General features: G+C 50.5%; 1 protein-coding gene across 1 annotated transcript; it reads right to left on the bottom strand.

Annotated features, from left to right (window-relative positions):
- Positions 1 to 4,238: 4,238 nt before the first annotated feature.
- Positions 4,239 to 96,224, bottom strand: NCAPG (non-SMC condensin I complex subunit G). Its single transcript, XM_073574655.1, has 21 exons — positions 95,944 to 96,224; positions 78,345 to 78,551; positions 76,503 to 76,731; positions 74,305 to 74,450; positions 74,125 to 74,209; positions 73,859 to 74,051; positions 72,750 to 72,899; positions 68,870 to 69,010; positions 68,069 to 68,192; positions 60,843 to 60,932; positions 60,041 to 60,220; positions 59,855 to 59,965; positions 58,434 to 58,553; positions 32,267 to 32,527; positions 30,756 to 30,937; positions 23,851 to 24,025; positions 23,594 to 23,755; positions 20,378 to 20,507; positions 17,035 to 17,103; positions 16,876 to 16,945; positions 4,239 to 4,466 (listed from the first exon to the last, which is right to left on the bottom strand). Exons 1-21 carry the CDS (start codon positions 96,052 to 96,054, stop codon positions 4,346 to 4,348), a joined length of 3,057 nt encoding a protein of 1,018 aa, XP_073430756.1. The 5' UTR covers positions 96,055 to 96,224; the 3' UTR covers positions 4,239 to 4,345.
- Positions 96,225 to 102,417: the final 6,193 nt, after the last annotated feature.

Here is a 102,417-nt window from a genome sequence, read left to right as displayed (position 1 = left end):
CCTTCAGCAATAGTGCAAGTTCCACCACTTAAAAAGATGAGAGGCGTCTGTAATTTACATCATAGGTAGACCTCAACTATGGGAGACAAACTGAGATAAAAAAAAAATCCAGAAAATCACATTGTCTGTTTTTTTTTTTCATTTTATTTGCATATTATGGTGGAAAATAAGTATTTGGTCAGAAACAAAATTTCATCTCAATACTTTGTGATATATCCTTTGTTGGCAATGACAGAGGTCAAACGTTTTCTGTAAGTCTTCACAAGGTTGCCACACACTGTTGTTGGTATGTTGGCCCATTCCTCCATGCAGATCTCCTCTAGAGCAGTGATGTTTTTGGCTTTTCGCTTGGCAACACGGACTTTCAACTCCCTCCAAAGGTTTTCTATAGGGTTGAGATCTGGAGACTGGCTAGGCCACTCCAGGACCTTGAAATACTTCTTACGAAGCCACTCCTTCGTTGCCCTGGCGGTGTGCTTTGGATCATTGTCATGTTGAAAGACCCAGCCACGTTTCATCTTCAATGCCCTTGCTGACGGAAGGAGGTTTGCACTCAAAATCTCACGATACATGGCCCCATTCATTCTTTCATGTACCCGGATCAGTCGTCCTGGCCCCTTTGCAGAGAAACAGCCCCAAAGCATGATGTTTCCACCACCATGCTTTACAGTAGGTATGGTGTTTGATGGATGCAACTCAGTATTCTTTTTCCTCCAAACACGACAAGTTGTGTTTCTACCAAACAGTTCCAGTTTGGTTTCATCAGACCATAGGACATTCTCCCAAAACTCCTCTGGATCATCCAAATGCTCTCTAGCAAACTTCAGACGGGCCCGGACATGTACAGGCTTAAGCAGTGGGACACGTCTGGCACTGCAGGATCTGAGTCCATGGTGGCGTAGTGTGTTACTTATGGTAGGCCTTGTTACATTGGTCCCAGCTCTCTGCAGTTCATTCACTAGGTCCCCCCACGTGGTTCTGGGATTTTTGCTCACCGTTCTTGTGATCATTCTGACCCCACGGGGTGGGATTTTGCGTGGAGCACCAGATCGAGGGAGATTATCAGTGGTCTTGTATGTCTTCCATTTTCTAATTATTGCTCCCACAGTTGATTTCTTCACTCCAAGCTGGTTGGCTATTGCAGATTCAGTCTTCCCAGCCTGGTGCAGGGCTACAATTTTGTTTCTGGTGTCCTTTGACAGCTCTTTGGTCTTCACCATAGTGGAGTTTGGAGTCAGACTGTTTGAGGGTGTGCACAGGTGTCTTTTTATACTGATAACAAGTTTAAACAGGTGCCATTACTACAGGTAATGAGTGGAGGAAAGAGGAGACTCTTAAAGAAGAAGTTACAGGTCTGTGAGAGCCAGAAATCTTGATTGCTTGTTTCTGACCAAATGCTTATTTTCCACCATAATATGCAAATAAAATGAAAAAAAAAAAAAACAGACAATGTGATTTTCTGGATTTTTTTTTCTCAGTTTGTCTCCCATAGTTGAGGTCTACCTATGATGTAAATTACAGACGCCTCTCATCTTTTAAGTGGTGGAACTTGCACTATTGCTGACAGACTAAATACTTTTTTGCCCCACTGTATATACACAGCACCATACTTTATAAACATATCTACATTGTATATACACAACTCTATAATATAATTAAGACAGCATTATACTATATTATGATGCATACATCACATAGGAGACACCGCGACTGCTAAATATATATCACATTGAAAGTACTATATATACATTATAAGGGTTATACTGCAACTGTTGTATATACATTGTATAGGTGATACTGCGACTATACACAGCAGTCGCAGTATCACCTATATAATGTATACACAGCAGTTGCAGTATCACATCTATGTATATAAAATTGAATGTATGTGTGTATCACCAACCAATCACAAACCATCTTTCATTTCACCAGAGCTGTTTAAAAGAAGCTGAGCTGTGATTAGTTGCTATGAGCAATAGTTTTCCCACTCCACAACACCTCAGCAGACACTAACCAGGTGGGAGAAATCTAGCATCCCCGGGAACATAAGCTCCCAGCCATTGTCTACCCCCAGAAAGGAGCAGAGAGCACATGGCAGACATGAATCACCCCCTCCCGTGCCCATATACCCATCACACATCCTCCATCCCATAAGCACATCGTCCCTCTTAAAGGGATCATTGGTATGAAAGTCAGAGCAAATCCATCCAGCGCTTTGATACTGACCTCAGGCTTCTATTAAAGGGATCATTGGTATGGAAGTCAGGGCATATCCACTCAGCACTCTGGTTCTGACCCCAGGCCCCTCTTAAAGGGATCCCCGGTTTGGAAGTGAGGGAAAATTCACCATGCGCTTTGGTACTGACCCCAGGCCTCTCTGGTATGGAAGTTAGGGTAAAACCCTCAGCGCTGATTCTCACCCTAGGCTTCTAGTAAAGGGATCCCCGGTATGAAAGTCAGGGCAAATCCACTCAGCACTCTGGTTCTGATCCCAGGCTGACGGGATGATGCGGGATATTAGGGGTAGTAGTCCGGTAAGCTCTGGCTGACGTGGGATATTATAGTGAATGTGGCTATGTGGAGTGGGTGGGGCTCTACACTCCGAGAGAGAGATATATATATATATATATATATACACACACACATACACACACACATACACTCCCTGACAGAAGTTATGTCGCTTATCCATGTTATGTAAATAAAAGCTTATAACCGGACGTTAAATTCTTCCATTGGTTGTATAAATTATTCTTTTGAAAGCTGAAACCCTCCAAAATGTGGTTTAGGTTAAGAAAATAAATTGGCATCAATGCAGAAATATTGATCATTTAATGGACACAGAATGGTCAGATTTTGGCAAGACAAAAGCTTTGTCGCCTGGTCATATAATGCACCCAATCCTAGCTTACATTCTCACCTGTGCTCAGTAAACGATCGGTTAATTAGTGGGTGTGTATAAAAAGAAACCCAGTACCCCAGACCTTCACTTGAGCTGCAACTTGAGCTCTGACAACATGCCAAAAATCCACCCTGTGACCTAAGCCTGGATTATCAAGAGGCAGAAGACCAGATCCACTGCAGAGGTGGCTGGCACCTTTAATATGTCTCAGCGTCAAGTTCAAAGAATTAAAAAAAAGATTCCAAGAGAGCATTCTATAATGCTGTAGATAAGCCCCCGATCCGACCTGCAAGAGAAGAAAAATAAGTTTTATTACACTCACCTGGCGGGCAGTCCGATGGGTGTCGCAGGTTTGGCGCCTCCCATCTTCTTGGTTCATGGCTCCCCGGCATCGCGCTCCTGCGCAGGTCTTCTTCTCTGCCCTGTTCAGGGCAGAGCAAAGTACTGCAGTGCGCAGGTGCTGGGCCTCTCTGACCTTTCCCAGTGCCTGCATACTGCAAAAGATCCCTTCCTCAGGGCAGACAGTCCAACTGCCAACGTGATACCCACATGCCTCCAGACGACAAATAACACAACCGACGCCCATGTATCCAGCAGAAACAGTCCTTACGAAAGTTCTTGAAATCCAGACAACAGCTCCCTCAACTGTAGCAGGGGGATCCAGTCCAGCCAGCAACCGATTTCCAAAACTCCATAGGCCATCCATCCATGGCTCCAAGATCCTCTCTCAACGTCACTCCAACTGCCTGGCTAAACATGTGGCTTCTCTTTCTCCCACGCCCTTAAACATTTGCTTTTAGCTCAAAGAATGAAGAATATTCCAGAATCCCATCATCTGAGACTGAATATGAGACCCCCTGTAGTGCCAGCCCCATTGGGTCTACAATCCCCATCTACACAATGGGACTAGTGGCTGGAAGAACAACGAAATGATAGAGTTCCTTGATTACTAATCTGGGGTTTGGCCTTATGTATGCACAAGATCTAGCCTGCATGTCTTCCTGTTTTACTGTCACTGAATGGAAACATTGATTCATGAGGCTGAACTGACAGGCAAGCAAATCTCTAATAAAACGCGATAATATCGACACAACCGGTGCTCCATGATGGGGAAAAAAAAAAAGAAGTCTGCAACCCTTAGAACCGTGGGACTGCGCTCTACGTCCAATAGTCTTTAGTAAGTGGCCAGAAGTTCACTGTGTGGTATACATGAAAAACACGGATACCACACATACTGGAAAAACGGACACGTGAAGGAGGCCTATGAAGAATTTAAAAAATGAAAAGTTCAACCCTTAAACATAATTAGGTTGTAGCCAAATAAATGAATAAAAAATAAAAGCAAATAGACTTCACTTTATTGCGGTGCCATAGTTATATTGTGAATACATATATGTGTCTGGATACAAATGTTCCCCTTTGTCTAGAGAAATATTACACTGATTATTCTGCCTCTTCGTTGAGAAGCTTAGAGAGATTCATTTTGGTTTTCTCCATAGCTATGCTTTTAGCTCTTCGTGATGGCCTTGTAGAAACAGGAACAGGCTCTGCCACTTTATCCTCCCTGAAAAACATTTATATAGACATGTTACATCAGGATACTGTGGGAGAATGACAGGTACAAGGCACCAAACACCTTCATAAGGACTCAAGCATGTGGCTCTATTAAAGCTCCGCTTTATATGGAGAAATAAGAGGACTCTCGTTGAAGTGAATGAGGCCTCTGCTGTATCAACGTATGGAGGATTTTGTCAAATGTTGTATGAATTCAAAAGAAGAAAATTGTAGCACGTTTCATCAGATGTGCAGAATTATTAAAGCAGGAAAAACCTACACAAAGGAGGAGGTCACTGCAGCTTCTACATTAGAAAAATTGCTAATTACTGCATAAGGCAAAGTTGCAAAAAAACAACATGTTTGACATTTATACCCGGCTCCACAATGCCAAGATATTGGGGTGTGATAACAGAATCATCAAAAGTTTGGTTGCAAAGAGTCAACAGGGTCGCGTGTTGAGAAAAAAAAAAAAAAAGATGCACGGTAAAAGATCTTAGAAGAATCAAATGTGAAGAGACTAGGAAGTCATTATCCTCCAGTGATGTCATATTCCAGGACTACAACCTCCCAGGATGCCCGAAGAACAAGGTGTTAAGTGCTCATACACATGTGCGAGATAGGCTAGGCTGAATACCAAAATGTCATAACTGGGCCAAGAAATATATGAAGATACCGTATATACTTGTGTATAAGCCGAGATTTTCAGCCCATTTTTTTGGGCTGAAAGTCTCCCTCTCGGCTTATACGCGAGTCATATACGGGGGTCGACGGGGGGTGTCAGAGACCATACTCCCTCCCTCCTCCCCCCTCCTGGCATGGTCTCCGCAGCCCCCCTGCTTCCCCCATGATCTCAGTGTCCCAGCTGTTCCTGCATTCAGCGGTCACGTGGTACCGCTCATTAAACTCATGAATATGTGTATATTTAACCCCTTTACCCCCAAGGGTGGTTTGCACGTTCATGACCGGGCCAATTTTTACAATTCTGACCACTGTCCCTTTATGAGGTAATAACTCTGAAATGCTTCCATGGATCCCGGTGTCACGCTCACGCCTTGGCTGAATGGCGTGAGCCGGGGGGTTGTGGCCCCACTGTGCCACAAACCAGGCTACCCTTGAAGGGGCGTGACTACGACAGCTACCTCGGTCTTCACTGGAGCATCTGATGGTGAGGTCAGGCTTGTGCGGCAGGTAGCTGTCGGGTGCCACTCCAGGGTGGTGTCTGGCTGTGGCTGCTGATCCCACTCGGGGACAAGTCACTTGGACAGGTGTGACTAACGGGCAGGTTGAGACACTGGGCAGGCGGGCACGGCTTGGAGACACTGGGCAGGCGGGCACGGCTTGGAGACACTGGGCAGGCGGGCACGGCTTGGAGACACTGGGCAGGCGGGCACGGCTTGGAGACACTGGGCAGGCGGGCACGGCTTGGAGACACTGGGCAGGCGGGCACGGCTTGGAGACACTGGGCAGGCGGGCACGGCTTGGAGACACTGGGCAGGCGGGCACGGCTTGGAGACACTGGGCAGGCGGGCACGGCTTGGAGACACTGGGCAGGCGGGCACGGCTTGGAGACACTGGGCAGGCGGGCACGGCTTGGAGACACTGGGCAGGCGGGCACGGCTTGGAGACACTGGGCAGGCGGGCACGGCTTGGAGACACTGGGCAGGCGGGCACGGCTTGGAGACACTGGGCAGGCGGGCACGGCTTGGAGACACTGGGCAGGCGGGCACGGCTTGGAGACACTGGGCAGGCGGGCACGGCTTGGAGACACTGGGCAGGCGGGCACGGCTTGGAGACACTGGGCAGGCGGGCACGGCTTGGAGACACTGGGCAGGCGGGCACGGCTTGGAGACACTGGGCAGGCGGGCACGGCTTGGAGACACTGGGCAGGCGGGCACGGCTTGGAGACACTGGGCAGGCGGGCACGGCTTGGAGACACTGGGCAGGCGGGCACGGCTTGGAGACACTGGGCAGGCGGGCACGGCTTGGAGACACTGGGCAGGCGGGCACGGCTTGGAGACACTGGGCAGGCGGGCACGGCTTGGAGACACTGGGCAGGCGGGCACGGCTTGGAGACACTGGGCAGGCGGGCACGGCTTGGAGACACTGGGCAGGCGGGCACGGCTTGGAGACACTGGGCAGGCGGGCACGGCTTGGAGACACTGGGCAGGCGGGCACGGCTTGGAGACACTGGGCAGGCGGGCACGGCTTGGAGACACTGGGCAGGCGGGCACGGCTTGGAGACACTGGGCAGGCGGGCACGGCTTGGAGACACTGGGCAGGCGGGCACGGCTTGGAGACACTGGGCAGGCGGGCACGGCTTGGAGACACTGGGCAGGCGGGCACGGCTTGGAGACACTGGGCAGGCGGGCACGGCTTGGAGACACTGGGCAGGCGGGCACGGCTTGGAGACACTGGGCAGGCGGGCACGGCTTGGAGACACTGGGCAGGCGGGCACGGCTTGGAGACACTGGGCAGGCGGGCACGGCTTGGAGACACTGGGCAGGCGGGCACGGCTTGGAGACACTGGGCAGGCGGGCACGGCTTGGAGACACTGGGCAGGCGGGCACGGCTTGGAGACACTGGGCAGGCGGGCACGGCTTGGAGACACTGGGCAGGCGGGCACGGCTTGGAGACACTGGGCAGGCGGGCACGGCTTGGAGACACTGGGCAGGCGGGCACGGCTTGGAGACACTGGGCAGGCGGGCACGGCTTGGAGACACTGGGCAGGCGGGCACGGCTTGGAGACACTGGGCAGGCGGGCACGGCTTGGAGACACTGGGCAGGCGGGCACGGCTTGGAGACACTGGGCAGGCGGGCACGGCTTGGAGACACTGGGCAGGCGGGCACGGCTTGGAGACACTGGGCAGGCGGGCACGGCTTGGAGACACTGGGCAGGCGGGCACGGCTTGGAGACACTGGGCAGGCGGGCACGGCTTGGAGACACTGGGCAGGCGGGCACGGCTTGGAGACACTGGGCAGGCGGGCACGGCTTGGAGACACTGGGCAGGCGGGCACGGCTTGGAGACACTGGGCAGGCGGGCACGGCTTGGAGACACTGGGCAGGCGGGCACGGCTTGGAGACACTGGGCAGGCGGGCACGGCTTGGAGACACTGGGCAGGCGGGCACGGCTTGGAGACACTGGGCAGGCGGGCACGGCTTGGAGACACTGGGCAGGCGGGCACGGCTTGGAGACACTGGGCAGGCGGGCACGGCTTGGAGACACTGGGCAGGCGGGCACGGCTTGGAGACACTGGGCAGGCGGGCACGGCTTGGAGACACTGGGCAGGCGGGCACGGCTTGGAGACACTGGGCAGGCGGGCACGGCTTGGAGACACTGGGCAGGCGGGCACGGCTTGGAGACACTGGGCAGGCGGGCACGGCTTGGAGACACTGGGCAGGCGGGCACGGCTTGGAGACACTGGGCAGGCGGGCACGGCTTGGAGACACTGGGCAGGCGGGCACGGCTTGGAGACACTGGGCAGGCGGGCACGGCTTGGAGACACTGGGCAGGCGGGCACGGCTTGGAGACACTGGGCAGGCGGGCACGGCTTGGAGACACTGGGCAGGCGGGCACGGCTTGGAGACACTGGGCAGGCGGGCACGGCTTGGAGACACTGGGCAGGCGGGCACGGCTTGGAGACACTGGGCAGGCGGGCACGGCTTGGAGACACTGGGCAGGCGGGCACGGCTTGGAGACACTGGGCAGGCGGGCACGGCTTGGAGACACTGGGCAGGCGGGCACGGCTTGGAGACACTGGGCAGGCGGGCACGGCTTGGAGACACTGGGCAGGCGGGCACGGCTTGGAGACACTGGGCAGGCGGGCACGGCTTGGAGACACTGGGCAGGCGGGCACGGCTTGGAGACACTGGGCAGGCGGGCACGGCTTGGAGACACTGGGCAGGCGGGCACGGCTTGGAGACACTGGGCAGGCGGGCACGGCTTGGAGACACTGGGCAGGCGGGCACGGCTTGGAGACACTGGGCAGGCGGGCACGGCTTGGAGACACTGGGCAGGCGGGCACGGCTTGGAGACACTGGGCAGGCGGGCACGGCTTGGAGACACTGGGCAGGCGGGCACGGCTTGGAGACACAGGGCAAGCAGGAGTGGTATATGAGAGAACAGGTTTGGACCTGTTCACACAGGAGGTGCAGGTAGACAGAGCGGCAAGGGTGCGGGTGAACAGACAGAGCGGCAAGGGTGCGGGTGAACAGACAGAGCGGCAAGGGTGCGGGTGAACAGACAGAGCGGCAAGGGTGCGGGTGAACAGACAGAGCGGCAAGGGTGCGGGTGAACAGACAGAGCGGCAAGGGTGCGGGTGAACAGACAGAGCGGCAAGGGTGCGGGTGAACAGACAGAGCGGCAAGGGTGCGGGTGAACAGACAGAGCGGCAAGGGTGCGGGTGAACAGACAGAGCGGCAAGGGTGCGGGTGAACAGACAGAGCGGCAAGGGTGCGGGTGAACAGACAGAGCGGCAAGGGTGCGGGTGAACAGACAGAGCGGCAAGGGTGCGGGTGAACAGACAGAGCGGCAAGGGTGCGGGTGAACAGACAGAGCGGCAAGGGTGCGGGTGAACAGACAGAGCGGCAAGGGTGCGGGTGAACAGACAGAGCGGCAAGGGTGCGGGTGAACAGACAGAGCGGCAAGGGTGCGGGTGAACAGACAGAGCGGCAAGGGTGCAGGTGAACAGACAGAGCGGCAAGGGTGCAGGTGAACAGACAGAGCGGCAAGGGTGCGGGTGAACAGACAGAGCGGCAAGGGTGCGGGTGAACAGACAGAGCGGCAAGGGTGCGGGTGAACAGACAGAGCGGCAAGGGTGCGGGTGAACAGACAGAGCGGCAAGGGTGCGGGTGAACAGACAGAGCGGCAAGGGTGCGGGTGAACAGACAGAGCGGCAAGGGTGCGGGTGAACAGACAGAGCGGCAAGGGTGCGGGTGAACAGACAGAGCGGCAAGGGTGCGGGTGAACAGACAGAGCGGCAAGGGTGCGGGTGAACAGACAGAGCGGCAAGGGTGCGGGTGAACAGACAGAGCGGCAAGGGTGCGGGTGAACAGACAGAGCGGCAAGGGTGCGGGTGAACAGACAGAGCGGCAAGGGTGCGGGTGAACAGACAGAGCGGCAAGGGTGCGGGTGAACAGACAGAGCGGCAAGGGTGCGGGTGAACAGACAGAGCGGCAAGGGTGCGGGTGAACAGACAGAGCGGCAAGGGTGCGGGTGAACAGACAGAGCGGCAAGGGTGCGGGTGAACAGACAGAGCGGCAAGGGTGCGGGTGAACAGACAGAGCTGCAAGGGTGCAGATGAACAGACAGAGCTGCAAGGGTGCAGATGAACAGACAGAGCTGCAAGGGTGCAGATGAACAGACAGAGCTGCAAGGGTGCAGATGAACAGACAGAGCTGCAAGGGTGCAGATGAACAGACAGAGCTGCAAGGGTGCAGATGAACAGACAGAGCTGCAAGGGTGCAGATGCACAGACAGAGCTGCAAGGGTGCAGATGCACAGACAGAGCTGCAAGGGTGCAGATGCACAGACAGAGCTGCAAGGGTGCAGATGCACAGACAGAGCTGCAAGGGTGCAGATGCACAGACAGAGCTGCAAGGGTGCAGATGCACAGACAGAGCTGCAAGGGTGCAGATGCACAGACAGAGCTGCAAGGGTGCAGATGCACAGACAGAGCTGCAAGGGTGCAGATGCACAGACAGAGCTGCAAGGGTGCAGATGCACAGACAGAGCTGCAAGGGTGCAGATGCACAGACAGAGCTGCAAGGGTGCAGATGCACAGACAGAGCTGCAAGGGTGCAGATGCACAGACAGAGCTGCAAGGGTGCAGATGCACAGACAGAGCTGCAAGGGTGCAGATGCACAGACAGAGCTGCAAGGGTGCAGATGCACAGACAGAGCTGCAAGGGTGCAGATGCACAGACAGAGCTGCAAGGGTGCAGATGCACAGACAGAGCTGCAAGGGTGCAGATGCACAGACAGAGCTGCAAGGGTGCAGATGCACAGACAGAGCTGCAAGGGTGCAGATGCACAGACAGAGCTGCAAGGGTGCAGATGCACAGACAGAGCTGCAAGGGTGCAGATGCACAGACAGAGCTGCAAGGGTGCAGATGCACAGACAGAGCTGCAAGGGTGCAGATGCACAGACAGAGCTGCAAGGGTGCAGATGCACAGACAGAGCTGCAAGGGTGCAGATGCACAGACAGAGCTGCAAGGGTGCAGATGCACAGACAGAGCTGCAAGGGTGCAGATGCACAGACAGAGCTGCAAGGGTGCAGATGCACAGACAGAGCTGCAAGGGTGCAGATGAACAGACAGAGCTGCAAGGGTGCAGATGAACAGACAGAGCTGCAAGGGTGCAGATGCACAGACAGAGCTGCAAGGGTGCAGATGCACAGACAGGGAGGACACAAGGAAAGACACAGCAGGGAAGGAAGCCACGGACAAGGAGAAAGGGAGACTAAGGTAGGACAGAGTACAGACAAGGTACTGGAACCAAGACTCAAGGACCAGGATATTCAGCCTCCTGGCAGGCAGACAGAGAAGTAATAGGCAAGGTACCAAGACACAGGAATATGCAATAAGAGCCTTCAGAGAAGGCAAGACATAGGACAGAGCCTGGCTAACTAAGCAAGGAGCTGAGTTTAGACATTGCACAGGCAAAGGTCAGTGGGTGTGGCGAAACTAAATAGTCAAGGGCTCTAGGTGATTGGTCAGGGACCCATTAGCCAGGTGCACCCTGACTGCATAAGAACCAGAGAGTTCAGGCGCCGCCCCCCCTATACACACAGTCAGGAAACATGGAGAGCAGAGGCACAGAGCTGGCAACAGACAGAATTCACAGCATGGCTTAAAGCAGAAAGTTGGTGTGCGGGGGATGGGAGGCCATGCAGTGATGCCAGCAGGGTTGTTACACCCGGTGATTCTGACATTGTTTTCTTGTGACATATTGTATTTCATGTTAGTGGTAAAATTTTCATTTAACTTACGTTTATTTGTGAACAAAAACGGAAATTTGGCGTAAATTTTGAAAATTTGCAATTTTCCAACTTTGAATTTTTATGCCCTTAAATCACAGAGATATGGAGCACAAAAAACATAATAAGTAACATTTCCCACATGTTTACTTTACATCAGCACAATTTTGGAACCAAAATTTTTTTTTGTTAGGAAGTTATAAGGGTTAAAAGTTGACTAGCGATTTCTCATTTTTACAACACCATTTTATTTTTACGGACCACATCACATTTGAAGCCACTTTGAGGGGTCTATATGATAGAAAATACCCAAAAGTGACACCATTCTAAAAACTACACCCCTCAAGGTGCTCAAAACCACATTCAAGAAGTTTATTAACCCTTCAGGTGCTCCACAGGAATTTTTTGAATATTACAAAAAAAAAAAAAAACGAACATTAACTTTTTTTCACAAAAAAAATATTTCAGGTTCAATTTTTTTTATTTTACCAAGGGTAAAAGGAGAAATTGGACTGCAAAAGTTATTGTGCAATTTGTCCCGAGTACGCCGATACCTGAAATGTGGGGGGGAACCACTGTTTCGGCGCATGGCAGAGCTCAGAAGGGAAGGAGCGCCGTTTGACTTTTTCAATGCAAAATTGGCTGGTATTCTGATCGGACGCCATGTCACGTTTGGAGAGCCCCTGATGTACCTAAACAGTGGAAACCCCCCACAAGTGACCCCATTTTGGAAACTAGACCCCCCAAGGAACTTATCTAGATATGTGGTGAGAACTTTGAACCCACAATGGCTTCACAGAAGTTTATAATGTACAGCGGTACAATTAAAAAAATCATTTTTTCCACAAAAATGATCTTTTCACCCTCAATTTTTATTTTCCCAAGGGTAACAGGACCCTAAAAGTTATTGTGCAATTTGTCCTGAGTACGCTGATACCCCATATGTGGGTGTAAATGACTATTTGGGCGCATGGCAGAGCTTGGAAGGGAAGCAGCGCCATTTGACTTTTTTGGCTGGAATTGAGATCGGACACCATGTCGCGTTTGGAAAGCCCCTGATGTACCTAAACAGTGGAATCCCCCCACAAGTGACCCCATTTTGGAAACTAGACCCCCTAAGGAACTTATCTAGATGTGTGGTGAGCACTTTGAACCCCCCCAGTGCTTCACAGAAGTTTATAACGCCCGGGCGTGAAAATAAAAAAAATCGTATTTTTTCCACAAACATGATCATTTAGTCCCCTTTTTTTCTTTTTATTTTCCCAAGGGTACCAGGAGAAAATGTACCCCAAAAGTTGTTATCCAATTTGTCCTGAGTAAGCTGACACCCCATATGTGGGAGAAAACTACTGTATGGGCACACGTCTGAACTCGGAAGGGAAGTAGCGACGTTTTGGAATGCAGACTTTGATGGAATGGTCTGCGGGTGTCATGTTGCCTTTGGAGAGCCCCTGATGTACCTAAACAGTGGAAAACCCCCCACAAATGACACCATTTTGGAAACTAGACCCCCTAAAGAACTTGTCTAGATGTATGGTGAGCACTTTGAACCACCAAGGGCTTCACAGAAGCTTATAATGCCCGGGCGTGAAAATAAAAAAAAATCGTATTTTTTCCACAAAAATGATATTTTTGCCCCCAATTTTTTATTTTCCTAAGGGCAACAGGAGAAATAGGACCCCAAAAGTTGTTTTGCAATTTGTCCTGAGTATGCTGATGCCCCATATGTGGGGGTAAAACACTGTTCGGGCGCATGGCAGAGCTTGGAAGGGAAGGAGCACCATTTGAAGTTTTCACTGCAGAATTGGCTGGAATTGAGATCAGACGCCATGTTGCATTTGGAGAGCCCCTGATGTGCCCAAACAGTGGAAACCCCCCAATTCTAACTCCAACCCTAACCCCAATCTCAGCCCTAACCCTAGCCCTAACCCTAACGGGAAAATGGAAATAAATACATTTTCTTTTAATTTTATTATTTTTCCCTAACTAAGGGGGTGATAACGGGGGGTTTGATTTACTATTTATGGCGGTTTTTATTTTTGGCAGCTGTCACACGCTAAAAGACGCTTTTTATTGTAAAAATAATTTTTGCATCACTACATATTGAGAGCTATAATTTTTTCGGATTTTGACCCACTGAGTCATGTGAGGTCTTATTTTTTGCGGGACAAGTTGATGTTTTTATTGGTACCATTTTCGGGCACGTGACATTTTTTGATCGCTTTTTATTCCGATTTTTGGGACGCAGAATGAACAAAAACCAGCGTTTCATGAATTTCTTTTGGGGGGGTGCGTTTACACCGTTCCACGTGCGGTAAAATTGATAAAGCGGTTTTATTCTTCGGGTCAGTACGGTTAAAGCGATACCTCATTTATGTCATTTTTTTAATGTTTTGGCGCTTTTATGCAATAAAAACAATTTATATAAAAAATTATTTTTGCATCACTTTATTCTGCGAGCTGTAACTTTTTTATTTTTGCTCTGATGCTGTATGGTGGCTCGTTTTTTGCGGGACAAGATGATGTTTTCAGCGGTACCATGGATATTTATATGCGTCTTTTTGATCGCGCGTTAACTAATGGGACAGTTTTATAGGGCAGGTCGTTACGGACGTGGCGATACCAAATTTTTTTACTTTTATTGTTTTTTTTTTTATTTCCAAAAAATTAATTAGGGAATTTTTTTTTTTTAATTTAGCGATTTTTTTAAAATTATTTTTACTTTTTTTTTTTTTTTTTTTCTTTAACTTTATTAGGTTGTCCCAGGGGGGACATCGCTGATCTGTCACATCACAAATCACTGTGACAGATCAGCAATCTGTCACAGGCAGTGTGCAGGTTTCCTCAGTGCCTGCGCTTTGCAGGCACTGAGGAAGCCAGCTCCCTGCAGGCCCCCGTCGCCATCTTGGATCCGGGGACCTACAGGGAGAGAGCCCCCCGCAGCAGCACTGCACATTGCGCTGCTGTGGGGGGATCAGGGAAGCACGGAGGGAGCCCCCTCCCTGCCGATGCTTCCCTTTAACCCACGATACACCGTGATCGTGTTTGATCGCGGTGTGCAAGGGGTTAACGTGTCGGGGGCGGTCCTTGACCGCCCCTGACACAGTGCCGGGTGTCAGCTGTGATAATCAGCTGACACCCGGCCGCGATCAGCGGCGCTCACCACATGGGCGCCGCTGATCGCGCTAGACGTACTATCCCGTCCATGGGCATAGGGGCCAGGGACCCATGGACGGGATAGTACGTCTGATGTCAGAAAGGGGTTAATGAGCGTTATCACATGACCGCTGAATGCAGTAACAGCCTGGGACGCCGACATCATGCTGGAAGCAGGGAATGAAGAGACCGGGCGCCAGGAGGGGGGTGGTGAGTATGACGGGGGAGCAGAGCAATATTTACAGCTCCCCGTTCCATCGCTGTCTCCGGGTCCTCTGGCTGTGACATTAGCAGAGGGCGCGGTGACGTAGTCAGTTCCCGCCCTCTGCTAACGTCACTGCACAGGTCCCGGGAGACAGCAATGGAACTTGGAACGGTAAATATAGCCAGTGCCAGGGGCCTGAGCCAGCGGTTACACTGACACCTGGCTCTCAGCAACGGAGAGGTGTGTGTTTTTTTTTTTTTTTTTTAAACAGCAGCAGCATATGTGGGGTTTTTTATGTATGGAGCATCTACTTGAGTACTTGGGCCACCATTAACCCTTGTGCAGCATATGGGGGATATTTTATGTATGGAGCATCTACTTGGGCCACCATTAACCCTTGTGCAGCAATATATGGGGGTATTTATCCTTGGAGCATCTTGTTGGGCCACCATTAACCCTTTTGCAGCATTTTATGGGGGTATTTATCTATGGAGCATCTTTTTGGACCACCGTTAACCCTTTTGCAGCATTTTATGGGGGTATTTATCTATGGAGCATCTTTTTGGGCCACCATTAACCCTTTTGCAGCATTTTATGGGGGTATTTATCTATGGAGCATCTTTTTGGACCACCATTAACCCTTGTGCAGCACCACCCTAGGCTTATACATGAGTCAATAAGTTTTTCCAGTTTTTTGTGGCAAAATTGGGGGGGGGGGGGCTTATACACAGGTATATACGGTAGATTTTTCAGAGGTGACTTAGGATGAGAAGGAAAAAAACAAAAGAAAAAAAACTAACTACCGTATTTTCCGCTTTGTAAGACGCACTTTTTTTCCCCAAAATTTGGGGGGAAAACAGGGGTGCGTCTTACAAAGCGGACATGCCTTACCTAGGCTGTGATCGGGGGCGTCCGGCGGTTGCTGGCCGCTGCTGCGGGTGTGTCCGGTGCCGCGTTGTGTGCCCGTCGATGCCCGGGGCTCTGCCAACATTGTGCGACAGGCCAGAGCCCCGGCATTTCCTCGGTTCCCTGTGTGCCGGTAAAAAGATGGCCGCCGGTGCGTGCGCAGATGAGATCTCGGGACCCAGTTCTCGAGAGATGAGATTTGAAATCTCATCTCTCGAGAGCTGGGTCCCGAGATCCCATCTGCGCACGCGCCGGCGGCCATTTTCCCTGGGTTCCCTGTGTGCGCGCGGTGGTGCCTGCAAAAAAATGGCCGCCGCGCGTGCGCAGATGAGATCTCGGGACCCAGTTCTCGAGAGATGAGATTTGAAATCTCATCTCTCGAGAGCTGGGTCCCGAGATCCCATCTGCGCACGCGCCGGCGGCCATTTTTTTTTTTTTACCGGCACTTCAGCGCACGTATACAGGGAACTGAGGAAATGCTGGGGCTCTGGTCTGTCGAACAATGTCGGCAGAGCCCCGGGCATCGATGGGCACACAACGCCGCACCGGAGGCACCCGCAGCACCGGCCTCCAACCGCCGGACAAGTGGAGAAACCTGACACCAGCACAAGACTCTGCAGCAGCAACGGCACACATCGGAGCCCCCCTCATCCCTGAATGCGGCCTGCAGCATCACTCCACGCCTGCCTCCTCCAGCAGCGAGCCTGGGACCCCGCTACACCGCAGCCACCAACCCTGGTAAGCAATAAGATGCAAGGATTATAAGAGGCACCACCATTTTATTAAAAAATATTTTTTTCTTCTTTTTCTCCTCAAAAATTGTGGTGCGTCTTATAATCCGGAGCGTCTTATAAAGCGAAAAATACGGTAAGTGAAGACAAGTGTTTCAGGGATGTTGCCTCTCATCAGTGTAAATCAGAACTGGTTGGCTGGGTGAGAGGCATTTGACAGGTTTTTGAAGGAGTAAAGTTTCTCAGCTATGTAGGAAAATTACAATGCTCCCCTGGGAATTTAAATATGCAAATAGCCTGAGTTCACAAAATACATACAATATAGGTTATAATCTAATCTTTCATGAACTTCAATAACACCACAAGTAATGAAAAACAAAAAAGCATTTGATGAAACGAAATCCCTAAACAAGACTGAGGATGAGACCTCTGTACAACATACCCTTCAGTCCCAGGATCCGCAGATCTGCTGCTCTTTTTCCTTGTACTTGCAGAAACAGCTTTTTTACGACCTGTAGGAGGTAAGAGTATCATTAGGAAGTGACCTAGACATACTTGGGAGATGCTGCCTCAAGGATTCGGGACTAGGAATATCACGTACCACCTTTGCCAGCTTTGCCTTTCACAGACTTTTGTTCATTGAACACCTCATTATCATCATTCTGGTTACCTAAAGGGACAACAAAATGGCAGAAGTTTACACAAAGGACATATGTGTAAGAGAATTATAGGTCTGCAATGCAAGTCACAATTCAAGTCACACAAGAGAGAAAGGAGTATATAAAAAAAAAAAAAAAGGAAAGAAAGAAAAACAGTTACAAACTCTTTTCCCATCTTCTCCGTTTTTGTTTTCCCCACCATTTTTATGTGACTTCAGACAGCTGAATCACGGCCTTGGCAATAAATTACCAGTTTTTCATAAAATTTTGTCTGTTACCAGATTTTCAACCTACAATGGTTGTCCTTGAAGGGGCCACTGTATCTGGCTTTGGGAAAGACTATTGTAAACCAGTATGGCCGTTATTACAGCACCTGTATAGGGTGTACGGCTCGGCTCACAGCAGTTTTTTGCATCCTGGATGATGGAAGAGTTTTCACTTGGGGAAGATTTACCAATAAAATAAGGAGTAACAAAAATAATCCAAATTCCTGACGTCAGAACAGGATTCAGGTTTCAAAAAGGCAATTATAGAATGCTGTAGATAAGCCCTGAAAGGCAGTGGCTGTAACTCGTATCGGCCAAACCCAGTGACACTCAATTACTCATGTACTGAAATTAACTTTTTGGATATCAACCCTGTACCAGAAGCCAAATGACCATGCAACATACCTTAAATGGCGAGTCAGTTTTCATCCAAAGCCCCCCCAAAAACTATTGTCTACAGCCAAGCTATCAGATACAAATCTGATATGTTTCAACCCTATGGATAGAGATTTGCTCCTTGATGGCCTCAGAAAGACTTTTTTGAATTGGGGCTACCATCCAAGAACAACTGAAAGCCAGATTGCAAAAGCCACCAAAATATCAAGGAATCACCTCCTACATTACAAAACTACTAGAGGCACCTAGTTGCTTTCTTGTTTAGTCACCTACAATCCAAATCTGGGAGCGCGAAAAGGGAGCTGTACGGAAACTACAACCGTGACATACTTCAACTATTGCTGGTTATTTCATCACATGTCGCCAGGGTTTACGGTGTTTTGTCATCCTGTCCTTTGTATTATTAGTGTTATTTTATGATATTTCTATTTAATAAAATACATTAATACTTTGTCATAAAGCTCCCTGTTTAATTGTTCACAGCTTGTCTGCAGAAGTCAGTCATACAAACAGGAACAAATCAGCACCTGTGCCTGTAGGGGAAGGAGGCCAGCTTTAACAAGGAGCCATAAGCAAGTTACCTCCACCCACCTACCCCCATTAGTGACATAGTGTACGAAGAGGTGGTGAGAACTCAGGTGCAGCATCTTCGTCACAGCACAAAGTGACAATTGATAATCATAATATGGGTATGAGCCATTGTAATTTTATGTTGATATGAATACCTTCTTATATTACTGGAGTACCCCCTTTAAAGAGGGCAACTGTGGGCACTTTTTGCTTTTATTTTCTTCTCACTGCTCCTGAGTATTACTTTTCTTTTAATTTCCTATATGGTTTCAGAGATTTTTTTATTATTGGCTTTTTTATTTCCTGCTAATGTCATCTTACAGGATGGTAATACAGAGCAACCTAAAGACATGCCCCAGAGGATCTCATTACCATCCTCCCTTCATAAAAATCAAATATTAGTACTAACTCCAAAGAACCATCTCCCTGGACCCATATACTGGGTTTAAAAAAAAGAAAATAAATGTAGTAATCAGGGGAGCGGTCTGAATAAATTAAGAGCAAAGACTGGCAACTTTTGACCTGGTGACAGGTTGTCAACCTCTTAAGGACCAGGTGATTTTTTTTCATTTTGTACTTGTGAGTTGTACTTGTCAATGAAATCATCTATTTTATCATAGGATGTAATAGAAAGAAAGTGTGAAAAAATTATCAAAAAAAAAAAAAAACTGTTTAGCATTTTTATTTACCAGTGTTCATTTTACGGTAAAAACTACCTGGTAATGTGATTATCCAAGTCAGAACGATTATGGAAATACCAAACATGCATTGTTTTGTTTTATAAAAAAATTTTGAAATTGTAAAAAGAAAGTAAAATGTGATTTTTGTCGCCACATTTTGGCTGTAATTTTTTTATTTTCGAATATGGAGCGGTGTGAGGGCTTATTTTTTTGTGCCCTAAGCTATTACAGACATCTCTTTGGGGTAGATACAATGTTTTGTTCGCCTCCTCCTGCATTTCTTTCTGTTACGGAGGACAAAATACTGCAGTTCTTGCATTTTGATTTTTTTTCTTCTAGTTACGCCATTTACCAATCGGATTAATTTATTTTACATTTTCATAGACTGGACTTTCAACAAACACAGCGATACCAAAATACCAAATATGTGATTTTTCTTAATGTTTAATGCGGTAAAAGGGTGACTATTTGAACTTCTCACTGTATTGGTTAGTCCCCTTAGGTAATAAGGTTTTAATAGTGAGCTATACCTAGTTTCCTTTTCACTCCTCATTCACATGAGGCTGCTTTGGCACAGAGAGGCAAGCCATTTAGTGACTAGAGACAATCCATAATAAAAGGTCACCTTGACATGGCTTTTGCGCCCTTTGATTAATAAACTTTAAGTACTTTTACGTTAACGTTTATCGTTAAATTGGAACTCATGTATTCATTAGTCGCAGTATGCAGACGCATTGTGCATGTATATTGAAACTGTGATCGTCTTGTTGATTGCGCCATTTACAGCATTGCTGTTTATGGTGGAGATCAGAGTCACCTATGAAGGCCAGCCACAGGCTACTTTTCACAGGAGAACCATGAGGACAGACACAGGGGTCTTCAGCAGACCCCTGGCTGTCATGGCAGCCCATCAGCCTCCAGCGATCGAGTCTTGGGTGTGCCGATGAGGGGGTTAGAATGTTGCGCTTCTCTGCCAGCATGTGTTAAATACAGCTGTCAGAGATTGACAATTATCTTTTTTATGTATCAATACACAAAAATAAACGTTGGAAAGTGCGCCTGGGATAGATCACAACTGCATAAGTTCAAGATTTGTATGAGCCATCATCCCTATCACAGCTGTAGGGGCCCTACTGCAGGCACAGAGGGGTCCAAAGGGTGCTTCTGGCCCGTGGATTTGCCACCCCTCAGAAGTAGATATGAAACAATGGAAGCCAAATAAGATTTTATGAGGTTTCTTGGGCCACCAGGGTTTATAAAAAGGGGGTGTAGTGATGTTGCTACAAGGGGTTAACACGTGTCGGCAACAAACACTGGAAAATAATACCGGTGATGCTATTAGACGAGACCTCACATTTCGGCTGGTACATTACCTTCCCCGCTCTGTAGGTCATTAGTTGCAGTGGCTTCCTGAGATGGTGCACTCCGCTCCTTTGGGTCCTTGTTGCACAGCTGCATCTTGACCTTTTCCATTGCTCTTAAGCAAACTTTATCAGTAATATCCTAAAAAATAGCAATAAATGAAAAAGCAGAAAAAAACGGCACCAATCTACTGACTGCAATCTGAATCAGTCCTTAGTATAAAGCATACTACCCTGATAGTGAGCTGAGTGGTCCATGAAAAATGTATCAAAGACCAAGTGCATTCAATAGTGAAAAAAGAAAGAGCACTCACCATCGCGTTAATGTCCTTTATCCCATGTGGTGGGACAGTCCTTTAACATGCAGGGGGAGCGGGGAAGTGAAGAAGGATAACAGCCGTTTTGTGCCTATCCCATTGTTTCTGCAGGACCAAGGACTGTCCCACCACATGGAATAAAGGACATTAACTTTTTATAAGAAGCAATGGTGAGTCCTGTTTCTTTTTCAATATTAAATATTCTAAAAAATAATTGCAAGGTATAAAAGGTAAGACTCTGGGCAATTCATGTCTGTGGCTGGTGATTTCACCCACGAGGGGTAATCAGTCCAGGCTGATGTAAAGCTAAGCACAGTTTTCAATGTGGACGCAGTGTTTACAGGTGAACTGGGACTATTTTACACATTTCATGGTTGAGGTTTTTATAGGACAATAAAGATAATATTTCCTGCAAATGTAAAGCATGAATCGTCCATTATTCTCTGCCTTCTCCCCCGGCAAACACTACATAACCAGTCTCTGCTCTAACTAACCTAAAAGCCTCACGTTTCTCTATGAGTGAGCAAAAGACCGTAGATTATCAGGCTGTAGTCCAAAACGGGGTGATAATGTCCCACCCACCAGTCCCTGCAGCAGATCAGGTCACTGCTACTCCCGTCTTGTCATCAAAGCGGAAGCTGCAGCCTTGGAGGAAGGTGGGTGTCTGATGGCAATTCATATGCCTTCGTTTTCCCCATTCCATCAAGTTGCAAAATATACCCCTTTAATGTTTTCCCCAGCTCTGCTGTATCTGTGAGAATTCATTTTAGTGCTATACATTTATAGATTTATACAGCGGGTGAAATAAGTATTGAACACGTCACTAATTTATAAAGTAAATATATTTGTAAAGGTGCTGCTGACATGAAAGTCTCACCAGATGTCAGTAACAACCAATCCAATCCGGCAAATAAAACAAGCCATAGATGTCCATAAATTACGTTATGTGTAGGAATGAAATTACACAGGGAAAGTATTTAACACATGAAGAAGAGGTGCAAAAAACCCATGGAAAGTCATGACACTAGCTGAAATCTATCAGTAATTAGAAAATAATCTGATGGCCTAAAAAAAACTTCTCATTACCTAGGTGCCACACAAGAAACATTTTATGATGGGTAAGACTAGTAAACCATCTCAAGACCTTCGCAACCTTATTGTTGAAAAACAATTATGGCATTGGTTAAAGATTTTCTAAACTACTGAATGTTCAAGTGACCACTGTTGGGGCCATAATCCAGAAGTATGAAGATCATCATTTCACAATACAACAGCCAAGACCAGGTGCTCCCTGCAAGATTTCAGACAGAGTATGTAACATAATTAGAAGAGTTGTCCCAGAGCCAAGAATGATCTGTGGAGCGCTACAGCCTGACCTGTAATCGGCAGGTACAATTGCTTAAAGTTAAAACTATATGTAATGCACTCGACCTCCATGGTCTGTGTGAATGCTCACCACGCAAGACTCCATTGCTGAACAAAGAGCATGTTCAAGCGTATTTAAACTTTGCGCAACAACTTTTCGAGAAGCCTGTTATATAATGGGAGAATATAGTCTGATCAGACGAGACCAAAATTGAAATCTTTCGATGCCATAATACACACCATGTTTGGAGGCCATCAGGCCCAGCACATCCCCCCCCCCCAAAAACACCACACCAACAGTGAAGTTTGGAGACGAGAACATCATGGTGTGGGGCACTTTTTCAGCATTTTGCACTGTCAAACTTCATGTTATTGAAGGAAGGATGAATGGACAAATGTACCGAGATATTCTTAATACAAATCTGCTGCAATATACCAGGACAATGAAGATGAAACAAGAGGGACATTTCAGCAACACAATGATCCCAAACACACAGCCAAGGAAACTGAATAGGTTTCTGGGAAAAAAAAAACTAAGCTGCTTGAATAGCCCAACCAATCACTTGACCTGAATCCAAAAGAAAATGTATGGAATAACGCTCAGAGTTTATAGAAGTCCATGGAACCTTCAGGATTTGAAAAGTGTTTGTGTAGAAGAATGGGCCCAAATCAGTGAGCAATGCATGTGACTAGTTTCTCCATACAGGAGACGACTTGAAGCTACCAACAACAAAAGGTTTTTGCACAAAGTCAATTAAATTTCAGTAAGCGCGTTCAATAGTTTCCCCCCCCCCCCCGGTGTCATTTCTTATTATTACACATAACTTTATGAACCTCTATGGTTTGCTTTCCTGTGTGGATTGGATGGGGTCTTACTGACATCTGATGAGAATTCCATGTCAATAGGACCTTTAGAAATATATTTTTGGAAAATTTGTGAGGCGTTCAATATTTTTTAACTATGAAAATACGGCAGGTGCAATAATTGGCAAAAAGGGTGCTTACTACTGGCCTGTGTAAAGATGCTGACAATCACCCAACAAAGGAGGAAAGCTTATTAGTCGGGTGAATAAATCATATATGCCAGCTTAAAAATCATTGTAGTTTGCTGCATATCGCCCTGTGTAAGACGGGGAATGTGCTGCCGACATATTTATAGGTATAGAAAGCTCGTATTAATGATCATTCTGTTCCCGTTGGGTTTCAAATGGTCAGAACACGACCAGTGTAACTTGTACAAGTTGATCGATGCTCATTGATGTGCCAATATTGGTACATACAGAGCATAAAATATATTTTTCAATTCTCTGTAGAATAAAAATGGCAAGATTATTGCATGCCGCTAGCTTGCATGCCGCTAGCACTAGGGAGGGCAAAGAACACAAAATCTGCATGATGTGAGCACCTGGAGACTCTGCAGGCTGTGTTATTGGAAAAAATAAATACAGATTTCAATCCACTATAAAGAAAATTATGAATTCGGCATATAGTTAAAATGAGATTATTTCCTAAATCCCCCAAAAGGACAATATAGGTACATCCTCACCTCCAAAGCAACATCCAGTACAGGAAGCAGGTCTTTTGCAAACTCTTTCGACAGTTCGAGGGAACACAATGATTTTGCATAGATGCGAACATCTGGAGAAGTGGGATCTTTCATTATTTCGTTGCAAATTTTAAGAGCCAGGTTGTCATGAACGGTGGAGATCTGGAAGAGGACAAGTCAGATTATGTTACCAGAAAAGAGATACCAAAAGATTTCAGGACTCGGATCGCAGCCACGAAAGCCAAGATCACACTAACCTGGTAATCCGGAGGATTTTTCGCTTGTTGCTTCAGGCCGCTGGGTCTTGTAAGATCCACTAGGAGCTCAGCAACATTGTAAGCATCCACGTCAGCCAGCGGTGAGGAGGCCGGAGCATTGAACAGTGTTTGTAGGGTGGGAAGGAACGTCTCTGCGAAGCAGTCCTGATTTGTTCTATGAGACAACATGGGCAGGTCACCAAAAGGGATTAAAAAAAAAAAAAAGTATATGTGATGTTTTATACTTAAAAAGAAAGTAACATAATAGTAAAGGTTAGTGAAAAAAATTATATACATGTTACGATAAAAACTTATTTTAAGAAGGTTCTAAATTTTTTTTTCATGCATTAAACATATTTAAGGCAAACCTGTCATTAGGTTTGGCTGATATGAGAAATGACCACCACCTTTCATTTTCAGGCCTGATACAGCATTCTATAATGCTGCATATCTTCCCCCAACCCAACCTCCAAGGCAAGAAAAATAGGGATTTTTGTGTACTCACCGTAAAATCCTTTTCTATGAGCCAATCATTGGGGGACGGACACAGACAGTGGGTGTTATGCTGCTTGCCACTAGGAGGACACTAAGTAAAAGTTAACTCCTCCCCCTCTCACTGGCTGGGAATTCCCCAGTTCGGTGAAAAAAGCAGTAAGAGCATTAAATGAATGACAATAATCATAACTGTCAAAACCTAAAAATGCTACAGTGAGCCAATAGGCCAAACAGGGTGGGTGCTGTGTCCCCCAATGATTGGCTCGGAGAAAAGGATTTTACTGTGAGTACACAAAAATCCCTATTTCTCCTACGCCTCATTGGGGGACACAGACAGTGGGACGTCCTAAAGCAGTCCCTGGGTGGGGAGCATACAACTGCTAATACCCCATGTACCACTGGCTTAACACTGTGGTACTGCCGATTGCAGAATGCTTCTGCCAAGAGCTGCATCCGCAGAGGCCTGAGCACGAATTTGGTAATGTTTTGTATAGGTATGCAGGCTGGATCAAGTCGCAGCCTTGCAGACAGGCCTGAGAATGAATTTGGCAATGTTTTGTAAAGGTATGCAGGCTGGACTAAGTTGTAGCGTTGAAGACCTTTTCTGCCGACTCCTGGCGCCGAATGGCCCAAGATGCACCCGCTGAGCGGATAGAATGCGCCTGAATTGTCCCGGACACGGTAGGATTCCTGAATAGCCAAGCAAATCCACCTGGCTAGCGTGGTTTTTGAAGCGGCAAGACCCTTCCTATGCCCCTGTGGAAGTATGAACAGGGCATCTGACTTGTGGAAGGGAGCCGTCCGCGAGATGTACCGTCTCAGAGCCCTGACCACATCGAGGGTGTGCATTGAGAGGGCCTTCCAATGGACTGGAGCCGGACAGAAGGAAGACCAAACAATTTCTTCATTGAGATGAAAAGACGACTCGACTTTGGGCAGGAAAGACGGGGACGTCCTGAGAGTTGCCTCGTCCTGATGAAAATTCAGGAACTGAGGACGGCAGGACAGGGCTGCCAATTCAGAATCTTGTGTAATTGACGTAATTGCCACTAGAAAGACCACCTTCGAAGAGAGAATAGCTAGTGGTACGTCCTGCAGTGGTTCGAAAAGGGCCTCCTGTAAGGCTCCGAGAACCAAGATAAAGTCCCACGATTCCAATGGCCCTTAAAATATAGAGGCGCCACCTGGGAGACTCTCTGAATGAATGTCTTCATCTGAAGTCCGGTGGCAATTTTCCATTGGTATAGCACTGACAAGGATGAAATCTGGCCCTTGAGCGAGTTAAGCACGAGACCTGACGTTAATCTGGATTGTAGGAATTCCAATATGGAAAGAATAGAAAACATGGGGATCGACCATGGTCCTTGCACCACAAGAAGGTTCTCCAGGTGCGGTGACAAGTGCGCATGGACACGGGCTTCCTAACAATCATGGTGGAGATCACATCGGGAGAAAAAAAACAGCCTGTGCTAAAAAACAGGATTCAACAGCCATGCCGTCAAAGACAGGGCCCCAGAGATCTGGTGGTAAATCGGGCCCTGTAAGAGTAGATCCATGCGATCTGGAAGTCGCCAGGGAACGCCGGCAACTAGTTGTACTAGTTCTGCATACCATGGCCGGTGCGACCAACCTGGCACAATTCGGATAACTGGTATTCCCTCTGCTCTAATTTTCTTGATGACCCTCGGGAGCAAGGGAAGAATGCACGGTAGGTGGAACCGGTGCCACGGCAGAACTAGGGTGTCTTCTGATGGCGCATGGATCGCGCGATCGGGTAATGAATCGAGGAACCCTGTTGTTTAGTCTTTAGGCTATATCCACATCCGGAGTCACCCAGCGATGGCAGATCTGCTGAAAAAACTTCCGGATGAAGAGACCACTCTCCTGAGGCAAGGCCTTGGTGACAGAGAAAAAACCACCGCCCAATTGTCCACACCCGGGGTGTGGATTGCTGAGATGGGCGAATGGTTGGTCTCGGCCCAATGGAGGATGTGACTCACTTAGTGTATGTCCATCCTGCTCCGAGTACCCCCTTGACAGTTGATATACGCCACAGTCGTGGGGGTTGATGGATTGGATCCTGAAGAGGTGACCTGCGAGGAGATGGTGGAAACTCAGAGCTAATTTAATAGCCCGAATGTCCAAGATGTTGATGGGGAGACGTGACTCTCGAATTTACCAAAGACCCTGTGCCGTGTGGCGACGAAGAAAAAAATGCACACCAGCCTAGGAGACTGGCGTCGATGGTCACCACCGACCATCGTACTGGGAGAAAGAACTTCCCTTGACTCAGGGAGGATTTCAGTGTCCCCCACTTGGGGGCTCGTCTGACCCGCAGGGACAGAAGGAACCGGTGGTCTAGGGAGAACGTGTTCTTGTCCCAAGTTAACAGCAACGCATGTTGTAAAGGGGCAGAAATGGAACTGTGTGAATGGGACCGCTCCCATCGTTGCCACCATGTTTCCGAGACCTATCATACTGAAAACGTATGGCGTGAGAAACCGGTCGGGAAAGAGTCCGCGCTCTGCCTGTTGTAAGGCTCGGGCCTTTTCTGGAGAACGACCAACCTGCGGGAAAAGTCCAAGGTCAATTTCAAAAAGGAAATCTGCTGGACCGGTGTTGGGGAAGACTTTTCGAAGTTTATCTTCAGACCCAGGCGAGAAAGTGTATTTACTGTGATATCCACGGATTTCTCGTAGGCTGGAAGGGATGGACCCTTGATCAGCAGGTTGTCCAGATGCGGCGGTACCACCACTCCCCGAGCGTGGAGAATGGCCATGACAGCCGCCATGACCTTGGTATAGACCCTGGGGGTGGTGGCGAGACCGAAGGGCAAGGCAACGAACTAGAAGCGTTCTTCTCGAATTGCAAAACGCAGGAACTGCCGGATCGGAGGAATTCCATTCAGAATCGCCGTACTTTGACAAACTGATTTAACAGCTTGAGGTCCAGTATGGACCGCATCGTTCCTTCCTTCTATGGAACCACAAAGAAAGGTTTGAATAAAAAACCGCTGAACCATTCGTCTTGAGGGACCGGAAGGATGACTCCGTCCCTTTGTGGCACATGAACGACCCGAAGGAAGGCTGTGACTGAATGACAGCAAATGGCCGCCTACTTTGTCGGTGTCTGCCGGATACAAAACAAGTCATTGAGTAGAGGATCTATGGGATCTGCTTCCTTAGATCCAGATGCTGTCGGCCTGGGTTTCCAAGAGAGGTTAGGCCTGAGAGACCTAGGAACCTCTGTCTCAACGCGGGGACCGACCTGATCCAGAAGAGAAGGTTGTGGATGACCAGCTGGAGCTGTTGCGAAAAATGTCGAAAAACGAGTTGGCTGTTGATTCCGAAAACGGCCGGGCAGCCCCTTGTTGGGGGAAGAAACCTACTCTTCTCCCCGGAAGTGTCAGAAATGAGCTGGTTTAGTTTCTTGTCCAAACAGGCGACCAGTTTGATACGGCAGAGAAGTCTCTGGAGGTGGAATCTGCCCGCCAGTCGCGTAGCCATAGGGCTCTTCTGATGGAGACTGCATTAGCGGTTGCCTTAGCAGCGCAATTAGCGGCATCTAAAGAGGCATCTACTGCAAAATCCCCGGCGTGCATTATCTGCTTGGCGACAATGGTTGTCTTGTCTCCGGAGGAGGATTGCTACCTTTGAAGGCAGTAATTAAGACTTCTACCCAAGTTGTCATTGTCTTAGCCACTCAAGTCTCCGCGAAAGATGGGAAAAAAGCCGCTCCTGAAGCCCCAAAAACTGAACTGGCGAGGTAGCCAATTTGACAATCGGAGGGGTTTCTGACTGAAGAGCCCTCAGAAACGGATCGAAGCGTTTTAAGAGCAAGGCACAATACAGGAGGATCCACTGAGGGGGGACCGTAACCAATCCTTCATTAGATCTGGAGTAAAGGGTATTTAGCCTCGATAAGCAGTTCACAGGGCAAAAGCCTATGTGGTCGGTTCCTACGTTTCTAGACAATGTCCATCAACTCCGGATGGCTGAAAAATACCCTGCGTACACGTTTAGTCTTCTTAAAGGAGATAACGTGTTCTGGAGCAGGAACATTCTCCTCGTCCGTCAGAAACTTGATTGACTGACTGTCAGAGAATCAAGCGATTCATGGACATTTGGGGAATTCTGAGGGACTGACATGTCAGATTCGAATTCAGAGACAGGTTCTCTGCGAACATTAGGAGAGGGAGAGCGCGAGACAGAACTCGCCGATGCTGAATCGCTAGCGTGACTAGGGGACGCGTCATGGGTCCGCTTTCTAGAGACCTGAGGATCCCCTTGAACAAGCACCACCCCTGCTGGCGGACGGTTCCCGGCCGTCGCCACAGCCCTCCTCGGGCGGTAAGGACACGTTCTGACTTAAAGAGGATTCCTGGAGGAGTCCATAGCCTTGGTCAGTGACTCCACAGACTGTGACAAGGACGCAGCCCACTCAGGGGGACTAAACGCAGGGAGCACCTTGCAGCGGCGGCGGATGGCGTTTTAGCACAAGCCGGGTCGCAATCCGTGCATAGCGGATTCGTCTGGGTACTGGGCAAGGCAGTCTTGCAAGAGGTACCAGCGGTAAAGAACGCAGTGCGCTCATTAGCCCCCTTTTTTGCTTCCTTAGACTTAGACATAGTGCCCGTAAAAGGGTTACAAGCAGAGTTTGGGCAGCAGCTGCAGGGAATGTGCAGCAAAGGGGTTAAGCTTTTTTCTGAGAGCAGATGCAGCTTACCCGCGGTCCTGACGCTGTGTCCCTGGGAGGAATATCGGTGGCCCTGTAGCGTCACCACGTGTTGTCCATCCGTGCGTGCACCCCGCAGCCATCACAGAGCCCGAGGAGCAGAGAAGGGGACATGGCCCCCGAGACGAGAGGCGCCAAAGACGTGGGTGGCGCTATGTAAATTGCGGCCTAATAGGCCGAAAAGCCGGGGACTAAATTTTTGGGCCTACCCGCGGCGAGCGCCGGGTGAAGGGGGGGAGCGGGGGACCGTGACAGGGCGCCAGTATGCCGCCACTGAGACTCGGTCAGCGCTTCTCCCAGGGACCAGGACCCGAACCCATATCTTCAATCCGGTGCTCGCTCCGTCTGCGCTGTCTAGGAGCCTGCAGGTTTCATCCCATTTCAGATCCTGAGGTAAAAAAGCTCCCGGGCGATGTAGTAGAACCGGAGAGGTTATTACAGGGGTATTGCTCAATCGATCCACCCTAGGGGCAGGGGGACGGAGAGCTATGGGGCTGATTCAGGGCATCCGAAAGCTCTGGTCAAATCTTCTCCGTGCGTTCGTATCCGTGTGGGTTACCGGGACCGTAAAGGCTCCATCGCCAGAGGAATCAGCCCCAGTCGTAGCAGGAAAGTGTACGGGGAGGAATACTCCGCGTGCTTGCCTGTTGTTGGTTCAGGGGAGAGCGGGCCGTAGAAAGGAACAGTCGCCCCCTTCACTCCGTTAATTAAAAAATAAAAATTTACAGAAAATTCAAAAATAAAAAAACGGTGGTGTCTGAAACCAGACCCAAGTGCCTCCTACAGACACTAAGCAAGAACTGGGGAATTCCCAGCCAGCGAGAGGGTGTATACTGCAGGGGAGGAGCTAATTTTTTTCTGTGTTTACTTAGTGTCCTCCTAGTGGCAAGCAGCATAAAACCCAATGTCTGTGGCCCCCAATGAGGCGTAGGAGAAAAAGCTTTTATTATACTCACCTGTGGGATGGTCCAGTCCGAGGGGTGTCGCTGGTTCTGATCTGGCGCCTCCCTTCTAGTGATGCCGTCCTCTTCTTTGCTTCTGCACAGGCGTGTACTTATCTGCTTTGACTAGGGCAGGGAAAAGTACTGCAGTGCGCAGCACCGGGAAAAGTCAAAAAGCCCTGGCGCATGTGCACCGCAGTACTTTTTCCTGCCTTTGTCAGTGTAGAGAAGTACACCTGCACAGGAGAGTGATGCCGGTGAATACTGTGTGGATGATGTACAGACACGTGAGCCACACGAAGCAAGAAGGAGAACGGCATTGCAAGAAGATCGGAGGTGCCGGACCAAGACCAGCGATGCCTATCGGACCAGACAGTCCTCCAGGTGAGTATAATAAAAGGTCTTTGCTGTCTTGCAGGCTTTGTTGGGGGCAGATGTACAGCATTACAGAATGCTGTATATCAGCCCTAAAAGGTGGTGGCCATATAGGATTCTGCATCGAACAATTGCAACAAAGTGCAGTGCGCTTTACATGCATGTGGTTATGAAAAGCTTGTGCAATGGTAGGGATTTTTGTGCGAACTGCAGATACAAAAATCCAAAGACGACTATAATATAAAGTTACAAATGGGTGAAATGTGCAATTAAATCCCTCCAAACATCACCTTATTTGTAAACCAAGCAAACATTACTTTTTGCAGGTATTTGGTCAACGGGGAAAAAAATAAAACTCACCGACAAGAATAAGCAAATACGGGAAAGAAAACCCCCAGACAGTGGCGCAGTTTTGTATCCTCTTCTGTCACTGGATTGTACCAAAGCAAAACTAAACGAGACAAGAGCTTGGAGCTGATCAGTCGTCCGGAGAACATAAGCTTTGCCAGGCCCTCAGCCGTCTCCGTCCTTATTTCTGGAATCTAATGTCAGAGAAAAATAATGGAACATACAGATAAAACCAAATAAAATTTCTCTAGCGTGAATTGCATTTAACAAGTATGTCCCAACTCAAGTCACTGTAATTACAGCCCGAAAATTAAATGCAATGGGGTAAAAGGAAGAATTAGGCTTTTGCTTTCTATGGAAGTAACCTCAAATAGAGTCAGCAGTCTAGTTCTAGTGTTAAAGAAGCACTACCATCAAAATATTTATCCTCTTAATATATTGCAGTTATATTATATAGCTCTGTGTACTTATAGTTGCTCATTTTGCCTTTCTACTCAATTCTTCGCTTTTCCATTAGGTCTACGATGATATGTCATTAAAAACTGAGTAGCCGAATGCTTCTAAGCTCTATGTAGAAACAGGAGGTAACTTTCCCTGTACTGCAAAAGTCCCTAGCAGGAAGAGGAGGAGCAGCTGGGTCCGAAGTTGAAGAGGAGAATGATGAATACAAGGACAAGAAACTTCCAGTCTACATAGAGCAGAGAAAAATTATCTGGGGAGAAAAGGCAATTACCTGCCTGTTCTGCTCTGTGAGCAATCCTGGCTCAGAGCGGTCACGAACCGCTCTTGCCGGCAATCGAGCTTTTTATGATGTGATGACAGGCATGCTGCTTTTTCGTCTTGCTTAGATGAAACGTCAAGCTGACTGACAACAGGCTTCCCGCTAACCTAACCGCGGGGAGCCAGCTGTCGATCACCATGTAGTCAACACTGACGTCCCATTGACAGAGCAGAGGGCAGGAAAAGGAGCTGCTCTGTCAACGTTGCACCATAGGAAGCAGAAGAATTGCCGGCAGAGATCGCCCAAAGGCAGTTAGCAACCTACAAGAAGTCATGGATAACCCCTTAATATTACAGTTTAAACTGAGATCTATGTAAGGAAGCCTCCGTTTTAGGAGCTCAGCCATTTCCCACCTCCTCCTCACTGTCCTGTGTTTGGATGTATGACAAATGGCTGCAGCAGGAGCCTCCCCCTCTAGTCAAATCTGCACTTGGACAAAAGTACAGAAGGAATTAAAGACAGGAATCCCCATAAAATCTAGAAAATCCTTCGAAAAGCTAGGAATCGTATTCCTGTGCCATAAATGGCCAATAACCAAAGTCGCAGTCTTTGTGCTTTCACCAAAACTACCTATCCAGTCTAATAAATGACAATACTCTATTAGACAATACAACCTGGCAGGTTTGCTCTGTGACAATACTGATACTTTATCAGAGATTGGAGGGATATAAATGTGACACAGATATAGTGTCTTCAATTGATTCAACCAGTTGGATCAGTAGTGAAGGATCTCTCTACATACCTCACTGTCCAGAAAGTCAGAGAACAGCGTTAAAATAGCATTAACAGCTGACAACTCTTTTTCTGTGTTTTCCTCTTCGGCTTTATTAGAAACCGCTTCTTCAGTCTCAGCAGGTTCACTTGGCTCCTCAGGATTATTTGAGGGATTTTCGGCCCCATCTGACTCTGATTTTTCAAAAATTTCAAGTCCAAAGAGGAGGAGGAGGTCAATGACTGCATTCAGAGCACTGGTCCTGACCTTGACCTCATCGAGTTGTGAAATCTGCAAAAGGTCAAAATACATTGGTGGATGCGTTGGTCACACATCACAGGAGTCTGCCCATGTTCTCCCTCAGCCTTTGTAGCTTGTGAGCAGTGCAGTTAAGAGATCCGGGCAGGTTTCCTATAGGCCGGGCTATACAGAACGCATCAAATACTTACAGTCACATATTAATTAGTGACAAAGACAATTTTGAAGGGCCTTTAACATCAAAGGATGTGGTTATGAGTCGCATACAGGTCAACAGCAGAGGTGGTTTTTGCCTAAAGCCCTAGCCTAGGACATTAAAACATTAATGTGAGTTATATGTTTGTATTAGCACCCTAGCAGATTTAGGGTAGTAAGGGTGGTAAACATGTACCCTGGGGAAATACAAGTTTATTTACAGCAGCATATCAAAAACGATAAAGGTGCATGACAGGAAGAACACTGAAGAGATCACGCAGATACCACCGCTTGCCACCAATTTGTCAGGGGCCGCAACTCTGCCACCTCAGGACAATAATGCTATTGACATACGAGCAAAGACGAGGCTGATTTAACTACTAGGCCGGTTATTGGCTAACTTACAGTGTGCATATGGTATATAAAGGTCCGATTCCAACGCATGGAAATATAGATTCCAATGCATATGAAATATATAAAAAATTTAACAGCTCCGTTTCTCTTGCTCTGTAAACCACACTACTGATGCCATACAATACTTGGTGTCCAATCGGCCTGTATAAATGAATGGTGGTGACCGCTAGTAGTTCCTCTTGTTTTTGTGGAGTTGGAAGTGATACATACACTAAAGACGACGTTACTTCTGACTGCCCCTTCAGTTTTCAGAACCTTCATCACTGATCAGGGTGCATGGTTTGCTTCTTGCTCAACTTCTAACACCTCCTTCCCTGCAGTCAGATCAGCGAGGGCATGGCTTGCTTGTTATACAAGCCAATCCTGTGACCAAGCCTGATGTCAGGTGTGTGAAAGTTTGGATTATCATAGCTTATTTTTCTGCATGGGTTCCTCTATACCCCCTGTGCTCACAGCCTGCTTTTTCACAGCTTGTATGACACTCATAACTTTAAAAACAAGTTACTTGACATGTCACATACAAGCTGTGGATATGCATGCGGGGAGCACAGAACAAAGCACATCTGTACACATTATACACGAACATGGCACTTTCTGTGCTCCCAGTCTACATCATCTCAGCTTGTTTGTAGCATGTCATGGTTCTCTTTCCGCTTCCCCAGTTTACACTCCATGCTCCTCGATAGGTTACATGCAACCTATTGTGGTGCAGGCTGGAAACGCAAAACCAGCAATGTCAGTATGTCACATATAAGCTGGGATGAAACAAGCAGAGCAATTGATAATATAGGGATTTTTGTGTACTCACCGTAAAATCCTCTTCTCCGAGCCAATCATTGGGGGACACAGACAGTGGGTGTTATGCTGCTTGCCACTGGGAGGAAACTAAGTAAACACAGAAAAAAGTTAACTCCTCCCCTGCAGTATACACCCTCTCGCTGGCTGGGAATTCCCCAGTTCGGTGAAAAAAGCTGTAGGAGCATTAAACGAATGACAATAATCATAACTCTGTCAAACCTAATAATGCTACGGTGAGTCAATATGCCAAACAGGGTGGATGCTGTGTCCCCCAATGATTGGCTCGGAGAAAAGGATTTTACGGTGAGTACACAAAAATCCCTATTTCTTCTATGCTTCATTGGGGGACACAGACAGTGGGACATCCTAAAGCAGTCCCTGGGTGGGGAGCATACATCTGCTAATACCCCATGTACCACTGAGTCAACACTGGTACAGACGATTGCAAGATGCGGTCTGCCAAGAGCTGCATCCGCAGAGGCCTGAGAATGAAATTAGTCAATGTTTGTAAAGGTATGCAGGCTGGACCAAATCGCAGGCTTGCAGACAGGCCTGAGAATGAATTTGGAAATGTTTTGTAAAGGTATGTAGGCTGGACTAAGTCGCAGCGTTGAAGACCTGTTCTGCCGACGCCTGGAGCCGAATGTCCTAAGAGGCGCCCACTGAGCGGATAAATGCGCCTTAATCCTTGCAGGGACAGGTGTGTCCCGGACACGGTAGGATTCCTGAATAGCCAAGCAAAACCACCTGTTAGCGTGGTTTTTTTTGAAGCAGCTAGACCCTTCCTCTGCCCCTCTGGAAGTATGAACAGGGCATCAGGCTTGCGGAAGGGAGCCGTCCGAGAGATGTACCATCTCAGAGCCCTAACCACATCGAGGGTGTGGAGGGCCCTCTCAATGCGATGGACCGGTGCCGGACAAAAGGAGGGCAAAACAATTTCCAGATAGAGATGAAAAGAGGATAAGACTTTGGGCAGGACGGACGGGGACGTCCTGAGAACTGCCTTGTGCTGACAAAAATTCAGGAACTGATGATGGCAGGACAGGGCCCACAATTCCGAAACTCGTCTGATTGACATACTTGCCACTAGAAAGACCACTTTCCAAGAGAGAAGAGGTAGTAGTACGTCCTGCAACGGTTCGAAAGGAGCCTCCTGTAGTCCCCGAGAACCAGGTTAAGGTCCCATAATTCGAATGGCCCTTTATAGGGAGACGTTACATGAGAAACTCCCTGAATGAATGTCTTGACCTGAAGTTTTGTGGCAATTTTGCGTTGGAATAGCACTGACAAGGCTGAAATTTGGCCCTTGAGTGAGCCAAGCGCGAGGACTGACCTTAATCCTGACTGAAGGAATTCCAATATGGCAGGAATGGAAAACACTAGAGGGGATCGACCATGATTCTTGCACCACGAAAAGAAGGTTTTCCAGGTGTGGTGATAAATGCGCATGGACTCTAACTTCCTAGCACTAATCATGGCGGAAAGCACGTTGTGAGAAAATCCAGCCTGTGCTAAAAACCAGCATTCAACGGCCACGCCGCGTGGCCGTCAAAGACAGGACCCGGAGTTCCGGTGATAAATCAGAACCTGAGAAAGTAGATCCATACGATCTGGAAGTCGCCAAGGGACGTCGGCGACTAGTTGTACTAGTTCTGCGTACCATGCCCGGTCAATCTGGCACGACAAGGATCACCGACACATCCTCTGCTCTGATCTTCTTGATGACCCTCGGGAGCAAGGGGAGCGGGGGAAAGATGTACGGGAGCCGGAACTGGTGCCACAGCAGAACTAGGGCGTCCGCTCCGATGACGATCGGGCAACGAATCGAGGAATCTTGTTGTTTAGGCTTGAAGCCATGAGATCCACATCCGGAGTGCCCCAACAACGGCAAATCTGCTGAAAACCTTCCGGATGAAGAGACCACTCTCCCGAGGCAAGGGCTTGGCAACTGAGAAAGTCTGTCGCCCAATTCTCTATGTCCGGGTTGAGGATCGCTGAGATGGGCGAACGGTTGGTCTAGGCCCAATGGAGGATGACACTCACTTCGTGCATGGCTATCCTGCATATACGCTACAGCTGTGGCACTGTCTGATTGGATCCTGATGGGGAGACCTGCGAGGAGAAAGTGTAAACTCAATAGGGCTAATTTGATCGCTCGTATCTCCAGGACGTCGATGGGGAGACGTGACTCCCGAATTGACCAACGTCCCTGTGCCATGTGGTGACAAAACACCGCACCCCAGAAGACTTGCGTCGATGGTCACCACCAACCATCGTACTTGGAGAAAAGACCTCCCTTGACTCAGGGAGGATTTTAATGTCCACCACTTGAGGGCTTGTCTGATCTGCAGGGACAGGAGGCACCGACGGTCAAGGGAAGACGGGTTCTTGTCCCAAGTCAACAGCAAGGCTTGTTGCATAAAGGCGGAGATGGAAATGGCACCACTTCCATTGCTGCCACCACCTTTCCGAGATCTCTCATGCTGAAACGAATAGAATGAGAGACCGGACGGGAAAGAGTCCGTGCTGCCTGTTGCAAAGCTGGGGTCTTCTCTGGAGGGAGAATGACCAACCCGTAGGAAGTGTCCAAGACCATTCCCAAAAGGGAAATCTGCTGGACCGGTGATGGGGAAGACTTTTCGAAGTTTATCTTCAGACCCAGGTGAGAAAGTGTATTAACTGTGATATCCACGGATTTCTCGCAGGCTGGAAGGGATGGACACTTGATTCAACAGGTCGTCCAGATACGGCAGTACCACCACTCCCCGTGCGTTGAGAATGGCCATGATATCCGCCATGTCCTTGGTATAGGCCCTGGGGGCGGTGGCGAGACAGGAGGGCAAGGCAACGAACTAGAAATTTCTTCTCAAATAGTAAAACGCAGAAACTTCTGGATGATAGGGGCTCTCCCCTTTTGCATGGAAGCGACACCGACCGGAGGAATTCCATTCGGAATCGCCGTACTTTGAAAAACTGATTTAACAGCCTGAGGTCCAGTATGGACTGCATCGTTCCTTCTTTCTTTGGAACCACAAAGAAAGGTTTGAATAAAAACCGCTGCACCATTCTGAAAGACAGCAGACAGCCACCAACTTTGTCGGTGTCAGCCAGATAACACAACAAGTCATTGAGTAGAGAATCTATGAGATCTGCTTCCTTAGAGCCACATGCTGTCGGCCTGGGTTTCCAAGAGTGGTTAGGTTTGTCAGAGACCTGGGAACCTCTGTCTCCAAGCAGGGACTGATCCGGAAGATAAGGTTGTGGAGGACCAGCTGGAGCTGTTGCGAAAAAAGGTCGAAAAATTATTTGGCTGTTGATTTCGAAAACCGCCGGGCAGCCCCTTGTTGGGGAAGAAACCTACTCTTACCTCCCGGAAGTGTAAGAAATGAGCTGGTCAAGTTTCTTGACCAAAAAGGCGACCAGTTTAATATGGCAGAGAAGTCTTTAATCTCTTGGAGGTGTAATCTGCCAGCAAGTCCCATAGCCATAGGGCTCTCTGATGAAGACTGCATTAGCGGTTGCCTTAGCAGCGCAGTTAACGGCATCTAAAGAGGAGTCTACTGCAAAATCCCCTGCGTGAATTATCTGCTTGGAAGGCAGTAATTAAGACTTCTGCCCAAGTGGCCATGCCTTAAGCCACTCAAGTCACCACGAAAGATGGGAAAAAAAGCCGCTCCTGAAGCTCCAAAAAACTGAACTGGCGAGGTAGCCAATTTGACAATCGGAGGCATTTCTGACTGAAGAGCCCTCAGAAACGGATCGAAGCGTTTTAGGAGCAAGGCTCAATACAGGAGAATCCACCAAGGGGGACTGTAACCAATTCTTCAGCAGATATGGAGTAAGGGAGGTATTCACCCTCAATAGTCTTGTGCCCTGTGAACCGCTTATGTGGTTAGTTCCTACGTTTCTAGACAATGTCCATCAACTCCGGATGGCTGGCAAATACAGTGCGTTCACGTTTAGTCCTCTTAAAGGAGATAACGTGTTCCGGAGCGGGAATATTCTCCTTGTCCAACGTCAGAAACTTGATTGACTGACTGTCAGAGAATCAAGCGATTCATGGACATTTGGGGAATTCTGAGGGACTGACGTGTCAGACTCAAATTCAGAGACATGTTCTCTGCGAACATTAGGAGGAGAGCGAGAGACAGAACTCGCAGATGCTGAATCGCGAGCCTGACTAGGGGACACATCATTGGTCCGCTTTCTAGAGACCTGAGGATCCCTTGAACGAGCACGGTCCCTGCAGGCAGACAGTTAGCTGCTGTTGCCAAAGCCCTCCTCGGGCGGTAAAAACGCGTTCTGACTTAACCCCTTTCCTACAATGGACATACTATTTCGTCCATGTGACCTAGGACCCAAGTCCCAAGGACGGAATAGTAGGTCTAGTGCGATCAGCGGCGCTCACGTGGTGAGCGCCGCTGATCGCGGCCGGGTGTCAGCTGATTATCATGTGTCAGGGGAGGTCACGGACCGCCCCAGACACGTTAACCCCTTGCACACCGCGATCAAACACGATCACGGTGTACCGGGGGTTAAAGGGAAGCATAGGCAGGGAGGGGGCTCCCTCCGTGCTTCCCTGAGCCCCCCCACAGCAGCACAATGTGCAGCGCTGCTGCGGGGGGGGGGGCTCCATCCCTGCAGGTCCCCGAATCCAAGATGGCGACGGGGACCTTTGGGGGCCTGCAGGGAGCGGACTTCCTCAGTGCCTGCAAAGCGCTGGCATGAGGAAGTCTGCGTCTATGCCTGTGACAGATCGCTGATCTGTCACAGTGATCTGTGATGAGACAGATCAGCGATCTGTCACAGGACAGTGATGTCCCCCCTGGGACAACCTAATAAAATATTAGTATTCCCTAATAAACTCATTTTTTGGAAATAAAAAAACAAAAAACAATAAAAGTGCACATATTTGGTATCGCCGCATCCGTAACGACCCGCCCTATAAAACGGTCCCATTAGTTAACTCCTTTAGCAAACCCCTAAAAAAATAAAAAACGACAAAAAATAATGATTTGTCATCATACTGCCGAACAAAAAGTGCAACAACGCACGATCAAAAAGACGCATATAAATATCCATGGTACCGTTGAAAACATCTTGTCCCGCAAAAAACGAGCCGCCATACAGCATCAGAGAAAAAATAAAAAAGTTGTAGCTCGCAGAATAAAGCGATGCAAAAATAATTATTTTTTATATAAAATTGTTTTCATTGCATAAAAGCGCTAAAACATAAAAAAAAACATAAATGAGGTATCGCTGTAACCGTACTGACCTGAAGAATAAAACACATTTATCAATTTTACCGCACACAGAACGGTGTAAACGCACCCCCCCCAAAAGAAATTCATGAAACACTATTTGTTCATTCTGCGCCCCAAAAATCAGAATAAAAAGCGATCAAAAGATGTCACGTGCCCGAAAATGATACCAATAAAAACGTCAACTAGTCCCGCAAAAAATAAGACCCCACATGACTCGGTGGGTCAAAATATGGAAAAATTATAGCTCTCAATATGTGGTGATGCAAAAACTATTTTTACAATAAAAAGCGTCTTTCTCGTTCGCCTTATTGGGGGACACAGAGACCATGGGTGTATGCTGCTGCCACTAGGAGGCTGACACTATGCACAAAAAAAGGTTAGCTCCTCCTCCGCAGTGTACACCCCACCGACCGGCAGGAAGTTCCTCAGTTTAGCTTAGTGTCAAGTAGGAGGTGGACACGGGTCTTTTATTAGACCCCTATCTACCTCGTCGTGCGTCGTTCCTTTACAGGTTTCGGAGGGATACGGAGTGAACAGTAACATCCGTACTCCCACAAAGAGACTATGAGTACGGCGTGTACTGCCACCCCGTATCCTCATAGGTCTCCGCGGCAGGACCAGGAGCCTCGCACAGGTGCGTGCCAGCTATACGGACGGTCCTTGCCCCCCGCCTCCCACCATCTCGCCTACCAGAGCCTGACGGTTGGACGAGGCGTGGATTCCATAAAGACGACAGACAGCGTGGGATTCTCAGGTACCTTTATTGTGGCCCCCGGCCTGGGTGAGTATGCGGTCTAGCGGTCCCCCGGCGTTTTCATCCTAAGGCGGTCGCCAGGGGACCACGGTAGGGCCTGCGCGCCCGCTTCTCCCCACGGTCGCCGCATCCATGAAGGCCCCTTTTCTTTCGGGCCTTGTTCTGCGCCCCCCCACCGTTTCTTCTTCATCCCGGCAGGGGTATACAGGGGTCGGGCTGTGGGAAGCAGGGACATGGCCCGGTGTTGCGGCGCGTCTTCCGCGCCGACCCCCTGCTGACAGGCGGCCGGCGCTATTAATTTAGGCCCCGGCTTCATCTCGGGCCTACCGCTGCGTCGCGGCCACGCCCCCTGCCCCTTTCTTCTAAGCGGGCTTCTCTCCCGCCCGTCCTAGGCCTTCCCAGCCCCCTTGCCTCACACCAGCCTGCTATTGGACAGCGGGCGGTGCTAAGGGGATCTCTGCGGCGAGCTCCGCCCTTCTTCTCCCTCTGGCAGCGCGCCCTTTCCCTGGTGGTCGCCATCTTCTCAGCCTGCCAGCCGGACCTCATTCCCTGCCGGATTTCGGTCGCTGGGCCTTTTTTTTTTTTTTTTCCAGCCGGATTGGCCTGGCCTCATCCTGCAGCCAGATCAGAGCGCGTCGCCCTTGGGGACACCGGACCGTGAGTAGCTCTGCACCTGCAGACTGACACCCTTCTCTGCCTTCTGTCCCCCAACCGTCCGGCACTGCCTCTCTTTTCACTATGTCCAACGCTAAGTCTGATCGTACCCGCTCTGCGTCCAGCCCGACGCCGCTCAGGAGCCATCCATAGCCACAGGGGCGAGTGAGCCCCCCATGCCGGGTTGGGCCTCCTCTCAATCACAGTCAGTGGCAGACCTCATCAAGGTGTCTCAGTCCCTAGTAGCCGTTCTGGACAAGTTGCCCTTGGGAGCTTCGGCGGGACCCAGCACGTCTCAGGACGTCCCATCTGAGCCAGCCTGCGGCAGTCGCAAGAGGCCCAGGCAGGACCTCCAGGCGGAGTCCTCCCCTCGTCCTACCTCACCCCATAGTCCCCAGCAGTCTCCCTCTCGGGCCTCCTCCCCTGAGTCAGGCGAAGCGCTTTCGGAATCGGAAGGGGTCTTAGAGCTGGATTCGGACCAGGATGCGAACATGAAGGTTACGGTGCAAAACCTCATTGCCGCGATTCACCATACCTTTGACATCGCTGACGCCCCTGCGAAATCCTCAGATCAGGAGGTTTCGTCCAGACGGGCGGAAACACCATCCAGGGTGTTTCCCTTCCATTCTGAGTTTGGAAAGATTTTTACAAAGGAGAGAGAAGATCCGACCAGACGCTTTCAAAGAGGAAAGCGTCTCGGCGTGCTGTACCCGTTTGCTAAAGAGCTCATGGACAACTGGGCCGCTTCTCCCTCGGTGGACCCTCCCGTGTCCAGACTTTCTAATACGGTCCTTCCGCTGTCAGGTGTGGCGTCGCTAAAAGATTCTAATGATAGGATCATAGAATCTCTAGCAAAATCTGCCTTCGAAGCGGCATCAGCAGTGGTATGTCCAGTCTTTGTTTCTTCTTGGGCAGCAAAGGCCATATCCACTTGGGCAGATGACCTTCGGCAGGGCATTCTGGATAAGGCACGACCAGAGCATTTGGCCGATCTCGCCAATCAGATTTCCCATGCGGGGGATTATCTGCTTTCTGCCTCCTTGGATGCCGCATCTTGCGCTGTTCAGGCGTCAAGTAACATCGTGGCAATCCGACGTACAATTTGGCTCAAGGCCTGGCAGGCGGACTTGTCCTCTAAAAAGTCTCTGACCAATCTGCCTTTTCAGGGAGTGCGTCTCTTCGGATCACAATTGGATCAGATTATTAAGGACGCTACCGGAGGTACGAGTTCTCTTCTCCCCTCCAAGCCTCGCAGACCTCCTCCAAGGCGTCAGTTTCGTCCCTGTCGGACTTTCCGCCGTTTCAATACGGCGGAAAACCCTTCCAACCAGCAAAGGCCACAGGCACGTCAGGAAAGAAAGAAGGTTTCCTTCAGGCCCACTCCGTCCTGGCGGTCCCACTCTTCCCAGGGAAGACCGTCCAGATCTAGATCTGGACGGTCTACGTCCGCATGACTACCATCGGTCTCCCGTGGGTCCCTTCCAATTGGGAGGTCGACTTCTCTTCTTCAGCGACGTCTGGCTCGCCTCAGTAGAGGACGCTTGGGTCAGAGAGGTTGTATCAACAGGATACAAAATAGAGTTCATTTCTCTTCCACGGGATCGTTTCTTACAATCCCGTCCGCCGAGGGATCCGGCCTTGGTCCCGGGGTTCGGTTCGGCCATCGCCTCTCTTCTCAGTTCCGGGGTGATTGTGCCCGTTCCCGAATCGGAACGCTTCACAGGGTTTTATTCAAACCTGTTTGTGGTGCCGAAGAAGGACGGGACAGTTCGACCCATCTTGGATCTCAAGTTACTCAACAAGAGAGTTCGCCTTCGCCACTCCGGATGGAGTCAGTTCGCTCGGTAATTGCTTCCATGGAGGAGCAGGAATTCATGGGTTCCATAGACATCCAAGATGCCTATCTACATGTGCCCATATTTCCCGGACATCAGAAGTTCCTGCGGTTTGCGATTCTTCACGAACATTACCAGTTCGTCGCGCTTCCTTTCGGGCTCGCCACCGCTCCCAGAGTCTTCACGAAAATTATGGCGGCGTTGATGGCCTTGAGGATCAGAGGTCTCGTTCTTTTTCCGTACCTCGACGATATCCTGATCAAGGCCCCCTCCTTTCAACAGGCCCGCCTAAGTGTGGTGATCGTTCTAGACACCCTGTCCAGTTTTGGGTGGATCGTCAACCAGGAAAAGTCCTGTCTGGTCCCTACTCAACGCCTTGTGTTTCTGGGCCTTCTGTTCGACACTCGTCGGTCAAGGGTATTTCTCCCACAAGACAAGATTCTTTCCCTGCAGCAGGGCGTGCGATCATTACAGATCACACGATTTCCATCCCTCAGGTCAGCCATGAGGGTCCTGGGGAAGATGGTGGCGGCGATAGAGGCAGTTCCCTTTGCCCAATTTCACGCCAGGCCACTCCAGCAGGCCATTTTGTCCAGGTGGAACAAGTCGGCTCTGTCTCTGGATCGTCCGGTTCGCCTTTCCTGCCGGATCAGGCGGTCTCTCAACTGGTGGTTGACGTCTCCCCTCATTCTCTTGGGGCGGTCTTTTCCCATTCACTGGCAGATTGTCACTACGGACGCCAGCCTCATCGGCTGGGGTGCAGTGTTCCGCAATCACACTGTTCAGGGTCTATGGTCGACTCAGGAATCATCTCTGCAGATCAATGTCCTAGAGATACGGGCGATCCATCTAGCTCTCGTCCACTGGGAAAGGCGCCTCAAGGGCCTGCCTGTCAGGATTCAGACAGACAATGCCACAGCGGTGGCGTATATCAACCGCCAAGGGGGGACACGGAGTGTCTCAGCCCTGGCGGAAGTGTCCAGAATTCTTCAATGGGCAGAGACCTTTGTTCCCCTTCTATTCTGGCGTTTCTTCAGGCAGGGCTGGATGCGGGGCTTGCTCTCAGTTCCTTGAAGGGTCAAGTTTCGGCACTGTCCATTTTATTTCAGAAAACGCTGGCCTCCCGGCCCCAGGTCAAAACCTTCCTCCAGGGTGTGGCTCACACGGTTCCTCCGTACCGAGCTCCCGTGGATCCTTGGGATCTTAATTTGGTTCTTCAGGTTCTGCAGGGTCCTCCTTTTGAACCTCTCAGGGACGTTTCCCTTTCCCTCCTTTCTTGGAAAGTGGCCTTTCTGGTGGCCATTACCCTCCATCCGGCGCGTGTCGGAATTAGCGGTACTTTCTTGCCGCTCTCCTTTTTTGGTCCTTCATCAGGACAAGGTAGTTCTGCGGCCTCCGCCCTCTTTTCTTCCGAAGGTGGTATCTTCGTTTCACCTCAATGAGGACATTGTTCTGCCATCCTTCTGCCCGAGCCCAGCTCACCCTCGGGAGCAGTCTTTGGACAAGCTGGACCTAGTCAGGGCATTGAGAGTCTTCCTAGCACGGACGACTTCCTTGCGGAAGTCAGACTCTCTGTTCATCACCCAGCCTCAAAGGCCACTATTGCGCGCTGGATCAGATCGGCAATTTTGGAGGCATACCGGGTCAAGCATCGAGTGGCCCCTCCAGGGATCAGAGCGCACTCTACCCGGGTGATGGGTGCCTCCTGGGCGGTGCGCCACAGAGCTTCCGCGCTGCAGCTTTGCAATGCTGCAATGTGGTCATCGGTTCACACCTTTGTGAAATTCTACAGGGTCCACACCTACGCTTCGGCGGACGCCAGCCTAGGTAGAAGGATTCTGCAGGCTGCGGTGGCGAGTCCTCTGGCCTGATGGAAGTTTGTTTCCCACCCCAGGGACTGCTTTGGGACGTCCCATGGTCTCTGTGTCCCCCAATAAGGCGAACGAGAAAACAGGATTTTTTGGGTTGCTTACCGTAAAATCTGTTTCTCGGAGCCTTCATTGGGGGACACAGCACCCTCCCATGTTCTACAACTCCTGTTCTTATGTTTGTCGGTTTGTTACAGTTGAGTTGTTTGTTCTGCTTTCAATCTATTCTGTTACTTCTCCTACTGCTTTCTCACTAACTGAGGAACTTCCTGCCGGTCGGTGGGGTGTACACTGCGGAGGAGGAGCTAACCTTTTTTGTGCATAGTGTCAGCCTCCTAGTGGCAGCAGCATACACCCATGATCTCTGTGTCCGAGAAACGGCTCCGAGAAACAGATTTTACGGTAAGCAACCCAAAAAATCCTGTTTTTAGCGTGCGACAGCTGCCAAACATAAAAACCCGCTATAAATAGTAAATCAAACCCCCCCCCCCCCCGTTATCACCCCCTTAGTTAGGGAAAAATAATAAAATTAAAAAATTAAAAGAAAATGTATTTATTTCCATTTTCCCATTAGGGTTAGGGCGTAGATTAGGGGTGTGTTGGGGTTAGGGTTGGAGTTAGAATTGGGGGGTTTCCACTGTTTGGGCACATCAGGAGGTGCTCTCCAAGCGCAACATGGCGTCTGATCTCATTTCCAGCCAATTCTACGTTGAATAAGTCAAATGGTGCTCCTTCCCTTCCAAGCTCTGCCATGCGCCCAGTGTTTTACCCCCACATATGGGGTATCAGCCTACTCAGGACAAATTGCAAAACAACTTTTGGGGTCCAATTTCTCCTGTTGCCCTTAGGAAAATAAAAAATTGGGGGCAAAAATATCATTTTTGTGGAAAAAAATATGATTTTATTTATTTTCACGCCCGGGCATTATAAACTTCTGTGAAGCCCTTGGGGGTTCAAAGTGCTCACCACACATCTAGATAAGTTCCTTAGGGGGTCTAGTTTCCAAAATGGTGTCATTTGTGGGGGGTTTCCACTGTTTAGGTACATCAGGGGCTCTCCAAAGGCAACATGACACCCGCAGACCATTCCATCAAAGTCTGCATTCTAAAACGTCACTACTTCCCTTCCGAGCCCCGACGTGTGCCAATACAGTAGTTTTCTCCCACATATGAGGTATCAGCGTACTCAGGACAAATTGGACAACAACTTTTGGGGTCCAATTTCTCCTGGTACCCTTGGGAAAATAAAAAAAATTGGGGACTAAATGATCATTCTTGTGGAAAAAATATGATTTTTTTTATTTTCACACCCGGGCATTATAAACTTCTGTGAAGCCCTTGGGGGTTCAAAGTTCTCACCACACATCTAGATAAGTTCCTTTGGGGGGGGGGGGTCTAGTTTCCAAAATGGTGTCATTTGTGGGGGGTTTCCACTGTTTTGGTACATCAGGGGCTTTCCAAACGCGACATGGTGTCCGATCTCAATTCCAGCCAAAAACGTCAAATGGCGCTGCTTCCCTTCCAAGCTCTGCCATGCGCCCAAATAGTCGTGTACACCTACATATGGGGTATCAGCGTACTCAGGACAAATTGCACAATAACTTTTAGGGTCCTGTTACCCTTGGAAAAATAAGAATTGAGGGTGAAAAGATCGTTTTTGTGGAAAAAATATGATTTTTTAATTGTACGGCTGTACGTTATAAACTTCTGTGAAGCCCTTGGGGGTTCAAAGTTCTTACCACATATCTAGATAAGTTCCTTGGGGGGGGGGTCTAGTTTCCAAAATGGGGTCACTTGTGTGGGGTTTCCACTGTTTAGGTACATCAGGGGCTCTCCAAAAGTGACATGGCGTCCGATCTGAATTCCAGCCAATTTTGCATTGAAAAAGTCAAACGGTGCTCCTTCCCTTCTGAGCTCTGCCATGCAACGAAACAGTGGTTCCCACCCACATATCAGGTATCAGCGTACTCAGGACAAATTGCACAATAACTTTTGCAGCCCAATTTCTCCTGTTACCCTTGGTAAAATAAAAAAAAATTGAACCTGAAGTACTTTGTGAAAAAAGTTAGATGTTCATTTTTTTTAAATATTCAAAAAAATTCCTGTGACGCACCTAAAGGGTTAATAAACTTCTTGAATGTGGTTTTGAGCACCTTAAGGGGTGCAGTTTTTAGAATGGTGTCACTTTTGGGTATTTTCTATCATATAGACCCCTCAAAGTGGCTTTAAATGTGATGTGGTCCGTAAAAATAAAATGATGTTGCAAAAATGAGAAAAAAAAAAAAAAAAAAATTTGGTTCCAAAATTGTGCTGATGTAAAGTAAACATGTGGGAAATGTTATTTATTAAGTTTTTTGTGTGCCGTATCTCTGTGATAAAAGCATAAAAATTCAAAGTTGGAAAATTGCAAAATTTTCCAAATTTTCGCAAAATTTCTGTTATTTTCACAAATAAACTCAAGTTATTTGAATGAAATTTTACCACTACCATGATGTACAATATGTCACGAGAAAACTTTGTCAGAATCACCGGGATCCATGGAAGCATTTCAGAGTTATTACCTCATAAAGGGACAGTGGTCAGAACTGTAAAAATTGGCCAGGGAGTTAACGTGCAAACCACCCTTGGTAGTGAAGGGGTTAAAGAGAATTCCCAGAGGAGTCTATAGCCTTGGCCAGTGACTCCACAGACGTGACAAGGACGCGGCCCACACAGAGGGACTAAACGCAGGGAGCAGCTTGCAGCGGCGGCAGATGGCGTTTTAGCACAAGCCGGTTCGCAATCCGTGCATAGTTTGGGTACTAGGCAAGGCAGTCCTGCAAGAGGTACCAGGGGCAAAAAAAGCAGTGCGCTTCTCATTAGCCCCCTTTTTGCTTCCTTAGACTGAGACATAGTGCCCGTGAAAGGGTTACAAGCAGAGCCTGGGATGCAGCTGCAGAGAATGTGCAGCGAAGGGTTAAGCTTTGCTCTGAGGCAGATGCAGCTTACCGCGGTCCTGATGCTATGTCCCTGGGAGGAATATCGGTGGCCCTGTAGCGTCACCAGGTGTTGTCATCCATATGCGCACCCCCAGCCGTCCCAGAGCCCGAGGGGCAGAGAAGAGGTTAAGGTTATGGCTCCCGAGACTAGCAGGGCGCGTCTCCTACAGAGGGAGAGGCGCCAAAGACATGGGCGGCAACGCTAACAGTGGGTGGCACTATGTAAATTGCAGCCTAGGAGGCCGAAAAGCCAGGGACTAAATTTTTGGGCCTGCCCGCGGCGAGCGCCGGGTGATGGGGGGAGGGGCCGCGCCGGGATGCAGCCGCTGAGACTCTGTCAGCGCTTCTCCCAGGGACCAGGACCCGACCCCATACCTCCAATCCAGTGCTCACGCCGTCTGCGCTGTCCAGGAGCCTGCAGTGTGTTTCATCCCATCTCAGATTCTGAGGTAAAAAAAAAGCTCCCGGGCGATGTAGCAGAGCCGGAGAGGTTATTACAGGGGTATTGCTCAATCGGTCCACCCTATGGGCAGGGGGACGGAGAGCTATGGGGCTGATTCAGGGCATCCGAAAGCGCTGGTCAAATCTTCTCTGTGTGTTCTGTGCGCTCGCCCTCGTATCTCTGTGGGTTACCGGGACCGTAAAGGATCCATCGCCAGAGGAATCAGCCCCAGTCGTTGCAGTAAAGTGTACGGGGAGGTATACTCCGTGTGCTTGCAAGTTGATGGTTCGGGGGAGAGAGGGCCGTAGAAAGGAACCGTCGCCCCCATTACTCCATTAAAAAAAATAAAAATTTACAGAAAATTCAAAAATAAAATAAAAACGGTGGCGTCTGAAACCAGACCTAAGTGCCTCCTACAGATACTAAGCAAGAACTGGGGAATTCCCAGCCAGCGAGAGGGTGTATACTGCAGGGGAGGAGCTAACTTTTTTCTGTGTTTACTTAGTGTCCTCCTAGTGGCCAGCAGCATAACACCCACTGTGTGTCCCCCAATGAGGCGTAGGAGAAAATGTGGATATGAGCCTTGTATTAATAGTTTTTGAGACTGTTGATGTAAATATATTTTAATGTCTGTATACATAGTAGTCTAGGAAGGTCGTGGTGTTTTAATTTCAGTGCCTATAATTGTCTTTAGCAGTGAAGGGGTGAGTGTAAGAATATTGGTAGTCTAGGAAAGTCAATAGGTTGAATAGTTAGTCTGGCCGGGCCTTCCGAATCAGGTGGTTAACTCTCTCCCTATCAGCTGCCGCCCAACGTGGGGCCCCCGAAAAGGGACGCCTCTGCCCCCGGAGGACAACAAGACAAAGGACCCTCGGAGCGGACACAGGTGCTGGAAAATTGGGACTGATCATCCCCCACGACAACCACGGTAAGTTGGCAGTTATACTGTTCAGACTGACCGTTGGTGTGGTTTTCCTGTGCTTGTTGCTGCAAAGAGGATCTGAGGTTTGTCCCCGTGGTGGGGTGATTCATGGGTGGAATCATATAGAGGTGTAGTCCCGTTGGGGGCCCAGTGCTCGAACCGTACCTCATAAGGGACGGACACCCCGGATTGACCAGTGATTGTGACTCTCTTTATAGTCAAAATATCATGAAATCCTGAATCCACTGTTAGAGTCAGGCGTGGTGAGTGATCGAAGACTGGGTAGGATACGTAACTCCGATATATATAGATATATATAACCAGAGGTGTCCGGAGGGATAGTCTGAGACGCCCTCCTCCTTTCACTGAGTACTGCGAATTTTGAGCAATCCCAGAGGGGGATTATTGACCCTGTGGAACAAACTGTACGGCCGCTCCAGTATTGTGCACAATTGAAGGGTATTTAGCTCTAAAGGAGAGAATTATGTTTCTGTGGAAGAAAAAGAAAAGTTTTGAATTGTGTGAAGGATCAGATACTATTAGTCTTATGATTCAAAGACGAGGAAAGAAATCTGTCAGGAATGCAGGAAAAATATTTTCGATTTTGGGATTTCCTAAGGGCGGGAGGCTACAGCCTACGCTATGGGACGATGGAGTTGAAAAAATAAAAAAATAAAGGGAGGTTGACTGATGATGGATTACTTAGAGGCGCTGAGGAATTCTGTGGCTTGGCACATGAATTGTATAATGAAGGTTATGTGGAAATTGAACAGCATGTGAATTCTGATTTTTATTGCTATGTGGAAAAAAGGAAAATTGTCTAACTGTGAAAAAGACTGAAAGTGTTGTGGTACAGGAAAGAATTGAGAATGTGATTAAAGAAGACACTGAGATCGAGGCTAATGTGTCGGGCAGGAAAATAGTTAAGAATGATTTGAAACAAGAAGTTTCCCTGCTAGATAAGGTCCCTCCCCAGGAAATCAAGCCTCTCCTCCCGGCTGTAAGCTCTGTGCCCCTTAACCCCAAGGTAACGATGTATCCTGGACTACCAAGACTCAGTATGCCCCCACCCTATGATCCTGTCGGGTGGATCTGTGCTGTACGCGGAGTTACTAATCCTCAGTGGAGAGAGGTCTGTTACAATTGTGGTACGAGGAGACCGGGAGTAGCAGCCCCCACCTTTCCTCTGTTGAATGCTGACGGTACTTATCATCCGCAGCCAGCCCCAGTCCCCGTTATGCCTAATATTGCTAGTGGTTATGAATATACACCCCTCCTACTTTAGTTACCAGGTCAGAGACAGGATGCTCAGAGGAGATAGAAGATTTCCAGGAAATGTATTCCAATATTATTCCTGAACCCCACCGTCACGATGTGCTCTTTAGGATAGGGACAGGGGATCTCACGAAGCAGCATGTTGGGGCCATAGTAAATGCCGCAAACAATCAACTCCACCATGCTGGAGGACTGGCCGCAAAAATTTCACAGAAAGGCGGACCCATGATACAGGAAGAATCTGATTCAAATATACAAATGTATGGCCAGGTAGAAACAGGACAGGTTGCAGCAACCAGAGCAGGACAGCTGCCGTGTCAATATGTAATACATGCAGTGGGACCACGATATGACCCTATCAATATTCCTAGGTCCCAACAATTGCTTACGGAGGCTGTCCAGAACGCAATCCTGTATGCCTCCTCTGTCCCCCCCCCAGTACGATGCCTCAACATACAGTGGTTATACCATTAATCTCTGCCGGTATTTTTCAATATCCCAGGAAGGATGCTGCCATGGTCATAGTATCAGCAATAGAGCGGTGTATACAGGAAAACCCCATAAAATTGTTAGAGGTCCGATTTGTCCTCGACAGCTGCCTAACGGCCCATCAGGCAATACAATCTCTAACTGTAACAGAGCCTCCTGCCTCGCTCCCACAGCAGATGCCTCTTGTGCCCGTACTACCGCCACCTCTTCCCCCCCGAGTTGTCAGTAATATCCGAATTTGAAGATAACGTGGAAAGCACTCCTGACAGGCCAAAGTAGACTCCCTTCACCCCATCACAAATAGACACTGTTTGCAATCAATTACCCGATCCAGAGACTTCCCCCATGGCTTTCTACAGGCAAATGGCATCAAATCGAGACATTTATTCCACTCCCCGAAGAGATCTATTACACATACTTCGAGTAAAGCTGGGGAGGGGTATTTTCCAATTATGGAGGGTGGCATAATGTATAATGTGAATCTGGATGGGGGAACCTATGAGAGTGGTGTTGATTTCTGCAATCCTTTAAAGGTATGGGCACAAGATAGATTGGCGGACCAAGCTACCTCTATCAAAGATGTCACACAGGACAAGGGGGAGACTGCCGAGAAGTTCTATGGGCGTCTTATGGTAGTATTTAGAGATCTGGGATTCTCACTGTATAATAAAGCCCATACACATCTTTTTGTGGCAGCTTTGATGTCCGGCCTTAATCCCGAATTGCAAGAGGCGATAATCTCCGTTAGACCTGATGTTGAGAATTCTACCCCGGATGATGCATTGAAAGTAATAAAAAGTTTTCAGAAGAATTTAACCAGCTTTGCAGCAGCGGGGAAACAGAAAAATAAATCAACAGCGGAAGCTGTGACAGCCCCTGCTCTAACAGCAGCAGCCCCCACCATTGCGCCCAGCGCGACTGCGAGTACGCAGCTGGTTCCTTATCACTGGAGCACACAGCAAACTCTGGCCCCCCCCTCAGACTTCAGCTCCTTACTCCAGTATCTCTCCTAATCCTATGAATAGGAGCCTTCCTCTCCAGCTCCGCCGTGCCAATTCTCGTTTGCAATGCTGGCGCTGCGGGCGACTTGGTCACTTTCAGAGAGACTGTCACACTCCCGCTGAAAGAAGAGGGAACTTGAGGGTAGCATCTAATCGTAATCTAAATACTGGGAACCCCAGAGGATACCCCGGTTACGGACAGCCCCAAAATCCTGATAATTGTCCATACTGAAGGGGTGGCCAACCAGGGTCTGCCATCACAATGTCCTCCACCAAACCTGGGGCATGCTCATCCGTCACGCTCCCTGTAGGGGACACCCTTGTTAAGTTCATGGTAGACACTGGGGCGGCCAATTCTATAATCAAATCATCAGATGTACCTACGGATATACCAATTCAATTCTCAGATCAAGAGCTTGTTTTAATTGGAGTAGATGGCAGACCCAATAAACATACTCTTACAAAACCCATCCCTGTGGAACCCTTCCCCGAGGTTACTGCTCAATTCGTAATCTCTCCCACATGTCCAGTAAATTTACTGGGGGTAGATTTATTATCACAGTTCAGCTCCAGAATACAATTCCAAGATGATGGTCGGATGGTTCTTACGTTACATAACCCCTATGCAGATGAAGACAGTGAGGAAATTTGTATTTTGCATGCCCTTCCCACAGTTATGATGGCCCTGATAGGCCCAGATCAACCAATATTGCCTGAGGATCAACGACTCACCCCATACCATCTAAACTTTGGTCAAAAGGGCCAAATGATATAGGGAAAATGCCTGTAGAACCAGTAAAAGTGTTTCTCAAACCTGGTGCCCCTTTTCCCAAAGTCCATCAATATCCTTTGAAACCTGATCAGGATCGGGGCCTTCAGGAACAAATACAAACGTTACTTGATAACGGTGCTCTGGTACCCTGTGTTTCTCCATGTAATACGCCCTTGTTTCCCGTTAAGAAAAAGACCCCACCTGGCCAGCCCCCTGTGTACCGGCTGGTACAAGATCTACGGGCAGTTAATACAGCTACTATTCTGGAAACTCCAGTGGTACCTAATCCACATATTCTTTTGTCCCAAATACCCCAGGATGCTGCTGGGCTTACAGTCATCGATCTTACCAATGCCTTCTCTAGCATTCCGTTACACCCAGATTGCCAGTTTGTTTGCATTCACTTTTCAGGGACGACAGTTAACATGGACAGTTATGCCACAAGGGGCCCAAAACAGTCCCAACCAGTTTGCAAAAAACATGAGCGAGTGTCTCTTGCCCTGGCAGTTAGATCACCCCCAGGTCACGCTGCTTCAGTATGTGGATATCTTGTGTGCACGAACGGAGCTGGAAGCCATTGTTGCCACTGTCAGCCTCCTCAAGCATCTGGCAGCAGTGAACTGTCGGGTTTCGGCCTCGAAACTTCAGTTCTGCCTTGGTCAAGTGATATTCTTGGGTCACTGTCTCCTTCAGGGTGTCAGACACCTCACAGAAGAAAGAAAAATAGCTGTCAGCTCCCTTCCTTTCCCAAAAGATGAAACTGAACTCCAGCGTTTTCTTGGACTGTGCACTTATTGTCGTCAGTGGATACCGGATGCATCCCGCATAATGCAACCCCTTTACAACGCCTTGAAAGACGGCATAATGAGCTACAAGGAAAGATCACCGGTTTGCATGGAAAGCCTACATCATGCCTTCTCTGAGTTGAAGCGACTTTTGCTTCCGCCCCTGCCTTGGGCATCCCGGACTATACTCGACCGTTCCATTTGTATGTGTCTGAGAATGAAGGACACGCAGCAGGGGTACTTACACAGTCACATGGCAACAGGCAACGACCAGTGGGCTATTACTCGGCCCGCCTCGACCCAGTGGTCCGAGCATCACCAAGTTGCATGAGGGCAGTTCACGCCACTCACTCGTTGCTTGACAAGACTGCAGACATAATACACACATTTTTGCCCCGCATGATATTGCAGCAATACTGAGCCTTCAGCAACCAAGACATTTGACTGTGCAACGACACTTGCGGCTACAGTGTTCACTCCTTTTGCCTGATTATGTCAAGTTGCATCGCTGTACTACAATCAACCCCGCTACTTTACTGCCGGTCCCCAAGAAAGATGGCAGTGATGAGGATTTTCTCCAACATGATTGTTCCCAACTTTTGACTGAAGAAACAGCTACTCCGCCAAATGTCAGTGAGAATCCACTCCCAAATCCTGATCTGGTGTTATACACGGATGGTTCAAGATATGCTGACGAGTTTGGTAGATTCCACACGGGATACGCTGTTACCACAGAGGACACTGTAGTGCACGCAGCTGCACTCCCACCTTCACAGTCAGCACAAGAAGCAGAACTCCAGGCTCCTTCTACTGCATGTACTTTGGCCAAGAACAGACGGGCTAATATATACACGGACTCACGGTATGCATTTGGTATTGCTAACGATTTTGGGGCTCTATGGGCCAATCGAGGGTTTATTACTACTGCCGGAACCCCAGTGAAAAATGCTGAAGCTGTTAAAACCCTCATGGACTCGATCAAATTACCTACTCAGGTGGCTATTATCAAAGTTAAAGCGCACGGTCCTAGGAACAGTCCACAGACTTGGCAATGCATTTGCGGATATGCAAGCAAAAGCCGCCGCTCTTTAACCCATTGAACCAACCATACTAGCTATGGTGACCACACGCTCTCAGCGTAAACAGTTACAAGAAGCATTGACCCTACAAGAACCTGATGATCTACAACAGACTGAAGTTTTCTGTCGGACCCCGCGAGACCGCTTAATGACGATGCAGAGAATGTCTCCAAAGGAAGAGGTGAAGCAATGGAAGACTGATGGGGCACGAATGGATAATGGTCTCTGGAAAAAGGACCAACTTGTGTGTCTCCCTAAGCGGATGTACCCTGATATTGCTACATGGGCACATGGACCTACACATCGAGGAAAGAATCAGGCCCTCGCACTGGTGCAAAAATTCTACTGGGCCCCGGGAATTTCCACAGTTTTGTCAGCGCTCAACCGTGCCTGTAATATCTGTCAGACTTGTAATCTCAGTCAACTTCAACGTGTGCCCCCGAAGCATCTTGCTAAGCCCGACTATCCTTTCCAAAGGCTCCAGGTGGACCATATCACGTTGCCTAAGTCTGGAAGGTATGAATACTGTTTGGTTGTTGTTGACATGTTCTCCATTTGGCCGGAAGCATTCCCCGTTACCAACATGACTGCAAAAACTACAGCGAAGAAACTGGTGATGGAAGTCATATGCAGATATGGGGTTCCAGAAGTTGTGGAAAGTGACCAAGGCCCGGCCTTTTCTTCTCATGTGTACCAAGAAGTTCTGACAATGCTTGGATCCACTGTAACCCTACATACTCCGTACCACCCACAATCCAGTGGGAAAGTTGAGAGGTTGAATGGCACACTGAAGGGTCAATTGACCAAAATGATGCAGGAGACTACGGCTCCATGGCCAGAGCTCCTACCCATTGTACTATACCACATTCGTACTACCCCTATTGCAAAACATGGCCTGTTCCCATATGAGATATTGTTTGGTGCTAGGCCCCCAGTTGCAAATTTCTAGCCCCAGCAGTTATCAGAAGAAACTGACCGTGCTGTTCAATATGTTATTCAGCTTAGTAAAAATCTTGCTAACACCCATGCTCTAGTTTCTTCTTTTCCAGATTCAGCAGAAACCGACACCTGTCATATCCTGAAGCCTGGTGATTTGGTAGTCTTGAAAAGGCATGTCAGGAAGCCCGGACTAGAACTCTTGTATGACGGTCCGGTCCCTATCAAGTCCTCCTCATCACCCCTACATCAGTGAAACTAGAAGGAAGACCGACTTGGATCCACGCATCGCACTGCAAGCTGGTCAAACAAGCCAATAGCAAATAAGGGGGCATAATGTTTTGGTCTTTCGCATTTTCCATATTATTATTGGTAACTGCATGGGACAGCCTAAATTCCCCAACGTCCTTGAATAAGTTTATACAACATCATAAAAAATTACTGAGAGATTTGTTGGGCAATTCCCAATCTCTGGCAGACTGTTGGATCTGCACGTATTCACCAGTGTCAGCCACAAGCATCCCCTTTTTGGCTATCCCTGTTCCACCTGAGGAGTTATTTGCTTGGACTAACTGTTCTGACACACACCATAGATAATGCTAAATTATGGAATTTAACAGTTGGTATACCTATTGTGAGATGGGTAGGATACCCCTGGTGGCAAGGTAACCATTCAGGAAGCAGTACACAACTCAAATATTTGGCCTACAAAGGAGGGGCTTGGGTCCCTAAGAATAAGACTAGTCTAACCAATCTAGGGCAAGCTCCAACGTATGGTCTACAAGTCAGTTTCAATGTAACTTCACACTCTGACGCTTTCAAACCAATGTTGCTAGAAAGAAGGTTGCATGTGTCATGGGAATATTCTAATTTGTTTCCCCAGGGTTCTAATGAAACCTGTGCCAGTATTCCTGGCAATATATCTTGTAATGAGTCCTCTGAATATGTGCCAGGACCCCCCACTTGTGGAAATCCCGATGTAGGTTATTGTAGTCCTTTAGGACAATCTCCAGCTTGGTGTATGCTTCAGAATGCATCTGCATTCATAGACTTAGTTCATAGATTGGTACTGCAACATTCAACCCTATGGGATTTACCTGATGATATGTTCTGGTTATGTGGAGACAATGCTTATAAATGGTTGCCAGTAGGGGTAAGAGGTACTTGTACTCTGGGTCGCTTGACCCCGGCCACCTTTGTTATTCCAAATAAACAGTTGGATACACAGGCTATACCCAAACATACATTATACAAAAGAGCTAAGGACAATTCACCCCGCCCTTCAGGGAGACCACATATAGTGCAGATGAGTGTGGCCAATAAAATTGTCAGTTCTATTTTCATTTACCCTATGATTACACAAATGTGGGATAAATTGGTTAGGGCCACAGATTATATATTGGATATACTTAACACTACTGTTGCTGTCCAAAATCAACTTATTATAGTCACTAATCAACATACTATAGTGCTGGACTACTTAACAGCAGCACAAGGTGGTATGTGTCAGGTCATTGGACCCGCTTGTTGTCATTATATAGATCCTAACAATACTATGAAGTTAAAGTTAGAAGATATTCGAAGACTCAGATCAATACAATAAAGACAATGATCGTAATAAGGACAGTTGGTGGTCAGACGCCTTCTCCTTTCTCAATCCAGCCAATTGGTTTAAGGGAATTGGGGGCTGGAAGCTGGGATCTTACAGAGCTTGTTACACATTGCTGCCTGTATCCTTGTTGTATATGTGATACTAAAACTTGTTCTTTGGTGTATTTCTGTATGTATTAGGAAAGTCTGCACTAAGACAGCTAATGATGATACCAAAGGTGTCGTTGCCCCTGCTCTTCTCTCAAAAGGCTACTTGATGAAGATGTTGAAGCCAAGCACATGCCTACCTACAAAAGATCCCCACCACCGTCATCAAAAATTGTTATTCGTGAACTGCAGTATACAGGGGGGACGGGTGCGCCGCGACAGCCATGACTAGTAACACGGCATCAGTCATGTGAAGACCAGTACCCCACAGCTTGGGATAGCACCTCTGATGCTGCATATGTGTTGAAAAATTTATCTAGGGGGGATTGTGAAGGGTTAAGACTAAAATCAGAGCTGAAGTTTCACTTCTCCATTTTTCTGAAGGTTTCATTTCTTCATTTTTGCTGCTGTAAGATAAATTTTTGTAATTGGCATGGGCTGTCATGAAACCAGACTGTTCTCATCAGGTGCAAAGATAAAGGGGCTCGGGGGGGCATATTGCTCTGAATATGCCATTATACTACTTTCTACGCTATCTAGGTACGGTCATATATGCAGTTCCGGTTTCCTTGCAATATTACTGGCTTATAAAGTGAAATGATTTTATTGGTAGTTGAGAACTTTGCATAATTAAGCAAAATATTATAAAAGAAGTGACTACAATAAACGGGTTACCGATCTCTTTGGATCGTCCCATACAGAGACACGTCTCCGTTTGGTCATTTGAGTTGCTAGCAACACTGTGGAATAATTTGGACATCACTGGCTCAACCGTGAAGGGTTAATTTAACTCTCTCCCTATCACTGCAAAGTCCTTTTTGCCTAGTATTATACACAACACATGACAGCTGCGGCCTGGTACAGAGCTTGCATTGTGAGCTGCAACTTATGTCACTGTACCAGAAGCTGACAAGTATGATCATGGGAGCGACAAAGTCCTGGATGGGTGTAACCACTAAAAATGCACCACCAATATCAGATAATCGCTTCTCACTGGTCAGTCTGACTTCTAAGGGAACTGTAATGACGTCATGATGTAGCAGTTATGTGATGTCACTTTGCGTCACTTATGTGATGATGTCACTATGAGACACTTGTGTGATGATGTCACTGTGTGGCACTTGTGTGATGTCACTATGCAACACTTTTGTGATGATGTCACTATGCGGCACTTGTGTGATCATGTCACTGTTTGGCACTTGTGTGATGATGTCACTATGCGTCACTTGTGTGATGTTATTAAGCAACACTTGTGTGATGATGTCACATTGCGCCACTTGGATTATCTTAGGTCATATTCATCAAAAAGACTAGCATTTACAGTTTCACATCACTGAGCTGTCTGCTACTGAAAAACATCTCAGCTTAGTAATTACTACAAGGTCCGTTTTGAAAATAAACGCTGGGTTGTTCAACACTGGGCCTCCCCTTATAAATGGCTCGAGTGTGCAGCCTTAAATTAAATAGCTTCACACCTGCCTACTGCACCGCTGCTGCTGCTCCAATAGTCAGATGACATTATTATGTCACATGACTGTTGCAGCCAAATCAGCAGCTGCTTACCGGCTGCACAGACGAGCCATTCATAAGGGGTTGTCTAGAGGTGGAAAATTCCTTTAATAGACACCCTTTAGAATATTAATACAGATCTGGGTTCCAGAGAACCTACAAAGCCTGTCACAACATGTACTGTACACCACAGCACTTCATAGGAGTCTCACCTGTAACAGCAGAGGCAGGTGCCGCTGTGCAAAATCTTTGCTTTGTAACGCACAACATCCAATGCATAAGACGGCCATGTTTCTCACAGAGGGCTGAACATTGGTTATGCCTGGTAGGATCTGTGACAAAGCAGGAAAAAGTCAATTAAAATCAGACAAGATATAAGAGGGACAACAAAGTTTGATAATGGAAGCATATTTTTCTTTACAAAACTCTGGGACATGTCCAATCAGCTTTTGTCTTGGTCCTAGGTATGTCGTATTATTCTAGGAGTACAAAGGTCTCCTGACCTGAAGATAGACAGCTTCATGCACGCTAGTGAGCTCGGGTCAGGAAAACCACAGCCAGTCTGCAAATTGTGGCACGCACTCTGACCGCAAAAACATTAAATGTGTAAAAATGGCTTCAGAACTGTTGGATCAAAACTAAGAAGCATTTTTAATTACAACCATTTTATTTTCTTTATACAAATGCATATAAAATGAAGTATGCAAAGACACAATATCATGAAAAGCTGTATTGGTTAAACCTGTGTAGCTGTAGGGTAGGTGCATTAATACACTCACCATCTTCACGGGTTTCCAGCGCCGCTTTGATCATCTTCTGGGTCATGTGACTGCTATTCTGACTTGCCGGCTTACAGTGAGCCATGTGTGAGAGCTGGACATCGCTTTACACTGCACGTCTATGGAGTCTTGCTCTGACGCTCCATAGACGTGCAAGTGAGCTGGCAATCCAGAATTGCAGTCACATGAGCCAGCAGAGGACTAGAGGCGCGCTGGAGTAAATTTTTGCAACCTCCCTACGTTTAGCCTATAAAAGTTTTCATGGGAGTGCTTCTCTAAGTAAAACTAAAGGGATGTTGTGATGTTAGCATATAGAGGCTCTTCACTGTATCAGGAGACAAGATCATTTTGCAATATATTTTGTTACAGAAAACTGCAAAACCTTTTCTTATACAGTTATTACCTTTCCAATGATGGGTGGGGAACAGACCGCTGGGCAGACAGGGCACTTTTATTCACATGCCCAGTTGCCGCTCCATCTACTCATAATGGGGCTGCTGAGCGATTCGCTCAGCTTTTTATTGCAACCCGATAAAGAATGAATGGAGTGAAAAAGTTCCTTGCTGGGATGAAGAATTTCCCAAATTGCCGTTCAACGCTAATCACAGCAGTGGACACCCACTAATCAGTAAGTTGTCACCTATTCAATGGACAGAGGATGTCCCAATGAAACAAGTTAACCCCCTTTAAGTTTTTAATTGCTGAAGAAAAACAAATAAAACACACTTTTACATTATAAAAGCCATGATTAGTAATTAAGCTATTCTTCATCCTGCTGTCAATCATGCATCACTCTCTATTACCAATGGAAACAAATTTAATCCAAGACAATGACCCCGCCAGCGCACACTTACCAGTGACTGAATCATCTCGTTCAATGTTCCTCCGAGTCCTTTAGAAAGGGAGATCTGTTTTAGCAGTTCATTGCACATGATCAGGCACTTCAGAAGCGTTTCAGGGTCATTCTGTAGGAGAAATTACTGCTTTTACAGCTAGGAAGCAAGAAAAGAAAGAAATGCACAACAAAAAGAAACTAAAACCTTTTCCACTCGGACTTCTTTAAGTTCTGGCTCCTCGGCCTCTTTAATCAGCTGGGCCTTTAATTTTTCTAGCTCAAACACTTTCTCCTTTAGTTCGGAGGCCTGTGTGAAGTCTTGTGAATTTATGGCATCGTCTAGCGCTTGCTTGGCTTCGTTGAGCTGCAGTTTCACTGTCGCGATCTGCATTATGGAACATATGTGTGAAGAGTAATCCCCAGCATTAATCCAACAACTATATTGTAAAGGGGATCTACCATAATACATATGACTGATTTCTATATGTGAGGTCTGTTCTCCAACACCCATGATCTGCAGGTTGTGAGGGCTGCTCCCATAGGGTGACGTCCGTGTGTATGAATCCGTGCCGGTACAAAGGAATAGTCTCAGAGACCAGAAAAAGGAGTGTGCTTAGGATTCAGGAGGTATCGGACCTCCAATGATCACACACTGATGGCCTGACCTAAGAATACACTTATCTTGCATCCCATAAACCATCCGAGCCTGACCATATTTTTCTGAAGTCATAATTCTGCCACAAGCCAATTTGTCATCCTACAAGAGGAAGTGGTAGACTGACATTATTTTGGACTTTTGTGCCTCAGCGTGGCTCATTGGAGGCATGCTAGTATTAAGAATTAAGAGTTCAGAAATACAATAGCAAAATGTCATAAGTGTTAATAGTTGGGGCTCTGGAAGGCAAGACCCCAACAAGCCCCCCCATCAAACCAGGGTTCCCGCCCCCATTTGGGGTACCCCTTTACGCAGCAAACTATTAACCTCATATCTTACTTGCCCAACTTACCTGTACTTGCAGTTTTCTTGATTCTGTGACATCCGGTGGGTTATCCATGCTGACAATTGGCTCTCGCAGCTCAGAAATTATTTCTGCCACCTAGCAAACAAGGTTTTGTAGTGAACAAACAACAACCCCCCATAAATTAATCAAGATCCCCACATTAACACCCTATAACGCCTACAGGTAAGGCCTGTTCCACACATCCGTTTTTGGTCATCAGTCAAAATCCGCCAATTTTATAAAAAAAAAAAAAAGGGATCTGCCAAAAAAGGGGTGGAACCGTTTTTTTTCCCCCCACTGATCTGCATTAGTGGCGGATTTTGACTGATGAGAATCTCTCTCCTTTTTTCCCGAGCACGGGTACCTTTAAAATTCAACGGTCCGGTGCCACACATTGCTGTCAATCCGCCGACGGATCCGTTATCCGCCATTTTTGTGGATTACAACTGATCTGAAAAACGGATGTGTGAAACAGGCCTAAAAAAAAAAAAAAAAAAAAAAGCCACACAGGCCACATTATAGTATTTACAGAATAACTGATTCTGTGTTTGTTACTATAGAGTCAAAGGAGAAAAAGGTGAAGGAAGATTACACAGCTCTGCACATCATACACACAGTAAATACACCCCACCAAATATGAATCAGGCAGCAAACACTTCATAGATGGACATGAGAAAAGATTTAACCTAATACTTAGTGCGGGAGATACAGGAGAAGCTAAATACTTATGGTTTACAGTGCAAATTGAATATGTGATTCTTCTGATGAAATGCAGGACGTCGGGAGTGAAGACCTTTCACTAAGGGCTCAGCCAAATCTGGCCCTCAAACTAATATATTATATAGTCCTCCATGCAGAATAACGGTTCCTGGCCCTCAGGATGATTATATTTGGCCTGCAACGCCGAGGAACATTATTCTGCATGGAGGCCTATGTGTGGGGGCCCCCTATTCTGCATGGAGGACTATGTGTGGGGGGGCCCTTATTCTGCATGGAGGACTATGTGTGGGGGGGCCCTTATTCTGCATGGAGGACTATGTGTGGGGGCCCCTTATTCTGCATGGAGGACTATGTGTGGGGGCCCCCTATTCTGCATGGAGGACTGTGTGGGGGCCTCTTATTCTGCATGGAGGACTATGTGTGGGGGCCCCTTATTCTGCATGGAGGACTATGTGTGGGGGCCCCTTATTCTGCATGGAGGACAATGTGTGGGGGGCCCTTATTCTGCATGGAGGACTATGTGTGGGGGGCCCTTATTCTGCATGGAGGACTATGTGTGGGGGCCCCCTATTCTGCATGGAGGACTATGTGTGGGGGCCCCTTATTCTGCATGGAGGACTATGTGTGGGGGCCCCTTATTCTGCATGGAGGACTATGTGTGGGGGGGCCCTTATTCTGCATGGAGGACTATGTGTGGGGGGCCCTTATTCTGCATGGAGGACTATGTGTGGGGGGGCCCTTATTCTGCATGGAGGACTATGTGTGGGGGCCCCCCTATTCTGCATGGAGGACTATGTGTGGGGGCCCCCTATTCTGCATGGAGGACTATGTGTGGGGGGCCCTTATTCTGCATGGAGGACTATGTGTGGGGGGCCCTTATTCTGCATGGAGGACTATGTGTGGGGGCCCCCTATTCTGCATGGAGGACTATGTGTGGGGGCCCCTTATTCTGCATGGAGGACTATGTGTGGGGGCCCCTTATTCTGCATGGAGGACTATGTGTGGGGGGGCCCTTATTCTGCATGGAGGACTATGTGTGGGGGGCCCTTATTCTGCATGGAGGACTATGTGTGGGGGGGCCCTTATTCTGCATGGAGGACTATGTGTGGGGGCCCCCCTATTCTGCATGGAGGACTATGTGTGGGGGCCCCCTATTCTGCATGGAGGACTATGTGTGGGGGCCCCCCTATTCTGCATGGAGGACTATGTGTGGGGGCCCCCTATTCTGCATGGAGGACTGTGTGGGGGCCTCTTATTCTGCATGGAGGACTGTGTGGGGGCCTCTTATTCTGCATGGAGGACTATGTGTGGGGGCCCCTTATTCTGCATGGAGGACTATGTGTGGGGGCCCCTTATTCTGCATGGAGGACTATGTGTGGGGGGCCCTTATTCTGCATGGAGGACTATGTGTGGGGGGCCCTTATTCTGCATGGAGGACTATGTGTGGGGGGCCCTTATTCTGCATGGAGGACTATGTGTGGGGGCCCCTTATTCTGCATGGAGGACTATGTGTGGGGGGCCCTTATTCTGCATGGAGGACTATGTGTGGGGGCCCCCTATTCTGCATGGAGGACTATGTGTGGGGGCCCCTTATTCTGCATGGAGGACTATGTGTGGGGGCCCCTTATTCTGCATGGAGGACTATGTGTGGGGGCCCCGTATTCTGCATGGAGGACTATGTGTGGGGGCCCCGTATGCTGCATGGAGGACTGTGTGTGGGGGCCCCGTATGCTGCATGGAGGACTGTGTGTGGGGGCCCCGTATGCTGCATGGAGGACTGTGTGTGGGGGCCCCGTATGCTGCATGGAGGACTGTGTGTGGGGGCCCCGTATGCTGCATGGAGGACTGTGTGTGGGGGCCCCTTATTCTGCATGGAGGACTACGTGTGGGGGGTCCCCTATTCTGCTTGGAGGACTACGTGTGGGAGGCCCCATATTCTGCTTGGAGGACTACGTGTGGGGGGGCCCCCTATTCTGCTTGGAGGACTACGTGTGGGAGGCCCCATATTCTGCTTGGAGGACTACGTGTGGGGGGCCCCCTATTCTGCATGGAGGCCTATGTGTGGGGGCCCCCTTATTCTGCATGGAGAACTGTGTGTGGGGGCCCCCTTATTCTGCATGGAGGACTGTGTGTGGGGGCCCCGTATGCTGCATGGAGGACTGTGTGTGGGGGGTCCCCTATTCTGCTTGGAGGACTACGTGTGGGGGCCCCCCTATTCTGCATGGAGGACTACGTGTTGGGGGTCCCCTATTCTGCTTGGAGGACTACGTGTGGGAGGCCCCATATTCTGCATGGAGGACTACGTGTGGGGGGCCCCCTATTCTGCTTGGAGGACTACGTGTGGGGGGCCCCCTATTCTGCTTGGAGGACTACATGTGGGAGGCCCCATATTCTGCTTGGAGGACTACGTGTGGGGGGCCCCCTATTCTGCATGGAGGCCTATGTGTGGGGGCCCCCCTATTCTGCATGGAGGACTATGTGTGGGGGCCCCTTATTCTGCATGGAGGACTGTGTGTGGGGGCCCCTTATTCTGCATGGAGAACTGTGTGGGGGCCCCTTATTCTGCATGGAGAACTGTGTGGGGGGCCCCCTATTCTGCATGGAGGACTATGTGTGGGGGCCCCCCTATTCTGCATGGAGGACTATGTGTGGGGGCCCCATATTCTGCATGGAGGACTGTGTGTGGGGGCCCCGTATTCTGCATGGAGGACTGTGTGTGGGGGCCCCTTATTCTGCATGGAGGACTACGTGTGGGGGGGTCCCCTATTCTGCTTGGAGGACTACGTGTGGGGGGGCCCCCTATTCTGCATGGAGGACTGTGTGTGGTAGCCTCTTATTCTGCATGGAGGACTGTGTGTGGGGGCCCCTTATTCTGCATGGAGAACTGTGTGGGGGCCCCTTATTCTGCATGGACTGTGTGTGGGGGCTCCTTATTCTGCATGGAGGACTGTGTGTGGGGGCCCCTTATTCTGCATGGAGGACTGTGTGGGGGCCCCTTATTCTGCATGGAGGACTGTGTGGGGGCCCCGTATTCTGCATGGAGGACTATGTGGGGGGGGGTCCCCTATTCTGCATGGAGGACTATGTGTGGGGGCCCCCCTTATTCTGCATGGAGGACTATGTGTGGGGGCCCCTTATTCTGCATGGAGGACTATGTGTGGGGGCCCCGTATTCTGCATGGAGGACTGTGTGTGGGGGCCCCGTATTCTGCATGGAGGACTGTGTGTGGGGGCCCCTTATTCTGCATGGAGGACTACGTGTGGGGGGTCCCCTATTCTGCTTGGAGGACTACGTGTGGGGGGGCCCCCTATTCTGCATGGAGGACTACGTGTGGGGGGCCCCCTATTCTGCATGGAGGACTATGTGTGGTAGCCTCTTATTCTGCATGGAGGACTGTGTGTGGGGGCCCCTTATTCTGCATGGAGAACTGTGTGGGGGCCCCTTATTCTGCATGGAGAACTGTGTGGGGGCCCCTTATTCTGCATGGACTGTGTGTGGGGGGCTCCTTATTCTGCATGGAGGACTGTGTGTGGGGGCCCCTTATTCTGCATGGAGGACTGTGTGGGGGCCCCTTATTCTGCATGGAGGACTGTGTGGGGGCCCCGTATTCTGCATGGAGGACTATGTGGGGGGGGTCCCCTATTCTGCATGGAGGACTATGTGTGGGGGCCCCCCTATTCTGCATGGAGGACTATGTGTGGGGGCCACTTATTCTACATGGAGGACTATGTGTGGGGGCCCCTTATTCTGCATGGAGGACTGTGTGTGGGGGCCCCTTATTCTGCATGGAGGACTATGTGTGGGGGCCCCTTATTCTGCATGGAGAACTGTGTGGGGGCCCCTTATTCTGCATGGAGGACTGTGTGGGGGGGCCCCCTATTCTGCATGGAGGACTATGTGTGGGGGCCCCCCTATTCTGCATGGAGGACTATGTGTGGGGGCCCCATATTCTGCATGGAGGACTGTGTGTGGGGGCCCCGTATTCTGCATGGAGGACTGTGTGTGGGGGCCCCTTATTCTGCATGGAGGACTACGTGTGGGGGGCCCCCTATTCTGCATGGAGGACTATGTGTGGTAGCCTCTTATTCTGCATGGAGGACTATGTGTGGTAGCCTCTTATTCTGCATGGAGGACTGTGTGTGGGGGCCCCTTATTCTGCATGGAGAACTGTGTGGGGGCCCCTTATTCTGCATGGACTGTGTGTGGGGGCTCCTTATTCTGCATGGAGGACTGTGTGTGGGGGCCCCTTATTCTGCATGGAGGACTGTGTGGGGGCCCCTTATTCTGCATGGAGGACTGTGTGGGGGCCCCTTATTCTGCATGGAGGACTGTGTGTGGGGGCCCCGTATTCTGCATGGAGGACTGTGTGTGGGGGGGGTCCCCTATTCTGCATGGAGGACTATGTGTGGGGGGCCCCCCTATTCTGCATGGAGGACTATGTGTGGGGGGCCCCCCTATTCTGCATGGAGGACTATGTGTGGGGGCCCCCCTATTCTGCATGGAGGACTATGTGTGGGGGCCCCCCTATTCTGCATGGAGGACTATGTGTGGGGGCCCCTTATTCTGCATGGAGGACTGTGTGTGGGGGCCCCTTATTCTGCATGGAGAACTGTGTGGGGGCCCCTTATTCTGCATGGAGAACTGTGTGGGGGCCCCTTATTCTGCAAGGAGGCCTATGTGTGGGGGCCCCCTATTCTGCATGGAGGACTGTGTGTGGGGGCCCCCTATTCTGCATGGAGGACTGTGTGTGGGGGCCCCTTATTCTGCATGGAGAACTGTGTGGGGGCCCCTTATTCTGCATGGAGAACTGTGTGGGGGCCCCTTATTCTGCATGGAGAACTGTGTGGCGGCCCCTTATTCTGCATGGAGGACTGTGTGGGGGCCCCTTATTCTGCATGGAGGACTGTGTGTGGGGGCCCCTTATTCTGTATGAAGCATTATGAGGGGGATCACTGCTGTGGAATTCACTGCGAGGTTATCATACTGTTTGGGGAAATCTTGTTGGCATCAAACTTCATCATCTGTACTATTAATACAAGGTGTTTTTATCCCTTATTATTACATTTAAATTAGGCAATATGCTTTTACTGCTCTTACAAAGCATATCTGCATCATCACTGCAACAGTGCCCACAAAGGAGGCGAGAACAGGCCGTTTATTTATATGGGGGAATTGAGAAGGTGATGTCCGAGTAGTGGACAACCTCTTTATCCACCTATCAGGTTATGTGCACACGTTAAGTATTTGCTAAGGACATTTCTACATCAAAAATGTTTTTATTTTAGGGGGGCAGGAAAAAAAAAAAAAAAAAAAAAAGCATAAAAACATTTGTATTTTCCCCATTCATTGAAATGGGTGAAAAACGCTGCAAAAATGCTGAAAGCTCTGATGAGCTGCAGATCTGAAACGGTTTCATATCTGCAAGGAAATAATAAGCAGTGTGTACAAAGATTGTATTCCCTTTGCTGGAACAGTAAAATGCAGCAAAAAAAAAACAAAAGATGGGATTTTATTAAACCTAGGATCACATATGTATCACAACCTGTGTATTTTTTTCAGACATTTCTACTCTGCTCCTTTCTCTGTTAAAAGTAAAGTACACAAAAACATCTCAGTCAGCGGGGTGCAGGTGGCTTGGTTTGGGCCCATTATGAAGGATTGGTTAGGATTAGAGGATGGAAAATATCCTTGGTCGTGAAAAAATGAATACCGTATATACTCGAATATAAGCCGAGATTTTCAGCCCAAAAAATTGGGCTGAAAGTCCCCCTCTCGTCTTATATTCGAGACATATACAAAGGGGGTCAGAGGGGGAGGGGGGCGGGGGTGTCAGGTCATACTTACCCGTCCTGACGCTGTGTCTTGAGCCCCCAGCTTATCCCCGTGCTCTCTCTTCCTGCCTTCAGCGGTCACGTGGTGCCGCTCATTAAAACTCATGAATATGCGCATATTCATGAGTTTTAATTAGCGGTACCACATGACCGCTGAAGGCAGGAAGAGAGAGCGCGGAGAAGCAGGTGGCTCAAGACACAGCGTCAGGTCGGGTAAGTATAGCGATACTCACCTGTCCTGCGTCCATGGCTGCTTGCTGCTGTCTGTCATCGGTCAGTGACTTCAGACAGCAGAGGGCGCGGTGACGTGGTTAGTGCGCGCCGCGCCCCCTGCAGTCTGAACGTCACTGACTGATGACGTGCCAGAGAGCGGTGAGCAGCCATGGACGCAGGACACGTGAGTATCTCAGGTGCTAGCAGTGACACCGGCACCTGACACCCAGCGACGGAGAGGTGAGTAAGTCTTTTTTTTTATTTTTACATGCAGCAGCATGGGGGCAGCATCTATGGAGCATTTCCCACCCTAGGCTTATACTCGAGTCAATAAGTTCTCCCAGTTTTTTGTGGCAAAATTAGGGGGGGGGTCGGCTTATACTCGAGTATATACAGTAAATGAAAAGATAAAAGAAAACATACAAAACAGACACAAGGAACCAGATCACTAAGTTACGGGCTACGTACGGTTAGGATTCTGCGGTTATCATCTTTGAGAATGTTGAGCAGGATGGTCACAAGAGAAGGCACGAAGGACGTTGGGACTTTGGGCATAATTAGTATCTCCTGCAGGATGGTAAGAAGTCGCTTCCTGTAGAGAATAAATAGATTATGTTGTTTTTTACCTTCTTTACAACAGACAGCAACTATGAATGCTGCCCAGTGAGAAAGAGGTACATTATTACTGCTCACTATTCACAGCGTTCTGTCTGATGTATGCAGGTTGTCGCCCTCTGTAAACTGAATCGAGTTTCGAGGTTCTTGGGATTGCTCCTAACTGGTTAGGGTCTAACTAATGGGACCCCCACCAATCAACAGGACAGTATTTGGGTCAGTATTTTACATCAGTATTTATAAGCCAAAACTGGAAGAGGAACAATCTGAGGAAAAAGTATAATAGAAAGACGTCACCGCTTCTGCATAAGTACTGACTCCTGAAACCTCTACTGATCTGTAAAGCAAAGTACCAGAAGCGCTTGGCCACTTACGGACGATCCATTGAGGCAGTCTTCTGCTGTCAAAAATGTTCTGCAAGTGTGACTACTTTTTATTTAAATACACCACATATAAAATGTGTATATTGGACATAAAGCCTCACTGTTTGACAGCCATTTTTATTCAGACTTTATACAATAGGCAGAAAGTCTAATGATTTATTACTGTAGAATTAGCACATTTACTGGACTGGTGTAATACGGTCAGAAGTAACAGGACACCATGAACTGGTGGGAAGGTGGCGTGACCACATCGGGGAGAATAGCGACCTACCTGCCTCCCTCCTCACTGGTGTCCAGGCAGCCGATGAGGTGGATCAGCTGCTGGCCGATGAAGGCTTTAGTCATTATGTCTTCAATTCTTGTCATATCGGCCATCTCCTCCTCGGCGAGAACAGGGAGCGTCCGGAGATAACTGCAGTGAGAGACACCGGTTAATGATTATTACTTGTAGAGTAACACAGACCAGGCGCGGCACTCTGCCGACAGGCACGGCTTTGTCGTTTAGTCAAATTTACTATTAAGTCAGGATAAAAAAAAAAAAAAAAAAAAAAATAGATCTATATGGAGAATCAAAAAGCATTTTTTAACCCTTCAATAACCAGTCACTATACCCCACCCATACATTTTTGCTTTTTCACATTTGACTAATCAATTTCATCAAAATGGGTGTATGAAGCCGTGCGTTGTGTACGAGAACTTGTATTATTGTTTGGCACTTTTTGGAAGCAACATACAAACTTAAACACTAGACAGGGAGAGAGAGCGAGCGAGACGGGCGCGTAAGCGTTTTAACGAGGCACTTAAATACAGCAAATATGTCAGCCGACCACATATCCTGTACTGTGGCTGCCACAGTGGTGAACTGGCGAGTAGTGACATTTCATTGTAGCCCAGAGCATAGAAGTGGGCTACAAATTCCCTGTCAAGAGTCTTTACAGTGATCAGAGTGTAGCCATGAAATTGCTGTCAGCTGCGGCCCTATAAATACTGTGGATACCGGTGAGCGCTCACCAGGACTGGGCACCAGCCCTATAGCTCAACTTTAGCGTTGAGTATATATCACTCAGTGAAATCATTGCTGCAGTTATAGTTTGATCAAAACATAAAATTTAATTAACCCGATCGGTAAATGGGCTCAGGTGCCCGGACCTGATGAACACTCACCCAAAATTACTGTGATGTGAAGGCTGCAGCTGGCAAGGATATGACTGCTGCTCTAAGGCTATGTGCACATGTAGTTTTAGGTCCTGCAGATTTTTCCGCGCGGATTTGGAAAAACCTGCAGGTAAATTCTCAGGTCAAAAGACCTGCGGTTTCACACCTCCACAATGGAGGTGTGAAATCGCAGCGGAATCCGCACAAAGAATTGACATGCTGTGGATTTGAACCCGCAGCAAATCCGCACGGAAAAATCCACAGCATGTGCACAGCATTTTTCAGTTTACCATTGCAAACAATGGTACTGTACAACGCAGCTAAATCTGCTGCGGACCCGCAGAGCCTGAAACGCTGCGGATCCGCCGCAGAGGCCGCAATGTGTGCACATGGACTAAGATCTCTGCTAATGTCTTCTCTTACACAGCAGGTTAAGATTCTGCTATTTATTTATTTTACTTATTTATATAGCGCCATTAATTCCACAGCGCTTTACAGCACTGTCCCCGAATCTAGGTTCCCCATCAGGATGTCTTTGGCTTGTGGAAGGAAACCAGAGAACCCAGAGGAAACCCACGCAAACACGGGGAGAACATACAAACTCATTGCAAATGTCCTTGGTGGGATTTGAACCCAGGACCGCAGTGATGCAAAGCTGCAGAGCTAACCACTGAGCCACCGTGCCACCCCTGTTCTTCTGACCAGCTTTCCCATAAACAGATACAAGTAACAACAGCTGAAGAACCTTGTATCATAGTATTGTGGTGTGGTCAAACCATTCCCACCTACACCGCTCCCCAACATCGGCACTGGTTACTGCTCAAACTAAAAATTCTAAAAAATAAACTTTTTGGTATTATCACAATCCTTAAAAGTCTCAATTATCAAAATACAAGCTGCTCCACCCACTGCTGTTAACCTGTTAAATGCAGCTGTCAATTGATGACAATGGCACGTCTCGGGCTGGGTGGGGCGAGGCAGTGTTCTAACTGTGCATCGGCACAATCACGAGATGGCGCTGGATTGCAAGGAAAACTGGGGTCTTCTGATCAGCCCTCTGCCAACATGACGTTCATAGACTGTGATTTTTGCTATGTACAATAGTCATTAAAGTGATAAACAAATACAAAAAAAGTAGTCAAAAGTAGTTTTAAAAAAATAAAATGCATAAGTTCAAGTCACAAACCCCTTTCCCCCAAAAATATACATATACACAAAAAAAACAAAAAACATGTGATACACATCCCCATGTTCGTAAACGTTTCATCTATCAAAATATTAAAATTTAACCCAATCGGTAAACATGTTTTTTTTTTGTTTTTTTTACAGGGAAAAGGGCCAAAACTGCAAGTCTTTTAGCTGCAGCAAGAGTGCAAAAATTTGCAATAAGAGGTGATCCAAGAATCAACATCAGCTCAGGACACAAAAATACAAACCTTCATGCAGCTCCATCATCTGAAAATTAAAGGGAAGGTGGCGTGTTTTATCATAATTTAATGTAAAAAAGAAAATAGTATAAAAAGATATTGTCCCCTAAGCTTGACTCAGTGGTGTGTATGGGTTTTTTTTCTTTTTTACTATATTAATGCAGCCACTGGGGGCTGCCATCTTACCTTTCTGGCTGCTGAACAACACTTTCCGTGCTCATTTACGGCAGTCCCTGGGCATAAGACATGCCTGTATCATTGCAGCAGCAGCAGCTGTGAACTGGGCACGCCTCTGTGGGCAGCTCAAGTCACAGCTGTAGGTGTGGCCAGGTGCCATTTTATTAGAGCCCAGTGCTTTCCTTTTAGCTCCATTTACACTCTATTGCTTGCCCTGGATGCTGTACTGTTCCAGCATAACACAGGGCTTGGATGTTCACTCTGCACATACCAGCTGCAGGAGAGGATACAGGACGAGCTCCTGGAGATCGAGCTGCTCTTTCCAAAACACCCGACCATCTGCTGGACATCTAATCCTATCCTGTGTGATACTGACTGCTGAGCTGTGTATCTAATCCTGCAACTGTCACCCTGCTCCCAGAATCCTTGCTGCCTGTCATCCTCTGTGACCCAAGACCCCATTCCACTCCTCAGATCTTGTCCTGGCGATGTGTGAAAGCGAGGCGACAGGGGCCTGATATATGGTGGAAGGAGCGGGGTGACAGCAGCACAGAGTATTTCAGGATAGCAGTGTGCTGGTCTATGGGGGTCACAGAGGAAGATATGGTGGAGGGAGCAGGGTGACAGCAGCACAGAGTATTTCAGGAGTGCAGTATGCGGGTCTATAGAGGGTCACAGAGGGAGATATATGGTGGAGGAAGCAGGGTGACAGCAGCACAGAGTATTTCAGGAGTGCAGTGTGCTGGTCTATGGGGGGCACCCTGCTCGGTGCCAGGGATTGTACATAGAGCGCGGTGTTTTATACACCTGGATGCACCGTTTGCTTGTCTGCTCCACAGAAATCCAGGAAACATTTCTGCTGATTCTGCTGTTCTGATCCAGACTTTGCATGCAAAGACAGTCAGTAACTTTGCAGGCCCCATCAAAATGGCTGCTCACTGTGTTCCTAAATGTCATCCTCTCTTTTCCCTTAGCAAACACCCAGAAGGGGAGGAGAGGAGTGACATCACACCCATGTCAGCAGATTCCGCCCAGAATTACTGCAGGGCAGTAATGTGAGCTAGTTGTACACCAGGTTTCTGTGCCAAATTTCAGTAGCTGCTCCCCCTAGTGTTAACAAGTGGAAATGCCAAACTTTTTAAAATTATTTCTCATATTTTACAAAAAATAAAAACAAATAATATTTAAGAAGATGCAAACATTTACATTTTTTCAATTGCTGGAAAAAATTTTTTTGGATGGCACCTTCCCGTTAAAGACATTACAGCACTCGGAAACTAGCGATCCAAAAAAAGACATTTATGATCAAAAATCAATATTTGTTTTAGACCAGCTTTAAAAGCAACCAATCTGTAATAAATTTAATGGAAACAAAGGCAAAATGAACTTCACCTCAGCAAATACTCCACATACACCGCCGGCTCGGGTAAAATCTGCTCAAGGGCAGCCTCCCCCTCATCAGCTTTGGACTTGAAGTATTCACAAAGTGCTTTCCAGTACAAGATGTTTTCTGGAGTCAAAGTGTCCAAAGGAATCAGTTTCCTAGGGAAGAAAGAAAATGAGATCAGAAATCCCACCCATGCAAAAAAAAAAATAAACCCACAGGTACTCTGATCACTCCTGTAGGCCACTGACAGCAGCACTTAAGCACCTTTATAACACCTCACATTAAATGGACGTACATGTACAGGCTGCTTTGGGGTGGGGTGAGGAATAGGCCTATAAGAAATCTAAAAAATAAAATGAAAAAAAAAAAAAATTGTAAAACTTAGAAGCTGGGATCACATTCAGCTTTTTATTTCATAACTACAAAAAAAAATATTTTGTTGTACTGCGTTTGTAAGAGTAGAATTAAAATATAGCTTAAACGTAGACAAAAAAATAAATATAGGTTTGGTATTGTAATCATACCAACTTAAAGAATCATTTGCGGGTCATTCTTACCGCATATGGAACACTGTAAAAATTAACCCTTAAAACCAATAGTGTACTTTTTTTTATAATACATTATATTGTAAAGTAAATGGAGTAATCATAACTAGGACTCGTTCAGCAAAATTAAACTCTCAAAGTTAAAACAGAACAATAAAATGATGACTCCTGGGAGAAAACAAAACAAAAATTGAATTTTGTTCCGATGTGAGGGTGTCAGATCACCGGTCATGTCTATTTTACATAAAAACATTTTCTTTGAACTGCCTGCTGCCGTTCCTCTGTTATTCCTAATCATAATAATACAAAAAAAATGAATAAATTGACAACTGGGCGTTACTAGTTGGGGGGGGGGTCTTTACAGAACGGAATTACCCAGTGTTGAAAGTGTCAATGTAGGGACAGACACCTGTAAGCAGCAATGGCAACGCCCATTTGTCAATTTATTTACAACTATTCGGGAGGAATTATAGAGGAATGTCTAAATGCTGGGCGCTGCATAAAGGTGTTATGACATGGAGGACATGAGTTTACTAGAACAGACTTGCCAGGAATGATCAAATTTTTACCTTTCATCAATATTTTGACACTTCTCCACAAGTTCACTGACAGAGGAGAGCTCGAACATTGTATTGAGGGCAGAAATGGCGACTTCAGGAGAATTTTCCACATCCAGACGGTGGAGCAACTCCAAGACATTCCCCTCTGTGTACTTCAGCCACGACTGCAATAGCTTCTTCTGCACGATTTCTTTTACTGCCTCTGTGAAGTAAGAAGCGATAACGTACCGGCCATATAGGAACCAGACGACGCGCGCAGCTTTCACATCACTTACTTGAGCGGTCGTTCAGCCCCAGCTGCAGGAGGTTCACTCTCTGTGCGATCGTCAGTGCCCTTACGTGGACCTTTTCTGCTAAAACCTGTGTGTGAGATCAGGAATAAACACGTCACCTGGCAAATTTGACCTGTAAAATAGATTGTAATGCATATGACCAATCGGCAACGTCCTCCTTACCTGGTACGCCAGCTTCCTCACAAGCTCCTTCACATCCTTTGTCCGGCCAACAATCTTCGGCAGAGTCCTGGCAGATGGAGCGATGCACGATAACACGGCTCTCCGCACTTCTGGATTCAGGTCATTTTCCAATAGATGCATGTAAACTAGGAAACAAAAAAGAAAAAAAACAAAGATTTAAAGGCCTGAAATGCAATCATTACTCATGAGACCGACGCATCCATTCATATTTCTAAGAGGACCAATCTAAAAACCAAAGTGAAAGCCCAGTCGATTAAAAAAGGGTATTCCCACCATGGACGTGCATGGCATGTCCATATGATATGAAAAATGTCTGACATATGCAGATCTCACGTCTGAGCTCGGCAATCATGCAGAGAATGGGGTCTATGACCCATATGAAGTAGCTACAAGGGATGAGGTGGGACCAGAAACTATCAGACAAAATGGCATATTCTGTGTGTCTGCAGCCATCAAGAGAAAGGAAGGAAAGCAGCAGGGGACCTGGGCAGCAGCAGTACTAGAGGAGAAGCCAGGGATCGGAAAGTGCCGTTTTTAGACCACTCTTTAGACCTTCCTGGAGTTCCATGGACTTGTAATTTATGGAGGCTCCAAATAAGAGACAACATCAATATTAACTTCTCAAGATAAAAAAAAATAAACATCACAGATAATACCTTTCATGCAGGTATCATCACAAGAGCTACTTATAGCATATCAAATGGATGGTATAACCTGTCTGATGGCTTAGAGTCCCTAAGCCATCACCCAACCAGGGCTGTGGAGTTGGTATCTGTCCATTTTTGTTGGAGTCAGTATAAAATGGACCGACTGAAAATATATATAATAAATTGGGTTCAGTAAGGCCTGTTTCACACTTCCGTTTTTGTGTCCGCCAAACGGATCCGTTTCCGTTTTTTTGACGGATCCGCGGTAACCGTAATGGAAGTCTATGGGACAAAAAAACGGATCCTGCAAAAAATGGCGGATCCGTTTTTTTACGGAAAACAACGGATTTTGACGGATTTGAAAAAACGGAAGTGTGAAACAGGCCTAATACAATGTAGGATGCACTGTAAATGTTTTCATAAGAAATTGGGAAAGTTATGAAATGTCCTATAAATGTCTGCTCCTGATCTAAAGATCTGGGCTTTTAGTTGAGATGAATCTGTCCTGCACTTTATGTACAGGCTCAGTAGTGACCAGTGCTGTGGAGTCAGAGATGAGATGAATCTGTCCTGCACTTTATGTACATGCTCAGTAGTGACCAGTGCTGTGGAGTCAGAGATGAGATGAATCTGTCCTGCACTTTATGTACATGCTCAGTAGTGACCAGTGCTGGGGAGTCAGAGATGAGATGAATCTGTGCTGCACTTTATGTACATGCTCAGTAGTGACCAGTGCTGTGGGGTCAGAGATGAGATGAATCTGGGCTGCACTTTATGTACATGATCAGTAGTGACCAGTGCTGTGGAGATGTAGATGAGATGAATCTGTGCTGTACTTTATGTACATGCTCAGTAGTGACCAGGGCTGTGGGGTCAGAGATGAGATGAATCTGTGCTGCACTTTATGCACATGCTCAGTAGTGACCAGGGCTGTGGGGTCAGAGATGAGATGAATCTGTGCTGTACTTTATGTACATGCTCAGTAGTGACCAGGGCTGTGGGGTCAGAGATGAGATGAATCTGTGCTGTACTTTATGTACATGCTCAGTAGTGACCAGGGCTGTGGGGTCGGAGATGAGATGAATCTGTGCTGCACTTTATGTACATGCTCAGTAGTGACTAGTGCTGTGGGGTCAGGGAAATTGAGGTGTCGGAGGTTTGGTTTACAGACTGCACAGCCCTGCTCCGAACTCCCTCTTCCTCCCATCAGTGGGTGGAGAGCTGGCTGCGCACATGTCAGTGCCCTCCTTCCACTACTACTAGAAGTTTCAAATACAAGCAGCCAAAAACTTTTAATTTTATTAGCTCAGATAAGAAATTAATGAGAAGCATGTGCTGCCAGCTTTCCTCTCACAGGCAGTGAGGAACCAATAGAAACGAGAGAGATAGGCAGACCACTGTTCTGGAGACAGGAGAGAGTCCTAGAGGTGGGGCCAGCACTGACCAGACATTGACGGCACATCCCATTGGTACCACATAAAGGTCTCTGAAATGACGCTGCTCCATATGGGCTTGTCTCACGTTTCTTACCATTGATAACTGGGCAGTTCACATCACTTGGGTCCTGGAGCCTAGCCAGAGCCAACACTGCCTGGATCCGAACATTGGGCACTTTGTCGGTTACGCGAATAAGCATTGCATCGTGGATCTTATCAAACAAATCGTCGTCAATCAGAGCATTTTCAGGCAGGTTTACCAACAGCTTATAGATCAGCTGACAAACTCTAAACCTCACTGCCATGCTGTTGGCAGCGTGAGACTGAAAGAATGAAAAAAATATATATATACAACAAATTAATAAAATCATAATTGCTGAGATACAATATAGAAGTATTACATCTGAATATAGTGCACGTACATGGACATAATATATAAGCCACCATTGTTCTGGGCCTTTCCCAGATCACCGACGCCATCTAGTGGCCATATAGTGTCATAAAACAGAAGAGAATTTTCATAACTGGACAGTTTGAGAATCAGGAAAGATTGTCATTTCCAGACATTAGAGGGTTAGCCCTGCTCTGATCACATCCATAGGTGAGCAGAGAAGTTTCATTACATGTGCCGAAACACGTGGACGAGCAGCAGGTGTTGGGCACCTGACCCAGTTACAGCTCCAGTCTGATCCTATGGTCAGATCACCTTACAGTTGTCCAGCTTTCTTGAAAACACATGAAATGCATGTCAGTAAGACTTGGGTGACAAACACAAGGGAGCGCAGATGCAGGATGAAGCCAGACATAGCTTGGGAATAAGCCTTCAATTAGTATCAGCCACCAGATTTCACAATACAAACAATACACTATCACATCATTAAATAAATATCTTAAACTTGATATGGCTGGTGTACTTACTATGAAAATCCATTACAATGGGTGTCCCATTCTTTAAGAAAGTTTTCCCACCTAATGAACATTTCTAGTTCTATCAGGGCTCATAAAAAGTCACTCTGAAGTGAATTTTCAAAGTAATTACACAAGTCTCATCCGACATCAGATTTATCCTACTATTCACTATGTCACTAACTGTTAAAGCTGACCGCCATTATGAGTTCATGTTTATTGTACTTGTCTATATTTGCCCCTTTCACATGTAAAGCACCATGGAATAAATGGCATAATAATAACAGTATTGAAATAATAGCACACAGCCTAAAAAGTGACACCTCAATGAAATCAGTGTCTCAGCCCCTCTTACTGCCCTCAGATTATATAGAAAACCTGCTGACAGATTACCTTTAACAAACTGACAGTACATGACACTAACATTACACAGGTTTAGTGGGGGAAAAAAAAAAGTCAACAGGAGGTGCTTCTTTAATAATATGTACAGTTTATATTGTGAAATTTGACAACAGATCTGCTTGAACAATAAAAATATACATGAAGTTGATTGTCCCATCTGCTTAATTTTGTACTTTGTAGCATTCAAGCAAAAATGTAGGAGCAGCAATACTAATTCAGGATCATTGCAGTATAAGGCACACGCTACGTACAACTTTGACCTGTGCAGCATTACAACTGCAAATATCGAACTACCAGTTGCAGTAAATTTGGTCTTGCAGAAATCTAACAAGATTGTATCCCTGCTGTCAGGTCGTTGCAGCTTGCGGGTCTCAGCAGAACCGCATTCACCATCATTACCTGTAGTGGACAACCCCTTTAAACAGTAGAAACGGCCAACGGCTGTTCTCCTCTATTGAGGTGTGGCAGTATTATGTAAGTGATCAGACGCTCCATACGCGATGCTCCTACATTGCTCCGCATCAGTCCCTGTGTACTGCTGTGTAATAGTCAGGCAACTCTTGCCAATAAAGCCGCAATCCCACACATAGAGATGAGGAGTAACAAGCTCAGCAGTGTTCACACCAACCTCAAGAAGGAAGTTGAAGAGGTAATTCACAGGGGAGTTCTCTTCATCCATTTCATCCTCCTCCTCGCTGTTACAGTTGTGGAACGAGGTAACGAACTGGGCCACAAAATCCATCACTCTTTCTACAGCCGGTTCCCTCCTGTACACTATTAAAGGGTACTTCAAGTAATGGATGAATTCCTCCAGAAAAATAGACTTCTCTTCAATCTGTAACACAAAAGTCAGATCAATTATTTTAAAACGTCATTTAAAAACAGCAAATATTATACAAAGAAAAACACTGATAAGCAACAAGCCCTTTACTGGCAAGGCATTGCGGCTTTAAGTCTCTTCTCGGCATGCTTAGCATGTCAATCTCCGCAAGGAGAAACGATACTTCTTGGATATAGGTCAGTCATAATAAATGCATATGGAGCCTCCGGACGGCAGACATTTAGAGAAAATTGGCCTTGTTAGGGTATGTGCACACACTGCGGATCCGCAGCAGTTCCGCAGGCAGGGTACAGTATAATGTTATCCTATGGGTTTTCAAATCCGCTGTGCACATGCTGCGGATTTTTCCGTGCGGAAAAGCTGCGGTTTGAAATCTGCAGCATGTCAATTCTTTGTGCGAAATCCGCTGCGGTTTGACACCTATTCCATTGTCCAGGTGTCAATCTGCAGGGGAAAACCGCTGGCCAATCTGCAGGAAAACCGCAGGTCACTTTACCTGCGGTTTTACCTGTGGATCCGCTATGAAAAATCCGCAGGTGAATCCGCAGCGTGTGCACATACCCTTAGAGATGATTTTCCACTAAAAAAATGCAGGGCAAACATTAAAAAATAAGGGACCTAAACATAAAAATATAAATTACATTATACCTGCAGAAGAGCTTTCACTAGAAGTCCAGTGTAAAATGGTTTGAAGTGTTAAAAAATTGTTGAACAACTCAGAGTGGCGTAAATGAGCACAGAAATGTCCTCCTCCATCTCATGACTGTAGTACACTTATTGCCGTGGTGCACAGCAGACAGGGGACCGACAAATTCATTAAAAGGAGCTCACTGGTAATACATCTGGAGCCTGTCACTTCAGCACACCACTCAACGAGTCTGTACAAATCACCAGCCTTGGTGAGTCGGTTCCCAGAGTTACACTTCGTCCATAACTCCAGCATAACAGATGCCCACAATGACATCTTGAACACAGGCAACACGTTCCCACTTCTGGCTGAGTGGCCGTCTAGGTCCCAGGACAAGTTATCTGTCACTGCCCACAAGCTAAATGGCTTAGGTTCATGAGACTGATCAAGGTGCCTATGACAATCCAGAGATGGCACATGACTGCTGCAGCCAATCATACATTCCTGCATCACCCACTTCCCAATGTGGAACCTAGTGGTGCTGGACGAGTCATTTAGAGTGCAGCACAGTGGCTCAGTGGTTAGCATTGTTACTTTGCTGCACTGGGTTCAAATCGCACCAATGACAACATCTGCAAGGAATCTGTATGTTCTCTTCGTGTCTGCAGGCATTGCCTCCCACACTCTAAAGACATACTGATAGGAAATTTAGATTGTGAGCCCCAATGGGGACAGTGATTATGATATCTGCAAAGCGCTGCAGAATGATGGCGCTATATATGCGATATTAAGTAAAAAGTTACATATTGATAAAATCAAAATATGAGAGGTGGCGCCCCCCACAGATAAGCTGCTCTGCTAGTGGCCATTAGTTTTATACAGCCGCGGTGCACTCCGCTCTTTGCCAACACTGTCCCAATGCAGATGGATAACAGCTTGGCAGTCAGGGTGTCAGACCTCCAACGATCTGATACTGATGACCTATCATTCAGTAACATCAGCCTTATGTAACTGCTTGACAAAGAGTTCACTTACATAAACAGTTAAAGTTATTTTCTGAATACATATTAATTTTCTCACTTATATAGCACCATCATATTCTGCCTCCTCAGCAGGGCAGCTGCTTAACTACACAAAGTGAAACTGACTCAAAACGTAAGAGTAAAAGTCAAAAACAGAGGGGACCCCCCCCCACAAGGTGTGCCTTCCTCCACATGGGAACTGTGCACTGTGCTGCACCTGGGAACCCCCCCACACACACACACACGTCGCACTGTGCTGCACCTGGGAACACACACACACACACACGTCGCACTGTGCTGCACCTGGGAACCCCCCCACACACACACCTCGCACTGTGCTGCACCTGGGAACCCCCCCACACACACACACACCTCACACTGTGCTGCACCTGGGAACCCCCACACACACACACACACCTCACACTGTGCTGCACCTGGGAACCCCCCCACACACACACCTCACACTGTGCTGCACCTGGGAACCCCCCCACACACACACCTCCCACTGTGCTGCACCTGGGAACCCCCCCCCACACACACACCTCCCACTGTGCTGCACCTGGGAACCCCCCACACACACACACACCTCCCACTGTGCTGCACCTGGGAACCCCCCCCCACACACACACACACCTCACACTGTGCTGCACCTGGGAACCCCCCACCCCACACCTCGCACTGTGCTGCACCTGGGAACCCCCCCCACACCTCGCACTGTGCTGCACCTGGGAAACCCCCCCACACGTCGCACTGTGCTGCACCTGGGAAACCCCCCCACACACACACGTCGCACTGTGCTGCACCTGGGAACCCCCCCCCACACACGTCACACTGTGCTGCACCTGGGAAACCCCCCCCACACACGTCGCACTGTGCTGCACCTGGGAAACCCCCCACACACACGTCGCACTGTGCTGCACCTGGGAAACTCCCCCCCACACACGTCGCACTGTGCTGCACCTGGGAAACCCCCCCCACAAACGTCGCACTGTGCTGCACCTGGGAAACCCCCCACACACACGTCGCACTGTGCTGCACCTGGGAAACCCCCCACACACACGTCGCACTGTGCTGCACCTGGGAAACCCCCCCCACACACGTCGCACTGTGCTGCACCTGGGAACCCCCCCCCCACACACGTCGCACTGTGCTGCACCTGGGAACCCCCCACACACACACGTCGCACTGTGCTGCACCTGGGAACACCCCCCCCCCACACGTCGCACTGTGCTGCACCTGGGAACACCCCCCCACACACACGTCGCACTGTGCTGCACATGGGAACACCCCCCCACACACACACACAGGTCGCACTGTGATGCACCTGGGAACCCCACACACGTCGCACTGTGCTGCACCTGGGAACCCCCCCACACACGTCACATTGTGTTGCACCTGGGAACCCCCCCACACACACACGTCGCACTGTGGTGCACCTGGGAACCCCCCCCACACACACACACACACGTCGCACTGTGGTGCACCTGGGAACCCCCCCCACACACACACACACACGTCGCACTGTGGTGCACCTGGGAACCCCCCCCACACACACACACATCGCACTGTGGTGCACCTGGGAACCCCACACACACACCGCACTGTGCTGCACCTGGGAACCCCCCCACACGTCGCACTGTGCTGCACCTGGGAACCCCCCCCACATGTCGCACTGTGCTGCACCTGGGAACCCCCCCCCCCACACGTCGCACTGTGCTGCACCTGGGAACTCCCCCCTCCCCACACGTCGCACTGTGCTGCACCTGGGAACCCCCCCCCCACACACGTCGCATTGTGCTGCACCTGGGAACCCCCCCACACACACACACACGTCACACTGTGGTGCACCTGGGAACCCCCCACCCCCACACACACACGTCGCACTGTGGTGCACCTGGGAACCCCCCACCCCCACACACACACACGTCGCACTGTGGTGCACCTGGGAACCCCCCACCCCCACACACACACGTCGCACTGTGGTGCACCTGGGAACCCCCCACCCCCACACGTCGCATTGTGGGGCACCTGGGAACCCCCCCCACACACACACACACACGTCGCACTGTGGTGCACCTGGGAACCCCCCCCACACAAACACACACACGTCGCACTGTGGTGCACCTGGGAACCCCCCCCCCCCCACACACACACACACACATGTCGCACTGTGGTGCACCTGGGAACCCCCCCACACACACACACACGTCGCACTGTGGTGCACCTGGGAACCCCCCCCCCACACACACACGTCGCACTGTGGTGCACCTGGGAACCCCCCCCCACACACACACACGTCGCACTGTGGTGCACCTGGGAACCCCCCCCACACACACATCGCACTGTGGTGCACCTGGGAACCACACACACACACACACACACACACACACACACACACACACACCGCACTGTGCTGCACCTGGGAACCCCCCCCACATGTCGCACTGTGCTGCACCTGGGAACCCCCCCCACATGTCGCACTGTGCTGCACCTGGGAACCCCCCCCCCCACACGTTGCACTGTGCTGCACCTGGGAACCCCGCCCCCCACACGTCGCACTGTGCTGCACCTGGGAACCCCCCCTCCCCACACGTCGCACTGTGCTGCACCTGGGAACCCCCCCCACACACGTCGCATTGTGCTGCACCTGGGAAACCCCCCCCACACACGTCGCACTGTGCTGCACCTGGGAAACCCCCCCCACACACGTCGCACTGTGCTGCACCTGGGAAACCCCCCCCCCCACACGTCGCACTGTGCTGCACCTGGGAACCCCCCCCCCCACACACGTCGCACTGTGCTGCACCTGGGAACCCCCCCCCCCCACACGTCGCACTGTGCTGCACCTGGGAACACCCCCCCACACACACGTCGCACTGTGCTGCACATGGGAACACCCCCCCCCCCCACACACACAGGTCGCACTGTGATGCACCTGGGAACCCCACACACGTCGCACTGTGCTGCACCTGGGAACCCCCCCACACACGTCACATTGTGTTGCACCTGGGAACCCCCCCCCCCCACACACACACACACGTCGCACTGTGGTGCACCTGGGAACCCCACACACACACGTCGCACTGTGGTGCACCTGGGAACCCCCCTCCCCACACACACACGTCGCACTGTGGTGCACCTGGGAACCCCCCCACACACACAAACACGTCGCACTGTGGTGCACCTGGGAACCCCCCCCCCACACACACACGTCGCACTGTGGTGCACCTGGGAACCCCCCCCACACACACACATCGCACTGTGGTGCACCTGGGAACCCCCCACACACACACATCGCACTGTGGTGCACCTGGGAACCCCACACACACACCGCACTGTGCTGCACCTGGGAACCCCCCCACACGTCGCACTGTGCTGCACCTGGGAACCCCCCCCACATGTCGCACTGTGCTGCACCTGGGAACCCCCCCCCCCCACACGTCGCACTGTGCTGCACCTGGGAACCCCCCCCTCCCCACACGTCGCACTGTGCTGCACCTGGGAACCCCCCCCACACACGTCGCATTGTGCTGCACCTGGGAACCCCCCCATACACACACGTCACACTGTGGTGCACCTGGGAACCCCCCACACACACACACGTCGCACTGTGGTGCACCTGGGAACCCCCCACCCCCACACGTCGCACTGTGGTGCACCTGGGAACCCCCCACCCCCACACACACACGTCGCACTGTGGTGCACCTGGGAACCCCCCCACACACGTCGCATTGTGGTGCACCTGGGAACCCCCCCCCACACACACACACACGTCGCACTGTGGTGCACCTGGGAACCCCCCCCCACACAAACACACACACGTCGCACTGTGGTGCACCTGGGAACCCCCCCCCACACACACACACGTCGCACTGTGGTGCACCTGGGAACCCCCCCCCACACACACACACGTCGCACTGTGGTGCACCTGGGAACCCCCCCACACACACACACGTCGCACTGTGGTGCACCTGGGAACCCCCCCCCCACACACACACGTCGCACTGTGGTGCACCTGGGAACCCCCCCACACACACACACACACGTCGCACTGTGGTGCACCTGGGAACCCCCCCCACACACACATCGCACTGTGGTGCACCTGGGAACCCCACACACACACACCCCGCACTGTGCTGCACCTGGGAACCCCCCCCACATGTCGCACTGTGCTGCACCTGGGAACCCCCCCCACATGTCGCACTGTGCTGCACCTGGGAACCCCCCCCACATGTCGCACTGTGCTGCACCTGGGAACCCCCCCCCACACGTTGCACTGTGCTGCACCTGGGAACCCCGCCCCCCACACGTCGCACTGTGCTGCACCTGGGAACCCCCCCTCCCCACACGTCGCACTGTGCTGCACCTGGGAACCCCCCCACACACGTCACACTGTGGTGCACCTGGGAACCCCCCCCACACACACACGTCACACTGTGGTGCACCTGGGAACCCCACACACACACACGTCGCACTGTGGTGCACCTGGGAACCCCCCACCCCCACACGTCGCACTGTGGTGCACCTGGGAACCCCCCACCCCCACACACACACAAGTCGCACTGTGGTGCACCTGGGAACCCCCCCACACACACACACGTCGCACTGTGGTACACCTGGGAACCCCCCCACACACACGTCGCACTGTGGTGCACCTGGGAACCCCCCCACACACACGTCGCACTGTGGTGCACCTGGGAACCCCCCACACACACACACATCGCACTGTGGTGCACCTGGGAACCCCCCCCCACACACATCGCACTGTGGTGCACCTGGGAACCCCCCCACATGTCGCACTGTGCTGCACCTGGGAACCCCCCCCCCCACACGTCGCACTGTGTTGCACCTGGGAACCCCCCCCCCCCCCACACGTCGCACTGTGCTGCACCTGGGAACCCCCCCCACACGTCGCACTGTGCTGCACCTGGGAACCCCCCCACACACACACACACCTCGCACTGTGCTGCACCTGGGAACCCCCCCACACACACACACACCTCGCACTGTGCTGCACCTGGGAACCCCCCCACACACACACACACCTCACACTGTGCTGCACCTGGGAACCCCCACACACACACACACACCACACTGTGCTGCACCTGGGAACCCCCCACACACACACACACCTCACACTGTGCTGCACCTGGGAACCCCCCCCGCACACACACCTCCCACTGTGCTGCACCTGGGAACCCCCCACACACACACACCTCCCACTGTGCTGCACCTGGGAACCCCCCACACAGACACCTCCCACTGTGCTGCACCTGGGAACCCCCCCACACACACACACCTCACACTGTGCTGCACCTGAGAACCCCCCACCCCACACCTCGCACTGTGCTGCACATGGGAACCCCCCCACCCCACACCTCGCACTGTGCTGCACCTGGGAACCCCCCCCCCCCACACACGTCGCACTGTGCTGCACCTGGGAACCCCCCCCCCCCACACACGTCGCACTGTGCTGCACCTGGGAACCCCCCCAACACACGTCGCACTGTGCTGCACCTGGGAAACCCCCCCCCACACACGTCGCACTGTGCTGCACCTGGGAAACCCCACACACACACGTCGCACTGTGCTGCACCTGGGAAACCCCCCACACACACGTCGCACTGTGCTGCAACTGGGAAACCCCCCCCCACACACGTCGCACTGTGCTGCACCTGGGAAACCCCCCACACACACGTCGCACTGTGCTGCACCTGGGAAACCCCCCACACACACGTCGCACTGTGCTGCACCTGGGAAACCCCCCGCCACACACGTCGCACTGTGCTGCACCTGGGAACCCCCCCCCACACGTCGCACTGTGCTGCACCTGGGAACACCCCCCCCACACACGTCGCACTGTGCTGCACCTGGGAACACCCCCCCCACACACACGTCGCACTGTGCTGCACATGGGAACACCCCCCCCCACACACACACACAGGTCGCACTGTGATGCACCTGGGAGCCCCACACACGTCGCACTGTGCTGCACCTGGGAACCCCCCCACACACGTCGCATTGTGGTGCACCTGGGAACCCCCACACACACACACACGTCGCACTGTGGTGCACCTGGGAACCCCCCCCCACACACACACGTCGCACTGTGGTGCACCTGGGAACCCCCCCCCCCACACACACGTCGCACTGTGGTGCACCTGGGAACCCCCACACACACACACACGTCGCACTGTGGTACACCTGGGAACCCCCCACACACACACACACACCGCACTGTGCTGCACCTGGGAACCCCCCCCACATGTCGCACTGTGCTGCACCTGGGAACCCCCCCCACATGTCGCACTGTGCTGCACCTGGGAACCCCCCCACCCCCACACACGTCGCACTGTGGTGCACCTGGGAACCCCCCCACACACGTCGCATTGTGGTGCATCTGGGAACCCCCCCACACACACACGTCGCACTGTGCTGCACCTGGGAACCCCCCACACACACACACACGTCGCACTGTGGTGCACCTGGGAACCCCCCACACACACACACGTCGCACTGTGGTGCACCTGGGAACCCCCCCACACACACACGTCGCACTGTGGTGCACCTGGGAACCCCCCCACACACACACGTCGCACTGTGGTGCACCTGGGAACCCCACACACACGTCGCACTGTGGTGCACCTGGGAACCCCCACACACACACACACACACGTCGCACTGTGGTGCACCTGGGAACCCCCCCACACACACACATCGCACTGTGGTGCACCTGGGAACCACACACACACACACACACACACACACACACACACACTGCACTGTGCTGCACCTGGGAACCCCCCCCCACGTCGCACTGTGCTGCACCTGGGAACCCCCCCCACGTCGCACTGTGCTGCACCTGGGAACCCCCCCCACATGTCGCACTGTGCTGCACCTGGGAACCCCCCCTCCCCACACGTCGCACTGTGCTGCACCTGGGAACCCCCCCCACACACGTCGCATTGTGGTGCACCTGGGAACCCCCCCACACACACACACGTCACACTGTGGTGCACCTGGGAACCCCCCACACACACACACGTTGCACTGTGGTGCACCTGGGAACCCCCCACCCCCACACGTCGCACTGTGGTGCACCTGGGAACCCCCCACCCCCACACACACACACGTCGCACTGTGGTGCACCTGGGAACCCCCCCACACACGTCGCATTGTGGTGCACCTGGGAACCCCCCCACACACACACACACACGTCGCACTGTGGTGCACCTGGGAACCCCCCACACACACACACGTCGCACTGTGGTGCACCTGGGAACCCCCCCACACACACACACACACGTCGCACTGTGGTGCACCTGGGAACCCCCCCACTCACACACGTCGCACTGTGGTGCACCTGGGAACCCCCCCCCACACACACATCGCACTGTGGTGCACCTGGGAACCCACCCCCCCCACACACACACACACCGCACTGTGCTGCACCTGGGAACCCCCCCCACATGTCGCACTGTGCTGCACCTGGGAACCCCCCCCACATGTCGCACTGTGCTGCACCTGGGAACCCCCCCCCCCACACGTCGCACTGTGCTGCACCTGGGAACCCCCCCTCCCCACACGTCGCACTGCGGTGCACCTGGGAACCCCCCCACACACGTCGCATTGTGGTGCACCTGGGAACCCCCCCCCACACACACACACACACGTCACACTGTGGTGCACCTGGGAACCCCACACACACACACACGTCGCACTGTGGTGCACCTGGGAACCCCCCACACATGTCGCACTGTGGTGCACCTGGGAACCCCCCACCCCCACACACACACACACGTCGCACTGTGGTGCACCTGGGAACCCTCCCACACACACACACACACGTCGCACTGTGGTACACCTGGGAACCCCCCCCACACACGTCGCACTGTGGTGCACCTGGGACACCCCCCCCCCACACACACGTCGCACTGTGGTGCACCTGGGAACCCCCCACACACACACCGCACTGTGGTGCACCTGGGAACCCCCCCCCCACACACATCGCACTGTGGTGCACCTGGGAACCCCCCCCCCCCACACACACCGCACTGTGCTGCACCTGGGAACCCCCCCCACATGTCGCACTGTGCTGCACCTGGGAACCCCCCCCCACACGTCGCACTGTGTTGCACCTGGGAACCCCCCCCACACGTCGCACTGTGCTGCACCTGGGAACCCCCCCCCACACGTCGCACTGTGCTGCACCTGGGAACCCCCCCCACACACACACGTAGCACTGTGCTGCACCTGGGAACCCCCCCCCACACACGTCGCACTGTGCTGCACCTGGGAACACCCCCCCACACACACGTCGCACTGTGCTGCACCTGGGAACACCCCCCCACACACACACACGTCGCACTGTGCTGCACCTGGGAACACCCCCCCCCCCACACGTCGCACTGTGCTGCACCTGGGAACCCCACACACGTCGCACTGTGCTGCACCTGGGAACCCCCCCCACCGCACTGTGGTGCACCTGGGAACCCCCCCACACACGTCGCATTGTGGTGCACCTGGGAACCCCCACACACACGTCGCACTGTGGTGCACCTGGGAACCCCCCCCCCACACACACACGTCGCACTGTTGTGCACCTGGGAACCCCCCCACACACACACGTCGCACTGTGGTGCACCTGGGAATCCCCCCCCCCACACACACACACACGTCGCACTGTGGTGCACCTGGGAATCCCCCCCACACGCACACACGTCGCACTGTGGTGCACCTGGGAACCCCCCCCCCACGCACACACGTCGCACTGTGGTGCACCTGGGAACCCCCCCCCCACACACACACGTCGCACTGTGGTGCACCTGGGAACCCCCCCCCCCCCACACACACGTCACACTGTGGTGCACCTGGGAAGTGCACCTGGGAACCCCCCCACACACACGTCGCACTGTGGTGCACCTGGGAACCCCCCCCCCCACACACACACACACACACACACACCGCACTGTGCTGCACCTGGGAACCCCCCCCCCACATGTCGCACTGTGCTGCACCTGGGAACCCCCCCCCCACACACGTCGCACTGTGCTGCACCTGGGAACCCCCCCTCCCCACACGTCGCACTGTGCTGCACCTGGGAACCCCCCCCCACTGTGGTGCACCTGGGAACCCCCCCCCACACACGTCGCATTGTGGTGCACCTGGGAACCCCCCCCCCCACACACACACGTCGCACTGTGGTGCACCTGGGAACCCCCACACACACACGTCGCACTGTGGTGCACCTGGGAAACCCCCCCCACACACACACATCGCACTGTGGTCACCTGGGAACCCCCCCCCCCACACACATCGCACTGTGGTGCACCTGGGAAACCCCCCTCCACACACACACCGCACTGTGCTGCACCTGGGAACCCCCCCACATGTCGCACTGTGCTGCACCTGGGAACCCCCCCACATGTCGCACTGTGCTGCACCTGGGAACCCCCCCCCCCACACGTCGCACTCTGCTGCACCTGGGAACCCCCCCCACACACACACACGTAGCACTGTGCTGCACCTGGGAACCCCCCCCCACACACGTCGCACTCTGCTGCACCTGGGAACCCCCCCCCACACACGTCGCACTCTGCTGCACCTGGGAACCCCCCACATGTCGCACTGTGCTGCACCTGGGAACCCCCACACACACACACACACACACGTGTCGCACTGTGGTGCACCTGGGAACCCCCCCCACACACGCACACGTCGTGCACCTGGGAACCCCCCCACACACGCACACGTCGCACTGTGGTGCACCTGGGAACCCCCCCACACACGCACACGTCGCACTGTGGTGCACCTGGGAACCCCCCCCCACACGTCGCACTGTGGTGCACCTGGGAAACCCCCCACACACACGTCTGCACCTGGGAAACCCCCCCACACACACGTCTGCACCTGGGAAACCCCCCCACACACGTCGTACTGTGCTGCACCTGGGAAACCCCCCCCACACACGTGGCACTGTGCTGCACCTGGGAAACCCCCCCACACACGTGGCACTGTGCTGCACCTGGGAAACCCCCCACACACGTGGCACTGTGCTGCACCTGGGAAACCCCCCCCCCAAGTGGCACTGTGCTGCACCTGGGAACCCCCCCCCCCCAAGTGGCACTGTGCTGCACCTGGGAACCCCCCCCCCCCCACGTGGCACTGTGCTGCACCTGGTAACCCCCCACCAAGTGGCACTGTGCTGCACCTGGGAATCCCCCCCCCCACGTCGCACTGTGCTGCACCTGGGACCCCCCCCCCCACACACGTCGCACTGTGCTGCACCAGGGACCCCCCACACACACGTCGCACTGTGCTGCACCTAGGGACCCCCCCCCCCACACACACGTCGCACTGTGCTGCACCTAGGGACCCCCCCCACACACGTCGCACTGTGCTGCACCTAGGGACCCCCCCACACACGTCGCACTGTTCTGCACCTAGGGACCCCCCCACACACGTCGCACTGTGCTGCACCTAGGGACCCTCCCCACACACGTCGCACTGTGCTGCACCTAGGGACCCCCCCCACACACGTCGCACTGTGCTGCACCTAGGGACCCCCCCCACACACGTCGCACTGTGCTGCACCTAGGGACCCCCCCCCCCCCACACGTTGCACTGTGCTGCACCTGGGAACCCCCCACACACACACGTCGCACTGTGCTGCACCTGGGAACACCCCCCCCACACACACACGTCGCACTGTGCTGCACCTGGGAACACCCCCCCCCCCACACACACACGTCGCACTGTGCTGCACCTGGGAACCCCACACACGTCGCACTGTGCTGCACCTGGGAACCCCCCCCACACACGTCGCATTGTGGTGCACCTGGGAACCCCCCCACACACACGTCGCACTGTGGTGCTCCTGGGAACCCCCCACACACACACGTCGCACTGTGGTGCTCCTGGGAACCCCCCCCAAACACATACGTCGCACTGTGGTGCACCTGGGAACCCCCCCACACACACACACACGTCGCACTGTGGTGCACCTGGGAACCCCCCCACCCACACACGTCGCACTGTGGTGCACCTGGGAACCCCCCCCACACACACACGTCGCACTGTGGTGCACCTGGGAACCCCCCCCACACACACACACACATCGCACTGTGGTGCACCTGGGAACCCCCCCCCACACACGTCGCACTGCACTGTGGTGCACCTGGGAACCCACCCCACATGTCGCACTGTGCTGCACCTGGGAACCCCCCCACACACACGTCGCACTGTGCTGCACCTGGGAACCCCCCCCCCCCCACACACACACGTCGCACTGTGCTGCACCTGGGAACCCCCCACACCGCACTGTGGTGCACCTGGGAACCCCCCCCACACACGTCGCATTGTGGTGCACCTGGGAACCCCCCCCCCCCACACGTCGCATTGTGGTGCACCTGGGAACCCACCCCACACACACACGTCGCACTGTGGTACACCTGGGAACCCCCCCCACACACACACACACACGTCGCACTGTGGTGCACCTGGGAACCCCCCCACACACATCGCACTGTGGTGCACCTGGGAACCCCCCCCCCACACACATCGCACTGTGGTGCACCTGGGAACCCCCCCCACACACATCGCACTGTGGTGCACCTGGGAACCCCCCCCCCCACACACACATCGCACTGTGGTGCACCTGGGAAACCCCCCCCACACACATCGCACTGTGGTGCACCTGGGAACCCCCCCCCCCCCACACACACATCGCACTGTGGTGCACCTGGGAAACCCCCCCCACACACACACACACACCGCACTGTGCTGCACTTGGGAACCCCCCCCACATGTCGCACTGTGCTGCACCTGGGAGCCCCCCCCCCACACGTCGCACTGTGCTGCACCTGGGAACCCCCCCCACACGTCGCACTGTGCTGCACCTGGAACCCCCCCGCACTGTGCTGCACCTGGGAACCCCCCCCCCCCCCCCCAACACGTCGCACTGTGCTGCACCTGGGAACCCCCCCACACACACGTCGCACTGTGCGGCACCTGGGAACCCCCCCCACACACGTCGCACTGTGCTGCACCTGGGAACCCCCCCCCCACACGTGTCGCACTGTGCTGCACCTGGGAACCCCCCCCACAAACGCACACGTCGCACTGTGGTGCACCTGGGAACCCCCCACACACGTCGCACTGTGGGGCACCTGGGAACCCCCCCGCACACGTCGCACTGTGGTGCACCTGGGAACCCCCCCGCACACGTCGCACTGTGGTGCACCTGGGAACCCCCCCCCCCCGCACATGTCGCACTATGGTGCACCTGGGAACCCCCCCCCCGCACACGTCGCACTGTGGTGCACCTGGGAACCCCCCCCCGCACACGTCGCACTGTGGTGCACCTGGGAACCCCCCCCCACACACACACACACACGTCGCACTGTGCTGCACCTGGGAACCCCACACACACACACACGTCGCACTGTGGTGCACCTGGGAACCCACCCCACATGTCGCACTGTGCTGCACCTGGGAACCCCCCCACACACACGTCGCACTGTGCTGCACCTGGGAACCCCCCCCCCACACGTGTCGCACTGTGCTGCACCTGGGAACCCCCCCACAAACGCACACGTCGCACTGTGGTGCACCTGGGAACCCCCCACACACGTCGCACTGTGGGGCACCTGGGAACCCCCCCGCACACGTCGCACTGTGGTGCACCTGGGAACCCCCCCGCACACGTCGCACTGTGGTGCACCTGGGAACCCCCCCCCCCCCCCGCACATGTCGCACTGTGGTGCACCTGGGAACCCCCCCCCCCCCGCACACGTCGCACTGTGGTGCACCTGGGAACCCCCCCCCCCCGCACACGTCGCACTGTGGTGCACCTGGGAACCCCCCCCCCCACACACACACACACACACGTCGCACTGTGCTGCACCTGGGAACCCCACACACACACACGTCGCACTGTGCTGCACCTGGGAACCCCCCACACACACACGTCGCACTGTGCTGCACCTGGGAACCCCCCCACACACACGTCGCACTGTGCTGCACCTGGGAACCCCCCCACACACACGTCGCACTGTGCTGCACCTGGGAACCCCCCCACACACACGTCGCACTGTGCTGCACCTGGGAACCCCCCCACACACACGTCGCACTGTGCTGCACCTGGGAACCCCCCCACACACACGTCGCACTGTGCTGCACCTGGGAACCCCCCCACACACACGTCGCACTGTGCTGCACCTGGGAACCCCCCCACACACACGTCGCACTGTGCTGCACCTGGGAACCCCCCCACACACACGTCGCACTGTGCTGCACCTGGGAACCCCCCCACACACGTCGCACTGTGCTGCACCTGGGAACCCCCCCACACACACGTCGCACTGTGCTGCACCTGGGAACCCCCCCACACACACGTCGCACTGTGCTGCACCTGGGAACCCCCCCCACACACGTCGCACTGTGCTGCACCTGGTAACCCCTCCACACACGTCGCACTGTGCTGCACCTGGGAACCCCCCCACACACGTCGCACTGTGCTGCACCTGGGAACCCCCCACACACACGTCGCACTGTGCTGCACCTGGGAACCCCCCCCACACACATGTCGCACTGTGCTGCACCTGGGAACCCCCCCACACACACACACACACATGTCGCACTGTGCTGCACCTGGGAACCCCCCCCCCACATACATGTCGCACTGTGCTGCACCTGGGAACCCCCCCCACATGTCGCACTGTGCTGCACCTGGGAACCCCCCCCACATGTCGCACTGTGCTGCACCTGGGAACCCCCCCCACATGTCGCACTGTGCTGCACCTGGGAACCCCCCCACATGTCACACTGTGCTGCACCTGGGTACCCCCCCACATGTCACACTGTGGTGCACCTGGGAACCCCCCCCCACACACACACGTCGCACTGTGCTGCACCTGGGAACCCCCCCACACACGTCGCACTGTGCTGCACCTGGGAACCCCCCCCACACACACACACACGTCGCACTGTGGTGCACCTGGGAACCCCCCCCCACACACACACACACACACACGTCGCACTGTGGTACACCTGGGAACCCCCACACACACGTCGCACTGTGGTGCACCTGGGAACCCACACACACACACGTCGCACTGTGGTGCACCTGGGAACCCCCCCCCCACACACATCGCACTGTGGTGCACCTGGGAACCCCCCCCCCACACACATCTCACTGTGGTGCACCTGGGAACCCCCCCCCCCCACACACATCTCACTGTGGTGCACCTGGGAACCCCCCCCCACACACACATCGCACTGTGGTGCACCTGGGAAACCCCCCCCCACACACACACCGCACTGTGCTGCACCTGGGAACCCCCCCCCACACGTCGCACTGTGCTGCACCTGGGAAACCCCCCCCCCCCACACGTCGCACTGTGCTGCACCTGGGAAACCCCCCCCCACACGTCGCACTGTGTTGCACCTGGGAACCCCCCCCCACACGTCGCACTGTGCTGCACCTGGGAACCCCCCCCACACGTCGCACTGTGCTGCACCTGGGAACCCCCCCCACACACATGTTGCACTGTGCTGCACCTGGGAACCCCCCCACACACATGTTGCACTGTGCTGCACCTGGGAACCCCCCCACACACATGTCGCACTGTGCTGCACCTGGGAACCCCCCCCCCCCTACACACATGTCGCGCTGTGCTGCACCTGGGAACCCCCCCCACATGTCGCACTGTGCTGCACCTGGGAACCCCCACACACACGTCACACTGTGCTGCACCTGGGAACCCCCCCCACACGTCGCACTGTGCTGCACCTGGGAACCCCCCCCACATGTCGCACTGTGCTGCACCTGGGAACCCCCCCCACATGTCGCACTGTGCTGCACCTGGGAACCCCCCCCACATGTCGCACTGTGCTGCACCTGGGAACCCCCCCCCACATGTCGCACTGTGCTGCACCTGGGAACCCCCACACACACACGTCGCACTGTGCTGCACCTGGGAACCCCCCCACACACACACACCTCACACTGTGCTGCACCTGGGAACCCCCCCCCCACACGTCGCACTGTGCTGCACCTGGGAACCCCCCCCCCCACACGTCGCACTGTGCTGCACCTGGGAACCCCCCCCCCCCACATGTCGCACTGTGCTGCACCTGGGAACCCACACACACACACACACACGTCGCACTGTGCTGCACCTGGGAACCCCCACACACACACACACGTCGCACTGTGCTGCACCTGGGAACCCCCCCACACACACACACCTCACACTGTGCTGCACCTGGGAACCCCCCCCCCCCCACACGTCGCACTGTGCTGCACCTGGGAACCCCCCCACACACGTCGCACTGTGCTGCACCTGGGAACCCCCCCACACACGTCGCACTGTGCTGCACCTGGGAACCCCCCCCACATATCGCACTGTGCTGCACTTGGGAACCCCCCCCACATGTCGCACTGTGCTGCACCTGGGAACACACACACACACACACACACACACACACACACACACACACACGTCGCACTCTGCTGCACCTGGGAACCCCCCCACCCGGCACACTGACCGCAGCTGGGACCCCCCTGCTCATCGATACACCCTGCCCCGTCCCCCCTCACCTCCAATAAGTTACAAGTGGGGGTTAAGTTCCCCTTTAATTCTGTCTCTGGGCCTAAAAATGTACCGTGTCACCACATGACACATTTCTGACATTTCCATGACCAGCAGTCAGGTATCGGGGTCTCCGCACCCACCTTGTCATAGGTGACTCTCAGGCCGGACACCAGCTTGGCGATATTCTGGTGAGGCTTCTGCGCCAGGTCCAGGGCTTGTTTTATCTGGAACCCTTTCTTCTCCACCGTCATGTTTGCGATCAGTGTATCAGAGCCGCCGCTCCCGTTATCACCGCGACAGAACGACACGACCTCCGTTACACCAGAACCCGCCAGCGTTCAAACTCTGCGCCTGCGCAGTGCGCAATGGAATGCAAAACGACTGTCACGTGATCTGGTCACGCCGCTCTACGTGCACTACCTTGCGCGTTCCCGACATGGTACGCATTTAGAGGAAGACGCATGCGCAGCTCGCTTCCCGCCCGGTTGTAAATGTTCTTAACTTTTGTCTGGAAGTGCCGGATAGTGCTCTGCAGCCGTCACCAGGACAGCTCGGTGCTTCACTGGAATTGTATTTTTGTAGCTATTTATGACCCCCTGTAGTGCAGCTGCGGTGACCTAAGAAAAAGCCATATTATATCCCCATTAATTGAGGCAGGGAGCCCCCATACTGAGCAGTGACACCCTGGTTCTGGGGAGAAAGAAAAGTGATTGACAGCACTTAACCCCTTCACAGCCTCGGGATTTCCCATTTTTGTTATTTTCCGTCAATATGGCCGTGTGAGGGCTTGATCTTTGCGGGACGAGTTGTACTTTTGAACAGCACCATTGGTTTTGCCATATAGTGTAAGGAAAACAGGAATAAAATTTCAAGTGCGGTGAAATTGCAAAAACAATAAAATTCCACAATTTTTTATTTTACCATGTTCACTAAATGCTAAAACTGGGCAGTCATTATGATTCTCCAGGTCATTACGAGTTCATGGACACCAGACATGTCTAGGTTCTTTTTTATTTAAGTGGTGAAAAAAATGCAAAGTTTGTAAAAAAAAATGGCGCCATTTTCCGAGACTTGTAGAGTGTCAGTTTTTTGGTACCTGGGGCTGGGTGAGGGCTTATTTTTTTGCCCACCGAGCTGAAGTTTTTATTGATACCATTTGGAGGTAGATACAATCTTTGGATCGCTTATATGTTGCATTTTATTGCAATGTTGAGGCAACAAAATTAAGGTAATCCTGGCGTTTTGAATTTTTTCTTATACTGTTTACAGATCGGATTAATTATTTTTATGTCTTCATAGATCGGGCGATTCTGAACTCGCAGATACCAAATATGTGTATTTTTTTATTCTGAATAGGGCAAAATGGAAGTGATTTGAACTTTTATACTTTTTTAATATTTTTATAAACTTTTTTTTTTACTTGCTTCAATGGTCTCCTTAAAGAAAAGACAATGTGTGCATATACCCTATTCACACTAGGTAGGTTTTAACATTAGAGAGTGTAGTTACTGTCCCAGTTGGGTACACCTTGTCGTGGTGGGACAGCTTTATGCTTTTTTTGATCAAAAACAGTGTTTAGTAAATACCCTATGTTAATTATTTAATGCACTTGCTTTTTTACTTATTTATTTTCATTAGGGTATATGCACACATTGTCTTTTCTTTGGTTTTGTTTGTTTCCATGGCCAGTGTGAACATGCCTTTATATCATGCATGTTATTCAAGTCATACTCCGGCTCAGTTTTCTGTCTTCCTTAGGAGACTTCAAGTTGCGATCATCTGATCGCTTGTGCTACACATAGCAGGGCTTCAGCCAGGGGTGGATCGCGATCACATCAGCTGTCATGTGCTGGAAAAGATGCAGGCTCAGCGTCGGAGCACGCATCAAGGGGGGGCCACGACGTATGATATATCTTTATGTCATAGGTTCTGAAGGGGTTAAAGACATTTTTGCATTTTCGTTTTATTCCTCTTCTTCCAAGACCCTTAAAGTGCACATATCAGCACTTTTGGCCGCTATAAGATTCGGCCACTGCCTTTCAGGGCTTATCTACAGCATTCTGCTATAGATAAGCCCCCTATCCGACCTGAAAGATAAGAAAAATAAGTTTTATCATACTCACCCGGGTCCGATGGGTGTCGCGGGTCCGGGTCCGGCGCCTCCCATCTTCTTGAGATGCCGCCGTCCTGCTTGCATCATCGCTTCCCGGAATTACGCTCCTGCGCAGGCATACGTCTCTGTTGAGGGCAGAGCAAAGTACTGCAGTGCGCAGGCGTCGGGAAAGGTCAGAGAGGCCCAGCGCCTGCGCACTGCAGTACTCTGCTCTGCCCTCAGCAGGCCAGATAAGTACGCCTGGGCAGGAGTGCAATGCCGGGGAACGATGAAGCAACAAGAGGGCTGTTGTGAGTTCATTTTCCCCTTCATTACTGAGGCCCGAGGAACTCCCTCTTCTGGTAAAGAAAGGTAGTGAGCCTGTCAAACACCTGAGGCTGATGATGAGGACTGGCTGAGTGGAGTTACGGACTGGATATAAGGTTGCCGACGCCCTTCTGCCCTGCGGGTGATTTCTCTGTGGGATCCTTGGAGACCAGTCTGAATTCCTGCTCCTCCAAAGCTAAGTTTGCTGCTCGGCCTTTTGCTTTTGTGCTTTGACTTTGTTTTTGCTTTGTTTCTCTGATTTCTGCCATTCCCTGCTGGGGTGTGCTGAATTCATTTAGCTCTGTCTTCTGAAAATACCTGAGTGCTGATTCAGTTTTTGAAGCCTAGCTGCTTCAGGGCCTTTTTCATATCAGCTGGTTGGCTTATGTCTTTGATAGGGTTTTGGCAGATTGCAGACAGCAGCCTTCCTGTCCTTTCCTATCTAGGTAGTTTTGGGGCCCCGTCTTTGCTCAGTCTATCTTTCTGTCTGTGTTTGTATTTTCATCTTGCTTCACCGTCATTATATGTTGGGGGCTGCCTGTTGCTTTGGGGTCTGCTCTGGGGCAGTTTAGATTTCCCCTTTCTTTCTTTAGGCCTATGTATTTCTCCGACTGTGATCAAGGGGTCTAGGGCATCGTAGGAACCCCCCACGGCTACTGCTAGTTGTGTTGATAGGTTCAGGGGTCTGCAATCTGATAGTTGCCAACTTCTCTGGTTTTCTGGACTTAGCTTGTATTTCTGCTTTTGCCTCCTACGGTGACTCATTCATAACAGAATCACCCGCCTTACCGCAGATTCTAGGGTACTCAATAGCAGGAAAGAAATGTAAAAAAAAAAAAAAAAAGTGTATATTTTTTCCTCTATATCTCGGAGGCCGTAGGGGGAATTTTTTTTTTTTCTCTCAATGGAGATAAAGCAATTGTCTGATCGTGTGGAGCAGCTCGCTGCGGAAGTGCGGGGAATTTCCGCCTACCTTGCTCATTCACATGCTGCTGAACCAAAGATTCCTACACCTGATGTATGTTTTAGGGATTGGTCTAAATTTTTGAATTTCAAAAATAATTGTAAATTATTTTTTGCCTTGAAGCCTAACTCGTCAGGGAGCTCCGCGCAGCAGGTTAAAATTGTCATCTCTTTGCTGCGTGGCGATCCCCAGGATTGGGCGTTTTCTTTGAAACCAGATGATCCTATTCTGACTAATGTGAACGCATTCTTTCAAGCTTTGGGGTTGTTGTATGACGAACCTAATGCCATTGATCAGGCTGAAAAGACCCTGCTGGCATTGAGCCAGGGTCGTGATTCTGCAGAATTGTACTGTCAAAAATTCCGAAAGTGGGCAGTACTTACTACCTGGAATGATAATGCCTTGGCTGCTCTCTTTCGGAAGGGGTTGTCAGAAGCCGTAAAAGATACTATGGTGGGATTTCCTGTTCCCTCTGGTCTTGACGATTCTATGTCATTAGCCATTCAGGTTGATCGGCGTTTGCACGAACGCAAAGCTGCACGAGAGGTGTTGCCACCTGTTGAACAAATGTCTGAACCTATGCAATGTGATAGAGGTTTTTCCAGAGAGCAGCGTCAGGAGTTCAGAAGGCGTAATAAGTTATGTTTTTTCTGTGGAGATGCCTCGCATATTATTTCTGTCTGTCCCAAACGAGAGAAACGCTTTGCACACACGTTTTCTGTTGGGGGTGTTCAACCTAAGTTTCTTCTGGCTATTACTCTGATCTGCTCCCTGTCCACATTTTCCGCCAAGGCTTTTGTGGATTCGGGAGCAGCCTTAAACCTAATGGACTTGGATTTTGCTAAACGTTGTGGATTTCCAATGACACCTCTGCAGACGCCTATCCCTTTGAGGGGAATTGATGCTACTCCTTTGGCTAAAAATAAACCCCAGTTTTGGACCCAGGTGGTAATGCGGGTCGCCCCAGACCATCAAGAAAATTGCAGATTTCTGGTGTTGCATAATCTGCATGATACTATTGTTCTGGGGTTTCCCTGGTTACAGATTCATAATCCAGTTTTGGATTGGAAATCTGTGTCTGTGGTGAGTTGGGGTTGTCGGTGTGCCCTTAGTGAGGCTCCGGTGTTTTCCACCTCTCCTCAGTCGCATGATGTTCCTGATTATTTGGCGGACTTTTATGATGTATTTAGTGAGAATGAGTCTGCGTCTCTGCCTCCTCATAGGAGTTATGACTGTGCAATTGAACTGAGCCCGGGGTGTAAATTTCCCAAGGGTCGGCTCTTCAATTTATCTGTACCCGAGCACGAGGCTATGCGATCCTATATTAAGGAGGCGTTGGAGAAGGGTCATATTAGACCATCCTCGTCACCCTTAGGTGCCGTTTTTTTTTGTAGCCAAAAAGGATGCATCATTAAGACCTTGTATTGATTATCGTGCCCTCAACAAAATTACTGTTAAATATCAGTATCCGTTACCCCTGATTTCTGATCTATTCTCCAGAGTTAAAGGTGCTTGCTGGTTTACCAAGCTTGACCTCAGGGGGGCGTATAATCTTATTAGCATTAAGCATGGGGATGAATGGAAGACGGCGTTTAATACTCCGGAGGGACATTTTGAGTACCTGGTGATGCCTTTTGGGCTCAATAATGCCCCTTCTGTCTTCCAGTGCTTCATGAACGATATTTTCCGAGATTTTGTCGATAAATTTTTGATTATCTATCTGGATGATATTTTGATCTTCTCCAAGGATTGGGATTCTCATGTGGAACATATTCGGACTGTGTTCCGGATCTTGAGGGAGAATTCCCTGTATGTCAAGGGATCTAAATGCCTTTTTGGAGTACAGAGGATTTCTTTTTTGGGATTTATTTTGTCGCCGTCAACTATTGAAATGGACCCGGCCAAGGTACAGGCCATTCACGATTGGGTTCAGCCCACTTCTTTGAAGGCCCTCCAGAAGTTTTTGGGTTTTGCTAATTTTTATCGGAAATTTATAGCAAAATTTTCTAGTATTGCCAAGCCATTGACTGATTTGACTAAAAAGGGTGCTGATGTGTTAAATTGGTCTCCGGAGGCTGTTTCTTTCTTTCAGGAGCTGAAGCGAAGATTCACCTCCGCCCCGGTTTTGCGGCAACCTGATGTCTCACTTCCATTCCAGGTAGAGGTGGATGCTTCTGAGATTGGTGCAGGAGCTGTTTTGTCCCAAAAGGATCCTGTAACATCTAAAATGAATCCCTGTGCTTTCTTTTCCCGAAAGTTCTCTCCATCTGAACGTACTGTAACTATGATGTGGGGAATAGGGAACTGTTGGCCATGAAATGGGCATTTGAGGAGTGGAGACATTGGTTGGAGGGAGCTAAGCATCAAGTCGTGGTCCTCACTGACCACAAGAATTTGATTTACCTAGAGTCGGCTAAGCGCTTGAACCCTAGACAGGCTAGGTGGGCCTTGTTTTTTACACGTTTTGATTTTGTGGTTTCTTTTCTTCCTGGAACAAAGAATGTCAAGGCAGACGCCCTCTCTAGGAGCTTCCTTGCTGATTCTCCTGTGGTGACCAAGCCTGCTACCATCTTAGGCGAAGGGGTAGTTCTTTCTGCCATCTCGCCCGATTTGAGACATGCTCTGGAAGAGTTCCAGGAGGACAAACCTGAGCATTGACCCAGTGGAAAGTTGTATGTTCCTGACCAGTGGAAGAAGAGAGTGATGTCTGAAGTTCATTGCTCTGCTTTGGCTGGTCGTCCAGGTATTTTTGGTACTAGAGATCTGGTGAGTCGGTTTTTTTGGTGGCCCTCCTTGTCTGGTGATGTCAGGAATTTTGTGCAGTCCTGTGGGACGTGCTCCCGGTCTAAATCGTGTTCTCGCTCTAGTGGGTTGTTGATGCCTTTGCCTGTCCCCAAGAGGCCATGGACCCATATTTCAATGGATTTCATCTCTGATATGCCTGTCTCTCAGAGGATGACTGTTATTTGGGTGATTTGTGATAGGTTCTCTAAGATGGTTCATCTTGTACCACTCCCTAAGTTGCCGTCTTCCTCTGAGTTGGTGCCCCTGTTTTTACAACAGGTGGTTCGTTTGCACGGGATTCCTGAGAACATTGTATCTGACAGAGGAGTGCAGTTTGTGTCTAGATTTTGGAGAACTTTCTGTTCCAGACTGGGAATTCAGTTGTCCTTCTCCTCTGCTTTTCACCCTCAGACCAATGGGCAGACAGAGAGAACAAACCAGACCTTG

Source organism: Dendrobates tinctorius, unplaced genomic scaffold, assembly GCF_039654945.1.
Source record: "Dendrobates tinctorius isolate UK_male_01 unplaced genomic scaffold, ASM3965494v1 ptg000039l, whole genome shotgun sequence".
Classification (NCBI taxonomy): Eukaryota; Metazoa; Chordata; class Amphibia; order Anura; family Dendrobatidae; genus Dendrobates; species Dendrobates tinctorius.
This window is presented reverse-complemented; position numbering and strand designations above follow the sequence as displayed.

Coding starts and splice junctions, on each gene's coding strand:
- NCAPG (XM_073574655.1), bottom strand. CDS start 96,054: ATGACGGTGGAGAAGAAAGGGTTCCAGATAAAACAAGCCCTGGACCTG. Junction 72,900..73,858: donor TGTCAAAATATTGATGAAAG/GTAAAAATTTGA, acceptor TTTCTTCCCTAG/GAAACTGATTCCTTTGGACA. Junction 60,933..68,068: donor ATAACCGCAGAATCCTAACC/GTACGTAGCCCG, acceptor CTTGTTTGCTAG/GTGGCAGAAATAATTTCTGA.